Raw genomic sequence first — 144,179 nt, 5'->3', positions numbered from 1 at the left:
GCTTAAGTGAAATGAAGCAAAGCACTTGGCCATATCTGCCAGAATGTGTGTGCTCCATCTGTGCTTTTTGTTGTCATCTTTGAGAGTGCTTTGTTGCTAATAAGAGCTTCAGGTTGCTTGATGCGCATGTGCCTGACTCCAGATTTTTTTGTTGTTGCTCTTTTCTCTCCCACCAAGAATACAATTTAAGTTGTGGGGCTTGCAACCTTATTACACATAGCTCAATCTTCTCTCCAGCTCTCACTCATAACAGTATTAGGAGAATTATGGCAGTGAATAATGGCATAAATAGGGAGGAAGGAAGAGCCTCTACAAAGTGCACTTTATCAGGGAGAGGACGTCGACACACGAGAATTATTAATTATATCTACTGTGAGCCACAGTTTCAAGAGCGCAATGTTAAAGAAGTAAATCCATTTTCCAGATATTTTCTCCTACTCTGTGGCCTGCATTTTCTTTTCTTAACAGTGTCTTTTGAAGAGTAAAACTTTCTTTTTATTGATGGAGACCAATTAATCAAAAATTTTTATGGTTTGTGTTTTTTTGTATCTTAAGAAATTTTTGTCTAACCCAAGATCACAGAAATTTTCTGCTATAAATTTTACAGCTTTAGCTCTTACGCTTAGGTCTATGACTCATGTCAAGTTAATTTTTGTATGTAAGACGAGGTATGGATCAAGACTCATTTTTTTGTTGCTTATGGTTGTCCAATCGCTCCGACATTATGTATTGAAAAGACTGTCGTTTGCCCATTGAGTTGTCTTGAAAGCTTGGTCAAAAATCAATTAACTGTATATGTGTAGGTCTATTTCTGAGCTCTTTATTCTGTTCTTTAGATCATCTATCTTTGCATCAATGTCATGTTGTTTTGATAAATCCATTCTAAACTGGCATTTTAAATAAGTATGCAACCCATACTTAGCTGAGCGTCTATTGTCAATCAGGCATTTGGTAAAGGCTTTGCTTACCTCAATCCTGTGAGGTAAGAATTACCACCATTCCATAGATAAGGAAACGGAAGTTCAGAAAGGCTAAGCAAATTGCCCAAGGCCAGACCAATAGTAGTAGGCTCAGGATTTGAACCTAGGTCCATAAAATTTCAGAACCCATTCTCTTTTTCCTACCCTTTGCCTCACTCAATGGGAATCAGAAAAGGGACTGAGAAAAAGTAGGGAAAAATAGAAGATGGGTATTTTTCCAACTTTTTTTGAAACTTCATAAAACTTTCTTTTAAAGAGTGAATTCCTGGGGTGCCTGGGTGGCTCAGTCAGTTAAGCGTCTGTCTTCAGCTCAGCTCATGATCTCAGGGTCCTGGGATCCATGCTCAGTGGGGAGTTTGCTTCTCTCTCTGCCCCTCCCCCACTCCTGCTCTCTCTCTCTCTCTCTCTCTCTCTCTCTCTCAAATAAAAAAAAAAAACTTGTAAAAAAATAAATTAATTAAAAGTGAATTCCTATGTGGCCAGACATAAATACAAGTGTGTATTTACAAATTGACTCAAGCATAAATGCAAACGTGCAACTGCAAATTGTTTATTCTGAATTCATGCTATCAAAAACTTTGGAAGCTATACCAACCTTAGTATGTTCTAGAAGTTATCAGTGAGATAGTCATATTTTTATCCTTTCTCCATATTGTCCGTAGTAAAACAGTTTCCCTTTTGTTTATATTTATAGCTGATTTCTGGTCTTGTTTTGATTTTTTTTCCCCCTACACAACCTTCTCCAAAGCTTTGAGTATTTCAGCTTCCTGGTAACGTCATTTTCACCAAATGATCCTGGCCACACATCTCTGAAATTATGTTAGCAGCTTCTGTGACTAAACAAAGTCGGTGCTGGGATAAGAGCATGGTGGTGAATCTCATCAGATTAAACGTAAGCCTGGAGTCCAGAGATCTGACCCCGCTCGGCCTCCCCCGTGCTACGTGACTGGCTAAATTACATCATTTCTCTGTGTTTCAGTGTTGGCCCCTCAGGCATGTCAAGCCTAGGATAATTAATTGTCTCCAGATACTCAGAAATGTCCCATAATCCAAGAGGATAGCCATCTTCAGAGTAAGGAACAGAACAGAACAAGATATGGAATAACTAGGCTGCAGGACTGGCAGAATATTGCCAAAGGCAACTCTCGGTGTCCACCCCTGATGTTGCTTTTCCCGGAAACCCTTTCTGAAAAGTTGCATCTGGGAACTCTTTCTGTGGTCATCCCTTGTAACGCCCTGAGTCACCCTCCCTAGACACATACTTTGTAGCATTCCTAGCACTTGGAGTAAAACAAGACTGGGTATCAGCTGGGGCTCAGCAAGACCCCCAGACCTCCCCAGAACACCAGCTGTGTCTCAGGGGTTGTGAAGAGTTAGGAGGCAAGAACTCAGAACTCTTAAAATTGGACAATGCCTGATAAAGTTTTCATTAACTTGCCCTTGTTATTCATTCAAACTCTTTTTCTCCTGGAACTTAATTAGCAAATACTTGCATAGTGCCTGAAATGTCTCAGGAACTGCTATAAACACTTTACAAATTTTTTCTTATTTAATCTTCCTAAAAATCCTGTGAGATAGGCTCCAGGATCATCCCTATTACATGGATAAGGAAACTGAGGCATGGAGTGGTCCGAGTAGCCGCCCCCAGGTCACATGGCTAGTACATGGCAGAGCTGGCCTTGGAACCCAGAGCTGAGATTTTGAACACAGAGTCTTTGAGTCTCACCACTACGCCACATGGCCCGTTCTAGTTACTGAGTGTCCCAGGCACAGCACTATGCCCTGGATCTGTGCGAGGTGAGAAAAGAGAGTCTCAATGTCTCCTGCAGCCTGCAACCTGTTGGACACAGAGATCTGGGGTCATACCCACACCTGGAAAAATATGAAGGTTGAGAGACTGTGTCCAGTTTTGGCTCTGGAAAAAGGCTGTTGAGTAAGGAAAGCTCATGCTCCCCGAGTTTGTCAGGAGAAAAGATCTGGGAGTGTTTCTGATAGGCCAGAGGTGGGCCACACAGGAGGGAGCACCCAGACCTGGGATACGGGCTAGTTCCTGCCCAAGATGGCAGCCCAAGGGCTGAGGGAAGAGATTCGTTCCCCCACATCCAAAGAAAGTGCCTGGAATGGGGGCAGAGCCCGTGGTCCTACCCAACAGTGGCTTTCAAGTCTTCCCAAGGCCCAAGGGGAGGGGAGCACTCAGGGAGAGGGAATGACAGAAGTTTTAACTGTAAATGAACTTGAGAGGTTCTGACCATCATGTGGGAATGAACGTTTAAATTACCAAACTGAGGCTGCTTGGGGAGACTAGAAGAGCCAGAGGATTTTTTGTTACCTAAGAGGGACCAGAAAGGTCGTGGGATCTGCTCCTAGACTTCCACCCTGAGGCAGGGGAGGACCTGGCCCCAGAGAGTGAGTCTGAAGAAGTAACGGGACTCATCATAAGGGTTGCTTTGTGATGAAACCCTGCAAGCCTTGCCTGTTTATCAGGAAATTACACGTGCAGAACGCTGGCCTCAGTGACTGCAGCTAGCGAGTGTCTGCTTATCACAAATATTAAACAATGTTAGAAAAACACAAAAAGACAACATTTGGGGAGCTCCAGGGCAGGATCTAACTTAAATTTAAGTTGAAGAACAGGAAGTGATTGTTCACTGTTTCATTCCGAGCACCTAGAGCAGAATAATAGCAAGAATGTGCCAGGGACTCTTCACAGACTTTCTTATCTAGTTTCCACAAGAGCCCAGTGTGGGCTGTTCCGAGCAGAACTGTATAAATGTAGAGACTGGAGTCTGAGAAAGCGAGTAACTCATCCTGCTCCCACAGCAGGACATAGCAGACCTGCAATGGGCCATCCTGCCTCCCACTGAAACCACGCCAGACACGTACTCCATCCCTGGGACGCACACTGCTTGGCTGTTGGTCACTTCCTCTGGCCCTAGCTAATCAAGGGGTCAGGACTGGCTTCGGAACACCATGGACCAAGGGTGTTCATGAAGGGCTTAGGCAAGTCCAACTGAGGAAGGCAAAGCTGACAGTCTCTTTAAAAAAAGTTTTATAGCCCTTAAAATGTTTTCTTAAACCCTCTAAGTAACAGATTATAACACGGGGCCCAATAAAAGCTGAGAGGTGGACTATAGTTAATAGTACAGTATTATATACTTGACAGATGCTGAAAGTAGATCCAAAGCATTCTTCCCACAAAAAAAGAAAAGTTAACCTTGTTAACTATGTGAGGTGATGGATGTGTTAATTATCTTGCTCTTGGTAATCATTCTACCATGTGTATGTATATCAAATCATCATGTGGTACACTTTAAATATATATTTAATATATATGTTTAAACATATATTTAAATAAATATATCTGCCCGTTATTCTTTAATAAAGTTAAAATAAGAAACCTTAAAGACAGAGCTGGGGTCTAAGTCATGGGACAGCCCAAAGCCAACAGGTCATGAGAATCTATCTTGCCACAGCCCTAACTGTGCAAGCAGTCAAGGTGAGCCTCTGGGCATAGAGAATGGGCAGCTCATCAAGTATAGCTAACCTGTTGAGATCCTGTAGACAGGGTTTACCTATAGGATCACAGCTGGAACCCAAAGAGACCAAAGCCAGCTCTTCATGCAGGGTAGCAACTACAAAGAATGGCATTCTGCTTTCCATAAGAGACCAAGGAATGAAGACCTGGACACGGGGATGCTGAGTTTGATACCCAGGGCCATGCTGAGAGAGCAAGCATTCCTGAGCTCAAGAAATAATTCACTCCTGCACACAAGCAGGAAAGGAGTGTCAGAAACGTTGATTCATAGCAAACAGGGAGCACGAGGAAAGGAGAGTGTACCTCTGCCCTGCCCCAGGATGGGGGAGGTGGTGGGGAGGGGGTCCTGGGAAGTGAGATAGCCACACGATAACTTGGTCATTGACCTTCAGTTGGGTAGATTCAGAGCTTGGTGTCTTGGATCAATATTTCCAGAAATTTCAACCAAACTCCATCTCAATCCTGGCCCCATGCTCCACTGTGCATAACCTAAATAAGTGATACATTCATTTGGTCTATATCTTTTTATTTATTCATTCACTGATTCATTTATTCAAATAAATACATATGTCCTGCAGACATTTGACAAACAGATATTTCATAATTTAAAGAATCAAAACAACAACAAAAAAAAATGATTGAGTATAAAGAAAAGAAGTCAAAAATTAGCATTGGACAACAAGGGTTGGCATTGGGACTCTGTCAAATCCTAGTTTCCCACATAAATAATATTAGCTTCCTCTTTGAAGGGGACCAAACATTTGTCTACAATGGATCACACGCCTCCCGGCAGCTCAGACATGGCGTTGTGATCCCCGCCTAGTACTAGATCACCATGGCGCTGCTCCAGCCTCTGGTGATTGCCTAGTATGAGAGCAGTCAGGCTCAGCCTTGGGATGACTCTATGACACAGGCACAACCCATGGAAAGCCAGGCCCTCAAGGCAAGTCTCCTGGGCAAGGACCTCTTTTTTTTTTTTTCCTATAGGAGCCTCATTTGACAGTAGATACCCTATTGCCTTTGCTTTTATTTCTAGCATAAAAAAATAAAAATTTTTTATTTAGAAGTGGAAAGGCAAATTTTACCTCTTCCGTCAGTCTAGAAAAAGGTTGGTTAAATTATCCAAGCCACCTAGGCATAAGAAGAAAAATAATAACCACCATAGCAGTGAGGAGTGGGTAGAAAAGCAGAGGGATTAAAAACAGTTTCCAGAATCAGGTGCCTGCACTCAAATCCCAGTTTCTGCCACTCACCAGCTGTATGGTCCCAGGCTACTTATTTAACTTGGTTGTGCCTTGATTAAGGTCATCGTAAGGACTAAATGAGATCGTATATAGACTTCACATACTGTCTGGCAACTACTAAGCACTGCATAACTTAGGTGTCAATGATCAGTCCTCACAATGGCCAGGCAATGTTCCTTACATTTTTTTTAATTCAGATAATAATTGCCACACCACAAAATTCATGATTTTAAAGTGTACAATTCACATTGTGCAACCATCATCACTATCTGATTCCAGAACATTTTTATTATCCCCAAAATAAACCTCATACCCATTACCATCACCCCATTTCCCCCAACCAAGGACCTTCTGTCTATATGGATTTGCCCACTCTCAACATTTCATAGAAATAAAATCACACAGGGTGCTTGGGTGTCTCAGTTGGTTAAGCATCTGACTCTTGATTTTTGCTCATGATCCCATGGTCGTGAGATTGAGCCCCGTGTGGGGCTCCACACTGGGCATGGAGCCTGCTTGGGATTCTCTCTCTCCCTCTCCCTTTGCTCCTCCCCACTGCCTTCTCTCTCTCTCTAAAAAAAGAAAGAAAGAAAGAAAGAAAGAAAGAAAGAAAGAAAGAAAGAAAGAAAGAAAGAAAGAAAGAAAGAAAGAAATAAGAAAGAGAGAAAGAAAAAAAGAAAGAAAGAGAGAGAGAGAGAAAGAAAGAAAGAAGAAAGAAAGAAAGAAAGAAAGAAAGAAAGAAAGAAAGAAAAAGAAAGAAAGAAAGAAGAAAGAAGAAAGAAAAAGAAAGAAAGAAAAGGAAAGAAAGAAAGAAAGAAAGAAAGAAAGAAAGAAAGAAAGAAAGAAAGAAAGAAAGAAAGAAGAAAGAAAGAAAGAAAGAAAGAAAGAAAGAAAGAAAGAAAGAAAGAAAGAAAGAAAGAAAGAAAGAAAGAAAGAAAGAAAGAAAGAAAGAAAGAAATGGAATCACACAATATGTGGTCCTTTGTGACTGGCTTCTTTCACTTAGCACAACATCTTCAAGGTTCGTTCATGTTGAAGCAGGTGTCAGCACTTCCCTCCTTTTTATGGCTGAATAATATCCCATTGTGTGGATTCACCACATTTTTTTATCCATTCATCAGTTGGGGATATTTATGTTATTACTGCTTTATGGTCTTTGTGAATAATGTTGCTGTGAACATTTATGTACAGGATTTTGTTCAAATATATGTTTTCAATTCTCTTGGGTATATATCTAGGAGGAGGGTTACTGGATCCTATAGGAATTCTATGTTTAACTTTTTGAAGAACCACCAAACTGTTTTCCACAGAGTTTACACGATTCCAGATGATTTACACCTATGTTTTCTTCCAAAATTTTATAGTTTTGGCTTTTACATAAAGTTTCTTGATCCACTTTGAGTTAATTTGTATATGATGTGAGGTAGAGGTCCAAATACATTATTTTGCATGTGGATATCTTTTCCCCATTGAATGTGCTTGGTACCTTCTGCAAAATCAGTTGACCGTAGATGTTTGGCATTATTTGAGAGCTCTCAATTCTATTCCATTGATCTATATGTCTAGCCTTATGCCAGTACCACATTATTTTGAATTCTGTGTTTTTGTAGTAAGTTTTAAGATCAGAAAGTGTGAGCCCTCCAAATTTCTTCTTCTTTTTTAAGATTGTTGGCTATTCTAGGGTTTTGTAATTTCATTAAATTTTAAAATCAACTTGTCTATTTCTAAAAAACAAAGACAATTGGAATTGTGATAGGGATTATATCAGTTTGGGGAGTATTGCCATCCTCATATGTCAAGGCTTCCAATCCATGAACACAGATGATTTTCCATGTACTTATTTAGAAATATTTGTTTTCTTACAACGGTGTTTTGTAGTTGTCAGTGTACAAAGCTTATACTTCATCTGGTAAATTTATTACTAAGTATTTCATTCTTTTTGATGCTAGGGTAAAAAGAATTGCTTTTTTCATTTTATTTCCATATTGTTCATTGCTAGTGTATAGAAATACAGCTGACTTTACATATTAGTATATTCTGCAACCACACGGAATTTGTCTATCAGTTCTAACAGGTTTTTTTTAGTAAATATGTTAAAATTTTTTATGTATAAGATCATGTCATCTGCAAGTAAAGATAGCTTTACTTCTTCCATTTCAGTCTGTGTTACTTTTATTTCCTTTGCTTGTCTAAATATTGTTTGTTTACTTTTCTGGACTAATTCTGTACCATCTGTATTCTTTGTAATGTGTGGCCAAAATCTGTACTCGGTTTGTTTAGTGGTTAGCTAATGATCACACAATGATTCATTTTACTTAACTCCTAGAACCAATAAATTTCCTAGTCTTTATCATGGGATTCTGTGTGCAAGTTGGAGCACACCTTCAACACTCAGGCAGTTTATAACTCTGCCTTAGCCTTCACTTCCCACTCACACAGGGCTTCAATTTTAGCCAGAGGTGACAGCTTATGGTCTAGTCAGATCTTTCCTGAGCATGCACACCCCCATGCAGGTGTGTCACTCTCTAGGTTCCCAGGAATATGTCAGAGCTTTTCAAAACCTCTGTGAGAATCTCATTCTTCCGTTTTTTCTTTTAAGTGCTCATTTTTGTTTTTCTTATAAGTTTATTGTTGGTCCCAACCATCATCCACCACCTCAGCTAATCACAAAGTTAATCAATTGCCTCTAACTGTTTCAACAAGTGCCCTGGTTTTCCTCAATAGACAAAATTGAGTTAAGCAAATAAAGACAACTTTGCAAAGAGTGTCTCCCAGGGAATAACTAGAAAGGTAAAATAATGGCAATACTCTGAAAATGAGGTTTTAAAGGAGTTCCCATGCCATTCTGCTCCCTCTGGTGGCTGCCAGACTACTGGATTTCAGTGTAATTTCATTTTCAGGCCGTTAATTTTTCAGGCTACTGCGGAGCTGAAAGGCAGAATAGGAACAGGGTAACTTAAAACACCATAAAGCTTGTTGTTCTCACTGAAATTCAGTCATTTTTCCTGAATAAACACGCCCTAGATTGTGGCGAGCCTTTGGTTAATTTTCAGGGTTCTGAAAAAGTCAATTCTGAGCATTTTTGCCAGTTTTCTTGATGCTTTTATCGAAGAGAGGATCTTCAGAGGTCTTTACTCTGCCATTTTCACCATCACATGAGCCTAGCATTCTGAATGCATCATAGCATTGTGTGGTCAGAATTTGGGCTCCAGCAGCTAGACTGGGTTCAAATCCCAGCTCTACCAGTTACTAGCTGTGTCACCTTGGTCAAGTTCCTCAACTTCTCTATGCCTCATTTTCCTTCTCTAGGAAGTAGAGATATAATAATAGTATCTACTGCATCGGATTGTAGTAAAAACTAAGAATTAATACATGAGGGCAACTGGGTGGCTCAGTCGGTTAAATGTCCAACTCTTGATCTCAGCTGAGGTCTTGATCTCAGGGTGGTGAGTTCAAGCCCTGCACTGGGATCCATGCTGGGATGAAGCCTATTTATTAAAAAAAAAAAAAAAAAAAAAAAAAAAAATTAACACATGAAGAAAGCCTAGTACAGTGCCCAGCATATAGTAACAATTTGATAAGTATTGGTAATATTGGTGCTGTTATTGCTGTTACTGTTATTATGTCATTCCTCTAAGCATTGCTATGGGAAGGGCTATTATTCTATCTGTTTGACAAATGGAGAAAGGGGAGGGGGGGGAGGGAAATTGCCAGGAGTCATACAGTTAGAGGTCCTGACTGTGTTGCCACAAACCAAGATGTAAGGTGACCTCCAAGTTCATGTCTTCTTATGTCACTGATTCACCATCAAAGAAGTCAGGGCTTGGAGGCAAATATAACAGAAACTGAGCTCCATGCCTGCAAACACCGATCCCCTGAGGACCAGAGACTCCCACTGCACCTCTTCTTCTTAGTGTGCCAGCAGAGAAGGGAGAGTGAAAGGCCATGCACACAGGTGGTACAAAAGAAGACTTAGGGGGAACAAAGAGAGGGAAATGTGCAAATGGAAAAAGGACTCTGGGAATAAAAATCAGTGAGATAAAACGTCATGTTCTCCACATTGATTTCCACCCTGACTTACCATTGACAGGAAGGCTATTCCTTCATCAGCTCCAATTTATATTGATATTGGCTGCTTTCTAGGGTGTGGTGGCATCCTGAAGATATGGCCAGGCACCCCAAATTTCTTGCCTCAGTGAGCACCCCACTAGGGGGTGCAAAACCCTTACAGCCCAACTCCCTGTACTTGCTCCCTCTTGCCACCTGCCCTAGGCAGTTCCATTTATCAAACAAATATCATACAAATCTCTGGGCAAAGGACACCATGCCATGGGGTGCAGGGGGTTCTTCATTAGTGGAGGGGAGTCCAAAGATAAGAAGCCGTCTCCAGCTTCAAGAAGCCAAGAGCCAAGTATAAAAATAAGACAAGAGCTCAGTCAAGTGGAGAGCCATTAGCCCCAAGGGCCACCAGTGAGATAGAAACCATGGGTCCAGGTGTTTCTAAAGGAAGTGTTCCTTTAGCCTGGGTGGATCGGGGAGACTTGGCCTCAGTGGGATGGCTAGGAGTTAGGGGGAGGGTAGCAGGAGTCTGGTCCAGGGGGCTGGAACTGCCTCATGAAAGCAGAGAACACAGGACATGGTCAGGCACAAGCTGGGAGAGTGGGAGCCACAGCATGGCCCTCATGCCATGCCAGAGAATGAGGGCACAGTGCAAGTGTGATTAAGGAGAGCCTCTGAGAAATTGGAGAAGGGGAGTTCCATGGTCAAGTGTGGGAGGTAGGTTCCCTAACAGAGCAGGATTTTGAAGGAGGACCTGGAGGGTGTGGACTTCTTCAGAGTACAGCATGGCAGTGGAGGCTGGACACCCCTTCCCAGCGGAGGCAAGACTGGAGGGTCACCCACACTCAGGCATCCTTAGCTCCTCACCCATCATGAACCAAAATGCTCTTCAAGCCTGGGCAGCTAGGAGACCGAGTGGGAATGGCGCAGGGGCCATTCAGGAGCTGGCAAGGGCGGGATGCTTCTGCTATTCAGTCAGTCACAGGCAGGGCGTGTGGCCCAACCAGGGCCAACCAGGAATGAAGGAGAGAAAAAGGCTGGGAGGCCACTGCTATACTCCTGGGAGGAGAACCAGGATGGCGACGGCAAGAAAGGAAGGGAGGAACTGGATGTGAACGATATCGTGTGGATGTGCCAGAGGCGGATACCACCCACTCCACTCTACTCCCTCAAGTGCGCAAGCGTGTGGCATGAGAGAATCACCTTCAGGGCATGGAAGGTAAGCTTCCCAGAGACGGGAGAGGACTAACATGGCCTGTCGTGTTCCGGCTTGGAGAGGAGTGCAGACCTCAGGAAATGAAGGCGCCAGCGTCTGGATGTCTGGGCTCCAGGTCACCCTTGCCCACACTGGGGCCGTGGCCAACATCTCAGACAGCGCCTGAGGGGAAGAGCGGTAAAGAGCATCCTGCCGTGTGAGTGAGTGTCCACTCAAGGAGCTGAGGGGCACTGTGGGTTGACCCAACACCATAACAGCTCAGGCACAGGCTGCCCTTTGCTTGATGGGGAGCACGATGTTTCCAGATCACCCTGGTACCCCGCAGGCCGTCTAGTGAGAGGGGGGAACAGCCACCTGCACCTGAAAGACTTTTTTTCCAAATCACTTAGCCAGTCAGGAAGGCCACCACAAACTACCTCCCTCCCCCACTGCATACCTGGAGCTGGTTGGTGTGGTGTCACGGTGGGAGAAATCATCCATCAGCCTACAGTGAGGCTGGACTGGGGCACATTAGGGCACCCTAAACGACGTGGGAAGACAGGAAGAAGGTCGAAGGAACCATTAACATCTGCTAGCCTAGGTGAAGGGTGAAGTTGGAAGGATATGCTAACTTGGAAGAGAAAAGATGTGTTCCCTTTGGGAGCAAGTGCCAACAGCATATTAATATAATCTGTCCCCTGTTGCATGGAAGTTCTTAAATAGTAAAGTTCCTCTGAGCTACCATTTCCCTGGTCCCCCAGCTGTTCACTCTGGAACACTGTCTCTCTACCCTGCACCTCTAACACCTTACATCTTCACCTTCCCTCTACCTTCAAGACCTGATTCAAGTGCCACCCCCACAACTGCTTCTCCCCTTCCCTCACCCTGGGGAGACATCTCCTCGCTCTGTGCTCCAACAGGCTTTGCTTATGGTCAAATCTGCAGGTGGGTATCTAGTTATCCTGCAGGGACGCCCGGGTGGCTCAGTCGGTTAAGTGTCTGACTCTTGATTTCAGCTCAGGTCATGATCTCAGGGTCGTGAGATGGAGACCCACCTTGGGCTCTGCACTGGGCCTGGAGCCTGCTTAAGATTCTCTCTCTGCCTCTGTCTCTGCCCCTCCCCACCCTTTCACTCTCAAAAAAAAAAAAAAATTATCTTGCAAAACAGAACATGGCATGTGTCCAGCACGGTGTAAGCTCCTGGCTATGCGGATGCTATCTTATTCATGTTTGTTCTCCCCACCCCACTGACCCAGCCCAGGACCTGACTGTATTTATATTATCTATTTATTGACCTAATTAATTACTCAGGGTTTGATACCTTTCTGGACAAAGAGCTTCCTCACAAGATGGCTAGAATTGTCAGAAAGTTCTTATATCAGCCCAAAACTGCATCCCCGTAGCCTCGGACCATTAGAGGTCATCGCTTTCCCTGTTGTGACTCTCTTAGAATACTTTCTTCCATCTCCTACATGATAGCCAACCAATATTTGAAGTCAGCATTCATCCCCTGCCTGCCCCCTCACCACAAAGTTCTTCTTTCTCCGCTTAAACAGACTCATAGTCTGAAAGGGGCCATAACATAACTAGGCACTAGAGAGAGAACAGGAAAAACGAAGTTCGAAGACAGAGAGTACCTTGTTTTGGCTTGAGGTTTGGATGAGATCCAGCTCCCCAGTTCCATAATTCATTCTCAGGGAAGAAAGACACATGTCCCTGGAATGCTCAGGGAAAATGGTGAGGCCATTTGTCTGTCACCGCCTCAAAGGGCACCTAAGGAAGGATAGGCTGTACCTGGACACGGCCGTCAGGTGATCCCTTCAGCTCCCCAACACTTGCATGTAGTTTTTCTGGAGACCAATACTACCTTCACGGACCCATGGAGACCTACAGAAGCATGCGTTTTACTCAAGAGACTATGGGACCACAGGGATCATCGAGCCCATCTCTTTCCATTTGCAGGTAGAAAACTGAGGCCCAAAGAGAGGAAATGAATGAACAGTTATCTAAATGTGTCCTCACAGAACTAGATCTCCATTGTTTTTAACTGGGCTCACCTCTGTCCTCAGCAATTACGATTTCAGGAGAAAACAGACTGGTTCCCCTTCACCTGTCCCCTGATACTTCACAGCATCACCAAAGTATAGACCCTCAAGACTAGAGCTAACAAATGCTTTAAATGATGTCAATTCCAAGATGTCACATGGAGCCAGTAGTTGATGCAAGTTGTCCTGATGTTCAAGCTCTCAGGTTGACGGACTAGCTTCATGAATGCTGAGTATGTTCATTTATGACATATGCATACATCGCATATTTTAATATGTATCAAATGTAATATTTCTAAAAGATCATAAAGGAAACAACATGTGAGTGACTTCCAACTACATTCTTTTCCTTCAAGCAAAGAGGAAAGAAGGAGACAAAACAAAACACCCTGAGAACTTTTACAAGGGTTTGTCCTAGCAAAGAAGGGCATTTTGAGAAGGCCGTTCAAACATTGTCTTTTATTACCACAATGTGCACAAGAGACATTCAGGACCCCTACTCCTGATATTGTTTGCAAATGTTATTTAGTAAAGTGTTTTTATGCCTGACAGGTTAATGACACGTCTTTGAACTGCATCCAAACACAAAGTATCCATCAGAGAGATTGGAACTGTGTTCTCATTGGTCAGCAATGAGCCGAAGGTGGCTTTTCCTGTCCTCTTTTGCCTGGGCTGCATCTCATTGCTGGGATGGGTAAACAGAAAGGGAGAGATCGAAGAAAAGAACAAACGGAGTAAAGCAGGGCAAGAGGCGGGAAGGCTAGAGAAGGAAACTCTGCCAGGAGAACACAAGGAAACACACGGACTAACAGTTAAAATGAACACACTGGAGTTACGTGTCTCAACATAAGTGTCAAAAATACAAAAGTGGAAAAAAATAAAAATAAATTTAAAAATTTAAAAACAGAAATATATATTAGACATTGAAAGCAAATTGCAGAAAGCTACATAGAGTATATTATTTCACTAAAGTTTAAAAGCATGCAAAACAATTCGTTTTGGATGGATACGAACATAACAGTGAAAGTATAAAAAAACTGCAGAGGAGCGGTGATCACCCAGTCAAGCTGGTGGTAACTTCCCAGCAGGAGAAAAGAGAGGAAAGACAGGAAACAAGACTGGGAGAGAGGATGGGGGTGGCTTCAGTTGACTCTGCACGGTTCTGCTTCTCAAGCTGCATGGGTAATATACATGCATCTGCTATTTTATTAGCAAATAATAGACTTTTTGTATGCCTAAAGTACTTCCTAACCAAAAGAATTAAGTTAACATTACCCCAAAAGAATTGGAATACCTCTCCCCCTGCCTCTTTCTTTCCATCTCTCTTTTCTCTTTCTCACTATTCATCCCTATACAATACATAGTTTACATACATATGTAATAGAGAAAGGAGAGAATAAATAGGTAGATAAGACATGTGATAGATGATGATGATGATGATAGATAGATAGATTAGACAGAAGATAGGTATGGATGGATAGGATCATTATTACATGCCAAGTGCTCTTCATGAACTATCTTATTTAATCCTTATAGTGACCCATCTTACAGATGAGATAACTGAGCCACAGAGAACCTATCTCATAAAGCTATCAGGTGGCAGACCCCCAAATCAAGCCCAGGTGAGTCTGACCCCAGCACTTACTGATTTCCTGAGCCATGATGCCACCTGGACCAAAGCAGTCAGGGGCATTCAAGAGTTCCCGTCCTGGGGCGCCTGGGTGGCTCAGTCCGTTAAGCATCTGTCTTCAGCTCAGGTCACGATCTCAGGGTCCTGGGATCGAGCCCCGCATCAGGCTCCCTGCTCAGTGGGGGAGTCTCTTCCTCCCTCTCCCTCTGCCCCTCTGCCCACTTGCAATCTCACTCTCTCAAATGAAAAAATAAAATCTTAAAAAAAAAAAAAAGAAAAGAAAAGAGTTCCAGTCCTTCCTCTAGAAATCCAGAGAGAGGAGAGCTTGAGAAATAAAAAAATAAATAAATAAAATAAAAACAAGTAAATAAGAATGAATAGGATGGACAAAATAAGGTGTTCTTAGCACAGATAGGAAAACTGTGCCCCAGGATGCATCCTCTGTCTTCCTGATTTCTGGCCACGGCTGAATGAGGTCCAGCCTCCTTCCTCACTGCTCCAAGGAAGAGACATGCTAAAGAAGAGACCACGTCTCTTCCAACACGCAAATAACTGCAGATGCATCTTATCTGTCCCAGCCATGCACTACAAATCTTCTCTCCTGTTTAACTCACATAGTTTACACTTCAGCATCAAAATATCAATGCTTTCCTACATTTACAAACCCAGAGTCTTGTGAATAGTGATAAAGTAAGCTAGGGAGGCCTTCTTTAAGGAAAAGCTGCTTCCCCAGTGCCGGAATGAATAAATTAACTGCATTGCCCCAAAGGCTCAGGATCAAACCCCACCATGAGCAGTGATGCGATAGGAAACCTCACCATCCTGGTACCTTTGCAACTATGTGTCTTTTTAAAAAACCAACAGTGACATAACCTCGTAGGAAATAAAATACATTCTTAGAAAAATTTGATCTGAAACTGAAATTCAAATAATAAGTCTTAACATTCATATTTGTGGAGACTTAATAGGCTTATTCTTATTTGAAAATTGCATGTGTAGGTTGTTAGGGATTAATACTTTAAAATACATGACGCTTAACCATCTGCTTTGTGTTTGCTCTTAACATTGAAGTCGTGGTTAAATGATACATATTTTACATTTAAATATTTGGAAACATGGCCAAGATTCATTAAAAAAGCAAACATTTAGCTCCCCATTTCCTCTGACTAATTTTCAGAATACTTTTGTCTATGCTTTTCCTGGAGAGCAACCGTTCATCCCACCAAAGACAGATATGTTCATTTCAATGATTCCAAATAACATAAGAAATGAAACTTATAGTGCCAGAATATAGGTATTACAGAAGATCCCTGGGGCACAGAAAAAGGAAGTAATTCTCTGGACCACATGGAAGAAGCTAGGCTCACTTGGGCACATTCTCCTGCTCACAGAACAAGTCTTTGCCAGTAATACCAGGTTGGATGGATGGGACATTTCTACAAGCATCAAAATGTGTCATTTCCTTACACATTTCCTTTCCTCCTCTTGCTTTGACTAGGGTCAATAAAGGCCATCATCTTGACTATTTTGGGACTAAAGCAGTCCAAACTGCGTGCTTAGCTGATGATTATCCAACAAGTAAAGGTTTGTTGTTGCAGGTTGTGGCAAAGATAACTAGCTGTCCGCCAAAGACTTGTGCTTTCCTTCTATTGTACAGAGATTCTGTGGGGAAATGGCTGTCAATCCAGAATGATATTCTCCGTCTCCTTTACACCTGGTGGGGTCAGTTCTCATCAAAAGAGCATGAGCAAAGGGATGAGTATCCCATCTCAGAATACAATGGGTAAGAAGCCAGTGTGTTATCCACAAGGTGGAAGGGAGCTGGATCCCTGAATCACTCACTGCATGGAAGGCAGGATGCCCAAAGTCACCTTGGACTTCATAGGTGAGCAGTAACTTCTATCGTGTTAAGCCACTGAAGTTTGGGAGTTTCACCGTAAAGCAACTCATATGATTACTAACATGTGGATCAAATGAGAACCATCTCAAAGCATAAAAATATATCCCAAGCCAGTAAGTTACCTGGACACCCTGTCTACATGCTCTGCTTGTTAATGAAATGATGAGATTGCAGATCCCAAGGCTGTGACATTAGTGCCCCCTCGCCTAAGAAAGAGCAAGAATCCAACTCCGCTCAGCCCCAAGAGATCCCCAGTAGCCACTTTGGACAGTTCCGCTCACTCACCCAAGACACAGCACCCAGATTGTGTCAGAAGAACAGCCCCAAAATGATTTCTACCTTTTCTTAAGTAGAATAAAGAATGTGAAGAATATTAAGATACACATGTCATTCTGTTTTAAATTTCTGGAAGTCCCTCAAGCCCTCCGTTTTATGGCACTAAATAATGAAAGGCTTAGCTAAAAATGTCCTTTGCAGAAAGGTTCCCCATTTTTTTTTTTTATGTCTGCGCTTTTCAATCTGTTCCATCAACTTAGTCAAACAGGTCACAATTGAGATCAGAAGGAAAAAAGTCAAAAAGCCATTGAACTCATTTGGCACATAACCCACTGAGGAAACGGCTATGTAAATATAGCCCTAGCTTAAAGCCTTCTGTTTGCTCAGCTGTGTTTATTTAAATTAAATATTAGCCCTAACTAGGTCCAATATTTACCATTTAACCTCCATTCTACTCACCTGAACTTGGGGTTCTAAGTTGTGGGCAAGTAGGACCAAGAAATTAAATGCTTATGATGTGCTTATTTTCACCTGAATCCAGGTGAATTGCCACATATTGGGACCAGGGGTTCCAGAGATACTAGCCTCGGTGACTTGAAGCCTCAGCCTGCTTTGAAGCAAAGCCCAGTGCCTTTCAAACTTTTTTTTTTAGTACTAGAGCCCCTTTTTCTCAAGTGAGCTTACACAGAACCCAGATAAACCAAGGAGGCACATTCCAAGCTGCTATAATTAAAGCCCCCCCATTGCTCCCCTTTCTCTCTGGCATCCATGGGGCTCCTCTGCCAAACACCTGGGTTCCAAAGATCCAACTCAAAAGAAACTGAGGCACTGTAACATGCCCGTAGCCACTTAGCAAGTTAGTGGCTGGGTGAGGACTGGAAAGCATCCCAATTCCCAGCCCCGTGCCCTTTCCACCTCATGGGCGGCTGCTAGCTTCTTCTCTAAATATGTTCACACCATCTCTGTGTCCTTGAGTTTCCTGCCTAAATTGGGAGCATTTCCAGAGACACTTATCTTCTGGTTCTGAGGTCAATTCATGTAGCACCTCTGTCATAGACACCTTCCCCTCGCACTCCTGTCCAATGAAAGCAGATATTCAAGGAGTTAAATCATTCATGGGATCCGAATTGTCTTTTATTTGCTACTTGTGGGACCCAAGCTGAAGGGAGCAGAGAGATCCTCAAAGCCTCGTATCTCTTTTACCAGATGAGAAATGGAAATCCAGAAGGTAACTTGCCCAAAGTCAGCCCAGCCAGTAACTGGCAGAGCCTGGGGTGGCACCTGCTAGGCATCACCACACCACCCTGCCCCTGCCCAGGTGTCCCTCCCCCACTGCCCACTCCCCCTCGCCCCTCCCCAACCACTGAGACCATCCAGATCAAAACAAGTTTATCTCTATTAAGATGCAGTTTAGGTAGTGGGGACGCACAAGCCACCTGAATAGGTTTCCATGTATACGCAGTTATGAACAGCATTCCCTTTCATGGTCAAAAGTGTCCGGTTTTGAACATTACGTGACTTGGTCACCCAAAGCTTGAGGATCTGCTTATAATTCCCACCATTCTCCCTCAGTGGGAAAAAACTAGTCTGTTTCTGATACTTAACAATTTCTTTTATGAAATTTAACAACTTCTATGAATAGGGCTTGCAAAGTGTCTATCCACAGGCCAGACACTGCTTGGAAATGTATCTGGGGACTTGGCACTTTTTAAATGATCTTAGATGGTTATTGGGCATTTTTTAATTTGAGAAATTCCACCAAAAAGCCTGGATTGGCAGGTTTCTCTTGAAAAAATTCTGCATCCCGAAGGCCGCATTTCCTCCTGACAGTCATTGCCTTGCCCTGCCGTGTGGCCTTGAGTCTGTGGTCTCTCCGTTTATGTAAATATATGTATATGTACTACAGTGGAATTCCTATGTTCAAGTCCTGACCCCAGTTCCTCAGAATGTAACCTGATTCAGAAATAGGGCCCTTGCAAATACGATTAGTTAAGAGAAGGTCATGAGCGTGGGCCCCTAATCCAGTAAGACTGGCGTCCTCACAAAAAGGCGAAATTTAGACACAGATTTGGACATAGAGACACACAGGCCAACACCGTGTGGAAGGCAGAGATTGCGGCGACGTGTCTACAGGCAAGGAAGACCAAGGATCACCAGCGAAGCACCCCATGCTGGGAAAAGACATGGAGCAGAGCCTCCCTCGGAGCCTCTGAAGGAATCAGCCTTGCCGACGCCCGGCTCACACGCCTCTGGCCTCCAGAGCCGTGAGACAAGAGATTATCTATGATGCTGCTCAGTTTGTGGCACTTTGTTTGACAGCCCTACTAAACGGATACATTCATGTAAGTGTGTAGAAATCTGTCATTCCCAGTCGGGGACCATTTTGTCCCTGGAAGACATTTGGCCACGTCTGGGGAGTCACAAGCCGGGGGGCAGGGCCCCGACTCGCATCTAGTGGGCAGAGTCCAGGGTTGCTGTTAAACATCCAACCACGCACAGGAGTGCCCCCCACAATAGAATTATCCAGGCCCTCATGTCAGCAGTGCCAAGGCTGAGATACCCTGACATACTCAAAGGCCACGAAACAGGAGTGTGCCACATAAGCCAGGCGTCAGGCCCTCAAACTTTGCCTCAACTCATTTCATCCACCCCAAGGCCTGCAGGACACAAGGTCATTATCCCCACTTTGCACATGAGGAAACTGAGACTGGCATCGAGATTAATGAACTTGCCATCATCTGGGCCCTGGAGTTGGGGCTCAGAGCCCTCGTTTTCACCCAGACAGGCGGGTCAGTGGGCTGACGCCCAGAACTAATGTTTCCTCTTTCCATCCTGTCATTTATTCCAGGGAGCATCTTGGAAAACTCTCTCTTTGGTCTCGGCACACTGAAAATGCTCATTATAACCTCCTGCGTCATGCTGAGGCCAGCGTGGGACTAGATGCAATCAAGACCCCCTCCTTCCATGAAATCACCAGGCTATTCACGCAGCTCGTCTTGAAGCTGGAAGTCGCAGAAGTGACTCCCCAGCTTTGAGCCTGATGTGTTCCTTCCTTATGCTAATCCGTGTTATAAATATTTGAGAAATGGCGCAGTCAGCTGGAAGTGAACATGGCCTTCACTTCCCAGGTTCCCTCAGTCACCTAGGGCATCATGTCCTGAGGCACATTTATATGTAAACGGCACCTGTGATGCTGGACTCCCAAGGGCAGTCAGCAGAGACCCCCTCTCCAAATAAGGAGCAGAATCCCTTATTCCACCAACCAGAGCTACAGATCGGGGCTCTTCTGTGCAACGTGAAGCTCGGTGCTGCCGTCCCTGCTCCATCAAACACGGGAAATAATCATACAAACACAAGTAAAACCTTTGCAGCAATGCCTGGCACCTAGTAAGGGTTCAGTAAGTGTCAGCCATTGTGAGTGGTAGCACACTGCTTTCTCCCTGGGTGACCTTGATCGGTTTTCTGATCTGGAAAATGAGAACCATACGAAAAACCCACTCTGCCGGCATCCAAAATTTTTGTGAGACTTAGAGGAAACACGGATTCCAAATCACTGTGTACGTTGCAGGCACTATACAAATGTGGAGGTGTGCCTGTCATGCTTCTCTGTTGGGGATGAGAATATGGGCCTGTCTCCCCCCAAATTGGTATTAGCAGCAAATTCGATACCCAGCTCCCTCTCTCTCACCTCCCAGGGTAAGTCCTGGGACTCACCAGGTGCATTCCAGAGCCTGCTTGGCGTCTCGCATCAATCTTCCTACCACCTGGTTTGGTCAAGTCTCTTTCTCTCTTCAGCATGATTTTGTCCCAGGACCCTACCCTGTCACTGGGCATGGCTCAGAGCCATGCCAGTTCAGTAACTGCATCTCCAGCAAATGTTACTGGAGCCCGGGTTTTTTTTTAATCTCTCCAAAAGCTCCATGCAAATATTTCTGTTCTCCCCTGAAGCTTCCATCCTCCATAAATCATCAGTTTCCTTCACCTGTAAATAAAGGATGGATTGTCCAGATAGCCCTGCTTCACACTCAGACCAGAGAAAGACATCTCAGTGCCTTACAAAGATGGCCACCTCCCTCCACCACCTTCTAAAGATGCCTCCCTAGAAGACTGGCAACCCCATAGCCAGGCCATCTCTTAGTCTGGGTGACCCTTCTTGTTTTTGATACCTAGGGCCCCCAGATTAACTTTCATGAGAAAACACTATTTGGGGAGGGCTAGTGTGAGGCCCCAAACACCCCAGAAATGATGTAAGTGAACCTGAATCCTAGACTTCCAAGGATTCAATCAAAAGGACTCAATGTTGGGGCACCTGGGGGGCTCAGTTGGTTAAGCATCCAACTCTTGGTTTCAGCTCAGGTCATGATCTCAGGGTCATGGGATCAAGCCCCACATCAGGCTCCACACTCAGCAAGGAATCTGCTTGAGATTATCTCCCTCTGCCTATCCCTCCCCCACCACCTTGCTGCTTGCTCTCGCATGTGCTCTCTCTCTCTCTCTCTCTCTCTCTAAAATAAATAAATAAATCTTAAAAAAAAAAAAAGCTACTCAACATATTTTTAGAAAACCACAACTCTCAAACTCCATGACCACCTGACCCCCTACTCACCTTGGTTCTACCTAAACTCTTACCAAGGAAGAGATCACTGCACAGGGCCACCATCTGGAAAGGAAATACACAGACCTGGGCATAGGAAAGTGCTTTGACAAACAAGATGCGTTATTACTAACATTATCTGTTCATTTTGCCTTCTAGGTTGATTGTCCAAGAGAAAGCCGCAGAGAGTATTTATGACGTTTGGTGCATTGCCTGGTTTCTTCTGACAGTATTCATCCAGGCACTCAGGGCTTCCCTGTGAACTAGGACTGTGCAAGGGTCTGTACTGTTACCTTCAGCTTGTGTCAGAGCTGGGAACCTTGCAGCAAGATTTCTGCAGGAGAGATGGAATTCCAGGCCTTATCCGCCTAGAATTGAATGAGTTGGCATTCATCCAAATGTGCCAGAAATTTGTGTGAGAAGGATTATTTTTAAAAACACTTTTGGAAGGGCGTCTGGGTGGTTCAGTAGGTTGAGGATCTGACTCTTGGTTTCAGCTCCAGTGACGATCTCAAGATCATGAGACTGAACCCCACATCAGGCTCTGTGTTCAACATGGAGTCCACTTGAGATTCTCTCTCAGCTCCTCTTCCCTCTCTCTCTCTCTTTCTCCCCACAACCCTGCCTCTCAAATAAATAAATAAATAAAATCTAGGGGCACCTGGGTGGCTCAGTCAATTAAACATCCACCTCCGGCTCAGGTAATGATCCCGGAGTCCCAGGATCGAGCCCTACATCGGGCTCCCTGCTTAGCCAAGAGCCTGTTTCTCCCTTGCCCCTCACCCCACTCATGCTCACTCTCTCTCTCTCTCTCTCTCTCAGATAAATAAATAAAAACTTTAAAAATAAATAAATAAATAAATAAATAAATCTTAAATAAAAACACTTCTTGGAAATGCAGAGTCTAAGATATGAACTAATCAGGCAGCAAAACAAATACAGGTCTCTATGCCTGTGTCCTTTTAACCAATGTACAATGTGGCCTTTACACTAGGGTTGGTTAGAATTTTTCTGTATTGGACTGATAATTGCTTCTCCCCCATTAACAAGTTAGAAACAAATGAGGCCCGAGAAACAGAACTCCTAGGGAGTCCCGCAGACTCCTGTAGTCTTACCAAAGCGAAGAGGGAATGTGTCCCATCCTGATGGGATCTGGAGAGCAAGGTGAGGGCACAAAGGCAACTCTTTAATTCCATCAGAGAAAAGGCTTTGCAAATACCAGTAAAGCTTGCTCCTGTTTTCTATTGCTACGTAACAAACCATCCCAAACAGTGGTCTCTACAATAACCAGCATATATAACTATCTCTCATGGATGCATGGGCTCCACTGGGCAGTCCTGCTCTGCTCAAGGTCTTCGCTGGGGAGCAGTCAGAGATCATCTTGGAGGCTTGTCCACTCACATGACTGGTGCCTGGGCTGGGAAGAACCAAGCAGCTGGGGGTTAGCAGCTAGTATTCCTCAGATAGCTCTCTCTGCCTCTAGATGGTCTCTCCCCATGATCCCTCCAGTGTGGTGGCTTTAGTGTAGGTCATTCTTACGTGGCTGCTCGGGGCTGGAAAGGCACAGGAGAGAGGAAGAGAGACAGAGAGCCGGTGGACACTGTGTCGCCCGTCTGATCTAGCCTTGAAAGTTACGCAGTGATACTTTTACTATATTCCATGGCCAGAAGCCAGTCACTACACTGGCCCACATTCAGGGGGAATTAGATCTACCGTTTGATGGAAGGAGTGTCAAAGAATTGCATGTATTAAACTCACCATGGTGGTTTTCGACCCTACTTACACATAAGAATCCCCTGGGGAACATTCGATGCCCATGCCACACTCCAACCAAAGTAGACTCTCTCCAAGTGGAGCCCAGGCACCCATCCCTCAGCAACATGAAACCAAGTTTAAGAGCCACGGCTTCAGACAGACAAAATTTTAAAATGTACCTGAAACTTACCCCTCCTAATGCTCACGTATCAACCTCAGCAAACCCAATGCTGGCTTTTGCAATAAATATATTTTTTACTGAGAGATAATTGATATATAACATTACATCAGTTTCAGATGTACAACATAATGACTTGATACTTGTGTATACATATATTTTGAGGAAATCCATATGTGTGTATTAAGCTATGTGAATGCACGTATCTATAAATATTTCTACATGTAAATATCTATATCAAGCTAACCATGGATTTATACCGATGTCTCCAGCTCTAACTCATTACCACATGAATAGTTCTAGGCTCTCCTCTTGCTAATCTGTTGGACTACCTCCTTTACCAGCAGTGAGAAGCCTGGCTCCCAGCATCTGTTATCCATTTAATTGTTCGATTCCAGTGTGTGTGCATGCATGTGTGTGCAAGTGTGTATGTGTGTGTGAGCACACCCATAGTGGCCTCAGAATTGTGATATTTGTATATATTGAGAAGTGATCACCACAATGCCTGGTTAGCATCCATTACCACACATAGTTACAGAATTTTTCTTGTGATGAGAATGTTTAAGATCTAATCTCTTAGCAACAATATATATTAAAATATATAATACAGCATTTTTTAAAAGATTTTATTTATTTGTCTGAGAGTGAGAGAGAGAGCACAAGCAGGGGGAGCAGCAGGCAGAGGGAGAAGCAGGTTCCCAGCTAAGCAGGGAACCCGATGCAGGACTCGATCCCAGGACCCTGAGATCATGACCTGAGCTGAAGGCAGACACTTCACCGACTGAGCCACCCAGGAGTCCCTATGGCATTATTAACTATCGTCACCATGCTGTACACTGCATCTCCATGACTTATTTATTTTATAATTGGAGGTTTATACTTTTTGACTCCCTTTACCCATTTTGCCAGCCCCCTGGCCCCCTATAATAAATATTTTTAAATGTCTTCTTTATGTTTTCAATTAAAATTCATAGGTAATATAATTTGCCTATACAATTTGCCTATTTGCCTAAATAATTATGATAATATATAATAAAATATAAATGCAATATATAATAATAAAATAATAACCCGCCTATTTCCCAAAATATCAATGTATTAATCTAACTACCATCAAAGGTAAAATACAGAAAGGTAATTTATAATATAGTAATAGGAATGTCATTAAGCAATTCCTCAGGCACCACAATATCTTATATAATGTAGTCAGACTGTTGCCCTACGTGTAGGATCTCCAGGAATGTGACCCCTACAATTGCACACTAGCATGGATGTGTCGTGCTGGGGACTCAGGTGCAGTGAGCAGCTTTAATGTCATTAGTGTGATTTTTCCAAACATAAAGCAACCCCTATTAGTCTCCTCACACTGCCATAATAAAACACCACAGACTAGGGGGCTTAAACAACAGAATTTTGTTTTTTCACAGCTCTGGAGAAAGCGGAAGACCAAGATCAAAGTGTGGACAATTTTGGTCTCTTCGGAGGGAGCTAGCTTGCAGATAGATGGCCATCTTCCCCCGGTGCCTTTCCCCTGTGTGTCTGAGTCCTAATCTCTTCTTCACATAAGGACACCATATTGGGCCCACTTTAATAACCCCATTTTAACTTAATTACCTCTTTATAGGCCCTGTGTCTACGTAGTCACATTCTGAGGTACTGGGGGCTGGGGCTTCAACATATGAGTGGGGGTGGGGACAGGACACAATTCGGTCCATAATAGTAACCAGCTCTTGGAAAGGTTCTAAACAAAGCAAAGTAGTAATCCTCCATCAATTTTCAAAGTAATTGTGTTCCCACGAAACGTATTATATATTATTGAAACTGTGGCCCCGCTAATAAAACCAGCATTAAGTTTATATGTAAAATAGAGATAGATTCTAGGCTCAGTTCATTAAAAACAGTTTTACACCTACATGGATGTCCCATTGGGCATTTGACGATTGTGAAGGCTGAGAGACAATTCATGTGTGTGGAACTCAGGCTTTGACACAGTCAGGCACCACCAGCTTCCCCCTCCTGAATGCCAGTTACCCTGCTTCAGTTATCAGAATGCCCCCTAGGGGCCAGAACTGGTTTGACTGAGGATGTTTGATTTAAAGGGAGCCAAGAATAAATCACAATTAAATATTTCTCTCGTCAGTGAAAAACCCTACCCCCTATTTTATTGCTTAGCAAGTTTTGTTATTTGCATTTCTAAAATTGGGAGCAAACTATTATTGTGTTCCATACTTGAGCTTAACCGCAAGACTATGTGACTTTACCCAATGGAAATTACCCAAGTCAAAGGGAATCCCAAACAAAAGCTGTTTTGGTTTTAGTCTATTCCAAATTAGCCACACCAGTGATGCTGTCAGTTGGCCTAATAAATAGCTCAAAGTTGACAGCATGCAATAAGGGAGTAGAAGTTTTTCCCCTTGTTACAGTCTTGGAAAAAAAAATTAAATTTGCCATTGAGCAAATTTTCTAAAAATGTTTCAAAGTTTGAATGTTCACTTTGAATTTGAGGTGGTATGTGTACACACAATTTAAAAAGAATAGAGAACATTATAAAGAAAAAGCATTGTTGTTTAACGAGTAGTAACATTGTGCCCCAAATCCCAGGGTCAGGAGGTAGTGAAGCCACATATCCATTGCAGGTCTGTCTGACACCAGAGCCATGTTCTCCACCCCCACCCCATACAACATGGATAGGGTCTTTGGAAGAAGGACAAACACAACACAGCCGCACACTGTGGAATGTGCAGCATTTCTACAACAAAGCAAGAGGGCTTTCCTGTCAGGTAGAGCACGTGGGCTGCTCCCTTAACTCACTTCATGACCCATCACCTTTAGATTCTTATTTATCTTTGGACAAGACCTAAATGTCACTCAGACAATCAATGTCTAAGTCTAGAGGAAAAAAAAAAAAAGACATTCTAAAACATAACATGCTTCAAGTACTTTGGCTGAACCTGAACTTAAAAATGTTTTAATGTTGATGGGGCCCCTGGGTGGCTCAGTTGTTAAGCGTCTGCCTTCGGCTCAAGTCATGATCCCAGGGTCCTGGGATTGAGCCCCAAATCGAGCCCCGCATCGGGCTCCCTGCTTGGCGGGAAGCCTGCTACTCCCCCTGCTTGTGTTCCCTCTCCCGCTGTCTCTCTCTGTCAAATAAATAAATAAAATCTTTAAAAAAAAATGTTTTAATGTTGAAATGCATTATTGCCTTAATGGTTAGATTTTATTTTTTTTAAGATTTTATTTATTTATTTGAGAGAGAGAGTATGAGGGGGGGCAAAGGGGAGGGAGAAGCAGACTCCCTGCTGAGCAGGGAGGCTACGCAGGGATCGATCCCAGGACCCTGGGATCATGATGGCAGATGCTTAACTGACTGAGCCACCCAGGTGCTCCTTTAATGGTTAGAGTTTAAATGGCCTGAAAAATAAAACATTATTATTCCATGTTTGGCTCTTCCCTTCCCCAGCACATGTAAGGGTTGCTCTGTTGGGTAGTTTGAGATATGCCAAGGTAATTATACTTTTGCATAGCTGGAGATAAAACTGTCCCACATGACTAGGTAATGTCCATCAAGATTCGGTCTGTCCCTGTTCTCAGCATTCAGGAGTTTCTTCCACAGAGAGAAGAGAGAAGGGAGCCAAAGTCTTAATGTTGTTGTCGCTTTTTAACTGATTTTCCTTTGATTACCGCTATTGATTCTTTTATAGCACAAGAGAAATCATTTGTGTTCATGTCTATATGTTGAAAAATAACAGATACCTTCTAAAATATTAGCCAGAATAGTTTTAATAGTTTCCATGACCAATGTGAATCATAGTGCAAGTGATGACAATAATAGTTTGATACATATCTGTGGAATTAACAAATGGATGGTATGATGGTTTAAAGCATGTAAACACACTGGAAAAGTCAAAAACACCTGGAATGGTCAACATGGTGACAGACATGACAAGAGTCCCATCTGAATGTCATCTTCTATGGGATTTTACTTTAGCCAAGGCATTCAAAACCATCTGTTTTGGATAATCTTCTTAGACACGATCATTATTTGTATTTTAAGTCATTGAATGATTCTCAAGGACTTCATTCTGGCAAGAAAGAGACATTGTTCATAATTCATTAGATGCATGTTACAGTATTTTGTATTCTGTAATTTTAGCCTGAAATCCCAAGAGTCCCCACCACAGACTCTTTCCCTGCGGTACTGAGAAGTTCATAACAGTGTAGGATTAAAGAACAGACTCTTCCAATGGCATGTGGCCACTGCTATGGGAGATCCCACACCTTTTCCTTGTGACTTGTACCCATAGGAGCACCATGTACACATGTTACTAGCTATGGGTTATAAATCTATAGAAGTTCAGAAAAGGTAGTAATCAATTAACATTGGATTTAACTAACCCTTTTTTTTCTTCCACTTTCATCTCCTCTGAACACAATCAAGGATGCCTTCCATGACTGATGAGATCACATGTGCATGGTTGATTCATCTAGGTCAACGTCATGAGAAAAATACCCAAAAGGTATACAATTACAATCTAATCATTGTAGTCATAATGTAGTCAGACAATTATGCTAATTTGACAACAGTCAAATGGAATTTGAACAGTGCAACTAATCTTCCTTTCAGGTCATTCCTATTATATACCACCCTACTGCCTGTCTGGCAATTGATTTCAGGGAATTATTGAACATCATTTTATAGCACGCCTGGAGACCACCAAGGGAATTTGACAAAAATGGAAATACAATGATTCATTTGTTGGCCTAACATTCATAGATTTCTAAGACTTTTAAAAAATTATTTTTCCTCTCAGCACACATTTACTCAACTGCTATGTTCCCTGCATGGGACAATATATCAGACATCAAAAAATGAATAAGGCACACCCCTCAAGAAACACATCACTGAACCAGAGGAGAGACAGTATACAATGACCTATAACATAACGCTGACTGTTCATTATGGTAGCCCCAGCCAAATGTCGCTGTGAGCACTCGCAATGTACTTAAACTGAGGTGTGCTATAAGTGTTTGATACACACCAGATCTCAAAGAACTTGTTATATCTTCTTTATAAGTTTTGCATTGTTGCATGTTGAAATGATATTTTTAGATATATTATGTTAAGGAAAATATGTTATTAAAATTAACTTTGCATTTTTTTCACCTTTTTTAATATGGCTACTGGGAAATTTTAATTATATATCTGGCTCAGGTTATATTTCTATTGGACTGCGCTGATATGATGTATGTTCTACCAAAAGAAAATTGTGCACAGAGGAAAAAGCAATAGATTCTGCTGGGCAGAGATTTTGAAATTTAATGTTGGTCTTTAAGGGATTACTTTAAAAGAAGTTTGAGGAGAAAACCAAAATGAAAGAAGTATGGGCAATGTCACAGAGGCCTTGAAATACTTGGCGAGTCTGTGGAATGGCCGGTAGACCAGTGTGGGAGAGAAGAAGGAAAGCCGGTAGCAATAGACAAAGTTGGGAATCATATGGAGGCCCACATAGGTGGGGTCTTGTCTGTCCTAACAAAGAGTCCAGCTTGATCCAATGAACTAAGGAGCATCATCAAAGGTCTTTAAGCAGGTGATTGACATGATCAGGTCTTGCTTGTTCTGGGAGCAGAGAAACCAGGAGAAGAGAGACCATTAGAAAATCAGGCCAGGAATAATGAGAGCTTGAATAAGAGCAATGATGGGAAGAGTAGCCATGAATGAGACATGTCAGCTCATTCTCACAGCACCAAATGATATGATGCTTACCTTGAAGTCAGAAGGACAGATTTTACCCTCCAAGCTTATGCTTATTTTCTATCTGCTATATGTACTTACTCTCATTGTCAACCAATGAGAGAGAATAAAATTGCTGAGAATCATATTTTTTTAAAGATTTTATTTATTTATTTATTTGACAGAGAATGGGTGGGGGGAGAGCACAAGCGGGGGTAGGGAGGGCGGGAGAGAGAGAAGCAGACTCCCCGCTGAGCAGGGAGCTCCATGCGGGACTCAATCCCAGGACCCTGGGATCATGACCTGAGCCGAAGGCAGACGCCTAACCAACTGAGCCACCCAGGCGCCCCTGCTGAGAATCATACTGATTTTCAGACAGATTCTCTTGAATTCATAGCATCTCTAAGTCCCTTAGGGCTTCCTTCTCATTCATCCTGAGTCCACAGAGGATGATAACAGCAACTTCATGTTCAGTCCATTCCACGTGGGGCGCTTCCTCTTGAGACAGGCCCTTCCTTTATCTCATGCGGTGCCATTGTTGCTAAAGACTAGTCCTCGCGGCCAGGCTTGGACTTGACTTGCTCTCCTTCCACTTTCCTTTTGCACAAAGGCCACTGAAATCTGTCCTCTCATTCCTCTCTTGTTTACATAATAGCTACTTCAGTCTTCTGTCATGTTTTCATTTTCCCTTGGGGAGAACAATGCTACTCTCCCCAGGATTCATGAGAAAAAATGAAGAGTATAGTTCAATTAGCACTCGTCAGAGGCAAACATTGGAGTGTTCCAAGTAAGTAGCAAGACATGAAGCTAACAGAAAAGTTAGTGGAGGTTGAGAAGGGGAGATGGAGTGCAACAGCACAGCAACAGTTCAGCTTCGTAAAGAGAGCTTGAAAGAGAAAGTGAAATATTTCATTTTTGGGGGAAAGAAATTAGTAGATGAGAGGAGATTAAAACCCACAAATGCACACGCACACAAACATACATGACAGCCACTGGCTATCGCTGTAAAAGTAAGAATCTTCATTTTTTTAGTCAATATGTGTCTTCGATCTCAAGAGTCTCCTGGATCATTGATATCATTTTCAAATCTTCACAGCAGCTTTCTGAATGGAACCTCGTAGACAGTCATGTGTAACAAAACGTGAAACTGACTCATAAAGTGAAACATTCGATTTCCAGACATTTCAGTGTATGACTCAAATAGCCAGACCACATGATCTGCTAGTAAGAAAGTGTAGGGGATTCCATTCTCTAAAGTAAACACTCAAAAGTATTCTGTACTCAGCTGCCGACCAGCCAGGATATCCTAAAATACTGGTGGGGGCTGGGAAGCTGGAAAATGTCTAAATCAATCAGGGTTTCTTAGTTGCAAGCAACAGAAACTGACTCTGGCTACATTAAGTTACAAAAATAAAAATATTGAAAATCTATGGAATAATTCACAGAAGTGAAGGAAAAGCAGAGCGATCAAATTTCAGAAATCAGGGAAGCTCTGAAGAACTAGACAGCAGGAACCAAGGGACAATCTGTTTAGGGAGCTAACATCAGGGTTCATCAGGTCACCCTAGAATCCTCTGCATTACTCCATGGGATATCCACATTCTAGGGAGAGAGCTTTTTATCAGTGTAACTTGAATCACCCATACACTTCTTGTCTAGGGAAGACAAGGTTCCTTGATGGGCAGTCCCTCCAAGCCTGAAAGCAACAGAGAAAGTATAGTTGAGTCCTCTGAAAGTAAGAAGAAGGGGTGCTGCGCAGGCTAAAGTAGCAGGTGTCCTCTACAGGACCCATATGTATGCTATCCACTATTCTCACCCACCCATCCACACAGTCCACCTTCAACCCACTTTCTCCAAGAAGCCTTTTCTGAATTTACAACCCCTATCGACCTCATTCTCTTCTGAACATTTACAATACAACTAGCCATTCACACAGTCATTCATTCAACAAGTATTTTCAAGCCTTCACTATGTGCCACATATTCACTCCATGGCGTACCCATTCTTCTTCTGATGTCCGGCTCCTCTCCATCATGTTTCAGGTATAATTGTTCATATTTGGGGGGCGCCTCGGTGGCTCAGTCATTAAGCGCCTGCCTTAGGCTCAGGTCATGATCCCAGGGTCCAGGGATCGAGTCCCACATCGGGCTCCCTGCTCAGCGGGAAGCCTGCTTCTCCCTCTCCCACTCCCCCTGCTTGTGTTCCCTCTCTCACTGCGTCTCTCTTTGTCAAATAAATAAATAAAACCTTTAAAAAAAATTGTTCATATTTGGGAACTCAGTTAAGATAGTGCAGCATTTATTGGTCATTTATCAATCTTTGTTACTGTAAGTCTCAACCTTGGGCCAAATGCTCCAACCTAGATACAAGCTCTGAAATTGTTTTAATAACCTACACTACTCAACTACTGATAAAACCAAAGAGCTTAGACATACTTGCAGGACAGATCAATTCTAACTCTGATACAAGCAGGGATCCCGAATTTACACTTGATTTGTAGTTATTCATCCAGTCAATAAACAAATACCGTCAAATGTCTTTTTTGTATAGGACACTTTCCTAAGCAGAGCTGACATACAACAACACACACTGGTATTTCTTGTCTCCATTTTGTTATAATAGTGAAAATTCCCATACTGGCTGGTAAAATAGTCACTGTCCTGAGCCTCCAAGTACCTTATTACCGTGCTAGCCAACCATCCCCTTTGCTATGACCCCTCTTCCTAGACCCCACCTTTCCACAGTCCACTGACCAAGGGTTCATCTTTGGCACAGGACCTTGCTCCAGCCCTCAGGCCACGTCTGCTCTGTTAGGTGCCCGCACCATCCCTGTTGATAAATATTTCTAATATCACCCTGGTTCTAAGTACAATGCTGGGTATAAAGATGGGCAGGCCCTGTCTTTAAAGACCTCGCAGATAGCATACTACTAGCAATAAAAAGGAACAGAGTAGATGAATCTTAAAAACCTTGTGTTGAGCAAAGGGAACCAGACAAAAAAGAATGCATATTGTATGATTCCATTTATACAATGTTCTACGTGAGAAAACAAATGAATTACGACAATATAAATCAGAAGGGTAGTTCCTTGTGGTGAAATGGAGGAGGAGGGTATGTCTAATGGCTTAAAATCCGTTTACTTTGCGGTATGTGAATTATACATCAAAAAGAGCTTAAAGTCCAATGAGGAAGATAACACCTCCAAAAATTAGTTTAACGCCCATTAGAAAGCCAGTCCCACGAGCAGCAGAGCTAGAACCTGCATAGACAAGTGGTCATGACCATTTTCTCTTGGGTTGCGCACAGCTGTCCAGATTTATATCTTGTTTGGTGTGACTACAGGCAAGTTACTTTAATTCTCTCAATTTTCTCATCTGCAAAATGGTCACAACAATAGTAACAATCTAGAGGTTGTTGTGAGAGTCAGATGCATTACCCATTGAAAGCATTTAGGACATTCGGTACATGGGAGGTAAACAATAAATGTTTGCTGTGGATGAGATAATTATTGGACTTCACAGGAGGAGGTTGTGTCCTGCTGGGAGAGCACTGAGAAGTAGCATTTGGGCTGAGATTTGAAGAACTGGTTATAAAATGTGGCCATGGGGAGAAAGGAGGACATTTTATGTGTGTGTGCTCATCTGGCCACTCCAATCCAAGAATCCTCTGCAGTGTCACTTCCCCAAGGGAAGAAGTGATCATCATCCCTTTGGCGACGTTACCACCCTCTCTACACACGCTCTTGTGCAGCACTTACTACACTTGCATTTATTTTTTTTAATATTTTATATATTTATTTGAGAGAGACAGGAAGCAAGAGAGGGGCAGGGCAGAGGGAGAACAGACTCCCCGCTAAGGAGGGAGCCAGATGCGGAGCTCGATCCCAGGACCCTGGGATCATGACCAAAGCCAAAGGCAGACGCCCAACCGACTGAGCCACCCAGGCACCCCAACACTTGCATTTAATCAAAAAAATTAACCAATTAATATTTAAGTATTTATTTCATATTTATCAGTCTTCTCCAGGAGACTAGAAGCTGCCAGTGGCCAAGATGCTCACTTTTATATCCCCAGGTACTAGCACAGAAACTTGCAGGAATTATTAGTAGGAAATGAATAAATAAATACATCATTTATCTTATATAAATCAAGTAATAATTTTACTCTGTTCAATTCAAAGTATGTTTATGGGAGGATCAGGTGAATCCTGGGCAAGTGAGTGAAGTTCTCTATACGCCAGTCTCCTCACATGTGGACTAGGGTAGTAAGAGTTCATCTATGTCGATTTATTGTTGTTACAAACAAGGGAACGTTTGTAAAGCGTTTTTCACTGTGCCTATCCCATGGTAGATGCTCAAAAAATGGTAGTGTCATTATCATTCCCTTTACCCAACCTGGAGAGCTACGTCACTCCACCCAATATGCTGTTATGCCAAAAACATCAAAATGTATTAAAACACTCCTGACTATATACACATCCTTCTATCCTTCTTCTCAAATTCCTCCCCCAAACCCCAACTGGCAGAATGTGGAATAAGGCTGCCATGCTTTGTCTTCATTATATGTAGCTGGCCCAAGAACACATTACAAAGGTATTTATCCTAATACCAATCATTTGGCTCCTTTTTCTTCTTCCAACCTCAAGATCATACTTTCTTTTTTTTTTTCTTTTAAGATTTATTGTTTTATTTTAGAGAGAGAGAAAGCGTGAGTGGGGGGAAGGGCAGAGGGAGGAAATCTTCACACAGACTTCCCGCTGAGCGCAGAGCCAGACATGGGGCTTGATCTCACGACCCATGAGATCATGACCTGAGCCAAAACCAAGAGTCAGAGGCTTAACCAACTGAGCCACCCAGGGGCCCCAAGATTATATTTTCTAATGCTTTCCAATAGTGAGTTTGTGAGTTTTACTAAAGCATTTAGAATGTATAGAAATCTCACACCTACTGTATCTCATTTTACACTTCCATCAACCTTATTATAACATCTTTCAAAATGAAGTTAGAAAATGAGAAATTGATGAGACAATCTGTCCCTAGCCATACCTTGAACAAGGGTTAGGGCCAGGTTTCCAAATCCAAGTTTTCTGGCTCTGAACCTGACTTTCTTTAGCTTCTGGTCTAGAAGTAAGTTTCTGGAAATTTCTATAGTAGGAGAATAATGACCTTTCTGGGTGTCTTTGGATCTGGGTATGATGAGGCTCGATGCCTGACTTTGTCTAACCCCCAGGTCTAAGCTCTGGGGAAATCAGATTGTACGTGATAAGCACAGCCTGAGGCTTTGAGATTTTAATTAGCCACTGGCCTAGTATGAATTTCCTGGAGTAACAGTTCGGCTGAATAAAGTCCAATCACCAGGCAACAAACATCATTGGAAAAACTTCCACCTTGAATAGGTGGTAAAATAGCCCATCACATTAGTAGAGAAAAATAAAAATCCTAGATGTGACAGCCGCCAGGGTGGACCAGCTCAGATGATCCGACCATCTGCTGGGCTCTGCTTCCATTGTTTGGTTTGGTTTTTGTTTTTTTTTTTTTTCCTGCATCAAATTATATTCAGCTTCAATGTGGTGATGTCATTTCTTTTTTATCCTTTATTAATTATCTCCTTGGGTCACAAAATATAATCGCATGTTTTACATATACACATATGCAAGTGTAATTGTAAGCAGGTTTTTTTTTAAGATTCTATTTATTAGAGAGAGAGAGCACAAGCAAGGAGTACAGCAGAGGGAGAGGGAGAAGCAGGCTCTCTGCTGAGCAGGGAGCCTAATGCAGGACTCGATCCCAGGACCCTGGGATCATGACCTGAGCCAAAGGCAGATACTTAATGACTGAGCCCCCCACGCACCCCATAAGTGTTCTTTACCTTAATAAAGATACTAAATTCTTCAGTGAGGAAATCAATGTGAAAGCTAGTACTTTTCAAGCCATATCTGGGCACCCAATAAATGCTTACTAACCCAGAATCTGCTGAAATTTCTTTCCAGGTGCCTTTCAGGGCTTCATAACATGGCACCAAGGCAAGCTCTCCTCCTAACCCCACCATGGTACTAAATATACCCACAATGCCCAGCTCTTTCGAAGCCCTAGTCCTTTGTCTACCCGATTCTGACGCATCAGAATACCGTTAAGTAGAGTTTCAAAGTCAAAATAATCAGACTACTTTTCACCACCAACCCTGGAGAAATAAAACTGCAAACAACTCATTAGAAAGGTTGAGAAAAAGCCATCTTGAGGGCTGTCCAAAATACTATATCACTATTTAACATTTTCTCTGGGATGCTTTCTCTCTAAATATTGCAGGGAAAAAAACTCCTGGTTCTCTACACATGGATATGCATAGGGCCATAGGCTTGAATTTCACACACGGAAGCACTGACAGGTCCCTCTCTGAAAAGAAGGCCCACCAGGCTGATGCTTCCTCGTTTGCATTTTCTCTCCCCAGCTGCCTGAGTAAATGCCATGATTCTAAAATGAAGTCTGTTTTTTTGCCCAAATCCAAAATGTCTCGATTTGCACTCTGGAAATGCTGAGTGCAATTGCCTTACAAATCCGGGGGGCTGGGGGGTGGGGGGGGTGGGAATCCCAGTTAATTGTAGTTGACAAGACGGTAGCATCTCTAATAATGGTAGGCACAGAGCTTGTCGGCACGGTGTCCGTTGCCATAGTTACTTGTAAGACAACTGCAGCTCCAGAAATTAAAGTGTCACGAAACAGAGAGTGACTGCATACCACTCAGCTAAATGATCCCACATGGCACCTTACCTGATTATTCAAGACGGATGCTCTCTTCCTCCAGGTGAAGCTAATAATCGGGCACAGTGGCCTCTGTGAGACCAGTTTTCTCAGGGCTTTTTCTACTAGATCCCAAAAGACTGGTGAAAAGGATCCCTTGATAATTCTTAAGGGCAATTTTTCAGGCTTTGCTTTTCGAACAGTTTAGAAATGGAAAGTCACAGTAATTGACCACCTGAATCACTTTGGACCGTCTAATACCAGCTGTGACCACCGCCAAAGAGGGAAGAGCCGAGTTCGTAGTGACTCGTCCCGCCTCTCCCATAGCAAGCAACCACATCCATGTTTTCCCTTAAATGACTGGATTCCAAACCAATTGCATGGGGAATCAAAGTGTATATGTTCTTACCTAAGTATGTATTTTACCAGCTTAAACAAATGAGACAAATTGATGAATTTGTTTAAACCATTTATACAGGGGCACCTGGGAGGTTCAGTCAGTTATGCGTCTGCCTTCGGCTCAGGTCATGATCCCAGAGTCCTGGGATCGAGTCCCGCATCGGGCTCCCTGCTCAGCAGAGAGGCTGCTTCTCCCCCTCCCTCTGCTGCTCCCCCTGCTTGTGCTCTCTTTTTCTCTCTCTCTGACAAATAAATAAATAAAATATTTAAAAATAAGTTGAACAAGCTGATGGATATGAGCCACCAGTCCAAGAATCTGTTTAAAATTCAGACATTTAATGGTGACAAATAAAAAATCTTATTTGTGATGTTTAAAACAAATAAACAAACAAATAAATACACCATTTATACATGTACATGTGTCCACAATTTAAGGATTCTTGGTAGTGTTTACAGAGCGTCGATGCTCCTTCCATCAGAGGAGAAAATTGAGTCAGAAATAATCCATTTAAGGTTGGCCCAGCTAGTTTCAGATGGCTCACAGAGCTGTTCTCAGCTCCTTGAAGGCTTTTGTAAGGTAAATAGGCATAAGAATCCAATCTCTTTAGAGAAGTAATGTTAACTTTATTATATAGCAAGGAGAGACGGAGTTAACGTCTTAATGATAGAAATAATGCTCTCCCTATGTAAGACTAGACTGTGTTGTGAAAAAGAAACACACACTTTCTGTGGTGGAATATACTAGAAGGCAACGAAATAGACTAGAAAGTTGGAGTACAGTACTCAACCAACATGTGCGGTGCTACCCTAATCCCACTACATTTCCCAAGAGAAAGGGTTAGAGAAAAATGAGAATATGAGAGTATAAAAAAGAATATAAAAAAGAATACTAGATTCCCCACAAAATCCTCCCCCAAAAGGCATGGTGTTTTTGCTTTTTATCCAGTAAAACAAAGTTAATGCAAAGGCACTATTATTCTTTCCTATCTGGTACAAACTTTTGGGGAGAAAAATGCACATCCGCAAGCGTACACACAAATCTACATATGCATGATGTATTCATGAGCATTAGCATATCGCTGCGATTCGGGTCCCAGGATTCAACAAGTCTAATAGTTTTGTTTCTGTCAGTATTTCTCAGTCGCCTGGGATAACCTGAAAGTTTCTTGCCTCTTTTCCCTAGTGGTTCCGTGTCAGAGAAGATAAAGGAAAAGGAAATCAAAAGGCCCTAATTGCATCAGCTGACCCTGGAAGGGACAGCAGAGGGATCACAGGCGAAGGCTGCCAACCAGCCCCTTTTCTCACAGAGGAAAATTCCCAGAGCTCGCTGCAGAGTGGACTAAGAGCAGCCAGCACCTGGTGCTCTCCTCTTACCTGAGAGCAGACGAAGCTCTGTAAACAAGACGCCAGAGGGAAGCCCGGGTTCCACCCGCAGGCCGAGCACACCACCTCCGAGCAGGTGGTCCCCCTTGGACAGTGGACGGACAGACAGAGGGCATGAAACATTAATGGGCAAAAGCCTCGCAGGTGCTTCCTAGAACAGTTGTGCACTGGAAGTCAACAGTAAAGCCCTCGTGGCGTGGGTGGGCACCGGCTCGTTCATAATACGGTTGTGGAAATGGAAGCCCCCCGGAAACCCCGTGGCTTCTCCAGGTGCCTGGAAGACTTGAGCCAGGGTAGAGGTGTGGTCATCCCCGCCGCAGCTGCTCAGACCCACAGGACTGCCACGACTGAGGACAGAGGCAAAACAAAAGCCAACTGAGATGTGCTGTAGAGATAATAGAGATTTCAATCTATTTTCCAATAGGACATTCGTTAGGAGCCTCATGAAGGTAAAGACCCTCTGACTTATCTCCTGCTATAATTCCAGGTCCTAGTAGAGGAACTGGCTATTAAAGGTGCTCAAACATTTTATATGAATAAATGAATAAACGAATGAATGAGACATTGCCTACTTTTCCACCATAAAGAAGTTGAATGTGAGGAGCCCCTGGGTGGCTTAGTAGGTGAAGCGTCTGCCTTCCGCTCAGGTGCTGATCTCAAGGTCCTGGGATCGAGTCCCTCAGTCTGCTTCTCCCTCTCCCTCTGCCACTCCCCCTGCTTGTGAGTGCCTTCTCTCTCTCTCAAATAAATAAATAAAAATTATAAAAAATTGTTTAAAAAGCTGAATGCACATACATGTGGGATGCATGGGAGAGGGGGAGAGTTACATCCTGGAGGAAAATATGATCTTTGTCTATATGTCACTAGTTAGACCATGAACATAGAATACAGTCTGGTGAAAATGTTCGACTAACAAATTTTTTTAGTCTATGGCCATACTACCCTGAACGCACCCAATCTCGTCTATTAACTAGAAATTTTTGAGTCTGTCAACTCCGTGGATAGACTACACATTTAAATATTTTACTATTTAATTCTTATCTTCCCTTTGTGGGTAGGAACCTGAGCCGCCCCTAGGAAAAGGCAAATAGGGACAAATGGCACCAAGATTAACACTCTAGGGGATGGAGTCTTAAGGCACAGTGAAATGAGGGAAGCAGGCAACAACCAGTTTGCCTATATTCCAATTTCAGGAATTTCAGTCTCTTTGGATCTATGGCCCTAAAAGGAGAGAAATTTGTGTGGTTATTCTGGAACAGAGGAGAGGAAACACTGTACACCTTTACCCCTTCCCAAGCAGAAGCTACCGTGAGTGAGGTAGCTTCTACTTCCAGAGCTAAACCTAGTGGCACAGTTTCTTGGAAAGACCTTTTTCAATGCCTGGGCAGCCAGTTCCATGCGCTCTTGCCTCCACCGCAAACTTCTCTTCTTTACGACAGAGCCTGTACCAAGAATACTTTTCCAGACTCTATTCACACATAAAGAGCAGAAGAGAGACAGCTAGGTGGCTCAGTCTGTTAGGCGTCTGCCCTCAGCTCGGGTTACGATCCCGGGGTCCTGGGATCAAGTCCTGCATGGGGCTCCTTCCCCAGCGGGGAGCCGGCTTCTCCCTCTCCCTCTGCCTGCCGCTCCCCCTGCTTGTGTTCTCTCTCTCTCTTTGACAAATAAATAAATAAAATATTTTTTTTAAAAAGTGGGGGGGACAAGAAGACAGCACTAAAGTGTCACCACCTAACCTCATCCCCCAGTTTAGGCAGACCAACGTGCTAATCCCCCACATGGGTGCTAATTCACACACATGGATGGCCACCCAGTCCTTCCGCTAGAAAAGCCAGCATGTTTCCATATGGCTACTGAGCTCAGCCAAGACACTGGACACTTAGTTCTCAGGCAAAATGAGTCATCCGTGGAAGACAATTAAATTCTAGCTCTAGGATTGGGAGTAATGGGAGGCTGACTGGGCCCCAAAGGCCCTTTGTGTTGCCAAGGTTGTGTTTTCCAGCAATCTTCGGCTAAACAGGCTAACAGGGAAGGTTCCTAAGTGCTGGGAGGGAGCATGAAAAGGAAAATAAACAGAATGGAGAGACAGCTGGAGTGTGGATGCCCAAGTTCCTTCTGAACTTTGTACAGGGAGACCTCACGTGTTCTCTCTTCCCGCGGAAGCAGGGACAGACGGACATTGCCCTGCCACACGGCCAGACTGGGAATTCCACTCGCTCTTTGGAAATCCATGGGAATTTTTCTCTCTGGTCCTGAACCCAATACATGAATCTAAAAAGGGATACCCTTGTTTTCCTTTCTTTTCAGTTCCCATTATCAGTTTCGACACTGGAATTTCTTCTAATTTCTCCCCCTCTCTGTTGTTCATAGCTCTGCTTAGCGGCTTAGCCCTCTACCCTGTTCACACCGAAGATGGGAAAAGAATTCTCAGGAGGGAAAAAGTATAACTTTCTCATCACAAAAATAAACTTTTGGCATTTGTCCTTAGGGCTTATCTTAAGTAACATAACACGTTTTTACGCATTTGCTAAGTATTAAATATCATCTTCGTACCCAGCCCTCTGCAGAGGATATCGAGGTGGACAAAGTACAGATCCTGCTGTCCTGGAATCCCGGTGTTATAATAATTTGTTTATGTGCCTTAACGTTTTCATACAGATAGGAGCAAGGCATTGTGGGAATACAGTGGAATAAACCCTTAATTGTCCCTAGAGATATCAAGGAAATCCTCTTGGAAGGGGTGACATTTGAGCTGGCTCTTAAGGGATGAATAGTAATTCTCTATGCAGTCAAAAAAAAGGAAAGAGCTTAGGAGGCTAAAGTGAGATCATCTTAGAGCAAGAGAAGATGAAAAATCACTTTTGTCTTCAGGAGACCGCATTCAACAGCAGTCTAAGAGATGAGCCTATGAAAGTATGTAGAAGCCAGGGCAAGGAGGGTCTTATGCTCTCTATTTAGAGCCTTGGACCGTGTCTCTAGGAAATTAGAGAAATGGAAGGGTTTCAAGTCACCAAGCAACCTGATCAAATTTGCATATTAAAAAGATTCCTCTAGCTGTGGTGATGGGGGTAACTTGGTCAGGGCAAGACCAGAGGCAGGGGAACTAGTGAGGAGGTACTGAGAAGTCCAGCCAGAGATGGGAAAGGTCTGTAGGGCAGTGGTGTGAGTTTGGAGAAGAGAGCTTCATCTTATTTGTGGTTCAGTTCCCAAGGTAACTGTTTTCCCTAATATTGGGATGCGGGATATTAGGATATCTACATCCTAGGGCAAGGATTCTGTGTTTTCTTGGCTTATCTTTATTAAAAATTATCCTGTCCTGAGTCTGAACTAGGCTCTTCCACACCAAGTGAGTGGTGGTGGTGATGGTTTGTCATTGTTGATGATGATGGTGATGACAGTGATGGTGACAACCCATGCAGAATACAAAAATAAACTTCAAACTATCCTGAATTAAGATTGCACACCAATTATTCTCTCAAAAGGTTTGAGGTTATATCTTCAGAGATAAAGTTACTGTTATGGGTTGAGGCTATTCTTGTCTTCAACTAGAATGCCCCCCAGGTGGAGGAAAGAAGGACAGAGCTATGGGCCTGACATGTACTTGGTAGGGCAAGAATGAGATTTGTCAGTGATAACTCTATACCTCTCTCAGATGGCCTGGGAGTTTGCAGACTTGACAGATTTTCATAAATGGAATTCAACCTCCCTCTACTTCCATTCTGACTGCCAGCTAACCTTTTTTGACCATTTACAATGTGTCACAAACTATTTTAAGCTCTTCATATGCACTATCTCCTATAATCTTTTTAATGATCTAGGGGTAGGTTTTATTACTATCCCCATTTTGCAGAGGTAGAAGCTGAGACACAGAAGCATTGACTAACTTGCTCAAGGTCACACAGCTAGTCATCCATGATTCCCTGCAGGCCTGTTGACCCCAGACCTTTGGCTCTTTTCCTCAACACCAATACCACTGCTCCTCTGTGGGACAGAGGTAGGAGCAGAACTTTTGTACAGTCCATATTCAGATGACGAAGCTGTAGGATGGCCAGCCAAATAAACAACGGTGAAAGTTCAAGATTGCAGAAAGTCAGAGGCACATATTAGCATCAAAGAGAAGGTCATTGCTATGTGGAGAGGGGTCTTCCCCTGGCCACACAGAAATGGCTCCCATGCTGGCAACTGGAATTCTGTGAAAAGTCTGCTATTTAAAGCACTTTGCTGAGAGAGGGAAAAGCAAAAAACTCCTCGAATGAGGCACTCAGAGCTACTGGAAATCCCCGAAGAATCATGAGTGAGATGAGTATTTCTCCACCTCTGCTCTTCCCCCTTATGAGGACATGACGCAAAGTCAAATTATTGAGGGAGCAGGTAGAGGGAGAGGCAAGTGGTGTGGACAGTGACTAATATGAAAGCAGCAGAAAAGATCAGCTGGGAAGACTGGAAGGAGCAGGAGACAGGGGGCAGGCATCCAGAGGAAGTGGTTTTGTTAAGGCTCGCTAAGAGCAACAAAGGTTCTGGGAAAACTAAGGACGCCGTGGGAAGGTGAGTGACCCAGAACTTACAATATGTGTTTCTTGAGATCAGAAGATGTCTACTGACTGTAACATTTTTCAAATTGGAGCCCTAGCAGATAAACAAGGCTTCAAAATCTCAAAATCTTCATGTTAGTCAAAATATAGCCTGATTCCCTCGAAGGCCATCTTGTCATGGCTTCGAGACTCCTTCGCTCACCTGGACTTCAAAGCACAGATGTCAGGTTTCCGAACAGGCCAGTCTACCTTCGAAGATTAGAAGAAAAAGCAAGAGGAGAAGAGATGAAAACCACAGTTGGTGTGTTGCAAATGGGAATTGTTTGTGTAAGGCATGGGGCTGTTCTCAGTTCTCTGGGTTGCATGTGAAAATCAAAATGATTACACCAAGTGCAAGAGGCTGACGTGTCCTCCACCGGCCAAACAGGTGGCCTCTGGCTTCCCCACTGCCCTCAGCCTCACTGCAGAAACGGAAATTGAAAAGACGAGAGTTTTCTGAAGTTGTTCCATCTTAGCCCCTGGGGTCGAAGTTGTAGCCAGTGGGAGAAAACTAGTTGGCAGTGCCGTTTTCTTTAATCTGAGCTTTTTTACTTTACTTTATATGGGAAATTCTCTTTAATCTTACAACATAGAGGTTTATTTTTAATCTTTTGAAAATCCCTTAAATTAATATTTGAGCCATAGGACCAGAAATAGAAACATGCTATGTTCAAGAAATGATGGTAGAGTTGTCTTGTATTAGCTTGTCTTGTTTTCTTTTGTTTGTTTGGGTTTTTTTGTCCCCCTCCCTTCTGAATCTCTTTCCTTGCAACTTTTATTTGCAATCTGTTTCGTAAAAGATGAAAACAGCCCACTTTTGCAGATGAAGCTGAAAGAAGACTCTTTTCCCCCAGTGAGAGTATGTCCTCACTCCATGAACACTGGCTCAGCAGACCTGAATAGCAAACGGAGGGGGTAACTGATGTCATAATTTACACCTTTTCATATTGTCTATCCATTAGCAAATTTTGAAGTTAGAGACATTCTTAATTCTTTTGCCTTTTAACTTTCACACTAAAATTAAGAGTGATTAACATACAACTATTACACTAGTACAATATTCTGCATCTGCCTTTATATTTACCCTTATAAAGTGAGTTTTAGGGGTGCCTCGGTGGCTCAGTCGGTTAAGCATCTACCTTTGGCTCAAGTCATGATCTCAGGGTCCTGGGATCGAGCCCTGAAACGGGCTCCCTGCTCAGGGGGGACCCTGCTTCTCCCTCTCCCTCTGCCACTCCCCCTGCTTGTGCTTGTGCTCTCTTTCTCTCTCTGTCATATAAATAAATAAAACCTTTAAAAATAAATAAATAAATAAATAAATAAATAAATAAATAAACAAAATAAAGTGAGTTTTACATTTTTGTATGCACATGTCCAAACTCATCACATCGCCTACATTGAATCTGTGCAATTTTTTGTTTATCAATAAAGCTATTAGAAATAATAGTTATCATGAAAAAAAAAGAGTAGGGAGAGGAGTCTCAGGCCACCTCCTACACCCTTAGGCACACGGAGAGGAAGGGGACAGAAGGTCTTAGCACAGGAGAGAGCGCGTGGACTCATTACCATGGGTGGGGCCCAGCATGCTCTTCAGGGCTGAGTTAGGCAGAGGGGTGAAAACTGGGTTGGAGGTGGTCCGAGAGCCTTGGAACATTTGCAGAAGCCATGCATGTGATCACAACGTCTCACGAGGACAAGCTTCACAGGTCAGGGAGCAGCAGTGACTTCCAGCAAGGGAAACAGCATCCACAGTGGCTGAAGAACAGTTGTGTTGGGTCAGGCTGCCCCACAGAGGGGGCCGGTGGGCTGCCCCTTTCAAGGCATGAACTGGATGGACACAAGGCTGCTTGGCAATTACGGGATTGAGCTGCCTGGGCACAAATAACCCTCCAAATGTCTCAACTCAAATGACTAAAAAGCAGTCACACTATTCTATTTAAAAAACATAGCATTTACTCCTAAATTCTAACTTCTGCACTATGACAAAATGGTGTCATCTTGTTTTCAATTTAAAGTCTTAAATCACCAGTGGCTTATTGGAGAATGTGGTGTCCAAGAGAGAAAGCCTAATGACAAAGACCCAGACATACAATGGGCTAAGGGTTGGGCCCAGGAACCACTCTCCACACAGAACTTTAGGGTAAAATCTAGACCTTCCTGGGGGTCATGAGACCTGATGTCCCAGGCAGTTTTTCCACCAGCTGCAACCAGACGTTAGTCCAGTCACTGCCTCTCCCGGGAGCACCATCTCCCCATCTGTCCAACATCCAAAGGCACATCTGGAGCCCTAACCATTCTCTAGGTTCAACAAGCTAGGATGTCTTCCAAACCTTTTGGGTAGAAAAGACCATATCTTAACACCAGAAAATGTTCAAAGCCCTTCATTTTTTTAAAACTATCTAAATGGCAGAAAGTAGTGGACTCCATGGTCCTCTTAAGACGTATATTTGTTAATTAGAAGAGCATCTACACAGATCAGAAAAGTAGCGGTCAACGCATCTTCCAGATGCAAGATTCATGAGTCTAGTTTCTGGTGCACAGACTGATCCACTGGTCCCTCACAGGGACTGGAAATTCCTGGGGCCATAATGTCCAATCTCTGCTCAAAGTCTGCTGTTCTGGTCTAGGCGTCCAACAGCTCAACCACATTACACCAAAGCACCGGGGCACTGGATACTGTGATGGGGACATTGTCACTCCCCCAGGAAACACTCCCCCCCAATTTTAAAGTACCACTAGACTCAAAGGGCCACCTGGCTGGAAACAGTCCTGGACTATATTTTAACTCCCAAAGACTCATCACTACCCGAAATAGTCTTAAAGCCCTTAAAATATCTTGGAATTCCCAAGCCCTTAGAGTCAGCAAATTCAGCGTTACGTATATTTCTAAGTGCAACTGACCATTCTGTGATTTCCCTCTTCCCCTCCGCGGCAGACTTCATACTCATGAAACACTGCCTCTTTCCTTGCAACTTTTATTTGCAATCTGTTTTGTAAAAGATTGCTCAAGGTCACACAGCATGGGTACTGTCTGAAGTGGCTTCTGCAATTTTCTATCCACCTGTAATGGTTCCTCTCTCTCTCTCTCCTGTCCCTCCCTTCCCCCTGCCCTCCCAGTCTTACTCCAACCACAATACGTGCGTACTCTTCTCACTCCCCCCACTTTACCATTCTCCAGGCCCTAGATCTTCTAGCATAGCCACGGCACACTGGAGCTCACATTTGGGATCAAAGAGGCTTCTGATTCATACAAAATTCCAGAGGGGGAAGGGCCTCCGGCCCCACAAGTGGGTGTAACCTACACAGAATGGTCATTTCGTCGTCTGGGGTTTAGAAGTTAGCCGGCCGATCTAAAACCGGCTGGAGAAGCACCAAGTGTCCATCCAAGCTGAGTGCGAGTCCTATGCAGGCAGCATGCTCAGCATCCGGGGCAAGCTGGGGGCTCATTCTTCCAGGCCCTTCAGAAATAGCCCCTCAAGGGCCTGTTTCCTCCTGGCCATGTTTCTCCCTGATCCAGACAACGGGGTGAACTTCAGGGGCACCGGGGCAAATGCAGAGAAGAGAGGAGCTGAATGGAGGAAAAGGGGTACTGACAAATGCCTGAGGTTAAGTGAAATGACTGGATTTTCAACAAACCATCACTCACAGCAGAGAATTACAGTCGGGTCTTCAGGGCCAATGGCGAACTTAGCGCTGGGCTGAGTGCCAGGTTTCTGGAATGCATCTGAGGGACATGGCTTCTGTGGGTGTACGTTCTCCTCCTCTTGATTTCTGTAGCACTTTAGTGAAAAGCTTCCTTAAGACATCCATCCATTCTTCCTTGTTTGGTGTTTACTAGTACACTTTTGCTCCCCGTTGGGGTGCAAGCTCCCCGAGGGCAGACCCCAGGCCGGTTCATGTTGTTTCTGCTCACGGCCGGTGGCTGCGCCCACCCGGACCCCCTAAGGGGCGGAGGCAGCAGGTGTCCCCGGAGCCCAGGCAGCACGTTGCCTGCGGGACAGACCCTGACGGGGAGTCCACCTTGCAGACACCCAGTCACACTGAGTCCCATCATCTGGAGCCTGGGGCATCACTGTTTCTCTGAGACAGGTAAAAATAAAGTGTTTAAAATTCAAGAAGACATCTCAGCAAAGCAGGGACTCGGTGAAGACAGCCCTTGTGGCCGTATCAACAGCAGACAGCAAAGGATGGAGACAGAGCGCCAGAGAAGACAGGCAAGGTTGCCTTGTCCTTGGGTCTCATTAGTGGAAATAAAACTTCCAGGAAAGTCACATCGTTTAACGTTGTTTGGAAGTTTCCTGGGTGATCATGAAAGTGCTGGTGGCAGTATAAAGTTTTCAGTATATACAGAGCCTGCCCTGAGAGCAACTGGATTGGCAATTAGGACAATGTGGGGTCAGGAGCTCTCTTCACTTCTTTAGCTACTAATTAAGAAATCAGCTACATGTCAGGGGCTTGATGTTACCTAATGGGCTAAAGCCGTCCATGGTGATGACTAATAATATTGGTGTGTTCTGGAGTTAATCTTGAACTGGATTTCCTGCAGTGATGAGATTAGATCATGCTATTCTTTGACAGAGCCTCTCTATGGGTATACGGAAGACACAGCTGAGCAAGAGGAATAAAGGTTTTACCCTCTTGCATTCTCCCTCGTTCCCCCCCTCCCCACCAGCCCAAGAGCCACCAGGTACCATCAGCTGTCTTCACCTGCACATGGGTGTTCTTGGTACGATGTGTAGGAATCACAGGGCCAGGCTGCCTGTGGACCCAAAACCTTCACTGTCATGATCATGTCAAAAGCTCAGAAAGGGGAGCGTCGCAAAGATGTTTTGAGAATACAAATTAATAATCCAGCAAGTGTGGTTTGACGTCTCACTTTGCCCCTCGCCAGCCTCAATTAAGCTTCTTAACCCCTCCGAGCCTCAGTTATATTCACCTGTAAAATGGGAGTAATGGTAGTACCTAGCTCATGAGTGTTTGGAGAATTAAATGAGATAAAGCAGGTATCAGGTTTCGTGTAGTATCTAGTTCCAATAAGTGCGAATGGAACTATTTTTATTATTCTCTGAAAATGTCTCTTTATTTAACCTTCTTTCTTTTACAGAGTATAAACCATTTTACAGTCGTTCCACCACCCAGGGAGAGAAGGGATCTTGGCTTATGGAGGAAACCACAAATAAGATGGTCATACGTACAGATTTCTACCTTCAAGCTTAGAAGACAGCACTTTGATGGAGGCTAGTTAGGATCTCACAGGAGACTCTGAGGCCCTGAGGACACACTCCTTTAAATATCACATACCATTGGGGCGCCTGGGTGGCTCAGTCAGTGAAGCATCTGCCTTGGACTCAGGTCATGATCCCAAGGTCGTGGGATCGAGCCCCAGGTCAGTCTCCCTGCTCAGTGAGGACCCTGTTTCTCACTCTCTCCCACCCCGCATGCTCTCTCTCTCACTATCTCTCTCCCTTTCTCTCAAATAAATAAATAAAATCTTTAAAAAATATATCGCACACCATTATGTGTTTACAGTTCCAAAGTAAACCAAGATCTTTGAAGAGTGCTTCTCCATCAGTCTTTTCTTTCTACTGCTAATGGAGAAGGATCTTTCAGATTTGTGCCAGCCTGTTGCCTTAAAAATAGACAAGGCAGACACAAAGCAGTCAAGGAATATCCTCCAAGCTGAGTGGGGTTTTACAAAGTTTGCATAATGATTAATGAAAAAGTGATGGAGCAGGAGTGACCATAACTCTTGGCTTTTCCCATCCCTGATGAATGGAGTTATCCATCCTTATCAAGGATGCTCTAAATGGTATGATAGGAGAGATGGGCATTTCTTTGAGGCTGATCGACCTCAAAAGAGAGAAGGCATGAAGTCACATCACTGTAGGTGAAGGACGGATGTACATCAATATATATAAGCCACTTTGGTTAGCAGAGACCCAGTGACTGGTTCTGACCTAGGCCCCAGGGTCATTTGACACAGAGTCATGGACCAAAGCACAAATAGTGCTGGATGCTCTATGTGTTCACCGCCAAGACAAAGTGGAAGAATAAAAAAGAGGAAGGCAGAAGTTTACCACATGCTCGACAGAAGTCATCTTAAAACAAAGAGCCAATAAATCATTGTTCTCAGCTGTACATCTGCTCTCATCTTGTCATCTTCATTTAGATATCAATTTGATTAAAAAAAAAAAAAATGGAAAGTCATGGTCACCAAGTTCCAGAACCTCATCCTTGTCTAAGACCTAGAACCCCTTCATTTTTATGAAAATTGGGCAAATAACTCCCAAAAGCCAGTGTGGAGTCCAGGGCTGGTCAGAATTACCTGGGGAACATTTACAAATTACAGATGCTATGAGGTTACCCCATATGGACTGACCTAGAAGTATAGGGGTAGGCCCATTGATTTAAGCACGCCTGGTGATTGTGATGGGGGACCAACTTTAAGAACCCCTGGAATGGGCCATTTCCATGCCCAGCTTTACGGAATTTGCACCTGAATGCCATCTCCTCATTAATGGTCCTCCTTATAATTCACCACTGGGAAGCCTGCCCAGCAAGTTCCAAGAAGATAACATGACACCAATAGCCAGTCTCTTCTACTGCTTAACCAGGGGTTTTCCTGCTCCTCTGCTGCAAAAAGTCATTCCAACAATCAACAAAGCTAAAAAGCAACTTACAGAATGGGAGAAGATATTTCCAAATGACATATCTGACAAAGGGTTAATATGCAAAATCTATAAAGAACTTACAAAACTCAACACCCAAAAAACAAATAATCTAATTAAAAATGGGCAGAAGACATGAATCGACATTTTTCCAAAGAAAACATACAGATGGCCAACAGACACATGAAAAAATGCTCAACATCCCTCATCATCAGGGAAATGCAAATTAAAACTACAATGAGATATCACCTCATACCTGTCAGAATGGCTAAAATCAACAACACAAGAAACAAAAGGTGTTGGCAAGGATGTGGAGAAAAAGGAAACCTCTTGCACTGTTGGTGGGAATGCAAACTGGTGCAGCCACTCTGAAAAACAATATGGAGGGTCCTCAAAAAGTTAAAAATAGAATGAACCTACCATCCAGCAATTGCACTAGTAGGTATTTACCCCAAAAATACAGAAATACTAATTCAAAAGGATACTGCATCCCAATGTTTATAGCAGCATTATCTACAATAATCAAATTATGGAAACAGACCAAGTGTCCATCGACTGATGAATGGATTAGGAAGATGTGGGGTGTGTGTATGCATATTACTCAACCATAAAAAAAAAAAAAAAGAATGAAATCTTGCCATTTGCAAAAACATGGAAGGAACTACAGAGTATTATTATGCTAAGCGAAACAAGTCCGTTAGAGAAAGACAAATACCATATCATTTCACTCCTGTGTGGAATTTAAGAAACAAGACAGACAAGCAAAGGGGAAAAAAGAGAGAGGCAAACCAAGAAACAGACTCTTGACTACAGAGAACAAACAGATGGTTACCCAAGGCGGGGGGGGGGGGGGGGGGGGGGGAAAATAGGTGATGGGGATTAAGGAGCACTTGTCATGGTGAGTACTGGGTGATGTAGGGAAGTGTTGAGTCACTGTGTTGCACACCTGAAACTAATATTATACTCTATTTAACTAACCAGAATTTCAATAAAAACTTTTTAAAAAGTCCCTTCCAAAGTCCTAACACCTTCCACTTAAACTGGCCTTTACCTTCATCTGTATCTGGACTCCTCCCCCTCTCAAAATGGAATCCAATGACCTGTTCTCATGCTGAACACTTTTCCTGTTGAGAATCTTGTAAATGCAACATGAGTTTGTCCCTGAACATAGTGGCTAAATGTCCAGAAAAAGAATCACTCCCATAGGTGCTCAGGGAAATTCCTAATGAGTCCGTGGACTACTACTTTAAAAAGAGAGAGAGAAAGAGAGCTATATTTCAACTCTGAGTATGTGTGTGTGTGTGTGTGTGTGTGTGTGTGTGTTGTAGGAGAGGAGAGATTTTGAGTCAGATTTAAGCAAAGCAATAAATTAATCTTTTATTCCAACAGGGGGAAAAAAAATGATCTGACCTTGTATCTGGAAGCTGGGGAAAAGACAAGCTTCTCTTTTATCATTTTGGAAAGATGCCAGGGATGGGGAGGGGGAGAGGTGAGGAGGGCGGAGGAGTAGTTTTTCTTTTTTAATCACAGTTTTTAAAATGGTATACCATGTCTTGTCAGGCCTAAACCACCCTAAACCATCTTTCAGAGGAAAAACTCCTGTAATCTCCCGTCTTCCTTTGTGGGGAAGAAAGATGTCATGGAAACCATGCCTGTGCCTAAAACAAGAGATGGTGACAGTGATAACGTAACTGTTTCCATGACTCCAAAAGGAGATGCTTGTCTCTACATGGAGGCGTTTTATCAAGCATCAGGAACTTTCCCCGGGCTGAGACGCCTGTGCCCACCCTGCCCCAGTTACTCTCTGTCAGTAGTCTATCCAAGCTTTAAAGTCAAATTCTCCAGAAGCTTTTTCTTCTCTCCTTGGTTGGAAGAGATCCCGCTTGCCCTGAATGTGAGCTCTTCAGACCTTGAGCGGTGGTTCTCATCAGAAGGGTAGGACTATCTGGAGACATTTTGGTTGGCGCAACTGGGAAGGAGGCATCTAGTGGTGGAGGCCAGGGATGCTGCTAAGCATCCTGCAATGCGCAGGAGGACCCCCATAAAAAAAAAATTATCGACCCCAAACTTCCACATCACTGAGGTTGAGAAACCATGTTGGGCAGTGATCTGTGTGCTGGCCCAGCAGCAGGACCTGACACAGCCCATGTCCCTCCCCCTTGGTTTCTAGGACACTACACTCTCTGGGTTTCCTCCAATCTCACGGATCCGTCCTCCAGTCACTTCCTATCTCCCCAACTTCTAAACGGAGGGGCGTGCATGTGCTCCGTCCTTGGATTCATTCTCGCTCCAGCCCATGCTCTTAAATATCCACAGACCCACCGGCCCCCTCCCCTGAACTGCTCTTGGACACCTCCACTTGGCCGTCACCAGTGCATCCCTAACTCGGCATATCCGAAACATGAGTTCTGGTTTTTCCTCAAAACACCTGCTCCCCCAAGGCATCTCTGCTAATGGTCATTCTTTCTGCCTCGTTGCTCAGGGGAATAACCTTGCAGTTGTCCTTGACACCTCTCTTCCTTCCTCTCAAACACTCAGCCAATCTACCATCAAATCCTGTTGACTCACAATCTATCCAAACGTGACCACGGCTATCACCACCGACGTCTCAGCTACCGCCTTGTCTCACCTAGACCAGCGCACTGGTCTCCTCGCTGGTCTCCCTGCTTCCATCTCTAGCCCCTTCTCGATATAGGAGCCAGAGTGATCGTTTCGAAATATAAGCCAGGTCATGTCACGTCTCTATTTGGAATCCCCCAAAGCCTCCTTCCTATCAATCCTGGGGCGGAAGCCAAAGTTCTTACAGTGTCTTGACAAGGTTTTATATAATCCACCTGCTTCAAAATCCCCTAATCTACCCGAACAGTGTGTCTGCGACTCATAGCCTACCACTCTCCCCCCCTCTCTGCATCCACACTGGCCTCCTTACTCTTCCTTGAATCTGCCAGACACAGTCCCACCTCAGGACCTTTGCCTTTGCTGTGCCCTCTGCCTAGAACGATCTTCCCCTCAAATTCCCATAACTGCCCCATTGACCCTTCAGGTCTTACTGAAATGTCACCTTCTCAGAGAGGCCTCTCGTGGCCACACAATTTACAATTGTAGCCTCCCTCATCTCCACTTACTGGTTTTAATATTTTTTCCATAGTGTGTATCACCATCTGGTATGCTACGTATTTTACTTAGCTAATTTGTTATTTGATCCTCCCAACAGGATGCAAGCTGTCTAAGGGCTGGGATTTATTTTTCATTGCTGTTCCCACAGCACACAGGTAAGTGCTGTCCATAGTAAATGCCCAAAGTGATGAATGAGCAAATCCCCGGGTCAGCATCGAGATTGTCTAGGAACAGGGGGTGCCTTGTTGCATCCCCTGCACAGGGTCATGCTCACCCTGCCTTTTGCATCTCTCTGACACTGATCCCTTGCCTAGACCAGGCACTGGACGAGGAGCTTTTGTACAAATTAAATGAAATGACTAATTTCATTTAATTTATTAGGAACTCAATCTAGTTTTAATCACATTTTCAGTATGAAAGCTTGAAACGTCAAAAAGCATCTTTGCCTCGGTGAAGGCTTCCTCCGGCCTTCCTAACCGGTTTATCAATCCACCAGGACTCTGGCAGAGGCTACAAATCACGCCTGAGGACAGGCTGTGAACAGACTTTCTGCACCATCTTGTGGTCAGTCTGGGAACGACACCTCCTGGCTGCAATCTGGGTCCCCGCGTGCGTGAAAGGTGTCTGTTGACTGGTCTCCTCCCAGCCCCAAAGCCAGACCGTTTCTCCTCTCCTCCCCGTTCCTCCACTTCCCAGACTGTCCTTAGCTGGGAGTACTTTAGCTTGGTGATTCTCACTCTTTATCGGGAAAAAAAATGAATTTCCTCCTGGCCCCGCAAGGAGAGCACTGAAGGTTACTCGTGGTCTTAACTACTCCCAAATTGCTCCTGAATCAGCAGCTTCATCCGATTCAAGTCCCCGTGTCCTGAAACACCGTGGGTAACGGTCTTTAATAGCCATGTCGTGAGATGCGGGAGTTCAGTGGCATCGCGAGAAGCTGTCCCACCTTCATCTCCCAAAACTCAACCGTTGGGAGTTTTTGTTTTGTTTTTAAGATTTTACTTATTTATTTGACAGAGAGAGACACAGCAGGAGAGGGAACACAAGCAGGGGGAGTGAGAGAGGGAGAAGCAGACCTCCCGCTGAGCAGGGAGCCCGATGCGGGGCTTGATCCCAGGACCCGAGGATCATGACCGGAGCCGAAGGCAGACACTTAACGACTGAGCCACCCAGGCGCCCCTCTGTTGGGAGTTTCTGATATGTGCTCTTTATTCAACATTCCCAGAACTCAGGCTGTAGGTATAAATACTCCTGGGAGAGATAACAGCTTCATTTCCAATCATACCAACCTACAGACAGGTGTTGAAGGGTAAGGGCAGGGGAGAAAGGCCTAGGAGAAAGGTCTAAAGGTGGACACCCAAGGGGCAAGGCCTGTGACAAAGAAAGGCAACAGGGCCTCTAAATTCGACTTTACACATCTTCACTTTGCCTCCTGTTTAGCCCACCTGCGTCCAGCAGGATCTCACTACTTCTGTTCCGTGTATTTGGGATTAGGGAGGGGAGAGGGGGCAGATCAGTCTTCAAGGGTGAAAATTCTACATTAACATGGTCTATAAAGCAGCTTTATTACTCTCAAGAACCCCCAAACAATATTAACTACAGCCACCAAAGTCTGCTTGGGAAAAGATTATAGACCAAGAACAATGAGTTGAAAGGAGCACATGAATTGTTAGAAAGGAGCTTGCACTTCTGAGGTATGAGAAGGTTTCCTGAATCACTTTGGCCAAGACATTGTTTTTGTGATACCGATAAAGAAATGAAAGAAAGAGTGTGGAATTTTAAGTAAATTTAGACTTTAGGCGCCAGTACCTGAATTACCATCAGAAGGAGAAGGGAAGAGAATAAACATTAGTTAAGAGCCTATTTATGGGAAGCACTATTGAGGCACATTACATACCTTTTCATCTAAATTAACAACTCTTTTCTGAGGCCAGCTCTGTGACCTTGTGCTAGTAACTTAACCTCTCTGAGCCTAAGTCTTCCCCTCCATAAAAGGAAGCTGATGCTGTGAAAAACAGTGTGATGGTTCCTCAAAAAGTGAAATATGGAATTATCATATGATCCAGCAAGTCCACTGCTGGGAATGCACCCAAAAGAAGTAAAAGCAGGAACTCAAACAGATATTTGTACACCAATGTGCAAAGCAGCATTATTCGCCAACCAAAAGGGGGAAACAACCCAAATACTCATCAAGAGATGACTCCATGAACAAAATGTGGTATAAACATACAAAAGATCATTGTTCATCCTTAAAAGGGAATGGAATTTTTTTTAAGATTTTATTTATTTGTCAGAGAGCGAGCACAAGCAGGGGGAGTGGCAGGCAGAGGTTGAAGCAGGCTCCCCGCTGAGCAGGGAGCCAGATGTGGGGCTCGATCCCCGGACTCTGGGATCATGACCTGAGCCAAAGCCAGACGCTTAACCGACTGAGCCACCCAGCCGTTATAGAATAGAATAGAATTCTGATGCAAGCTACAACATGGGTGAACCTTGAAGACATGATGCTATGTGAAATAAGGCAGACACAAAAGGACAAATATGTACCATCCCACTTACATGACGTACTGAGAACGGGCAAATTCAACTCAAAGTGAGAAAAAGTAGAATAGACGTTAGTTACTAGGAGCTGAAGGAGGGAAAATGGGGAGTTAGTGTTCAGTGGGGACAGAGTTTAGTTGGGGAAAATGCAAAAGTTCTGTATATGGATAGTGGTGGCAGTGGCTCGTTGTGAATGTGCTTAATGCCACTGAAAGGTACACTGGAAAATGGTTAAAATGGTAAGTTTGATGTTATACGTATTTTACCACAATAATAGAAAAGGGTGCTGAGTTACCAAAGCCCAGTCTTTCTTAGACCACCAAATCAATGTTCTTTCTACCAGATCCTCTCATTCCAAATGTGTTGAATTGTGGTTTTGTTAAGTATTACTTGGCAAAAAGTGTGAGTAGATGTTGTAAATTAATTGGGTAGTTTTATTGGTCCCTGAAGCACAAAAAGGAAAAAATATTGCAATGAATTTTTCCAAATATGAATTATTACTTCTGGCTTTCCTCCTGAGCTGATTCCATTCTGGACCACTTTGTCTCCCCTGGGGGTGGGGAGGGGGGAGGGGAGGGCAGGCAATTTCTCTTCTTCTATAGTCTTGATGAGAAAAGTCTCCACAATGTACTTTTTTTTTCTATTAACAGTGTAAAAGCATGACTTTTTTCCTCCAATTTTAATTGAGATGGAACATTCCAAGACCAAGAAAATGTCGTGCATTGGATGATGAGTAAGCTGGACATCATGGGAATGATAGTTGCAGGACACAGCTATTTGCCAAAAATGTGACCTATGGGATTTAAGGACCGTGTCACGCTGCTCTGCTTGGATGGTTTTTATTTGGATGAGATTAAACCACCAATTTAGCTTTCTTTTGAGAGCAAAAATGTCCAGAGCAAACCAGGGTATGGAGAGGGGGGATGTACACAGCCATGCGGAAGGAGGGAAAGGTGTCCCCTAACTCAGAGAACTCTGGGACTTACAGAAGAAATAACCTAGGCTCCCTAGTGAACACAAAAAGAACAAGAGATAAAGGGATAGTTCTACGCCCACGTTATGCTTTGACCTGGAAGGAAAGTAAGCCGAGAGGACGCTAACTTTGAAGATAAGTTACAGAATATGAATCTCTCCACATGGGGCACTGACTCTATTTTCTTATCACTTTCAAATCCTGCCAAAGAGCACAGTCAAGACTAAAATATAAAAGGCCATAAAAGGGAGGTCCAAATGGCTCTCCAGATGTGTGTGTGCGTCCATTCTATGAGAAATCACACTAGCAAGGACAGATAAAAATGTGATGGGCTTCCATGGTAAAGCTGACTCGACTGATAAACATATATTGAGGACATACCACATACAAGGTTATTGGGCCAGGCTCCATGAAATACAGAATCAAGCCTGATCCCGTCCCCATGCCAGATTATAATCTAGCTTTACATTTTTAGGAATTTAGTCCCATCAACAGAAAACTATCCTGATAGTTAATTAAATAACTAGTAGAGGAAGTAGGAATTCCAGTCTCAATGGAGGGTTGAATATGTGCGTTTAACGCCTCCCCCCTCCTGGGTCCTTGTTAAAATGGTAGCAAGAAAATGTCGAAGGACATAAGCCCCACCACAGTAAAGAAAATAAAAGAAGGGCTATTGTTGAGGTGAAGTCAACAAAGGTCTGGAAGACAGAGGCTGGATGATGGGGTGTTAAAACAAAGATCAAAGGAAATCATGACCTAGAATCTGCGTGGAAGGGAATACATTCCAGGAAAGAGCCAAACCCTCTGAGGAGGTTCAGGACTCACACACAGCAGGAATGTCGAGGTAGTGAAATGAAGGTGTGTACCCGAAGGTGGGCTGCTCTGCCCACCGCACTCACTTGAAACATCTCCCCCGTGCCCCCCGCCATGCTCCAGTGTAATCATTAGAGAGTGCTCCTCCACACAGATCATATGGTACCACGGAAACATCGCTGCCTTCTGGCATTTAGGATGCCCTCCATCTTGCAGAGGCAAACCCCTCCAATGGTTGGGTCCTGCCCACAGGATCTACATACAGGCTCTTTTTATTGCCTCCCACTCCAATCTGAATGGACACAAGGATGATGTTTCAGGATAAAATTTGTTTTTAATAGTCATTTTTTTAATGACTCCCACCAATATAAAGATAAACTGGGTTATAGATAGGAACTCAAAAAAATGAAAACTCTCATTAGCAATTGTACCCATAAAACGAAAATAGGATGCTATATAAAGAAAATCATAGACCAAAACAAGAGTGATTGAAAAAAAATCTAAATTATTGCAAACAGAAAATTCATTACAAGGGCTAGGAAAATAAAATCTACATGACTTCCCCCCAGAATCAGGTCCTAAACTCAAGAGATAAAAAAGATGATAGAAAAAATAAGAGACCTATAAGCCTAATCCATGGATCCAGTATTAGCTAATAGGAATTCCAAGTAAAGAGAAGTGGGAAGAGAAGAAATTGTCAAAGAAATAATACAAGACAGTGAGAAGTCAGAGGTGGGAATGAGGGTTCAGGGAGTGAGGAAAAATGTCCCAACAGAGTAGCGTTTTAGCTCAGCCTTGAAAAATGTGTGGGATTCTGACCAATGGGGAGAAGCAAGGATCTCAGTACAGAGCCTAGCAAGCAGAGTCCAGACCGAAAGAGAGCATGGTTTGGCCCATGAAACGGCATAGATTCGGGTCCAAATACCATTTTCTCAGTCTGGGCATCTCCAGACACTGATCCATGTGGTATCTGATGGAATCCTCATAGACAGGCAAGGGGTGGGGAGGTGGGGGCGGTAATCCCTCTGGGACTACAGTGGGGGTCTGTGTTGCCATAGGAGTCTCCATATTGGAGGCTGTGGTGAAGCTGTCAAGGAGAAGCTGCAGCTGTCTGAGGCTCCCCCCGGAGGCACCAGCATCAGAATCCACCCTGCCTAAGAGAACCTGTGTCAGACACCCCAGCTGGGGCTAACAGAGGAGGAAGGCCCGGAGGGTCCACAGTGCAAATTCTGCCCCCCTCCCTAGGAGAAATGGTTTAAAAGCCAGAACAGGGAGCAGAAGGGGGCAAAAGAAACCCCCAGAGTGACTAAATAGGCATGAGTCACCTTTGGGGGGGGCAGGGAAATGTTCTAGAACCAGATTGTGGTGATGGTGGCCCAACTCTATAAATTCACTACAAATAATTGAATAACACACTTAAGATAAGTGAATTTTATGGTATATCAACTATACCCCCATAAAGTTGTTTTAAGAAAAAGAGAAAGGAGGGCGCCTGGGTGGCTCAGATGGTTAAGCGTCTGCCTTCGGCTCAGGTCATGATCCCAGGGTCCTGGGATGGAGCCCCGCATCGGGCTCCCTGCTCCGCGGGAAGCCTGCTTCTCCCTCTCCCTCTGCCTCTCTCCCTGCTCATGCTCTCTCTCTGTATCTCTGTGTTTCAAACGAATAAATAAAATCTTTAAAAATAAATAAATAAAAATAAAAGAGAAAGGAAACCGTTGCATGGAAAGACGTGGTTGTAATGTTCACGTGTAAACGGAAATTAGTGGAATGACTTGGGCGTCCAGAGCAGGATAACTAGGTGGCCTACTCTATGCCAAAGTTAGCAAAACTCCCTTCGCGGAATACTGCAATCTTCCTGCTTGCACATACCCCATGTGTTCATCTCTACGTGGTCACATATAAAGCACCGGGCGCAGTGCCAGGCACACAGCAAGCCCAGGGCAGGTGGGCAGTGCCATGCTTGGCCTCCAGGGCAGGCCCACAGCGGCAAGGGTGCTGGAGCAGGTGGGCAGAAGACTGAGAGCATCAGGGGTCAGCAAGGCAGGGATGGAGCAGGGACAAGAGGTTGGGGTTATTACCACCAGTCAGGACCAGTGGGACGGCTCCAAACCAAGAGGGTCTGGAGTGGAGGAGATCAGAATCCCCCCAACTTGTTTGCGATGGGCTTCAGACTGCCTGGGTTGGGCTCCTCTGGGACTTAACTCATTGAACTGGTGCAAGCTTCAGCTTCCTCCTCGGTAAAGCAGGGTGAATAAGGACACCCATTTTTACGGCACTATCACGGGGATTAACGGAGGTAACACACATGACATCCTTGGCAAATTCTCAGTGTTAACTATTATAATTATTATTCCGAAACTCCCAAGAGTGAGAATTATTAGTGTCTCACAGAGCCTAGTTTCTCAAGAGGTTTTTCTAATAAAACTGCCATCATTTTTCTGTATCTTCAAAGCAAAAGAAAGAACAGGAAGGATTTGGGAAGAAGAAGGGGAGACCCAGCATAAAATTCGAAAAGCAATTCTTGTTCCTCATACTGCAATCCAAAAACCATCTTTTTCTTCCCCTCTCCATAGTCCGTTTTGACATCTAGGGCGTGTTGGTGACCAGGGATCGTGGGTGCCTTGCTGTGGTGAGTCTGCATGTCACCTCCCCTACCTGGGAAAATAGCCTGTCCTCCTTCACCAGGTTCCCATGATTCTGCAGGAGAAAGGCTCTGGGTCTGTACCACTTCGGGAAGACAGGAAGCTGCAAAGCTGGCGGACGTCAGCATGCACGGTGGACAGCATCACAGGGCTGGTGATTCACAGGAGGGGAATGGGTGGCAGACGGTCGCCGAAACATCCATTGTCCCCACACAGCCCCTGCTGCTTCCTCTAAATGCTGCAGAGGAGGGAGGCAAGAGCCACAAAGGCAAGGCTGACTCCGGGGTCCCCACCGAACGCCCGCATGTCTCTGTTTGATTAATGGCACTGTATACATTTTTATTTCCCTCGTTTTCAGTGTATTCCTGGGAAGGGGTAGGACAAACAAATGTCACAAGGGACTCAAAAGCATATGAAATTATTATCTCTCATCAGGGAGGAACGGGAGGGAGGGAGGGAGGGAAGGAATATGTGACAAAAAAACCTAACGGGTCACACTGCACACCAGCTTTCTCCTTATTGCCTGCCTTTTAGCCTGGGTAAAGGCTAACTGGTGAAAATGATACCATAGCAAACACTCAGAATCTCTTAGAAGAAAGACATATTATGCTAGACTTGAGGAATAAAAAGAATAGCTAAAGCCCTCGTGTCTTCAGGAATTTAAATGTGCCCCAGGAGTCAGGATATATACATTCAAAACAAAATAACAATTGGATAGCTTGCAAAACTTCTAAGGTTTGATCTAGCCAGTCCACTCTTCAGGAACTGTCCTATACATGAGTTTTCACTTATGCCCAAAATGATAGTAAGGGCCCTTTGTTGTCACACTGATTCTAGTGGTGAAATTGAGAGTAACCTAAGTGCCCAGTAATGAAAGAATGATTAAATACATTATAATATGGCTCAGTCGGTGAAGCATCTGCCTTCAGCTCAGGTCATGATCCCAAGGTCCCGAGAGCAAGTCCCACATCGGGCTCCCTGCTCAGTGGGGAGTCTGCTTCTCCCTCTACCCCCCATCCCCGCTCGTGATCTCTCTTTTTCTCTCTCAAGCTCTCTCTCTCAAATAATCATTTTTTAAAAAATAAATAAATATGCATAAAAGTTTTTAAAAAGAGCTGTATGGGGGCAAAAGTTCCACATAAACAGGAAAATTCCAATTGAGTGTTGAGGCAGTCAACAAGAGGACTGATAACGTGAAAATAAAGACAAACAGAAAAGGGAAGGAAACACAAAAGAAAAAAATGTTTAATGCAAGAAGACAGGGATACTCAAATATCACATTATAAAGATAGAATAAACAGAACAAAATTGATAAGCAAAGAGTACAACTGGAAGAACGCTTTTAAAAAAATGGGTTATGGGCGCCTGGGTGGCTCAGTTGGTTGGGCGACTGCCTTCGGCTCAGGTCATGATCCCGGAGTCCCGGGATCGAGTCCCGCGTTGGGTTCCCTGCTCGGCAAGGAGCCTGCTTCTCCCTCTGACCCTCTCCCCTCTCATGTATACTCTCTCTCTCTCATTCTCTCTCTCTCAAATAAATAAATCTTTAAAAAAAAAAATGGGTTATGGGTTGAATGGCATCCCCCCAAAGAAGATATGTTGAAGTCCTAACTCCTAGTACCTCAGAATGGGACCTTACTTGGAGGTAGGGTTATTGCTAATGATCTGGTTAATAGGAGGTCACTAGGGTGGGCCCTAATCTGACTGTGTCCTTATGAAAAGGGGGAATTTGGATACACAGATGCACACAGAGGGAAGATGATTATGAAGACACAGGGAGAAGCCATGTCACGGATCGGAGCGATGAATCTACAGGTCAAAGAATGCCACAGATCATGGCAAGCCCCCAGCAGCTGGAAGGAGGCAAGGAAGAATTCTCCGGTAGGTTTCAGAAGGAACATAGCCAGGCCAACACACCTTGATTTCAGACTTCTAGCCTCCAGAATGGTGAGAGAACTGATTTCTCTTGTTTTAAGTCACCCAGTTTGTGGTCTTCTGTGACAGGAGCCCTAGGAAACTAACACACGAATATAAATACAATGAGATTAGAAAATAACAAGTTTCTGGTTTTCACCAAAACATTGAGGCAATTTCAAGGCATTTTTTTTCTTAAAAATTATTAATTTTGGGGCGCCTGGGTGGCTCAGTCGTTAAGTGTCTGCCTTCGGCTCAGGTCATGATCCCAGGGTCCTGGGATCGAGCCCCGCATCGGGCACCCTGCTCAGCGGGAAGCCTGCTTCTCCCTCTCCCACTCCCCCTGCTTGTGTTCCCTCTCTCACTGTGTCTCTCTCTGTCAAATAAATAAAAATCTTTAAAAAAAAATTAATTTTGCCAGGATAAGAAAAATAAAGACTAAACTATTCTCCTAAATTTCATTTGGATTTTTATGATAGCAGTAATGCCACTGTAAAAAATAATAATAATAAAGAAAAGCATGAAGAGAAAAATAAGTTAACCACAATGTCACAACCACCATCATGTTGGCACATTTCCTTCCAGGCTTTTCTCTATGCAATATATGTGCCACACACACACACACACACACACACACACACACACACACACATTTCGACCTGAAGTGCCTCTAAATTTTGATTCCAACTTTCTCCCCCCAAATAATTCATAATATGAAATAATCCTCATGATGTAAGAAGTTGTGTAAATGCTTCTGTTGCCCATATGATCAATCGAATGGGTGTTATATGACATTTAGCTCTTTAGGTATTAGGGCGTATAGGGTGTTTCTAATCCGCGGCTACTATAAAAAACTTCACAGTGAAGGTCTTTGTTCAACCCGGCCTGAGCGCCCCTCTCCTGACCCCCACTTGGCCTCCCATTAAAGCCATCCTGATCCCATTCTGACCTTCAGTCTTCCTCCCATTTCAGACATGGAGTCCTTCTGAGGCCTGACAGTGTCTAGTATAGGGCCACGAGGGTAGACAAAGTGTAAGGGCATTGGAACTTTAGGCTTTACAAATAGAATTTGGAAAGCTGGGGTGTCACATTGTTTGGGCAACAGAGTGGTGGGTTTTTCATTCCTATTTTGATGAAGCCTGTGGAACTCTGCAGTATCACAGAGCAAAAATTTCACAGCTGTGTTCTGCTAACAACTGTGATGTTTTCCCCCAGTGGGAAGCTGGGACTCAGGGATGGGAGAAGGTACATACATACACCCCACCCTATGGACCCCTACTCATGACTCTCACTTAAAAATGTTTATCTTAACATGACTATGGTGATTAAGGAAAACGAAAGAGAATGATTTTAAAACTCTATACATTTCCTGGTAAAGCACAAACACTTGTGAAAAAAGCCCATGATTTAAAAATATCGAGATGTAAGCCACATAAATCAAATCTTTCTAGGGTCCTCAGTAATTTTGTCGGTAATTTGTTTCAGATTGTAAAGAAGTCCTGAGGTCAGGGCGCCTGGGTAGCTCAGTCGTTAAGCGTCTGCCTTCGGCTCAGGTCGTGATCCCAGGGTCCTGTGATCAAGTCCCACATCGGGCTCCCTGCTCAGCGGGAAGCCCGCTTCTCCCTCTCCCACTCCCCCTGCTTGTGTTCCCTCTCTCGCTGTGTCTCTCTCTGTCAAATAAATAAATAAAAAATCTTTTGAAAAAAAAAAAGTCCTGAGGTCAGAAAGTTAGAGATTTCTAAAAAAAAGAGAGAGAGAACTACCTTAACATGTGGAAAATCATACAGGTATGAAATCCTCTGGTTGTAAAAACCTGATGAAGTCGTTAGGGACTGCCCCTCCCTTATCCAACATGTGACAGTTCATGCAGGCTAAAGAAAAAAATGAATGTGAAGTGGGGAAATCTTTAGCTATAATGTATTTTGTCAACGTCAAGGACTTCATAAAACTCCGCAAATGTGGTCTTTAGAGGAAAATCTTCACTTATAGCTTGCCTTTGATTAAACAAGAAAGCTTGCACTGAGATTTCTATGAAGAAATCCTGTAAATGCAGACAGTATGGGAAAGCTGCAGATCATCCCTCTCTTACCATGAGAGGGCATTTTCTAAAGAGAAAATCTACCACCAGCATTTTTCACAGAGCTGGAACAATTCTAAAATTTGTATGGAACCAGAAAATACCTTGAAGAGCCAAAGGAATGCTGAAAAGAAAACCAAAGCTGGAGGCTTCACAATTCCGGACTTCAAGCTCTATTACAAAGCTGTAATCATCAAGACAGTATGGTACCAGCACAGAAACAGACACATAAATCAATGCAAACAGAAGAGAGAGCCCAGAAACGCACCTTCAACTCTATGGTCAACTAATCTTCGACAAAGCAGGAAAGAATATCCAATGGAAAAAAGACAGTATCTTCAACAAATAGTGTTGGGAAAATTGGACAGCCACATGCAGAAGAATGAAACTGGACCACTTTCTTACACCATACACAAAAATAAATTCAAAATGGATGAAAAGACCTAAATGTTGAGACAGGAATCCATCAAAATCCTGAAGAAGAACACAGGCAGCAACCTCTCTGACCTCGGCCACAGCAACTTACAAGACTCGTCTCCAAAGGTGAGGAAAACAAAAGCAAAAATGAACTATTGGTACTTCATCAGGATAAAAAACTTTTGCACAGCAAAGGAAAATCAACAAAACTAAAAGGCAACCTACAGAATGGGAGAAGATATTCACAAACGACCTATCAGATAGAGGGCTAGTATCCAAAATCTATAAAGAATTTATCAAACTCAACACCCAAAAAACAAAAAATCCAGTCAAGAAATGGGCAGAAGACATGAACAGACACTTCTCCAAAGAAGACATACAAATGGCCAACAGACACATGAAAAAATGTTCAACATCACTTGGCATCAGATCAAAACCGCAATGAGATACCACCTCTCACCAGTCAGAATGGCTAAAATTAACAAGTCAGGAAATGACAGATGTTGGTGAGGATGTGGAGAAAGGGGAACCCTCTTACACTGCTGGTGGGAAGGCAAACTGTTGCAGCCACTGTGGAAAACAGTATGGAGGTTCCTCAAAAGGTTACAAATAGAACTACCCTAGGCCCAGCAATTGCACTAGGTATTTATCCAGAGGATACAAAAATGCTAATTCAAAGGGGCACGTGCATTCCAATGTTTATGGCAACATTAACAATAGCCTACATATGTGTGTGTGTGTGTGTGTGTGTATGCACACAATGTGTATATACAGTGTGTAGTGTGTATACACACACACACACAGAGGAATATTACTCAGCCATCAAAAGAATGAAATCTTGCCTTTTGCAAAGATGTAGATAGAACTGGATGATATTATAAGCGAAATAAGTCAGAGAAAGACAAATACTGAGTGATTTCACTCGTGGAATTTAAGAAACAAAACAGATGAACATAGGGGAAGGGAAGGAAAAATAAAATAAAAACAGGGAGGCAAACCCTAAGAGACTCTTAACTCTAGGAAACAAACTGAAGGTTGCTGAAGGGGAGGTGGGTGGGGGGATGGGGTAACTGGGTGATGGGTATTAAGGAGGGCACGTGATGTGATGAGCACTGGGTGTTATACGCAAGTGATGAATACATTTTTTTTTAAGATTGTATTTATTTGAGAAAGAATGAGAGAGAGCACAAGAGGGAAGAGGGTCAGAGGGAGAAGCAGACTCCCCGCTGAGCAGGGAGCCCGATGTGGGACTCCAGGACCATGACCCGAGCCGAAGGCAGTCACCCAACCGAGCCACCCAGGTGCCCTACATTATATATTAACTAAATTGAATTTAAATTTAAAAAAAAATAGAGAAAATCTGTAAATGCAGAAAAACTTTCAGCATCAAAAAACTCATACTGGAGCCTGGTGATGGGTATTAAAAGAGGGCACGTTCTGCATGGAGCACTGGGTGTTATATGCAAACAACGAATCATGGAACACTACATCAAAAACTAATGATGTATGCTGATTAACATAATTTAAAAAAACTCATACTGGAAGGGCAGCTGGGTGGCTCAGTTGTTAAGCATCTGCCTTCGGCTCAGGTCATGATCCCTGGGTCGTGGAATCAAGCCCCGCATCGGGCTCCCTGCTCAGCGGGAAGCCTGCTTCTCCCTCTCCCACTCCCCCTCTTGAGTTCCCCCTCTCACTGGCTGTCAATAAATAGAATCTTTAAAAAAAAAACTCATACTGGAGAGAAACCCTATTTCTACAAAGTAATGCATGCAGAAAAAACTTGAGACTCCATCTTATTGCATAACGTAGAACTCACACAGAATAATTTCTCTTAAGAACTGAGGATTAATTTACCAAGGAATCACCAAGTGGAAAATTTGCTTCTGAATGAATCCCACCAAGTCACCACTATTCAAAGTTATCAGTAAATAAGGATGCTAACGGGGAAAGGTTTGAAAAAGTCTGAACGAGAAAAATGCATGTTAACATTAGACACACATATGCCTTGTGGTTCTAATTTTGTTAACATTTTAATCAGAAAAGTTATTGAATGCCCACTCAGAGGACCATGGACCATTATTAGGGCACTGGAGCTAGAGGGGATTTCCAAACAGATGTGCCCCTTGAGTCTACATACTTGCAAGAAGACAGATTAGAATCAGAGACAAGTTTGGTTTTGTTTTTTGGGGAGAGGGGGTCAGATTGATAACACATTACTTAAATCAGGCTATATACGTACATATACATAGCTTGTTTTTCTATCTTTCCATGACAATACAGACCTGCTTCATCCTAAAATTACAGGTGTTATTGTGGTAGAAATATTAAGCTACCAAAGTTTAAAATAATCTGAGCAAGGTTAGTGACAGAGAAATGAGGCACAATTATATTTAAGTTGATGCACAACACAGGAAGCTGCTAGATGCTTTTTGTTACAGTTGCCAGGATTCCATACAGTGACCTGGTTTTATAAGTGTTCTTAGTATAAAGGGACATATGCCTGGTTTTGTCATAAACATCAAGTGGTCTTGAAGGCAGGGATAGGTTGTTTCTGAGATATCATGGCAGGATACAATTATTCCACAATTAAAGGATTAAATGTAGGCATAAAACCTAGATTTATGGCTGCCACATTGCTTTTAATTACTCCCACAAATTTTATGTTCTCTAATTCACACTATGTAACCACTTTAAGTGTAGAAAACATCTTATTAGCACTGATTTTTAAATGCTGACAGCAGAGAATCTGTGTAGTCAAAATCAACATAGAAAGGAGGCATCAGGAAGGGTTAGAGAAAGGGAGAACAGAATGCTGTTGGAAATAAAGTAGATTAAGAACAGAATTTTTAAAGTAAAAAAATTCCCCTTCAAGCAGATTGGCTAGGCCAAGAAAATTCCCCAAACTCCTTTTTCAAAACAAGTATTTCAGGAATGTCAAAAGTTTGACTTTATTTATAGAGATTTTTTAAAAAAACAAAATAGTAGAGTTATAATATCAGAAACTTTTTACATCTTTATTCTTCAAACTTGATGTCAAGTTACAAATAAATAGTCCATACCATGTGGCTATGTTGCTTCATGATGATGTACACTTCAGGCAGAAAACAGCAATAACCAAGAATACATCAAAAAATGAACTCGCAGTGAATAACCAATTGTTAAGTGTAGAGAAAAGACGCATTACATTTCAGTGTGGTCCAGTAAGTACACTGTTAAAAGTAGATCCCCTTTAAAACATCACAGATGTATGTAAAAGAAAGAACTCACACATCAGGATTTTAAGTTTTAAAGTTGTATCACAGGGAATAACTGCTTTAAAAACTGTAAATAATCTTGTGTATTTTAGCAGCAAAAAAAAAAAAAAAAATTCAGGATAATCTTTAAATATTGCTGAAAAAAATCACAAGCTTTAGAGAACACCATGGATATCAGATCCATTACTTAAAAAACAAAGTAGTACGTATAAAGAAGAGACCACTTTAGGTTTTGTTCTGCTGTTGGTAAAAACTTTAAGTTGAAGCTAAAAAATCCCAGCCCGGGGTCGGGGGGAAGCCTGCCAGAGAGAAGAGCGGAGGTAGCCACCAATCAGGCTCTAGACTTACTGTCACAGGAAAAGGCCGAGAAGTCTTATGTAACTTATTTCCAGAAAACAAGTTCTTAGGAATCATTCTTTTTAGGATCTATAGTCTATTTTCAGATGTATTAGATTTAGCAACTGACTGACATTCTTCAAAGTTTTCCTCCCCAGGCGTCTTCTGGCTAAACCAGTATTTTAATAAAATCATCGTTGTTGGGTGGTGTTTTGGTTTTGGTTTTAAACCAACTGTTTCTTTTGAAAGATTAATAGAAAAAGATACCATTCTTTAAGTCACTAAAGATGGCCTGGGTCAGAGAGTAATTTGTTTGAAAGGGGATACTTTAAATTTCATACTCTGCATGACATCTGACACGTGGCACCTAAGATTTTAAGACCAAAAGGAATTCTAAAAAATGAGGAAAATGGAATTAGACGCAAATTAAATCAGCCTTATTGGATGCTTCTGAAAAGAAACAACTTGTATCCAGAATCAGTGGTAAAAAGTCACCATTATATTGTTTTCTCCTTTGAAGCACTGAACTTTTTTTTTCTAAATACAACTTCTCAAAAATCATTTGAAAGCAAACAATTATTGTAAAGAGAAAGCATCAGAAACAAATTCTCCACCCACCCTGACTTAATCTTGACATCACAACATCCTGACAGAGAAGCTGTTTAATTTCTTGTTTTATTTCTTGGCAGTTTTCCCAAACTTTATGAAAATTTAAACTATGACAAGGAGAAACACACTAAAAACATAATGCAAATATACAGAAATACAGGAAATACTCAAAACCGAACACCATACTGCGGTATCTCCAAATATGGTGTGCGCGCAAATGACCAAAAGCTACAGGGCCCTGGGTCTCAGCACTCCCACTATCCTACACGGACCTACATTCTTAACTTTTTTTGTTTTTGCCTTTTGATGCCTAAACTAAGAATCAAGAAAATAACTGATAGGATGTTAAGAAAACATGGTACCTATGATTTTTTTTAAAGTCTTGTTTGAACACATCTTCACTGGTGCAATATTACTCTTGATAATGCTCAAATAAGACAAGCAACACATATGAAAAACACTATGTACCATACAAGCAGTGTTTTTAGAATCATAAATAACTTCCATAGTAACATAAAAACCTACAAATTAAATCTTAACTACTTCAGTATAAAGTTAAATTCTCATTACCTTAGTTCCATTTAGAAAGGATAAGGTGCTTTTTTAATAAGTTGCCAACACACACACACACACACACACACACACACACACACAACCAGTGCAAACTATCAAGAGAAAGAATCCTCATTTTGAAATGTGATAGAAGATTACACATCTAGACTAAAAGCATCGGAGTGGATAGAGTATCTTCCCATGACTGAGGTGCTGTAAATATAAACATTAATAAAGAATAGCTTTCTAGCCTTTGCTTCTTAAATCCCACCCTAACTTTTAGAACTGCTTCCAACTTTAAAAAATGTTTGGACATTTTCATAGTTTCAAAGCTAACTAAAGACCCTGAATATTCTGAGGGTTAAGCTACTAGAGACTAATTATCCTCTGGTGCTACACTTGCTGTGTTTCCTTCTTTACTATTAAACATAACCCTCTAGTGCTATCTTGTTTCATGCAGCACCAACCAAACTTCCATTTTTTCCCTAATAAAAAATAAATATATATATAGAAGACGCTGTCAGGCATATATTCACAAGGTCTCAATTTCTTAAAACATAAGTATGGGTATATTTATTTCTCTCAAATGCATACAAGACAATAATTACACAGCAACCAATCTTTTGTTCAACAATGATTTGATTCATAAGCATTTGAATTTACACAATTTCACATCCATACCCTTGCATTTTTAAATACTGTAAGTAAAAAAGCCCCCCAACCAATTCCTATATTTCCTATTTATCCCTCTATACATCCAAACTTTAAAAAGTTACAAACTGAACATTATACAGAACATATAAATCATGTTTAAAAACTTGAGGTCTTAAAATCACTGTTCCCCAAAATGATCCAGGAAGTCCTCATGCTGACAAGTGCAGTCCTAGGTGGTAAGGTAAGTTGGAAAGGGGGAAGAGAAAGAAGAGACAGACACCAGTTTGCTGTCTTAATGTTTTACTAATCCTGTCAGTAAAAACGGCGACGTCATGAGAAACAACAGTTTAGGTTTACTATGCGGAATGGGGTTTGCCTCACAGTTGGAGACATGCACTTCAAGTATTTTCCTATTTGATCTGAGCTCCCTGTAGCAAATGATGCTGAAGGAGAACTATTTTCTTCCATACATTCGCTCAATGTCCGCCTGGTAATGTGTTTTAAGCTCTTTACGTTTCAGCTTGAAGGCATCTGTCACAAGACCAGTTTCGGGGGTCCACGGTTCTGGGCTCAAACGAATTTTTACTGGAACTTCGAATTTTTCTAGACTTGCTGAGATGGGGGAAGAGAAAAAAAAAATGTAAACGCAGAGGCATGAAAAATGTACAATTAAAATTCTAAGCAAATAGTAAACTTTCCTAGTCTTAGAGCACCCATCAAAATGCACAAACATCCCATGAATCTTACTTCTAAATAATCCATCCCTCAAAAATGCTACAAGTAAAAAATATATATAGATATGTATGAGAATTATAATAGCAAAAAAACTGTTTAAAAAATCTACATGGCCATCAATAGAATGGGTTAGAATTCAGTTATGATGTAGGCATTAAATGGAATATATTTCAGTCATTAGAAGTAAGATGTATGGGGCGCCTGGGTGGCTCAGACGGTTAAGCGTCTGCCTTCGGCTCAGGTCATGGTCCCGGGGTGCCGGGGTCCTGGGATCGAGTCCCGCTTCAGGCTCCCTGAGAGCAGGGAGCCTGCCTCTCCCTCTCCCTCTGCCTGCTGCTTCCCCTACTTGTGCTCCTTCTCTGTCAAAAATAAATAAAATCTTTGGGGAAAAAAAAAAGATCTACATGGTACAGTGTGTAAAGATATTTGTCATATATATTGTTAGGCTTTAAAAAAAAAAAAAGGCTTTTTTTTTTTTTTTTAAATACCAGATAAATTATACACATCTAGATGTGTAGGACAAGTATACACCAAACTATAAACTGTTTACCTCTAGGAGCTAAGATCCACAATTAAGAAAAAGCAAAGGCCACACACCTATTTGTTTTCAGTTTATTATAAGGAGATCACTTTAGAAACTAAAAAATAATAAAGTTTAAAACGAATCTTGTCATTGAACCAGAATATTCAGCATAAGCTTTGAGGACAGAATGTCTGCTCACTACTGTGTTCCTATACACTGCTGGATACCAGCAGATTCTCAATAGCAGAGGGTCGGAGACGGGGAGAGGGATGGAGAAAGAAAGGGAGGGATGCAGACGGGGAGAAAAGGGAGAGGTTTTTCCAGCATTCATTCAACAAATATGTCTTGAAAAAAATTACTGTGTGAAGTGCTTTACTAAACATTCTTAAACACTCTTTAAAAAACACAGGAATAGTTTCTGTTCTCAAGTGGAATAAAATCTAACGATGATAAACAGGTAACCACATAGCCATGATTACTTACACACACACACATGCATGCATACACACTGGCACACTTGCTCACTGAACTGAAGGTGTGAGTACCTTGGGAGCAAAAGGGGTATATTAACTCTAACTTATAAACATAGACATAACAAGATTTTCTCTTCAAAGATTAAAGCTCTTTCAGGAGTGCTCTCCTAGAAGGAAAACCACTGTGAGCAAAAGCAGCAAGGCCTGGACCTCAGGACGTATGGAATAGTTCGTTTTTGTTTTGTTATGTTTATATGTTAAAGCAAATATTTTTATTTTCTTCCCTTTTATTCTCTTATCTATAATAGGTATTAATAAGCTAACTGCATATAGAATAAGAGCAAAAAATCGCTCAAGAGGTCTGCATCCTCTTCTGCAGAAAAGGTTACTGTATTTTCAGCTGTGCGCTGGGCAGTTTTATCACGTTAGGCAGGAGTCTTTGTTACTGTCTTTACTTAAAAATCAACTATGTTCTCAGGAGATGTACATGAGTGCCAAGCGGACAAGCGATGATGGACTGGGAAGTCAGTTTTATGTATCAGCTGGGCTAGGCTAGAGTTCCCAGTTACTCAATTAAACACTAATGCAGGTGTTGCTCTGAGGATATTTTGTAGATAGGATTATGTCTATAACCAGTTTACTTTATGTGAGGAAAATTGGCCTGTATCATCTTAGTGGGCCTGGTTTGGTCAACTGAAAGGCTGTAGGAGCAGAGCTGAGGTGTCCCCCCAACAAAATGTAATTCTGCCTGTGGTCAGCTGCTGCCAACAGGGCCTAAGTCAGCCCCCAAAGATCACATTAAACCAATTCTTCACACTGAGTCTCTCTATATTAACTACTAATTCTGTTTCTCAGGTATAAACCTAATATAGATTTTGCCTAAGAATGAAGTTGGATCCCTTCTTCACATCATACAAAAATGGACTCAAATGAACCAAGGAGCTTTTAAATTTAACAGTTGAAACTATAAAATTCTTAGAATAAAAAATAGGGTGTATCTTTGTAGGACTGGTTTCTCAGATAGGACACCGCAAGCACAAGCAACAAAAGAAAAAAAAAAAAACCTACCTTTTGTACTTTAAAGGATACCATCAAAAAAGTAAAAACACAACCCACAGAATGGAGAAAATATTTACAAATTGCGTATCTGGTAAGAGCCTTGTGTCTAGAATATATAAAGAACTTGCACAATAATAAAAAGGCAACCCCATTTTAAAAATGGGCAAAGCGGCGCCTGGGTGGCTCAGTCGTTAAGCGTCTGCCTTCGGCTCGGGTCATGGTCCCAGGGTCCTGGGATCGAGCCCCGCATCGGGCTCCCTGCTCCGCAGGAAGCCCGCTTCTCCCGCTCCCACTCCCCCTGCTGGCGTTCCCTCTCTCGCTGTGTCTCTGTCAAATAAATCTTTTAAAAAATAAATAAAAATAAAATAAAAAATGGGCAAAGGATCTGAATAGGCATTTCTCTAGAGAAGACATACAATGGCTAATAAATACAAGGAAGGATGCCCACCATCATTAGCCACCAGAAAATGTAAATCAAAACGAGATACCCTACTTCGTACCCACTAGGATGAGTAGAACCCGAAGGATGAACAGTAACAAGTATTTCGAGGATGTGGGGAACCTGGAAACCAACACTAGTGGGAATGATAAAATGATGCTACCATTTTAGAAACAGTTTGGAAGATTTGGGAAAAAATATTCTGGAAAATAATCTGGTACTTCTGTCTCAAAAGATTTAACATAAAGTTGACACAGGCCTAGCAATTCCACTCTGAAGTACCCACCCCGGAGAAATGAGTACGTCTGCACAAACCCTTGCACATGAATATTTACAGCATTACCCATTAACAACCAAAAGCAGAGCAACCCACTGCAGCACCCCCAACACACACACAAAAAGGGGGATAGGACATAGCCGTACAAGCCACTACCGGTACACTAACGGTGCAGAAAATGCAGAGAAGAGTCTTGGACAGTTCAGGGTGGGCCGGGGTGGCCGGGGCCCAGCTGAGTAAGGAGAGAAAGGGCGAACCCAGAAGACAGAAGCTGCAGGGACAAGGACATTCTGACCGGTGCCCAGCCGTCACGGGAGCACGTGACAGGCGAGTCCTGGGGAGGAGCCTGGATGCGGGCCTGAGAAGCCTGTGGTTCTATCCAACGGCAGGAGACACAGTTGGTTTCTGAGCAGGAAATGACGTCCCCTAAGCCTCGTGACAGCAGAGCAAGTAAACGTGAGCCTCGGTCCTCAATCCATTTCACAGCCACTCACCTGAAATAGCAGCTTCAGAGAGCACTTTGAGGACCTCATTTTCCATTTCACAGCTGTTACACAGCTCCTCCCAAGTCCCATGAAGTCCTTTCTTTCGAGCGAGTTCTGTTAGTTCCTTCTGATTTGGCACAATAAACCCAATGACATAAGAATGATAACTGAAATACATAAAGGACAAGCAGGCTAAGGGTCTAAATGGCACAGCGTGTGAGCGGGTGTCAGTGATACGCCAACGCCTTCAATTCACGACCACTTGAAAGAACATACGTGATTCGCATCTGGTACTGAGCATTTACCTCACGGAACAGCCACTTCTACTGTATGATTCATAGTATGTTCAACACTCGACAGAGTTCACTGCTAAATAAACCTTCATCTGATACTTAATGGCAAATTTCAACTAGGTGAAACTGTTACGAATACTTCCATGTATACATTTTTTAAAAGAAAATTACAAATATCAGAAAATTCAACTTTGAGAAAAAATCAGTAATTCACATTAACAGTTTGTTTAACAAAGTAAAAACTCATGTAAATAGAAACTGTATCTGGGTGGCTCAGGCGGTTAAGCAGCTGACTCTTGACTTCCGCTCAGGTGATGATCTCAGCGTTGTGAGATCGGACACCATCCGTGTCAGGCTCCACACTCAGTGCAGTCTCTCCCTGGAGTTCTCTCTCCCTCTGCTCCCCCTGCCCCTGCTCATGCACTCTGTGGCTCTCAAATGAATAAATAAAACCTTTAAAAAATATATTTAAAAATTTTAAAAAAATAAATTGTATCTAAAGAAATTTGGCGGCGAATCAAAGTAATGTGGTTGCATTTATTTTCTTCTTGTTACCACGAGAACTGTTACTAAAAGAGCTTTAGGTACGCCTGCCAATGGCAGTAAGAAATAGCAAGCATCAGGAAGAGAAGGGTAGTCTGCTTAGTATCACACAAGTAAAAGCCAGAACTGCAGCAGCGCTAAGGAAAATATCTCACAGCTAATTAAAGGGCAGAATAATTTAAGATTCAGTGTAGTAAATCTTTAAAGTCTGTTTCTAAATCGGTTCTTCTGATACCAGATTTTAACTTTTCACAATAACTATTATGTCAACTGCTGCAGTAAGGTTCCTAGGCTGGCCACCAAGTATCTGATCATTAACACTGGAGAATAATTACTACGTATAAAACTCTTAGGGGAAAATGTCATCAGAGTGCCAATCTAAATTTCCAACACATTTCTCAGGAATACATTTCTGGGATTTTTAACTTTAAACTCTCCTTCCCAGCTGCCTCTGTATCATTACAGACTAGAGATGCTAGGAGTTCAGCCACAGCTTAACATAGCTTAAGGCAGAGCTCCCAGGCCTGGCCAGGGTCCAAAGTAGGCTCGAGTCTAGAGTAGGGCAGTTAAGTGCTGAGCAGGGTTCAGCTTGATGACTCCCATCCTCAACTTCCTTCTTTATTCCCCTTGGCTCTGGACTGGTTCTGGGATGCTTCCCTGCGCGGCGGGGCGGGTCACTGGGGGTACCAAGGCAGCAGGAGGGAGGACTTGACTTTCTTCCCCTATCACACAGGACACCGCGGTGAGATGCAAAGCAGAAAACAGGGACACAGCGGAGGACGAAGAGGGGAGGTATCCCAAGGACAGAATCAGTTACTGGTTTTCCTGAGAAGAGGCCTCTCCCAGAGACAACAGATAAGAAGGAAGAAGAGTTCTTAGTGTAGTTTTACAAAGAAGATTCATCTAGGAAGGAAATGCCAAAACCACACAAAATGTCTGTCTGAAGTAGAAGTAACAGAATTCTACTTTCTTACCTGTTTGCATATGCACAAATGTTATCTATAAGGGAGAGGTTCTTCAGAGCTGCCTCTACTTTCCCAAGGGAAACATATTCTCCAGCCTGCAGTTTCACAAGGTCCTTCTTACGATCTGTGCAGAACAAAGGCCGGGAGGGGCCACATGGGAGCACAGAAATACCTTGAATACACATGAATATTGCCCATTCCCTAAGTAATTTGCTATCAATTAAGTCTATTATTAATAGTTACACCAAAACTAAAAGTACACAGTAAATTAGGCCCTAATTTTTGTACCATTAAATAAATTCTTTCAAAAAAGAAAATCAGCTTCTGGTCAAGAGCCCCCACCATCAGGGCTTCGGGCCTGTTCCACTGAACAAGTGTGTTTGCGACCCATTAACACCAGGAAACTGAAGAGTTCTCGGGGACACATGAAAGCTCACATTCTATCTGGAAAGAAGCACATCCCCTCCATACAGAACAGTAAGGGTAAGGGTCAAGCCTGTCCAACCTGCTGATCTGGAAAGAATTCCTCCAAGTGAGGCCTGGGCTGAGTCTCGAGGGAAGACGGGCGCTGACCAAGTGCAGCGGCCATGGAAAACGACACACAGGTCTACTTGAATCACCGCAGCACGGGGGGCGGGGGGACGGCCAGAGGCGGAGAGGTGGGTCGGGCTACAGGACAGAGGCGCACGGAACCGAGCCCCTAGCTGCCACTAGAGTTTTCTAGCAGCAAAGGGGCCCAGTGAGATCAGTGCTGAGGGCTCACATGGCCTGTAAGAGTGTGTGTTTAAGGGGGACAAGCATGTCCCAGGGAGGAATTTCTTGCAGTAGGGTGACAGAAGGTGCAGGCCTGACCTACGGTCATGGTGGGGCAGAGAGAAAGAAGAGAATGTCTTGAGGCATGTTTCACATGATAAATCAGTAGAATATGGGTAAGACATGGGGAGTGCACTAAACAGTCTCATCTCCCCCAGGTTGCTAGGTAGCATGACTAGGACAGAAATTCTATTAGCTGAGAAAAAAAAAAATGTAAGAGGGAAGGCAGGGAGCTATTTTTTGCCCCATGGGTCCTAGTACTCCAACTGCCAGGCCTTCCTTATTCTCACAGGCAAGGCCAGGACATGGTTCCAACAGGAGAGAGCCTGTCCAATAACCTCTAGATAGCAAAGATCACACAAAAAAATAAATATTCCCTACTGAGAACTGGATTCTTTCAGGGTTATCTAATAATTAAAAATATCACGCCTGTTGAACAGATTCTGAGATCTCCTAAAATGTCAGGCCTTAAAACTTCTTCACAGTTTATTATAAAATTTTATATTCCAGGGATGATACAACAGACCCTATCAACACTGCAGAGAGATATATACTTATATTATTAAACAGTTTCCCTAAATATACAGTTATCTCTTTTGTAAAACTATTTCAGAAACATCCACTGGCAGAAAACATATGTATATATATTAGTTGGCTCACCGATAATCTTTAAACAACCATCGGGGTCAAACTCCCCAATATCTCCAGTACAGAGCCACCTCTGTCCATTTTCATCTTCAAAGAAATCAGCTTTCGTTTTTGCTTCATTTTTGTAGTATCCTATTGTCACGTTTTGGCCACCAATAAGAATTTCACCCCTGGGGTGTGGTTTATCGGTATTAAAGTATCCACCTAATAAACACAAAATAATTAAGAGTTAAATCAAAATTTTTATCCCTATATACAATTGTGTGAAAATTTGAAACTATTAGTTTCTAAATAGGGACATCTGATTTTAATCCAATTAGAGTTTCCCAAAGGAAATGAGGCAGACGGTATGAATGAAGAAAACTCATTAACGTAAAACTAGGTGCAAAATTTCAGTTGCTTACCCATAAGCACTGATGCTTTTAAACTACGACTCCAAGCAAAAATTACACTAAAAAATCCAACATCTGTGGAATAAAATAATCATGTGTACTACACAGGTAAACTCCTTTAGGGATTCTGCAGAGATTCCTATATATTTGATAAAAGTATTAAATCATGTAATTCAATAAAACACATCTCCAAAATCAAATTACACAATATTTACAAGATTTATGACTGACAGATAAGTTCAGAATGACTCCAAGTTTAAATCTGTTAAACATTTTCACTAATTCTGCTAATGGCAGCGAACCCTGAGTATCTTTACTTTGTATAAAAGATTTAGCCAACCAATCACTGATAATGTATACACAGATAGAATCAAATAAAATTTTTAAAAAGTGGTTAGTATTTAAATGGCACAACAACAGATCTGTATGAAATTATAGTAAAAATTTCCTTCTGATGATTCTTGATTGAAGCTATCAGGGAAAAGAAAGAAAAAAAGAAAAATCCTCAGTTTCACAGATTACATTTTATGATTTTGCTGCTACCAAATAAACTTACGATCATTCCTAATTTACTGACATCATTCATTTAGGAGATTTCTCAAGTTTTTGCCATAATTCTTACTTGCATTCATGTAATAAAATAAGCAAAATAAAAACAATTTTAATACTTCAGAATCATTCTTGAAATAAGCAAAATAAATGCATTCATATAGCTCTAGATAAAATAGTTCTATTAGACAAAAAAAAGCACTTGTGGGTGATTTTATATTCTAAAATAAGAAAATGAAGCACAATTCTAATTTCAAGGTTTAATATTATACAAATTAATGGTCTGTGGTTAAAATAGGTTATTACCTTCCTCCCAGTTCTTTAATTTGATTTCACAGCAAACTAATGGTGCTCCCACTCTGCCAGTATTGTAGTCCCAGACTAAGATGCAAATGAAAAAAAGTATTTGATTACAGTGGTGAATAAACAGCTTGATTTTTCTAAATTACCAAAAAGGATGATTTATCCCAAAGTTTTGACATCCCCAGAGAATCTTTAAAAGCCAGAGTCACAAACTGGTGACCCACAAGCTGTGTGGCCCACACAGAGTTCTGTTTTTTTATTCTGAATTGGTTAGTGACATTTAAAAATCACAACAATTTACCCAGAAGTGTGGAACTCCAGGACCAACAGGGCCGGCATTTCCAGCGCAGCAACAACCGTAGTCCCCATTAGATGGGGCATGCCTGCTCCGGCTCCCCCCGATTCCTGCCTTCCACCCACCGTGGATCTTCATACCTCAAGGCCCACTTCACTCACTGAAGTAGCTGCCTGGCTCATGAGTTTGGAGCCCCTATCTTAAAGGATGATGGATCACAATGGCTTCCCCCCGTTCCACTTTCTTATTAGACCGGACGGCTCTGCAGTACAAGTAGCCTCTCCAATCTTCTCCCATCTATCACTATTTCAAAGTGAGACCTCTAAAGCCTCCCCATCAGCTTATGCTATCACCCTATTTAAACTCGTACACAGGAGTTCAAAGACCAGGCTGGAGATTAACTTTCAAGGATCTGGGAAAAGCACACACCACTATTGTGAATTACTACTGCATTATGTTTCCTCTTCAAAAATCATTCAAGTATCAGAAAAGGCTGATATTTAAAAATTCATAGAATGTTTTGTTTACAACATAAGCTGTAACTGATGAATCACATTCAATGCAAATCTTAAAACAGAAGCTATAAGGATCATAAGAAAGGAACCATAGATGAACATATTGAAGATTGCTTTTTTATTTCCTGCAAAACAAGACTTAGAAGTAACTTCCAAAGTATAGAAAACTGAAAACAGGAAAATACAGAAGTAATGTAAGATAAACCCGACATAAGAATGGTACAAAGAAACACTGAAGGTAAATAGGGGAAAATGATCAGTTAAGAGGTTTAGTACCTGTCAGTATTTAGAAAATACAAAGTAGCTTTCCCTAGTACTGAGAAGCAAAAGAACTTTCCTCCATAAAAGGGACACATGTGACACTTTGGGATTCATCTAGGGACCACTTGGGTAGTGGATCACCTCTTCAATCATGTCACCGTAATAAACACTAGAAATTATATTCTATAAAACTGAATCTGGTTTCTCTCTCATTACACAGACCACCCCCATAAACCACTTCTGAGTTTGAGCTTTAATACACATACCTAAACTGTACAAAACATGTTAAATTTTTTTCACAAAAAGACATTTAATAACTGATAAGAAAATAAATGTATATAATACAGCCAATGCTTGTTACTAAAACTTCTTTTCCAGACGCTAAGTAGCTTTTAATATGATCTACCATAATCTAACATGAAAGACTCCTTTAATTACTATTAGATGTACCCAATACTCAATAATTAAAAACTTTATCAACAATCACAGTACTTACAATTTACCATTATTCTGCTACACAAATACCTTAACCACTTTTATCCTTCATACTGCAGAAAACAACCCACTACCAAAGAATACAGGGAGTTGCACCCCAGGCTCTGTTGGACACACCACTTTGTGGAGAACACCAACCTTCTGTAATTGTTCCTGCACCACAAGATTCAGTCAGTCCATATCCCTGACCAACGGGACAGCAGAAACAGATGTTCATGAATCGCTGTGTGGTTGCAGAAAGTGGAGCACCTCCACACAACAGAAGCCGAATATTTCCACCTAGCAAGCCTCGAACTTTTCGGAAAATAAACCTAAAAAAAAGGAGAGAGAGAATCTGAGGATTTGAAGCTGAATGGGATTTTCCAGATCATTCAGACTAATCTCCCAATTTTGATATGTGAGATTTTGAGAGTCAGGCCACACAAACAATTCAAGAAATTCTCTCACTATTTAAATCTTATTTTTTATAGTTCGACCAAGTAAAGAACGTATGATTTTCTCTTAAGAACTTTTCAAGTTAATACCTGAAATAAAAATTGTCAGGTTTAAAATTCTGTATAGTAATGGCAAACCCATGTTTATGGCCAAAGAGCAATTAATTTTATATTATGTAATACACATAGTAATACTAAACAATCCTATTGTATCTTTATAAAATTCAGCATTAAAAGCAAATTTTTTTTTTTTGCTTTTGTTTACTTCATTAGAAATATGTACGTATTTGGGGCACCTGGGTGGCTCAGTTAGTTAAGTGTCTGAATCTTGGTTTCGGCTCAGATCATGATCTCAGAGTCGTGGGGTCGTGAAATCGGCCCTGCGTTGGGCTCCGTGCTCAGTGTGGAGTCTGCTTAAGATTCTCATTCTCCCTCCCACTCTACCCCTACCCCCGCATGCACGCACACACTCTAAGTATTTTTTAAAAAAGAATTGTGTACATATTTGTACAATCTCTTTTTAAAATAAGGCAGAAAAATATAAAGTTTCAAATAAATTGGAGCATCTGAAAACTATATTAATATTCCCACAAAAACAAATTAAATGCCATATTGTTTTCTAATTTCTAAATTATAATTAAATCTACTTACTCAGCACTACAAAAACAAAAAATATCACGTCTGTGGTAAAACCTATCATTTAACACTTTAAACACTCATATTTAGTTGCCATTTTATATTCATACTGAAATATTTAAAATTAAAAGCAAAGAAAAACTATTTCTAAAAATAACTAAAATTACATACGTGTCCACAGAAAATGAAAGCAAACTTATAATACAGTAAAACTGTAAGTGAAACATTTTTTCAAATAACACTGCAATCTTTTTTAATTGCTCATGTTCTTATGCCAAGATGGATTTTTAGAGTCCCTTTGACTTTTTAAAAACCAATTCATTTCTTGTAATTATCTCAATTACCTGGGCTAGTAATATGAACAAAATGACTAAGCCACCAAGGAGAGGGGGAGTCATCTGACCTGTCACACAGTGGAGTGCCACGGCCTTTGGAAATCTGCTCCATTTTATAATTATAGGCCAGAATAAACAGATTGCGTTGGAAACTACTCATCTCGTTCACTTTATTCATAACGTTTTTGTAGATTCGATCCATGATTTCCTAGATATATAAAAATGAGTTAATACAGTCAACAATGCTATCAGCTGCCTGACATATTGTATCTTAACACCAGATAAATGTTTCTATCGGTATTGAAGCATTTTAGAAGATACAGTTGATCAGGAATACACTTTTAAAATAGAGCCACAGCTAGTTTAAAAATGAGGTTTCTGTAAAAATAATTTTTCATAACACAAATATACCTAGATGCTCATGAGTGGGGGAGAAAAAGAAAGAAAAAGAAATAAAAGCCTCAGGGCAGTAACAGATCAGTATTGATTCTTTATATGGCCTTGCTTGTCTTACTTATTTTGGAAAAACTAAGCTCACTACATAAATAACTGTATGAAATGGTTTTTAAAATTCTCATAACCTTATCTTATAAAAATACAGAGAGCCACATTCTTTGCTCACAAAAGGACCACAGGGTTATTCTGGTTGGTTGGTTGTCTTTCAGTGCTGCACTCAGGAAATTTTCCTTCTCTGCACTGCATTTAGCTTGCTAGGCCCATTACTACGAAGTATATATACTTCAATGACTTGAAATGGTTTTCCCTTTACAAGTTTAAATTGTATTTCCTTTTACATGAACTAAAAGTTTACATGAACTAAAAAGCCTGGGTGGCTCAGTTGGTTAAGCGACTGCCTTCGGCTCAGGTCATGATCCTGGAGTCCCGGAATCGAGTCCCGCATCGGGCTCCCTGCTCGGCAGGGAGTCTGCTTCTCCCTCGGACCCTCCCCCGTCTCATGTGCTCTCTCTCTCTCTCTCATTCTCTCTCTCAAATAAATAAAATCTTAAAAAATAAAAAATAAAAAGTAAAATATTACACTAAGGAAACTATACACCTACAGAAACTATCAAACTACTGGTCCTTTATATTTGGAGTAACTATGTAACTTTCCTTGGATTGGGGGTACTCAGGGATCTGGTAATGATTCCCAACACTTTCAAACAAAATCAGAAGCCACATAAAACTCACATTAAGGAGACAGAAAATCATTACTCTCCCATTTCTACTCAATTCCCAGGCCCTGCCCATGCCTGGTACATTAGGGTACATAGTGTTTCTCAGGTAATTCAAAGGTGCACCACTTCTCTGTCACTTTTTTGGTGACTAGGCCAGACTGTTCCCGGGGACTCAGGAGGTAACTACGCAAGCTGCTTAGAGGAGAAGGAAGTGCTATCAAACCTTCCCCCATCTCCTGCTGGGCTTCAGGTTTCTACTAATAGCAAACATATCATGAAAAGGATCTGAATTAGAAGCGACTTTAGGGAAAGGACGTGATACTATCATAGGGAGGCTGAAACTGAGCATTTAGTAAATTTAAAAAATGAATAAATAAAGTTAAAAAAAAAAAAAAAGACTATCAATCCCGCAGAGCGTAAGGCAATATAATCAATAAGGAATAAAGCCTACATAAACTACCTTGCCAACAGTTAACTTTTCCACTAGCGTTCAGGCTCTGTAGCCGGCGACACTTCTCTAGTACGCAACATTAACTAACGGTCGATTCTTACCGGAACAGCTGCCATCAGTGTTGGTTTCAACATGGTTGTATCCCCTTTGCTTCCTTTTTTTATTTTTGAAGACTAGAGAGAGAAAAAGTGATCTATATAAACTGATCCTTATTTTAGAAATTCTGTGAAATTCTTAGACCAAAAAGTGTATTATAAATTCATCATTTTAATATACTTATTGTAAAAACTTAAAAGTAATTATTTTTAAATGATTAACTGCCACCCTTATGATATATTGTCATGCTGATACAGAAAAATGTGTTTAAAAATTACAGTATTTTTAGTATCTGAAGTCACAAGACATTTAACTTACTTGATCCGCTAAAGTCTGTGGTGAAGAATAGCCAATGCGGCATCCGTGAGAAAGACAAACAAGCTCAGCACTTAATTCTAAAACATGGGCCAGAGGCAGATAGCCAATGTAAACATCTTCCTCTCTAAAAGAAAAGGAGATATAAAAGCATCTGTCAGGTGTCATCTCTGCTGGAAGAGACTGCAAAGCGAGCCCGCCCACATGGGGAGAAAGGGAGGGAGACAGAGAGCGCGCACACGCATGCCTGTGTGCATGCGTGTGTCGTGGGGGAGGGAGGGGGAGGTAGACAGACTCGGGGGGGGGGGCGGGGGGGGGGGGGGGGTAGTGAGACAGCTACAGCTCAAGCTCAAGCCCAGAGGCTGTCTCCAGTGCTACGTGAAGGCACTCAAGAGATTATGAGTGCTACAGGAGCAATGTGCTCAGAAGAAACGGGGGCTGAGGGGCCAAAACAAGAAGGGGTCTTCCGTAGGACAGCGGAAGTCATCCAAAGAGGAATGGTCTTTAAAGCTCGTGGGCTCCCAAAGTTCCAATCTAATCCACAACTGCTGGCCAGGAATTTTACAAAAGAGATTCCTGTTTTGAAAGTTACTTAGAAATAATAAATTATACTGTACGTAAGAAAATGTGTACGTATGTGTATTTCAAGAACTGCCCCACCCCCCCAAAAAATATGAAGGGCAAAGACTAACCCAGGAAACTATTGCTCTTAATTTTTTCTGAAAAGTTATCCATTCATAAGAGAACTCTCTCTCTCTCCATCCCTAAATTCAGTTCCATAGTAACCTGTGAGTGAGTGTGATTTCTGTGCATAAGGGCATCAAAAATACCCAAGCACGACCACGGCACCTCAACAGTCATCAAGTACTGACTCCTCTACCACCCTCACGGTCCCATCTGGCTTCCCCGCCAGTCAGTCTCTTCCCCGCAGTATGCCCACCCTGGCCCTGTGGCTGCTGGACTTGGTCTTAAAAAGAAAAATCAGAGACTGAATAAAGCTCAATAAGTATTGGAAGAGATGAAGCTATTTGTTCACCTGAATTTTAACATGTTTAGGTATAAAAATGACATAGTAGCAATACTATTATCAACTGAATATAAATTAAGGGATTTAAGTCAGATAAAATTTACACTTTTCAAGTAAAAGGTAAATATAATGATATATATAAAACTGTATTTTAAACCTTACAACTAAAACTATTTAATTTTAAAGTCCCTCTTATTTTTTGGAGGGAACTGCCTACTGTAAACAGACTCTGAAAGACTAATTTAGCCACATACCACTAAATGGCACAAACAACATTAACGTAACAACCAGCATCAACAAGGGACTACTTCATATTGACCATGTGACATACCCCAGTCCTGGAATCCGTTCCGCCATCCCAGTTATACCAGCAATAATGTTACTGTGGGAGATCATGACTCCCTTCGGAAGTCCTGTGGATCCACTTGTATACATGATTACTGCAATATCTAAGGGCCCTGGTTTGCTAAGAGGTTTGTTCTCTGCATTGGAGAAAAAGAAAAAAATACACACACACACACACACACACACATTTCTGAGAAATGTAGTCATATCACCCATTTTTTTCATAATCATGTTTGATAACTTAATTTGACAACTATGAATTGTATTCATTCAGAGGTCAACAAAACAGATCACATCCCTGCACATACAGGACACATGTTCTACTGAGATCAACAAGCCAAAAATCTATAGTGTAGTAAGAGCTATGAAGAAAAATAAAGACAAGGTGAGATGACAGTAGAAGGTATTTAGATGGAAAAGTCAAGAAATGCTTTTCTGGCACGTTGGTATTTTAGTAAAGACCTGGATACAGTGCAGAGGGGAGCCACGGAAACCCTGGAACTGGGAGAAGATTGTCTCAAGTAGAAAATAAGCGAGAGCAAAGGCCCTGACATAGCAGCCAGGACCGTATCATGCAAGGCCTTGGAGGCCACGCTAAGGACTTTAGATTGCACCTGGAGTAGAAATCTGAACAGAGGCTTGTCGTCACCAGTGATGAGGGTCACTTTGGCTGCTATGTGGCTGCCTAACTTAGGGAAGCAAGGCAGTAGGGAGACAAAAGGCTATTCCAGAAATTCCACTGTGAAATAGGGTGGTTGGGCTAGGGTACCTAGACACTTGCTAAAAACTGTTCTCTGCCTCACAGAGTTGAAGTGATCTGGCTACAGTCTGAATCCTGGATTCAAAGACAGTGTCCTCCATTTGCACAAACCTAAGGGCCACAGCCCACATCCTGGAGGGCACATGGCAGGAAGGCAAAAAGAAATGGGTCATGGATGGCACCCCCTGAATTAATCCTGACCCTCCCCTAAGTGTGGACTTCTTAAATGTGGGGGAAACAATTTTAAACATGTTGCTGAGTGAACCCTTCCTTTTCTACGAGGGGATATATTCCATGACAATGGTCTTCATTCCAGTCCTTACTTCCTAGCCTTCCATTCACTCCTCCATCCCAGGGCACCATTCTCCACCACCTTCTAGAAACTGCTCTGAGGTGGGCCTCCTGTAATGCCTGTTATCATTGACTCCTGCAGGGCACCTGCCCTTGCTGCTGACCCCTGCCTCCAGGAGAGGCCCCTTTCATGCAGCCGCCATGAAGCACACACTGAGTGCCTTCCTCCTGCCTCTGACCCACCCTCAGTTGCTTTTTTGGAAGCACCGCTTTCCATGGGTGACCTCACCTCCTTCCACAACTATACATAACACCAAACTTCTGGCTTCTAACTCCAAACTTAACTCCAGAGTACATGCCACTCCCCACTAAATATCCACATCTGAATGTCACACTGGCACTTAAAATTCCATATGCCCAACATTAATGTCAGCAGAACCCCATTCCCATTCCTGAGCTGAGTGCTTACATTTAGTTCATCACCGAGTTTCCAACTACAAAGGAAATACAGTCCCAGCACCCTAGCAGCTTTCGGGATATTCATCAACACCCGTACACTTTTGAACATTTCCTGACACTTATTTGAGAGTAGGAGCTTTTGGCACCACCATGCCGAAGTGTTCAGGTGGGGGATAAAAAGATGTTCTCTCAGGAAAAAACAGAGTTGGGGCAGGCAGTGAAAGAGGGGATCTAGGTTTAGCCACTCCAGCTATCTGTTCGTACTTACAGATAATCCACATAGGACTAGTTTAATGGCATTATTTAGAAAACTAACTTTAAGCCACTGAAAACTAGGAAACAGGAAACAGGAACAGGAAACCTGTATAATGTAAAAGGTATTTGAATAACTACTCCTTTTAGAACAATAAATTAATGTGTATATTCTCCCTTAAACCCTACTAAAGAGTAGAGGAAAAGTAGAGAGTGACCTTACTTCCCAAAGTGACGGTCTAGAAAATGATTTGTCCCTGATCTGACTTCAGGGTCTGGAACCACTGCAGAGAACACGGTCACTGCAGAACGACCCTAAGGAACTGGGAAGGTGCACCGTACCTCTGCTGGCCTTGGCTCCCAGAGCCTGCACTGCAGCCATCGTGTGCACGATGACGCCCTTGGGGAACTCGGACCACGTTGGTGGCTTACCGTCCACAGTGATGATGTGCCGCAGGCGCGGGACTAACGAAACTATATCCTGGAAAAACACAAGCATTCATTATGTTCTTCGTCGCTGTTTCAAATCAGCTTAGCAAACAGTCCCGGACACAAGAAAAGCAGTTTACCACAATCCATGAGTTATTAATTTCTTGCCTCCAAAAAAAAGGTGAGGGGGTGCACTGGTATGAATACCACTCCTTTCAGATGGAGAAATACGGTCCGAAATTTAAATTGCGATTTTATAGCACTAGATTCACTGTGTGTGCCCGTTCTTTGGTAAAATCCTAATCAGCAATGTCACTTCCTCACAAAATAGGCATATAAACACAGGCCGCCTGAACTAGAGTAGCCACAAGTCCTATATGTTTTTAAGAGGCTCATAAAGATATGGGGGGAGAGGGAAGGAACTCACTTATAAATCTGAGTATTAAAAAAACCCAGCAGACTAATCTGTTTTCACTGGGAGTCGTCTAGGGACTTTCAAAACCTTTCTAACAGTTTCATAAAGTCTCTTTTTTTCCCTTTTAAAAAATTCTAAAAACTCGTAACGACTCAATGCTTCAGAAATAATATAAAGGAATTACTACTTCAGAAACCCTTATAATTTATAAATTTACTGAAAATAGACTAGAAAACAAATGAGCACAATAAAGAAAAAAGGTGATCCCTTTACCTTACACGGGCATACCATGTTAATGATCTGTAACTCTCTGCACTACTTATTACACAAATATGTATGAAATCTACTTTTTCTTTTCTAAAGGAAAGGAAGAATGTGTGATATTCCTAAAAGTTTACAAAGATCTTCAGGATTTAAAGATTGTAAAAGTATCAATATTAGAGCTCATAGCAGTGATAGTTCTGGAAGTTCTGGACAGATAACCACAGTCCTCACCTTCAACTTTGTTTGCAAGAGCTCTTTACTAGTAATGATGTTGGTCACCTCTGTTTCATTCAATCCATGAACAATAGCTGGACCTCCTAGAGTAGCATACAAGGTAACAACTACAGAGAAAAGAAGGGCAAGTCAAATATTCCACATTTCATGGAAGTTACTAAATGTAACTAAAGTCTCTGAAAGGGGTCATGAATCCTAATGGTATAAAGAACCCTAAATCGTCAGATCCATAGTTTACTATGTAACTGTTCTATGATTATCTAAATTATTTCAATATACTAATAAACATTATGCCCACTCATTCACCCTTTCCTAATTTCCCCCAAGATTTCTAATATTTTAAAATGAAATTTTTAAGTTTTATTTCACCTACAGATGTTACTCTGGGATGCCACAATGGAAGGAATTATTTCTGACTGCTAAAATATCAAAGCCTTAGTTGTTAAATACTTGGTACTAAAATAGGAAAAAGAATATGTACCAGTAAAATAATGCACTGAGTATCAGGCTGAAGGTGTTATGTATGTTAAGAAAACATGATCAGGGGGCAGTACTGCTTATTCTAGTAGAAAACTCAAGAAAAACATTCTTAGCCATGTTGAAATGTAATCATCATCATCTTGTGGACTTTTATTTGCTTGATGCCTAACTCACAGAAGTCAGACTTAAAAGTGACTTTAAGAGATAATTATTTCAAAGCTTCCCAAAAGAAGCAAACTATAAGCCCACACCCATGAAAACAAAAAGGTATGTCAGTTTAAAAAACCACTGGAGCATTTACAGCAAGAAATCTGGTAAAAGTACCTCTTCTGCTCCATCTGAAAGGTTAAGAGAATGTCCATACTTAACATCCCATTTTGGCTCCAAGATCTATGAACTAAGCTTCCAGAACTACCTCACAGTCTGGGGCATCCAGATTGCCACTTAATTAACAATGTAAATATTCCCTGTCCTTTCACCCGGCTCGTGGCTCCAAGTAGTGCGGTTTTAGACGTCAACTGTTGCTACCAACAGAAGTGGGGACGAAGTGACACTAACTTCACAAGAAGATTCCTGAGAGAACCAGCAGCAGAGTTAAGAGAGGCCCCAAGGCCCCTATTAAGAGGTTCCAGTCCCCTTACTACACTGACTACACAAGTTGTTCCAAAGTAGACCTCTAACTCCAAGTTGTAACAGAATGCTCCCCTGATTAGATGCAAGGTGGCAATTAACTTCAGAATTTTAAAGAGTGAAATATTTATAATAAACAGCATCCTATCTCCCACACAGAAGATCAGAAAGCCCACATACGCTGAAAATTATACATAAAGCACGCCTGCGCAGCAATCATCCATTCAGCTCTGGTTTCACAGAAGATGGCGATATTGGTCTTTGGTTTCTGACCCAACATCTGCAAACCATTTCCAAAATTAAAAGCTCTAACGAAGACATCTTCATAGGAGAGCCAATTATAGTTTCCAAGAATAACCTGATAAAATAAAAAACATACAAATACCTTTTAATATAACCAAAATATTTTCCATAAAGAAGATTTATTCCAAATTTTATGACAAACCAGTTATGTTTGCACATATGTAATTTATTTTTTTTCCTAACAAAAAGCTAGAAAGCGAATTTCACGTGAAAAAATCTATTTCGAAAATTAGCTTTTTTGTGATAATTTCTATGACAAATCTTATGCTACATCTTCAATTGTAATGGGGAGTTTTTTAAAAATCTTCAGGGTTTGACAGGATCTTAAAGGTCAGCTTTTTTGTCAAAAGCTCATATATTGGTAATTCATTTATATATCATTTACTTAAACAATTTAGATGTTAGCTTAAATTTTAGCCTAGTATCAAGTACTAATGATACCAAAAATTAACTTTCCCTCTACTTATTGAATTCCCAGGTTTCAATATCAAATGGTACAATATGATTTACAAACAGAAACTGGCTAGACCCAAGATAACAGACGTATTTATGGCTGTTTAATTTGAATTGCTCTCTCCCGTACTGAACTCTAAACAAGTCTATTTACGCAACCAGGACTAGTTTTATTACTCATCAAAGTCTTTCTGTTGAAGCCTTAAATAACCATTGGCACCACTGGGCTTTCAACATTTCATTTGTGCTTACCATAAGTAGAAGTAACATTAAGTCTTCATTAGTAATAATCATGTTTTTAAACTGGCTAACTTATTTTTCTTTAGGAATTTTCTCCAACTTAGATTAGACCATAAATCCCCAATTATGTACAAACTGGATAAAAAGCTCCTCACACTCCAAATATATACATCTTTTCCAAACATGGCTGTTTCACTCATATGTCTCATACACCTTAAAACTAACCACACTCATTTCCAAAAATGCATCCAACATCTTGGGGAGCTCTAGAAATAAGACACTGGGTGAAGACAGAAACGGGGAGGAAAAAGGATAAGTACTGCCCTCTAGTGTCCTATCCCGTAACGGACTTAGGGAATAAAGTCTTACTTTGATGGATAAGGCAACTGGATTTAAAATATTTATTTAACTTCACTGGTCCCAAACTCTCACCTTGCTCTGCACCCCCATGAAATGCTCAGCACGGGGAGCTCCAATGACTTCAAAAGGAGCTCTGTGGGGGTGAGAAGACAGATGAGAACTTGGCCAAAAGGTGCACAAACTGGATTACAATTAAGAATTTTACACTCCAAAGATTAGCATGAGCTACCTCTTAGATTCTAGAACCTAAATGATGAGCTTTGTTAAGTTTCAGAGAATGTATATATTCCGAAAGGTATTATCATCTACATAATCCAGATCTTTAAACCCGTAAGGTACGGCCACCATGTGGCAAAGAAATCAAATCATGAGTTTAATTCAAGTGTAACTAAACTGAATTTCACTTAATTCTTTAAACCACTGAATCTCCTAGTAGTGATCTTTCCCATAAAGATTACATTTCAAGGCCCCTATCTACCCCATAATTTTGACTTTTGCTGGAAAAAATTCCCAATTCTAACTCTGTCCCTGTGGTTAGCTTAAACCTGAGGTTAAACTCCTTTACTTATTCCCTGTCCATACTGCTGAAGAACACCCAAACTCATTCTCTATCCAGAATCACAGATCTCAACACCCAGCAATCCTATAAGGACTCCCTGGGTCTATTCACTTTCTCACCCTCTGAAATGGCTACTTCTCTCTACTCAAATATCCTCCACCCCCCTCCCTCCCTCCCGTATCCCTGTCCAGGTGATAAGGTGATAATACTGTCTCATACATCACTGAGAAATTAGAAATTCAACGGAAATACCCTTATCTTCTTAGCACCAAGTTTAATAGCCTACATACATCTGTACTCATATCCTTCGCGGTTCCCCTCATGGTATTACAACGGTTGAAGCGTCCCTAACAATAGCCAAACTTACAAGGACTTTACTTCAAAGCACTTCCCAAATTTCTATCTCCAGCCACATCTACTTGCACATCCAAGTTCAAAAACCTTACGCTGGCCTACAAAGCCCTAAGGGACCTAGCCATGCCAGTACCTCTATGCTCCTATCCAACCTTCTTCTCCAGACTCACCTCCCCCAACTCATTACTTCCTGTAAATACAACTTTGTCCTTTCTGTCCTTCAAACAGGTTGCGCCAGGGCAAGAACTAGGATGAAGCAAGACAGGTGCCAAGGGCACAAGATTTAGAGAGTTACTCACTCTCAGCATTTGAATACCTTCTTCAACTTTGTACCCCAAGTGCCTCACCCAACTGGGCTCATTCCAGTTTTAGAGCCAGTGGGCACACACCCTATCCCAGTGCACAGAAGGTTCATTACCCAGATCTTTGCAAAGTTGGCTCCTCTGTTGTTCAGGCCTCCACTTAGCCATAACCTACCAAGAGAGGCTATCCCTGATCTCCAGTCAGCTTTATGTCTTTGTAGTAGTTATTAATCTGTTAACTTATTCTTGTCTCTCTTGTCTCTCTTCCTCCCATAACAAATAGAAGACCCATGAGACGAGTAACCTGTGTGTCCTGTTCATTACTGTCTCCCTAGTGCCTAGAACAAAGCACCTGGCATATAGTCGGCATTCAGCAATTATTTGCTATATGTGTGGAATGAACAGTGTAATTAAACACAATTTCAATTCACTTTGGGCCTTGAGTCTTCTAATCCCTTTCTGCTCCAGGAGCCTCATTTTTTTAAGACTGCTTGGGGGAAAGAAAAAAAAAATCCACATCCACCTAATCATTTAACCTCTAGAGCTACTTTTCTTCTGTCTCCATTCCAGTGCACACATCCTTTGCCTACCACCTCTTAAATATTCTCACCCATGACCCATGAGACACAAGTATGTTCAATTTTCCCGACTCTGAGTCAGGCAAGGGAATGACTAGTGTGGCTACGGAAATGATGACTGTGAAGCCTTTGAGCAGCTTCCTCATTTGTAGAGATAGCAGGAGAGTTAAGATTGGCCCTATGGTCGCTTTCATGTCTCACATTTAACTGGCTGTATTTTTATTCTAGGACAGGTGTGACAAACACATGGGTAAACATCAATGTTAATCACTCAGACCACCACTGCCCAGAACAGAGGAACTTAATCATTTACTTTGTTCAGGAACAGATGAAATTAGATGCTTTGATGATGCTAATGATGAGGGCCTCTTATCTCAGAAGATAAACTATAAAAATAAAACAAAGATAACATACAGAACATTCTGTAAAATAAAAGCACACAAATACTTCACCATTCAGGACCCTGAAGAAAGAGACAAGTAAAAATCAAGTTTTCAGGTAGCTGAAGTTAACCAGTGCAAGTCCAGGACTTTTCTTTTCCTTTACCCACTCAGAACAGAAATACTTCCAATTACACACTTCCCTGCCTTCTTCGACAAAGTACACCCGGCTTCACTGAACCTTTCTCTCTACAAATGAAGATTATTGGAATGTACCGTGAGGGAGCCAGGGAGTGAAAATCTTCAACAGGTCTGGATGGCTGGTGGTGATCTTGAAGAGGAGGGTGGCTAAGCTTTGCCAAGTTCACTCTGTGCTAAGCACGCTGCAGCAGTAGCTTATGAGATTCTCTCGTAACTCTAGACAGTGTTACTCTTAGTAACCCTACTGTACAAATGAGAATACTGAGGCATCGAGAGAGTCAGCAGAACGTGCTCAAAAATCACACAGTGTAAGTAAGTGACAGGACTAGAATATGAATCCGGGCAGACTCATTCTGGAATCTAAGCACTAAATCACAAGGCTCCAACCGCACCACAGAAAGGAGACGGGGTGTTACGAGGCAGGTGAGGAAGGTGGCCTGAAGGTCTGGGTATCTTTGATTCAACCACTATCAGATACTTTCTGGGGTTAATCCCTAAGCCTAGCCCCCAAAACAGGAAGGAAGGAAATTTGTAGATACTGCTACACCACCAGCTGGCTTTTTTAATTTAAGGTTATTTTCAAATATGGAAACTATTAATGACGATACATTCATGGGAAACGCGCGTGCGCACCAGTTAGTAAGCACTCAGAGGAAGCCACACCAGCCCAGGCAACTCCACTCTTACCTAAGCACCAGTTGTGCAATGTCCCCTTTTTACTCTTGTATCAGAGCAGATGATGCTCCTGCCGCAATACAGTGGGTATAAACAAGAAACCAAAAGGGGGGGGGGGAGCCTAGTTGTTTCTAACACCCAGCTGAGGTACCCACTGCCCAGTATGCAAACCACAGCTACCACAGCAACACAGACCAACAGAAACTCAAGTCACCCTCTTCTTGCATAAGGCTGACCGAAAACGTGCTTCATTTACTATACAGGAAACTAAAACTTTTACTTTCCCAATGAGCCTAATTTCAAATAGGAAGAATATAATATTTTCTGTATCAGAATATAACCTATTCTGTAAAGACTTCCTCAAAAGTCTGATGAATCACAAATGCCAGTTTGAAGGCCAATGTCAACAGGAGAAAGACGGAGAGTGAGATCCTGTAGACAGAAAAGGCTAAAGAGTTTTTTCACCTTCTAACTTTCCTATTTGAGTTCACATATTTCCTTGTTGAATAAACAATGACTACAACAAAGCCACCATGGGCAGGCAGGACAGGAAGGAAAAGGCCACATATGCAACCACACAACAGGGAAAAACACTTTCCGTGTGTACATTGTGTTATCTGGCCACATTTAAGGAACAACTGTGAAAGCTCGAGGATTTTGTCCTAATTACACTGATAAACTGAATTAAGAAGGAATTTCATATTTACCATACTGATCTCCTTTTTATATACTTGGAAGCTACTTTGTTGCTCTAAGTGTTGAATGAGGACTGAGAAATAGTGCCAGTCCCATAAAAAGCCTGTAACATGCAATTCTGGAGAAACACCTCCTGCTAACAGAGGATTTCTGTTATATATGCTGAGATTAAAAACAAGGGAACCCAATCTTTGAATTCAAATAGCATTAGACCAAGAAACAAAAATGAATGTTTTTAAGAGGAGGCATACGAGTGGAAAACTTTCGCACTCAAAAAGTGTAGTGTTTTTGGTATCTTTTATAACTACCAGATCCCTCAAAGATGAAATCAAGGATGGTATACCCTAAAAAGGAGCAAATATATATCACAAAAACTCAGACACCATTATGACATAATGTTTTGCAAGCTGTAATCTATAGGTTAGAGAAGAGTAAACAAACATGCTTAACTATATGACTTCAATTTCAATAAATGTGCTATTAACTCTCCAGACAGACCTTAAGTTAACAGAAAAAAATTGATTCAAGTGAGGCAAAACTAGTCATCAAAAGAAACAGAGAATATGCCTTAAAAGTCGAAGGACCATATCATTTCCCCAAGCCACTTTTAAGACTGTAAGGAGGCACTGCTTATGTGACAGGCAAAGCAAGATAAACAAGGACAGTTTCAGGCAGAACAAGATACAAGATCACTCTATATAAAGGGGATGGACACTTACAGATTTTGTCATCTACAATTAGAATAATGTGTTTTTAATTTCTAGGAGTTACTGGCGTTAACTTGCTTGCCATTTCCTTTACGTTTGAAAGAAAATGACTCTGGAATTTGTGTGTATGAGTGCCAAAATTAATGGGCCATTAAGTTAAATAACACCCCCCTGGTCCTGCAGTCACAGGAGAAGCTCTGAGTATTTCATTCCATGGTGTGATTATTTGAACATTCCTCTCTCTGAGACTTGAGAGTTCCTTCGTGACTAAAAGAAAAAAGGTGGCTGGAGTCAGGATGTAGTTGGAAAAAGGAAAGACAAAAACAACTTTGCCTACACACGTAATAAACTATAACCTGACAAATTATCAAAGATGATTACTGATCATCTTACTGCCTCTAAAAAATTTAATCTTCAATTTCTACCTACTGGAGCTTAGAAAACGGCTTCTAAGAGTCATGAATCCAAGTTCAAAAACAGCATTTTCGTGCCATTTCTATACTCACTATCCTTCATAACGTTACACTACCCCATGTCTTTGTAGTCACTCATATAATTTTGCCCACCCAATTCCCAAGACAAAAACTAGAGCATTTACACGAGACACCACAGCTGTTCTACGTGTGTGTGTGAGAGAGAGAAAGAGAAAGAAAGAGAGAGAGAGAGAGAATGTGTGTGTTTGTGTATGGAGCAAGACAACCTCAGGTCTAGGCCTGGCTTTACTACTTCTAGCTGGAATGTCCTTGCCTAAGTTAACCTATCTGGTGCCTCTGGGCCGTTATCTGCAAAATAACAATGATAAGACAAAGTCATAGCGTTATTTAAGTCTTAAGTAAGTTGGTACATGTAAAGAACTTAAAACAGCCTGGCTCATAAGAAATGCTAATGTAAATATCAGCAGTAATCATTATCTTCGTCTTACAGATAAAGAAACTGAGGCAAATTTGTTAAATTACTTTTCCAAAGTCACACAGCTAACTAGTAGGTAGCAAAGCTGAGATCCAAACCTGTAGTCTGGATCTGGAATCTAGGTTCTTAACCACTATTTTATACTGCCTCTAAGGATGTCTAATCCCCTGTTTCAAATCAACAATGGCAACTGATATATAATGGTGAAGAGAAATTCTTAAAAAACTATGCAACTGCCACTATCAAAATACCAAGATATTAAGCACCCAATGGAACATATGATAAAATCAGGAACAGCAGGCCTCCCATCTCAAAACCCAGAACCATCTCAAGCACACACAGGTGCTTGTGGGACCACCAGGAATACGGTTTCAGACCCAAAACTGCACTAGACATTTTATTCCAAGCCGTGGCAGACAACTCGGGTCAGGGGGCATTCTGGCCGGTCTGTGACAATTCAGAACAAATCCTTTGCAGGAGAGGACAGGAGATCAGAGCATGGTCCCCTGCCCACCCTGCTTCTCCTGCCACACCAGCCGCATCCGAAAGCAGCAGGCTGCCCTTGTCCCTTGCTGCCATTTCTGAGAGAACATTTTACTCAGAAGAAAGACAACGGCAATTAAAGATCACCTTACCTTTTTAAAAATTTTTCCATTTGGCTGTACTTCATCTTCCTCATTTAAAATTTCACGTGTTCCCAACAGTCTTTTGTCCTTAAATTTGTTTTTTGCATACATAAAAACTTTATCTAGTGTATCACATCCAGGGTATAATACTGAAGCCAAACCATCCAAACTGTTAATAGATCTGTATGCAGACTCAGGTTTTGAATCTACAGGCTTTGCTTTAATTTTGTTTGCTTTTTCTTGTCTTGTCTCAAACAAAAAATAATATGGAATGTACGTTAAAACAGTATAAAGTGATATTAGAACATGTATGAAATACAAAAGAATGGGATTGATGGTCTGTTTTAGCTTCATGGTAGATGTTTTTGAAGATACGTGGTTATTCATAAGTGCTCAAAAAGTGGAATTAACGGATTTCCAGAATCTAGAAGGAAGGGGGGGAGAAAAGATATTAGTTCAAAGTCATTTTAAAATAACTGTAAAGAAAAAAATCTTCATATTAGATAGGCAAATGAGGTTTTTTTCCCCAATCAAGCAGCCGATGGTACTGGCCTCCAGCGATGTCCAGTCCACTCCAATATGGTCGAGTGCGTCTCTTACAACCATCAGCAATGGAAATCACCACAGAGAGTTTCTACATCATTCTGTGAACAGGTGGCTTTTCCAACCTAACCCCAAGTGCCCACAAACACTTCCCGGTGGTGATGAGAGAGCAAGTCAGAAGACCGACATCAGAATCAAGACCAAGAATGTACCAATTTCCTGTTCATCCCTCAGGGATGGCAAGTGCTTTGCAGATACACCATTCTCCTCCCTCGTGGCCCCAGCAGCCTGTTCAATAATCACTGCATTCTTTCCCAGTGGACTCCATTCTCTCACTCTAGGCAGCAACAAGGAACTAGTTGTTGGTGAACAACATAGAATTCACTTCCTATGGTGGTACTTTTCAGTTTGGCCGGTTAAGTTGTGACGCAAGAAGGCAGTAAACTCTGGCCATTTCTACTTTGCATTCATCAGATTTACTGACAATCTCCTATGTGTTAGATCCTGTTCTAAGTACAGGAACTACAACAGTGAACAACAGTCTCTGTTCCTTCTCTCAGGGAGCCTACACATTCACTGGGAGAAGATGATGAACAAATGTACATATGCATGCCAGGTGATGGCAAATCCTCTGAGGAAAAATGAACCCGGGAAAGGGAAACACAAAGTGAAAGGGCAAGGTCGGAGAGACGCTCTAGTACAAGGGTGGTCCACAGGAGTCTCTCTGGCCAGGCATACCTGAGCAAAGACATACAAGAGGGAGAGTGGGCCATGTGCCTATCTGGGGGAAACTGGCACTCCAGACAGAGGAAACGGCCTTTGTGTGGTAGGTACGTAAATAATATTTGGGGGGGGGGGGGGGACTGAAGCAAACTACTAATTATTTAAACCAGCTCCAAATCCAGGGTTTTGATTTCTAGCATTCTCATCTCCTACCCTCACCTCCATATTGGAGAAATTCTATTCCAGGCACATGTGGCCAAGAAATGTGAGGAAACTCTACTGTAGGCACAGCAGGCCAAGAATACTTGGCCCATTTGTCCTTGCCTCGGCTTGCTCATAATGTTAACTGCAGAGAGACAGAAACTCCAAACAGGGAAGAGCAGAGGCGACAGCCGCAGGCCATGACCCCACTCACAGAACAGAGGACAAGCTGCTGTCCCTGCCCCTGGCTCTGGAGCAATGGCTTGCAGGTTCTACACAGTCCAAGGCAGGCTGTAAGGACAGACAGCCCCTCAGCAATCCCTAAGTGGACTGACTTTAGTTGGAACAGAGAACAGGGAAGCTCAAGCCACGTGGCACTATGGAAAACAATGGAGACTTTGGCGATGAGCAATTAAGACGAGGCTGGTAGTTCCATGATAGTAACAAGGAAAAGAGTAGACCAAACAGAAGTTTAACAGAATCAGAGAAAAGAGAAAAGAATAAGAGCTCTTCTAGAGTCAGGGCAGCTCAAAGACTGGCCTCAACCCCTACAAAGGCCATCTAACTTAACTGAATCACACTGTGGGGCAATTTATGGCCGAGGGCTCGAATACAATAACGCCATCAGCTATCAGTGGAGAATAATTACGGGGTGTGAACCAACAGAGGCCGACTTAGCAGTTTAACAAGGAGATCAGAGAAAGAAATGGTCCAAAGTCCTACTAAAACCATCCTGTCATCCCCTAAAGAGGGCACTTCAAGGGAACCCTGTGTGTTCCCAAGCCTGTGCCCACTGAGGAGCAACATCAAAGGATGCACACTGGTGGCGGGGGGGGGGGGGGGGGGGGGGGGGGGTAATGTGTGTGTAAAATGCATTGAAACAGGCCAACCAAGTCACTAAACAAATAGACAAGCAAGTAACACAAGAACCCAGGGAAATGGGGAGGGGGGGAATCAGCACTAAGAAATGCTATAAAAGATCTTAAATGTGCAGTTTAAACAAAAAATTGAGGCATGCAGATAAAGGAAGACCCAAACACAGGAGGAGAAAGCTGGCAAAAGAAATCATCCTTGAGAGGGCCCAAATGTCAAGACTCAGACAAGACATCAAAGCAGCTATTATAAACATCTTCAAAGAACTACAGGAAAATATGCTTAAAAAATTAAAAGTCCGGGGACGCTTGGGTGGCTCAGTCAGTGAAGCGTCTGCTCAGTCACGATCCCAGGATCCTGGATCGAGCCCCGTATCAGGCTCCTTGCTCAGCAGCGAGCGAGCCTGCTTCTCCCTCTCCCTCCGTTCCCCCTGCTTGTGTGTTCTTTCTCTCCCTCTCTGACAAATATTTTTTAAAAATTAACAAATAAGATTAACATTTAAAAAAAACACACACACACACATACACACACACTAAAAGTCCAGGGGCTCCTGGCTGGCTCAGTTGGTAGAGCGTATGTCTCTTGTTCTCAGAGTTGTGGGTTCAAGCCCCACCATGGGTGTAGAGATTACTTAAAAGTAAAATCTTTAAAAAAAAAAATTGTTTTGGGGCACCTGGGTGGCTCAGTCGTTAAGCATCTGCCTTCGGCTCAGGTCATGATCCCAGGGTCTTGGGATCAAGCCCCACATCAGGCTCCCAGCTCGGCAGAAAGCCTGCTTCTCCCTCTCCCCCTGCTTGTGTTCCCTCTCTCACTACGTCTTTCTCTGTCAAATAAATAAATAAACCTTTAAAAAAAAATTGTTTTAAGTCCAATGTTGCAATTTTACAAGATAAAGATTACCTCCAAATTTGCCCATCCACAGCTGGTGAGAAGTCAGGACTCCCAACTAATCCCCGGGTTCCGTTCACCATTCCATGCTGTTTTCTCTGACATGTATTATGCAGTACTTTGGAAAAAAAAAGAGTCCGGGGAAATCTAGATTTGTGCCATTAAGGGCATGGGGAGCCACTGAAGGTTTCTATATAGGAAAATGACACCATGAAAACAAATGATCCTACTACTTCTAAGACATCAGAGCCGCAGGGAAATAGAGGTATTTTAATAACTCAGGAGAATGATGTAATCTCATGTAGTAATCTCCCTGAAATTTAATTTCATATATCTGTGCTTTGAATTTAAAAATAATGTTGTAATAAAAAGACTTTTATCTGCAGGTGATGACTGTATAAGATGATGACGGTATAGAAAATCCCCAAGAATCCACTAAAAAAACAGAACAGTTCAGCAGAAGTTGCAGGATGGAAGACAAATATACAAAAAAATCAACTGTATTTCTATACACTAGCAATAAAACAATTATATTTACAACATTATCAGAAATAATACTTAAGCAACCCTCTCGGGTCCCTCCTCCCAAGGAGCTTTGTACTATCACTTTGCTGTTACTCAGTAAGCGGTGCTCTGCTGCCCACCACTGTCTGGTCCACCGTTGAAAAAAAAGACTACTTAGGACGAGACAACAAGAAGTGTAAAATTTGTACCGTGAAAACCATAAAACATTAAAGGTATTAAAGATCTAAATAAGTAGAAAAACATCCCATTTATGGATTGTAAGACTTACTACCATTAAAAATGACAAAGTTCTCCAAATTGATGTAGAGATTCAGCACAATCCTTACCAAAATCTCTACTGGTTTTTATACAGAATTTTGTAAGCTGATCCTGAAATTTACATGGAAATTCAAAGTAGCCAAGAACAGCCAAAACAATCTTGAAAAAGAACCAAGTTGGAGGGCTCATACATCTCAATTCCAAAACTTAGTACAAAGTAATAGTAATCAAGACAGGGTAGTACTAGCAAAAGGATGGGGGGGCGGGAGAAGGGAGATTCAGAATAGTTGACACCACATCATCTGAACAAGCACCCAAAGCAGCAGGTGTTCATCAGGGAACCATCAGCCACTAAGTAGAGCAGGGTGGGAGTGAGATGAGAGCAGGGCGCTGAAGTCCAATTGCTGGTGAGGAAACTTCATTTGCATTTGAATGCACACCGCATCCCAGTGTTTTAGAAAATAACATTATGCTAAAGGAAGCAGGAACCAGACGGGAGGCAATCAGATAAGAGAAAGTAGAGAGAATCCTTTACTCCTAGGAGTAAGGTGGCTAAGGTGTGGGGCCCAAGCCGACAGCTAGGATTTCCAGCTCCCAACTGCCCAGACGGTGGCAGCAGCAGCTACTCCTCCAGTCCTCCCCAGCAGCCAAAATCTGTCTTAATAGAGCGCAGGGGCTTCGGCATCCAAGTCCTAGAGAATAAAGGCACGAATCAGAGGAGCTGCAGTGAAAGAAGGTAAAAGAGTGTGGGTGCCTTCAACCGAGACAGAAATGTAAGCAGTAGCTGATCAACAGTGGGACGGCTGGGGAAAGGAGATGAATACAAGTCTTGAAACTGAGGAGTGTGAGATGCCTGTGAGTCATCCAAATATATAAGCTGTGAAGAATAAGAGGAATCAGAGCTAGAAGCACACATTTTAGAGCCATAATCAGAGAAAGGATGAAAAGGTAGGAAATCTCCAGGGGCGCCTGGGTGGCTCAGTCAGTTAAGCATCTGCCTTCGGCTCGGGTCATGATTCCGGGGTGCTGGGATCGAGCCCCATGTCAGGCTCCCTGCTCAGCGGGGAGTCTGCTTCTCCTTCTGCCTCTGCCTCTCCCCCTGCTTGTGCTCTCTCTCTCTGTCAAATAAAGAAATCAAATCTTTAAAAAAAAGAAAGAAAGAAAAGGTAGGAAATCTCCAAAATCAAGTTCAAGGACAGAAAACTTTGGAGGGAAACCAAAGCCCAGACTGAGCAGGAAAATCCCACCGGCAAGACCAATAAAAGCAGAACCCCGAGAAGGCAGTGCTGCGAGGCCAAGGGTTGGGAGAGCCAAGGGGAAGCGTTCAGTAGCACCAAATGCAGCCTACGTGTACCAGCCACATGCAATTACGACATTTCATTTTTCTAAAAGTCTTCTAAAAGACTCTACCCTTTTCTAAAACAAGGTAAAGTACAAACCTCTGGCCAACTGCATTTGCTGAAGGGGCTGTGGAAAATCTAGAGAATCAGTAAATAGTCACGGTGCTCTATTATGTTGCCTCATCTTACAGTGAGCATCACCTTTCAGAAAGCAAACCTCAACAATTAAATCTGTTCATTATTTCCTTCACGACTTCTAGGTTTACAGTCCATGTTAAGGCCTCATCCATACCAGGGTTAAACTAATGGTCTCCAATATTTTTTCTAGTATTTGCATAATTTTTACATTTAGAACTTTAATCAATATGGAGTTTATTTTTCTATACCGTGTAAGGAAGAAAGTTAACTTTTGCTTTCGGATGAACTACCTGAACTGCTTATTAAATAAACCACCCTTTTTTCGATTAACCAAAATGTTATCTTCAATAGTTAAGTCCTCGTTCACAACTGGATCTGTTTCTAGACATGATTCTGTTCCTTGGATCGGTCTACTGCTTTGCCATGCCTCCAAACACAGATTTACAGCAGTGCTGCTCAACTGTGATCCATAGACCAATCACATCCAGAATTACCATAGAGAGTATTTAAACAGGAGACTCTTCAGACATGTCATCCCCCTTCCTTACCTCCCCAATATCTATAAATTGAAAACTCTAATAGCAGACTCATTTTTTAAACAGCAACCATGTAAATTTATGTACAGTGTTTGAGAACTACTCCACATGCATGTTTTTCAAATTTTTCTTATCAATTCTTTTTTGAAGAGTTAACATTTGTTTGGTGAAACAATTTGAAAATCAAAAGGAAAACAAGACTCGGGGAAAAAATAATACACGACAAAATATACAAAGAGTGCTTATAAATTTAAAAAAATCAAGCAACACATAGGAAAAAGAATTTGTACAGAGAAGCTATAAAAGAGAAAAACACACAGATCGTTTATCCAAACAGACAGTATGTTCTCCTTAAACTTAGAATTAAAATTAAAATGAAGCCTTACCGATTTTCATCCAATAGTTCCACTACTAATGACTTAAAGACTGCAATATCCAGAGTCCGTTAAGCCACCTTGCAGTACTTAAAACCCACATACAAACCCACACTCAGAACTCTATTCTACAGAAAAGCAAGTGCATATTAAGTACATATGAATAAGGACTCAATCATTCGTTTATTTCTCAATCATTTATGGAACACAGAATTCACACCAATTACTCTTGTGGATGACTGAGTCACAGTCATGAACAAAACACAAAACAGACCACGAACAAGTAACTAAATACCGTAAGGTTGGAACAGCTACAGAGACACGTGCACAGGCTCAATGAAATAAACAACAGTGGGGTGGTGGGTGGTGGGTGGTGGGGTGGTGGGGTGGTGGGGTGGTGGGGGGTGGGGTGGTTGGTGGGGGGGTGGGTGGGGGGTGGGGTGGTTGGGGTGGTGGGTGGTGGGTGGGTGGGGTGGTGGGGTGGTGGGTGGTGGGGTGGTGGGGTGGTGGGGTGGTGGGGTGGTGGGTGGTGGGGTGGTGGGGTGGTGGGGTGGTGGGGTGGTGGGGTGGTGGGTGGTGGGTGGTGGGTGGTGGGTGGTGGGTGGTGGGTGGTGGGGTGGTGGGTGGTGGGTGGTGGGGTGGTGGGGTGGTGGGGTGGTGGGGTGGTGGGTGGTGGGGTGGTGGGGTGGTGGGGTGGTGGGGTGGTGGGGTGGTGGGTGGTGGGGTGGTGGGGTGGTGGGGTGGTGGGTGGTGGGGTGGTGGGGTGGTGGGTGGTGGGGTGGTGGGGTGGTGGGGTGAAGGCTGTTGCTTTAGGAAGGTAAAAAAGAATGCATGTCACGGGTTGCCTGGGCGGCTCAGTAGGTTAAGTGTCTGCCTTTGGCTCAGGTCCTGATCCCAGGGTCCTGGGATGGAGCCCAGCAACTTAGCTTCTCCCTCTGCCGCTCCCCCTGCTTGTGCTCTCTCCCACACACTGCGCTCTCTCTAATAAAATCTTTAAAAGGAAGGAAGGGAGGGAGGGAGGCAGGAAGAGAGGGAGGGAGAAAGGAAAGGAAGGAGAGCGGGAGAGAAGAAGGGAGGCAGGAAGGGAAGGAGGGAGGGACGGGAAAGAGAGGGGAGGAGAGGGGAGGGGAGGGGAAGGAGAACTCCTGTCAGGTGTTACAGGAGCAGACAAGGAGAGAAAGCCACAGGGGTATCTGGGAGAAGAGCATTCCAGGCTGAGCCCAGCAGGATGCGGGACGGGGAAAGAGGAGGGCAGAGAGGACACGGTGAGAAGACTGCGTCCAGATCCCAAAGGGCCTGGGGACCACTATGAGAACTGTACTGACCTGAGTGAAATCATCTGACCGACCATCAAAAGGCCAACTCTGGCTGCTGCAGGAGCAAGGAGACTAGCTAGCTAGGAGCCTCTGCAGGGATCGGGTGTAAGATGACGAGGTCTCAGACCAGAATGAGGATGAAGCAGTGAGAAGGGACCCTAATCTGACTCTGTATTGAAGGTACAGCCTTATGGAGAGTGAGAGAGAAAGAGGGGTCAAGGTGTTTGGCTTGAGATAATGAAAAACCACTCAGCTGCAGGAGGAACAGGTTTCGCTGAAGGCAACTCAGAACAGTGATAGTATTTTCGACCATGAGACTAGCTGGCATGGCCAAGGGCGCGAGAAGTGCAAAGAGCAGATCCTGGGCAGATCAAAACTGAGAGTCCTGGGGCATGACAGAAGGGGTCGGTGTTAACAGAGGAAAATCAGAAGGGTAGAGTCACAGGAGGAGCACAGCTCTACACATTACCTACAAGTCAACAAAGATGAGGACTGAAATGTGAATCGAAGCCTCAGTGAGAGGAGACTGCACACTCATCAGGACGGCTACTAGCAAAAAAAAAAAAAAAAAAAAAATGAAGTAACAGTCCTGGCAAGGAAGGTGGAAGTGGAAAACTGGACCCTTAAGCTTTGCTGGTGGGAATGTGGAATGGTCCAGTGGCTACTGAAAACAGTATGGCAGTTCATCAAAAAATTAAACACAGAATTACCAGATGATCCAGCAACTATACTTCTGGGTGTATTTTCAAAGGAACTAAAAGCAGGGGCCCAAACAGGTATTTGTACATCAAGCTTCATAGCAAAGTTATTCACAATAGCCAAAAGGTGAAAGCAACCCAAAATGTCCACTGGTGGGTGAATAAATAACAAAATGTTGATAGAGCCACACAATGGAATTACTCAACCTTAAAAACGAATGAAGTTCTGATAGTTCTGATACATATTACAATGTGTATGGATCTTGAAAACATGACACGAAATAAGGCAGACACAAAAGGACAAATACATAATTCCACCCTCTATGAGATGCATAAAGACAGCTAGACTGGTGATTGCCAGGGGCTGAGGGGAAGGAGGGTTGGCAAGATGTGTTTAATGGGTACAGAGTTTGGAATGGCAGGAGAGTTCTGCAGATGGATAATGGAGACAGTTGCACAACAATGTGAAATCTACTTAATGCCAATGAACTGGGCACTTAAAGATGGTTATGCTGGTAAATTTTGTTACGTATATTTTACTACAATAAAAAAAAAAGTGTGAAGGTCATTGTTGACCTCGAAAATAGCCATGTAAGTACTACAGCCCAACTGGAGAGAGCTTAGGAAAGAACAGTAGGAGCACTCTAAAGAGGAAGAGAGAAATGGATACTGCGACAGGACAAAGCATTCTTTTGTTTTCAAAGAGACAGTTATAAAGTGTCTGCATACTGATGGCTCGGACCCCAGTGGAGGAAAGAAAAAGATTATACCCAAGAGAGGGTGTGACACAGCGTCCAAGCGAAGAGGTTGGCCGTACATAGGAACAGGGACACAGATGCATGTGGGTGGTACCAGGAGCTAGTAGAAAATTCTGAGTGCTTCTATTTTCTCAGAGTAATAGGAAGAAAAATCACTGACTGAGAGAGGAGGAAAGGAAGGTATTAGAAAATTAAGTAGAAAGAAAGTATTAAATACTCATCTGAGAGAACAGGAAAATAGGAGACAGGAGAATCACCTGACCGCTCAAAAGGCCCACCTGAAGTCCGAGTGCTGGATGTAAAGGGAGACCCATCGAGCTGGTTGTGTACTTCCCAGCCAAGTTCAACTGGTAGAGCAGAAATGGGAACCAGGCAGAGAGCTGAATTAACTAAGGAAAGGGTTTTACCAGGCAAGTTCCAGAACAAAACATGGGAGGGGGCGGAAGACAAGGGAATGAAGGCTACTTCCATGACTGATCAGGGAGATTTAAGTTGAGGAAAGGAGGATGGCCCATAAGGAGGGAAAGGGTTTGTGAAAAGGAGATAGGATCAATGCATTCAGATCCTGTGTGGTGACAGATTGTTGGGTTAAGGTACTAAAAGAGAGTAAAATGGAACCGCAGGAGGTGATGGTCTGAGTAGAATGCTTTGAAGCTGGTTTGTAGAAGGCATACAACTATTGTTCACGGAGAGGTCCAGGTTGTAACCAGGGAGAAACAGGTAGCAAAGGCAGGCTGCGGTATGACAGCATTTAAGGACAGGAGGTCAAGAAATACAAAGACCATAGTATTGGAAAAATACTGAAACCACTAAGAATCATGACAGGACAGAAGCAGTCACAGAAAACTTGATGTTCAAATATTTCAGGAACAGGGAGACAGACGACTGCCCCGAGAAGGAACAGGAGGCAGTACAATCTAGAGGCAAAGCTCGGAGGCCATGCCAGTACTGTTTCAGAGGCAAAAAACTGTTAAAGTAACCAGACTAGGCCCAAGATGGAGTGATTCATGCTAAGACCCAAGTCAACAAACCAAAACTTAAGTTTCCATGGTTACCTGGCAGAGAAAAGGAAGACGCAGGTCAACCAATCAGCGCTTGCCCACGAAGCATATGCTCCATCTAAGGAATTTAACCCTGCTTTCACCAATCAGCAAGTGTCCAGTATAACTTCCTTGTTCCTGCTCACTTTGATCTATAAAAACCTCACCTTTGGAGTTCTTTTCTATTTACCAGACTGGATGCTGCCTGATTAATGAATTGCTGAATAAACCCTACTACATCGGTAAACTGTCCATGGACAACATTCAACAACTGAAAACAAAATGATCGAAATCAATCAAAGAATAGCTGAAGAACATATACAGTATGGACAATAATGCAAACATTAAAAACTAGTTATATGTACTTGCAATTGACCTGAAAGGACTTCCATGTACCTTGCTAATTCTTAAAAGGAAAAAAAAAAAATGTATATACAGTCCTGCATGGTTTTATGTCTGACAACAGTATGGACAAGTCAAGGTTTTTAAGCAATTATTTCTAAATATTTATATGGGGCTACAATGGGTCAAAGTACATTAATTTTCCACCATGAAAAATATAAAAATTTCTGGGAACACCTGGGTGGCTGACTCAGTTAAGTGTCTGCCTTCGGCTCAGGTCATGATCTCAGGGTCCTGGGTCAGGCTCCCTGCTCAGCACATAGCGGGCTTCTCCCTCTCCCTCTGCCACTCCCCCTGCCTGTGCACACACACATACCCTCTCACTCAAATAAATAAAATCTTTTATATATATATATTTGAGAGAGAGCGAGTGAGCACACAAGCGGGGGGAAGGGGCAGAGAGAGCAGGACAAGCAGACTCCCCACGTGGAGCCAGATGTGCAGCTTGATCCAGGAACCCGAGATCATGACCGGAGCCGAAGGCAGACATCTGACTAACTGAGCCACCCAGGCACCCCTCAAATAAATAAAATTAAAAAAAGAAAAGAATATAAAAATGTCCATCTTTACCATACCCTCAGAATTGCTAATTAAAATAACAAGTTGAGTCAAGTTTAACAACATTAAAAGAAAATGACCCATCATTATTTATACAATGACAGATGAGCAAGTATCTCAAAAAGTGAAATTGTGTGATTATGACTAGCTAGACTCAAACACGTGTATGTAAATGGTCCATTTTGTTAGGTCAAAAGAAATTATTTACATCTTGCATCTTTTAATTAAGCAAGTCGTTTTAAATCATAATGATCAAGTTTAAGGAAAATCCTTCCCTGAGTGGCCTCTACTACTTAAAAGGAAGAACACAGGGCAGCTGGGGCATAAGAGAAGGAGGTGGTAGAGGAGGAAGGGTAGATAAAATTTTGCATAATTGTCAGAAAGCTGAGGGCAGGAACTGAAATAACTGTTCAAAGTAATACAGATTAACGCCCACCTACAAATCTCCCTCAAATAACACACTTAGGGGACATACGAAATTCTCATGTTAGGATAAACTTTTAGTTTTTAAATAGTTACTACAGGAGTATTATTACCATAGTCATACAACCTATGTTAACTCCCACTTTTTTTAAATGCCAAAGGGGAGAGCTGCAAATCATATGAAAAACTTCCACAGACAACATGTGTTTCAGTAACAGGAAAACTGTAAATGCCTGTACTGTGGGGGAGGGGGAAACCAGTAGGTTGCCACAGGGATCATGTTCATGCTAATATATTAAAAGGGTCTACCTGCTTAGATCTGGTTGCAGCTATCTAAACAGAAACTTCAAGAAGCTCACAGGCACAGGAGAGATACAAAACAGTAGTATTTCAATCCATTAATCTCCCTGAGCTGGAGGACTGAACAAGGGAAATGGGAGTCTGGCTCAGAACTGGAGACTTCTGTGATGTCTACAGGAAGGAAGAGGCCAGTAACACCAGTACATTACTCTGCTACGACAGTAGGTCTTTCTGCCCCCCTCCCACTCCCAGCCAAAATACCACCTGAAAAGCTCCACTTCCAGAGCAGGGCAGAAACCCAAAACTTGGATTCTTCTACAGATCCACTGGGAGCAGAGAGAATACCCAGGAAAGAGAAGAGGCAATGAGAAAATGCTCCAGAGGGGTATCTAGATTCTCCACAATTTATTTATTGATTAACTTGCCCATTACCCATTCTTATTTCCTCCTGTGTTTTCCTTGTAGCCTACAACACCCAAACATGCATCAGCACTATGTAACTTCGTATCTGGGGGGAAAAAATACAGTTTAGCATGTTACCTCTAATGAAGTACAAATAAGTGGATTGCACAGGGATGGATATCAAGGAATCTGTAAGATGTGCCTAGAATTTTTCACCAAGCTTGCAATAAATGGGAAGCAATTCTGAGTACCAATAATGTAAGCACTGTGTAGAGAGCTTTGTATCACCTCTATAAAAAAAAACAAAAACAAAAAAAACTAATTTCAAACAGATCATGCTCAAAGGTACTTAGAGTTAAAAAAAAATGAGGTGGAGGGTGCCTGGGTGGCTCAGTTGGTTGGGTGACTGCCTTCGGCTCAGGTCATGATCCTGGAGTCCCGGGATCAAGTCCCGCATCGCATCGGGCTCCCTGCTCAGCAGGGAGTCTGCTTCTCCCTCTCCTGCTCCCCCTTCTTGTGCTCTCTCTCTCTCATTCTCTCTCTCTCAAATGAATAAAATCTTAAAAAAAATGAGGTGGAATTTTAACCTATGTGTTTGACTCCCACCCAAGCTTTTTAATTTCTCCACAGTCCCTAAACTCTAGGGTTAATATTTTATTGTTAAAAAGAAAAAAACTAAAGAGTCCTTCACAACTTTAGAGACAAGACACTCCTTTCCACAAAAGTCACATTCTACACAAACCAAAAGAATTCCTGAAAAATTATCTAAATTACTTGTTTTGAAATAGGAAACTGAGTCAAGAAGGGCAAAAAGAAAGATGTCTTTCCCAGACTGGGCTCTAATGAGTTGTAATGAGAAAATTCAACTAGCAACTATGATTTGCTATCAGGAAAAAGTTTCTTTAGAGGCAAGTCCCTGGCTCTGATGAACATGCTCACTTCTAGGCTTCCCAAGACTAAAACCGTAATAGAAATATGAATACATATCTGGCTCAGGAGAATGGTTTAAAACATTTACTATATGTATGTGCTGCTCCCCCCCCCCCAAAAAAGAAAAGTAAAATATTTTAAAAAGACAGACTCCACCACAGGAGCTTTTCCTAATTCTTACAAATATCAACATAAATCTTATTTATTAGTTTGCCTCAGTACTGCATAATATGATGGTTCTCACTCTTCCTTTACTGGAGGAAAAGGACAAAGAATTTGTCCTTTCTAAAACTCCAAATATTAACACAGTGCTTAATAACGCTGGAAATTTCAACTCTGACCCCACAGTTGTTACTGCTCTTTGACTTTATTAGACTGTATGGCTGAAAATTGATGCCATTTATCCATGTAAGTACTTCCTTAATATAACAAATAAAGAGGTTAAGAAATTCTGTACCAGGGCGCCTGGGTGGCTCAGTTGGTTAAGCGACTGCCTTCGGCTCAGGTCATGATCCTGGAGTCCTGGGATCAAGTCCTGCATCGGGCTCCCTGCTCAGCAGGGAGTCTGCTTCTCCCTCTGACCCTCCCTCCTCTCATGTGCGCTCTCTCTCTCTCTCACTCTCTCTCAAATAAATAAATAAAATCTTTAAAAAAAAAAAAAAAAAGAAAAGAAATTCTGTACCAGAAAGTCTACTTAAAGCATTGTTAGAGGCTTGAGTCATATTATCATCTGAATCAGATTAACTTCCAAATTCACAACTAGAAAATTTTATGAGGAAATAATGGTTATGTCCTTTTCTTTTTAAGAAAACTACTAGGCTTGTTTGTTCTAACCAGAGGAAATGAAATTTTGGCCCTGAAGACCTATTTGAAGGGAGGAAGGGGAAAGGAGAGAAAGAGGAAGGGAGGAAAATTCAGCAACTCTTTACCATAAACGTATTTACATTAAAAATTGGAAAGCAGCTGAAAGAGCCAACTCACTTTATATAATTAGTTATTCACTGTAATTTTTAAACTTTTTCAATCCTTTTATTATAATACTTGAAATAACAATAAGACTGGAATATTCTCTTTGAACCACAAATATACTCCCCTGACTTCCCTAACCCTGATTGAGACATATTCTTTAAAAATCTACTTTTCGGGTGCCTGGGTGGCTCAGTTGGTTGAGCGACTGCCTTCGGCTCAGGTCATGATCCTGGAGTCCTGGGATCGAGTCCCGCATCGGGCTCCCCGCTCAGCGAGGAGTCTGCTTCTCCCTCTGACCCTCTTCCTTCTCGTGCTCTGTATCTCTCATTCTCTCTCTCTCTCAAATAAATAAATAAAATCTTTAAAAAAAATAAAAAAAATAAAAATAAAAATAAAAATCTACTTTTCATCCCACCTTCCTTTTCTACAAGCCAAATTTCTTTTTAAAAAGTGTTGAGGGGCGCCTGGGTGGCTCAGTCGGTTAAGTGTCTGCCTTTGGCTCAGGTCATGATCCCGGGGTCCTGGGATCAAGTCTCGCGATGGGCTCCCTGCTCCATGAGGTAGCCTGCCGCTACCCCTGCTCCTTCCTTCTTTCTCTCTCCCTCTCTCTCTGACAAATAAATAAATCTAAAAAAATCTTTTAAAAAAATGAAAACTTAAAAAAATTAAAAAGTATTGGGAAGAGGCTCGACCTCCGACCCGCCATGTCCACCAACAATATGTCGGACCCACGAAGGCCAAAGTGCTGAGGTACAAGCCCCCGCCGAGCGAGTGTAACCCGGCCTTGGACGACCCGACGCCGGACTACATGAACCTCCTCGGCATGATCTTCAGCATGTGCGGTCTCATGCTCAAGCTGAAGTGGTGCGCTTGGGTGGCTGTCTACTGCTCCTTCATCAGCTTTGCCAACTCCCGGAGCTCTGAGGACACTAAACAGATGATGAGTAGCTTCACGCTGTCCATCTCTGCCGTGGTGATGTCATATCTGCAGAACCCTCAGCCCATGACGCCCCCCTGGTGATGTCATCCTAGGACTACTCTGTACACCTTCCCCCAGGCCTGGCCCCTGGCTGTTCAGCCTCTGCCCTCAGCTGCTGTCCTGGGCTTCCCTGAATGAGGTAGTCTCAGGACTCACAGCTGGATGGAGGGAACCTGACCCTTTACCTGGGATTCCACTTCTGCTGGGCAGAGCAGAATACCCTAGGCCTACCCCTCCTGCCTGCCTTTCCCACCCTGCCTGCTGCTGGGGGAGATGCTGTCCATGTTTCTACGTGTATCCACTCTTTTTGTTGAAACCAGTTAATTATTAATAAAGTTTTGCATTCTGGCAAAAAAAAAATTAAAAAGTATTGTCTTGAATGAAATCAAATAGGAAACAATTTAAGCAAGGGAATTTATAGGTTTCTCAGCTTGATACAGAATAGGGTTTTGGCGGGGGGGGGGGGGGGGGGGGGGCTAAATTTGTTGTTCTTGTTGCTACCATACAGTGCATTACTGGTTTCTGGAGTAGAATTCAGTGATTCATCACTTACATACAATACCCAGTGCTCATCACAACAAATGCCCTCCTAAATGCCCATCACCCATCTAGCCCATCCCCCACCCACCTCCCTCCATCAACCCTCAGTTTGTTCTCTATCTTCAGGAGTCACTTATGGCTTGTTTCCCTCTCTTTTTCAGAAAAGGAGTTTTAAACATGCATACACAAAAACACATGCATAAAAATACATATATACTAGTCTTGGCTCTGCCACCAGTTACTATGAGACCTTGTCTAAGTCAATAAATTGTAATTTTCTCATCATTAATGATGATGGAATTCACTTAAATCTATTTTAAGACTAAATTGTACTGATGCCAAGTGCTCCCAAATCAATTTTGGAGTACTGACAACCACCAGACACTGAAGAAGTAAATGACCAGAGGAACCCATTTCTATCCCTGTCTTCTATACAAAACACTCTTCCCCCTTGGTGGAGGGTGGGGGATGGGCAGGCAAGAGTTCCCACGCTTTAAAAAAAAGGGGGGGTAGGGCGCCTGGGTGGCTCAGTTGGTTAAGCGACTGCCTTCGGCTCAGGTCATGATCCTGGAGTCCCGGGATCAAGTCCCACATCGGGCTCCCTGCTCAGCAGGGAGTCTGCTTCTCCCTCTGACCCTCTTCCCTCTTGTTCTCTCTATCTCTCATTCTCTAATAAATAAATTTTAAAAATTAAAAAAAAAAACTCAATAGGAAGATTTCTAAGGTCCATTTCTAAAATTCTAACATTTTCCAGTCAGATCAGACTGTCTCCATAGTGGGCAAATGAACAGGTCCAAGAAGGGAGTAAGGAAAACCTTTACTTCCTTTTCATTTTGAATCATGTGAATCCATTATTTTAACAACAGCAAAAATACTTTTTTAACATATAGTCGAAAGACAATATGGACAGTCTGTGAGAATGTGCCAGTGTTTCACAGACTGATCCAACAAAGATAGAATGGGCTCATCTCTGGGTTAAATTTCCTGCCAAGTACAAAACTGCTTCAAACCAACCAACACACACACACACACACACACACACACACACACACACACACACACACACACCAGTTTTAATGCACTGAGCAAAATATGATTTCATACATTCATCCTGACCTCTTGCATCTCTACCCACATAACTAAAAGAACCAAGAGTCAAGTACTGCTAGATGGTACATTTATTTAAGCAGATAAATGTATAAAGCCTAAGGTCTACATAAAAAAGCAGCTAAGTGATCTTTTTATACATCAGAATGTCCCTTCACTCTTAACTGGGGACAGTCAGGCTTAACAAATAAAAACAGAAGATAGCCAGTTAAATTTGAATTTCAGATAAACAATGAACAAATTTTAGTGTATGTAAGTCCCATACATATATATCAAACATGTAGTAAAAAAATTATTCAATGTTTATCTGAAATTCAGATTTAACTGAGTGCCTTATGTTTTATATGGCAACCCTAATCCCATCCCCAGGCCACCACCAAGTGTGACAATTATTAGGAATGACCAACCACTCTGGGCTGCCTCACACTTTGGGGTTTCCCAAGACACAGGACTTTCAGTACTAAAACCAGGAAAGTTTTAGGCAAACCTGTCACCCTACAATTAACCATCTCATGGAATAAGCATATTGTAGCCTGGATTCTACCACTAGTTCATTTTGATCTTTCGTTTATGAAACAATTTTTCTGTCTATTTTCCCATGTCTGTCATCGTCTGTCATCATTTATCTAACGCACAAAATTTAAAGTGAGGATAAAATGGATGCAGCAAGTAATAAAAAGACTCTGGAAAAATGCAAAGGTGCTATAAATGCTAGTTATTAGTATAGTTGGTTTGGGTACAAAGTTCTGTTTATGCAAAATTTCAAAGCGGTTTTACCTAGTTTTATTTACATACTTTATATAATCTACCGAAGGTACTATTACTTGCAACACTAGTTTGACTGCATATAAAAACGTTCAATAGACTTGCTCCTTTTAGAACTGTGGCAATAAGCTCTTGGTGTGATGCTGGCCTCCCCACTTACTCACTGCGTAATAGGGGACAATTCCCTTAACACACCAAAGCTTCAAGTTCACTATACAACTGGGGTGATAATAATAAATGCCTCACAAAACTCCCTTTGGGAACAAAGAAATCAGGTGAACACGCTCTACATAAACTACAAAATACAATCCATGTGTTCGTAGCATTTTAAATTCATTTATGCCGAACTATGTATACCAATGCCAATACTTTTCTTTCATCGTGATTATTTCTTATTTATACCCCCACTGACTCTGAAGATACTTAAGTCAAATGTATGCTTACTGAGAGCCTAGGCCATGGAGCCAAACAGACAGAGTCCGACATTTAGTTCTACTACTTACTAAATGTCACCTTAGGTCAACTACTTTCCTAAGCCTCAATGTCGTCACCCGTAAAATGTGAAGAGGAGCAGTATGTGTATCAAAGAGCGTTAAGAGGGGCGCCTGGGTGGCTCAGTTGGTTAAGCGACCGCCTTCGGCTCAGGTCATGATCCTGGAGTCCTGGGATCGAGTCCTGCATCGGGCTCCCTGCTCAGCAAGGAGTCTGCTTCTCCCTCTGCCCCTCCCCTCCTCATGCTCTCTCTCTCTATCTCATTCTCTCTCTCAAATAAATAAATAAAATCTTTAAAAAAAAAACAAAACAAAAAACAAAGAGCGTTAAGAGGACTCAGCTAGCATGCGTCAAAGGTGGTATGTCTGCCTCACAAGCAGCACTCCGGCCTCAGCCGCACGTTATCATTATCGTTTCAGGTTTCAGGCATTTAAGATTCTAAAGTTTAGAAGCAGCTGAAATCATAGATCCATCCATAAAATTCCTTATAGAATAATAATAAGAGAAGAAGGATATTTAACACATCTTGTATTTGGAATTGGTATTCCATTCAGCATCTCTAGTTCACTAGTCAATTTTGGGGATTTCTCTCCATGAGCTTCAGTCAGATGATGACAAATTTATCTTTAAGAAAATACATATATGAAGAATATTTTCTTCTCATGGCTCGTACTCCATGCTCGAGTTTAAACATCCTTGGAGTGTGTGACACAGAACTATCGGATCCCACCCTGTGGGTCCTACTCCAGTCCCAAAGGTAAAGAACACACATGCAATATAATTCGGGACCAACTCTGTTTAACCAACTCAACTTACGGGGCCTCCATACATCTAAAAAAGTTGATCCGCAACAAACTTCCCTAACTCTTAGGGTTTTTATAGTATTACGCCTATGGCTAATAACCTCATGCCAAGATCCAGCAACACACAGGGGAGTCCTCAGAGGTGCTTCATCAGTCCTGTCATGTGGTAGGTCCCCAGTCACCCCCCCACCCAGACAACACACAAACACACATGCGCTCAGGGTTCTGAATCATGTTGCTTCACCTTCCTCATCTAAGGGAAAAACCTATTCCTACTCCGCTTTCTACTCACCTTCCAAGCCATGTATCTTCCCTTATTATTATATCCAAAAGAAGTGATATGAAATTCTCTATATACAAGTGCAGCTTTTTATCCTAGAATTTTGTTTAAGGCTGATCCATAGAAAGGAAATGGGGGGAATGGCATGGTCATTATATTATCCAAATGGTAGGGCAGAGAAACTAAACCTTAGGAGCCCTACTTCGTAGCAGTTTTGACAAATTCATCAGTGTGTCCTAACCAGCCAAGAATTAAATGCCCTGACTGTATTATAACAATACTGAATAGGACTATTTACACCCCCCCCAACTGTTAGTACTAAATCCTTACTTATTCCAATTATCTCCAAAATGGTTAATGAGAGCCACCTATATAAATGTTTCACGAGAACATGATTAGATTATATAATGACATCAGCCAGGTACTTGAGGGTCTTAGTAACTTCAAGTCAATCCAGGTGAGTACTTTTATTTAGTATTACATGAACCTAAAACTAAGAGAGTGGATTGGTTGGTAGTCCAATTAACAATTTCACTTTTGAACTTAACTATTTTCTTCCCTACAGTAAAAACAGAAAATGAAATTAAAGAAAATTCAAAGGCCGGAGGCTAAATAGTTGCAAACATATGAAATATGTCAACAAAAGTAATGTGCTTAAAATAAGCAAAATAAAGTACACATTGAGAAGATAGTTCAGGTAAATGTAGCCTCTGAGAATGTAAAGAGATTAACTTGTCAAAATTAAGATTTTCAAGATAATTTTAGTCTACACCATCTAAATCTACCCAATCTAAATCAATACCTTTTAATTTTAAGAATTTATAAACTGTTCAATAAGATACTTCCTTATCTTTTCTCCATATCCTTCCTCATCCCAAAAGCCCTATCTGTATCTTGGCTAACAGTTAAAAAACAAACAAAGGTGGGGACCTGGGTGGCTCAGTTGGTTAAGCTTCCACTTCTTGATTTCAGCTCAGGTTATGATCTCAGGGTTGTGAGATCAAGCCCCGGGTCAGGCTCTGTGCTGGGTGTGGAGCTTGCTTAAGATTCTCTCTCCCCCTCTGCCACCAGCCCCCAGTTCTCTCTCTTTTTAAAAAAAAATTAAGAAAAAGCAAATAATATATATAACAAGAACTGTAAGTACGTTGTAGAAATATGTAACTACAGGATAAATAACCTGCATCATAACCAACATTATATCAAATTCATTATTTGTATTATCTAAATGTTAATTAAGAATAAGGTTTAACTGGAACCTGGGTGGCTTAGTCATTAAGCATCTGCCTTCGGCTCAGGTCATGATCCCAGGGTCCTGGGATGGAGCCCCTCATGGGGCTCCCTGCTCAGCGGGAAGCCCGCTTCTCCCTCTCCCACTCCCCCTGTTTGTGTTCCCTCTTTCGCTGTGTCTCTGTCAAATAAATAAAATCTTAAATAAAAAAAGAATAAGGTTTAAACATGCAATACTTCCTTCAGTAAATACTTAAGTCTTTTACTGTATTTCACTTTATTCATATAATCTTATTCTATTTTTCCTTAACTTTTTACATAAATTTTCTTCTTCCCATAAACTATTTTACCACTAAGCTTTTCTGAAACAAAGAGTTTTCAAAATTAAAGCTATGAAGATATGGTCTTCCCTCTCCTCTCCGCCATTCTCCGGTGTGCCCAGCTTTCTGGCCTCTTGCAGCTTTCCCATTAAGTGTTCAAAACCTAGATTGTGTTTTAAAACTAGAAGGCACAAGAAAAAGGAATCTACCTTCAACAGCTATGAGAAATATCCGGCCCTACTCTAGGAAATTTTTTCGTGATTAGCCAAAAAAACAGCAAACCTGCTGCTGTCCCCATCTCCTTCCAAACTTCAAACCTAGATCACTTTCATATAAGAATGACAATATTCTGAATAATTTCTCTACTGCATGGCTATATGCACAGATAACCTTTTTTGTTACCATCTGAATGTGGGACAATGAATCATCAAGGTGAGTGAAGTCCTGAAGGCCATCAGAACTTGTCTACTCTAGAAAATACTTAAATGTAAATTACTAGAATCATGGACAGAATATACTTTAAACCAATATAACTGAACACCAAGAAAAAAATAAGAATGGACTTGCTGTGCATCTAACAGAGTTAAGACACTAGACAACACCTATGGCAATGGGTCTACATTTATTCATGTACAACTCTGTTAATGTTCTTCAAATTCTACACACCCTTTTTCGGTAGACTACTAACACCAACAGCATTAAAATAAAACTCTAATCACAATCTGCTTCTCCAGATTTTTTAAGGAGCTCAAAATACTTCACTCTAACCATCACACAAAGGACATGTTCACATGCAAATCAGTTCAATTCTTCCATCATTTCAGAAGTCACAGGCCTTCTGAATATGCACAGTTCCCACATGTAACACCGTGTGGTTCTAACTTTTAGAATACAAGACACCAGGTTCCTCAAACCGTCTGTGACATTCCGTTTACTTCCTAATATACTTAACCGGTATACAGTGACAAATGTCCTTTCCCTTTTTGGGTACCTGCTCAAGTCTAGGCAAAATAATGAGAGACAAAGTTACTTTTGTCACTTTGCTATAGCACTTTTTCCCCAGGCACCACTCACCATTTCCTTGTCCCCTAAGTAGGTGTACTAAAACTCCATAACCATTTACCCATCTACCCCAATCCAGCCAAGCCTCTATAAAGGCAAAACTAACTGCAGTCATCTATACAAATGCCTTACTATTTAACACCCATTGTTTAATACACAGTAAATTGTATATACATTTATATATATATATGCATAAAATTTTTTTTTTTAAGTATGCTCCATGTCCAATGTGGGGCTTGAACTCAGGACCCTGAGATTGAGAGTCACATGCTCTACCAACTAAGCTAACCAGCTGCCCCTACACAGTTATCTTTGCAATTCCAATTTCTTTGTAAATCTAAACTCTGTTGGGCCATTCTTAGCCAGAAATTCAAAGTCTGGAGTTTCCAAAATCCACTAAAAGAAATTTGTAGTGAAATTACTATGTACTGATGTATTTACTTAGTGACTTCAAAGCACTCCTCACGTGGCCAAGTATACAATCCAAGAAAATGTAGGCACCGAAATGTCTAAAATAAAGTGAAGACACATCAACGGACAAGGAATATTCCTCTATCCATCACACCTGCTTAATTACAAAACGGTCATTTTGGAAATGCACATAAAAGGTCTAGAAGGACACACTCCAAATTGGTAAGGGGCAGTAATCCCCTCGCAAAAGAATCATGGGAATGGAGAAGTTACCCTTTTACTTACAGACTCCTATACTGTTTAGTTTTTTAATAATAAACATAATATTTATTTGCATTCTTTTTAAAATCCATAGAAAACAAAGATTAGTAAATTTGACCAATGTGGGCAAAGATTTGTGGGGGGGGGGGGGTGGGAAGGGAAGCAAAGATTTTGAAATGATCTTCTGAAACAGAAGATAAATGTCAACACTCATGATTCAAATTGATAAAAATGCTTACTGCTTTTATATTCTCAAAGCATTCTTAAAGCATTTTATCAACATGGACTATTCCTTGTTAACAGCTCTATCCAATTTTACTTGTACTCAGATGCTAAAAAGTTTCAGTTCACTTGATCCTCAAATTCTTGCCCCAAAATTTCAAGAAACTAATTCACTTCAGGAGCCACAGTAAGGTAAGACTACAACCTGCCACATTCTAGCCCACTGCAACTATGAGTAACATGTAGAACTGGCTGCAGGTTAACAAAAAGCCCACTGCTGTTTTCCGGGCCTGCAACCAACAACTTCTGTTAAAATGTCCAGTTTGGAATTTCAAATAACACTAACACAAATTTAAAATGACCAGCACATGCTGAAATGGTAATACCACTCTAACTAGTGCTAAACTTCACAAAATAAAGAGGTTATTGAGTTCACAAACGCTCACACAAATACTTCAATGAAATTCAATTTGAGAAAAGATCAGTGATATTGGTGAATAACATGGCTTACTGTTCCAATGCATTTGTACTGAATTAAAATTAGTAGGAATGGGACGCCTGGGTGGCTCAGCTGGTTAAGCATCTGCCTTTGGCCAGGGTCATGATCTCAGGGTCCTGGGATCGAGCCCCACATCGGCAGGCTCATTGTTCAGCAGGGGTCCTGCTTCTCCCCCTCCCTCTGCCTCTCTCTCTCTCTCTCTAATAAATGAATAAAATCTTTAAAAAAAAATAAACAAAATTAGTAGGAAAGCTACCTTCTACCTTCGTAATTCTACAATCACAAAATGGGAAGAATTAAAAAAAATTTTTTGACAGTTTAGATACACTTGGTTTTTAACTTAATACACTGTATGCTGAAGTATTTTGCAGTTATAACAAAATTAACATTTTACCAGTTGACAATGGTAGGTGCTAGTGCCTTCAAGATCTGCGTCTTTGTTTCGATACCTGTCAAAACAAACATAAACAGACGAACATTACTACTTGTAGTCTCATCAGAGCCAAATATCAGCCTTTTCCTGGAGATATTTTTACTTCCAAAAACTTACAGAAAAATTTCTGTTTTTGAAAACACCATCTATCACACTAACAAATGACATTTTATCATGTAACCTTTCACCGAAAAAAGCACGTTATGTATCACTACAGATCTATTAGAATGGACAAAATCCAAAAATACTGACATCACCAAATGCTGGCAAGAATACGGCGCAAGAGGAACTCATTCATTTCTGGTGGGAATGCAAACTGCACGGCCACTTTGGAAGACAAGTTTGACAGTTTCCAAGAAAACTAAACATATTTTTTACAGTATGATCCAGTGACTGCGCCTCCTTGGTATTTACCCAAATGAGCTGAAAACTTATGACTAATGGAAAAAAATATATATACAAATATTTATAGCGGCTTTATTCATAATTGCCAAAACTTGGAAGTAACCAAGATGTCCTTCAGTAGGTGAATGCATAAACTGTGGTACATCCAGACAATGGAATATTATTCAGCACTAAAAAGAAATGAGCTATCAAGCCATGAAAAGATATGGAGGAAACTTAAATGCATATTACTAAGTGAATGAAGTCAATCTGAAAAGGCTACATACACTGTCTGATTCCAACTCTACAACATTCTGGAAAAGGAAAAGCTATTGAGACAGTAAAAGGTTGCCAAGGGTTAAGGAGGAAAATGGGGATGAACAGGCAGAGCACAGAGGATTTGGGGGGTGGTAGAATCACTCTGTATACTTTGACAGTAGATAAACATCATTACATATTTGTCCAAACCTACAGAATGTATAACACCAAGAGTGAACCCTAAAGGTAAAATAAGGACTCTGAATGATAATGATATATCACATCAGTGTAGGTTCACTGACTGCAATAAATGTGCCATTCTGGTGTGGGACTATTGATAATGAGGTCAGAGGTATATAGGAAATCTCTGAACCTTCTGCTCAATTTTGCTTTCAACCTGAAACTGCTCTAAAAAATAAAGTCTATTAAAATAAAAAGGTACATCCAAAACTTTTAAGGCATATACTGGAGTTTATTCTCTCATAATGGTAATGGTCAAGAAGAATAATTACTAAGATGTATAAACAGTATTTCACTGTGTATACAACACTTTTATCCACTATCCCAATGATTTTTTTTTTTAAGATTTATTTATTCATTTGAAAGAGGCAGAGAGAGAATACAAGCAGGGGGGGAGAGGGGGAGGGAGGAAGCAGACTCCCCACTGAGCTGAGGGCCAGACGTGGGGCTCGATCCCAGGACCCTGGGATCATGACCTGAGCCGAAGGCAAACAGACGCTCAACCATCTGAGCCACCCAGGCGTCGCTCAATGATTTTTTTTTTTTTTAAGATTTTATTTCTTTGACAGAGACACAGCAAGAGAGGGAACACATGCAGGGGGAGAGGGAGAAGCAGGCTTCCCGCTGAGCAGGGAGACCGACGCGGGGCTCGATCCCAGGACCCTGAGATCATGACCTGAGCAGAAGGCAGACGCTTAACGTCTGAGCCACCCAGGCACCCCCCTCAATGATTTTTCTCAAATGTTTGTGAAAGCAGGCAGGTTTGCGGTCACTACAGGCATTTAAAAAAATAATAATAATTTAACGTGAGCCCAAATGCACGGAGCCTGTAAGTGGAACTAATAGTTAAGTATTTTGACAAAATTTAGCGTTATCACTACTCATTCTTAATTTCCTCATTCCCTGGGAGGCGGCCAGATATACTTAAAAAAAAAAGGACTAGGCCTTAAAACCAGATATCCCGTGCAAGACTGTTGAACCACAGATCTGTACCTCTGAAACAAATAATGCAACATATGTTAAGAAAAAAGAAAAAGAAGAAGATAGAAGGAGGGGAAGAATGAAGGGGAGTAAGTCGGAGGGGGAGACGAACCATGAGAGACGATGGACTCTGAGAAACAAACTGAGGGTTCTAGAGGGGAGGGAGGTGGGGGGATGGGTTAGCCTGGTGATGGGTATTAAGGAGGGCACGTTCTGCGTGGAGCACTGGGTGTTATGCACAAACAATGAATCATGGAACACTACATCAAAAATTAATGATGTAATGTATGGTGATTAACATAACAATAAAATAAAAAAAAAAACAGATATCTCCGGGTCCATAGCCCCCACTCTTTCTCATTAGCAATGACTCTAAACAAATTCATTCGTTTATTCATCCATTTATCCATCTATCCATCTGGGTGGGGGGAAATCTTACAAATTTACCTGCTATTTCTTATGCCAGTTTCCTCACACGTAAATAGGGACGACAACATATATATACAATTCATATCCAGAGTATCTGTTGAATTTCTATAAATAAAACTCAGTAGAAGAAATAGGCTACATACATCCATGGGACCTAATGTCCATTAACTATGAGAGAGATCTGTCAAATAAATAAATAAAATCTTAAAAAAAAAGATATGTCCATTAAAAAAACCTAAATGTCCATTAACTATGAAATAGCCTCACGATCAAAGAAACACAAATGAAAACATTATCCTTCCCCCCATCGAATTTTTTTAATTAGAAAAAACATCACAAGCATTGGCAAGAATAGAGGGAACAAGAGTGCCGCACTTCGGAGAGCGATTTGGCAGCATTCAGCAAAAGCTGAAAATGTGAATTCCTATGACCTAGCAAATGCCTCCTTAAAAAATTTGCCCTGGAGAAATTTTGGCACATGTGCATACTTACTTTACCATATTTTGCTTTGTTAATTAAATGGCCCAACATGACAGGTCCTGGTATTTAATTGGCCTTTAATAAATGTTGAATCTCCTCAACAACTAGTTAGTGAATGAATGCCTACTCGGCTCCATACCCAATGCTTCCCATTCTGGGAATGTGCCCACAAGACTCAAAAAGTTCCCACTCCAGAGGTAGAGACCAACAAGACAAATAGTACTGACATGGCCAAAACTACTGGATAAGGAGACAGGCTGTATTAAGGAAACAGGCAAATGCAGTCCTCGGTCTCAGAGGAGGAAAGGTCAAGGAAGGCTGACTAAGAACTGAGCGGATCCACCAATTTTTGGCAAAGGACCCGAGAGAGGAAACCGGAGGCTGTAACAACAGCATCTGCAAAAGCACAGAAAGCACTGGAGACCTCTTAAGTACCCGGAAGCAGGCTGATAGATGACCCCAGAGGTATCAGGCCCTAATCCCTGGAACCTGCAAATGTTACCTTACTTGAGAAAGGGGTCTTTGCACATGTGACTGAATTAAGGATCAGGGGATGAGAGAGCAATCGGGATGATCAGCTGGGCCCTAATGCCATCACAAGCGTCCTTAGAAGAAAGGTGGCAGATCTGACACTCCTTCTGAGAAGGCAACATGAGGACAGAGCAGAGATGTACTGCTGGCCTGGAAGGCTGGAGCCAGGCCACCAAGTACAGCAGGCACAGCGACTGGAGAGGCGAGAACAGACTCTTCTCTGGAGGGGGCACCGCTCTGCCAACGCCTGATTTCAGCCCAGTCAGCTTCTGGCCCCTTTTAACTGTGAGATAATTGATCTCTGTTGTGCTAAGCCACAAAATTCGTGGTGTTATAGCAGCTCTAAGAAACAAAGGCAATATCTCACCGGCACTGCCCTGTAAGCCCTGCAAAGTGCTAAGTGGTTTAGATATTACCCAAATCTCTGAAGAGCCATCCAGATATGTACGCAGAATAGCCTATCAGATCTCTCACAGTGTTAAATCTCATGCCAATGTGGGAAATTTATTAATATGGGGGGGGGGGGAACACCTAGAAACAGAAAAATTAGAATCAAAAATCCAGAGAGAATATGAAGTTCTGGATCACCAGATATTTAACAAAAACTCATCACGATGGAGGACACAGATGAAAACTGAAAGGGGGGGGGGCAGAAATGGATAGAAACAGACGATGCAGGAAATAGAGGGAATACTTTAAATACATGTGACTAATCCTTCAAAAAGATATGAGGCTCAGGCGCCTGGGTGGCTCAGTCGGTTGAGATTCTGCCTTTGGCTCAGGTCATGATCCCAGGGTCCTAGGATCGAGTCCCACATCGGGCCCCCTGCTCGGCGGGAGACCTGTTTCTCCCTCTCCCACTCCCCCCTGCTTGTGTTCCTCCTCTCGCTGTCTCTGTCAAATAAATAAAATCTTAAAAAAAAAGATATGAGGCTCTTGTTGATGAAACACAAATGGGGCACCATACAGGACTAAAAAGAAAAAGCTCTTGTTAAAAGTAAGAATAGCACCTGATATTAAATTTAAAAATCAACACATATACATTAGAAAAAAGGCTGAGACTATTTTCCCAGAAAGGAAGCAAAATCAAAGTAGTAAAAAACAGGGCACCTGGGTGGCTCAGTTGGTTGAGCGGCTGCCTTCGGCTCAGGTCATGATCCTGGAGTCCCGGGATCGAGTCCCGCATCGGACTCCCTGCTCAGCAGGGAGTCTGCTTCTCCCTCGGACCCTCCCCCCTCTCATGCTCTCTATCTCATTCTCTCTCTCAAATAAATAAAATCTTAAAAAAAAAAAAAAGTAAAAAACAGAAATCAAAAAAGACTTTTAAAAATAAGGTTGTAGCTGGGGGCATAGGGCTATAGGGGCATGGGGTTCTGGGGGTTTCCAAAAGTCCAGGGTCAGCCACTCACCAAAGGCAGACACACAGTGGTGGGGAAATGAGAAAGGAAATGTATTTCAGTGAGGCCCACACAGGGAACAGAGCAGACTGATGTTTTAAAGACTGCCTCCAGGGGCGCCTGGGTGGTTCAGCCGTTAAGCGTCTGCCTTTAGCTCAGGTCATGATCCAAGGGTCCTGGGATTGAGTCCCACGTCGGGCTCCCTGCTTGGCGGAAAGCCTGCTTCTCCCTCTCCCACTTTCCCTGCTGGTGTTCCTGCTCTCGCACTCTCTCTCTCTGTCAAATAAATAAATAAAAATCTTTAAAAAAAAAAAAAAAAAAAGACTGCCTCCAAAGTGCTGAAAATACTTCTAGGTTTATGCAAGGAAATGTGGTACAAGGTCAGTGGGTACATGGAGGTGGGTAGTGAAGTTCAGATGGATCACTGTCTTGGGATCAACCACACACACAGGTCTGGCTGGCTCAAGGCACTCCTGATTGCATGAGGGGGTAGTTTCGGTTCCCGTCACAAGATGTTCTGTGCAGGGTCTTTTGCCTGAGTTAAAGGGATAAGCTGGAAAGAAAAACTTAATTAGAAAGTCTGAGGTCAAAATGGCGGTAGTAAAGTCCTTTTTCAAGGTGTCAAATTAATCCAAAAGATCAAGTTCCACTAAAAGGAGTTCTAGAAAGAAAGAACCAAGAAAATGAAGAGGCAGAAATTACTGAAGCACTCGGCAGTAAAATATCCCAGAGCTGATGGATGCTAGTCTTCAGTTTGAAAGGCCCCACGAGTGCTGAGCAGATGAATGGGGGCAAAAATAAGTGACCTCTAGACACAACCTTGTGAATTCTCAAGAGCAGTAGGTTTAAGAATATCCCAAAAGCTTCCAAAAAAAAAAAAAAAAAAAAAAAACAGTAGGTCACCTACAAATAAGTAATTATATAACTGATCAATACATAAGGATACTTTACAGAAAGTGCTCCAGACAAACCAGGATGTATAGTCACCCTTCCTTTTTTTTTTGAAGATTTATTTGACAGAGAGAGACACAGTGAGAGAGGGAACACAAGCAGGGGGAGTGGGAGAAGGAGAAGCAGCCTTCCCACCAAGCAGGGAACCCAATGCGGGGCTCGATCCCAGGACCCTGAGATCATGACCTGAGCCAAAGGCAGACGCTTAACGACTGAGCCACCCAGGTGCCCCTATAGTCACCCTTCCTATAAAGGAGTAAGAATCATGCTGGCCTCAGATGTCTTTGTAACCCTGGAAGGCTATCAACAATGCCTTCAAAGTTTTGAGGGAAATGAATTTTAAACTAGAATTCTACTCCTGGCTAAATTCCTGATCAACCACCAAGTAGAATAAAGAAATATTCAGAGATGTAAAGCCTCAGGAAATTTACATTCTGCAAACATACTCTGATAAGAAATTATTTTAAAAAGTCCTCCACCATGTGCACACATTCATAGTACTTTTAAAGACAATTTTATTAAAGCTAGAATTGACCTACAATTTTGTACTATTTTACAAGAGCCAGATCCCATAGGTTAAGGGCTTAGTCCTGCAAGACTATTCCCCACTTGCTAGTCACGGGTCACCAGCTGGTTACAAACCAGGGATTCCCACAATCCCCTCCTCAAATTCAATAATTTGCTAGAATGGCAACTCAGGAACACCCATTACTTATGTTTACCGGTTTATCATAAAGAATACATCTCCAGAACAGCCAAAGGGAAGGTATGCATAGGGCAAAGGACAGGGGGAGGAGGCGACACCGCAGAACTTCCAAACCCTCCCCAGGTGTGCCACCTTCCCAGCACCTGGCCCAGGTCACCAACATGGAAGCTTGTTCATCGTTCAAGAGTTTGTTATCTCCAGCTCCCTCACACCTCATAGGAGGTCGATGGGTGGGTCTGTAAGTTTAAACTCTCTAATCATTGGGTCTTTCTGGTGACCAGCCCCATCCTGAGGCTATCTAGAGAACCCCAACCTAAGCTGCTTCATTAGCATAAACTCAGAGGTGTTCAAAGGGAGTTTTTATGAATAACAAAAGACTCTTATCACTCAGGAAATTCCAAGGGTCTTCAGGAGCTCCGGAGGTGCCAGTAGTGGGGACAAAGACCAAACATATTTTTGTATTATACCCCAGGATTCTGTCATCATTCTCTATATTAGCAGTTTAAATAGGAGGGAAAGGTGTGATCATGTCAGTATATGTATTAAAAAAAAGTATTTAAGGAAATATCAATAATCAACTTTAAAAGGAACTTCATATTACAAGGCCTTAGTAGAGAAAAAATGTAAAACATCTAATAATTTTTATACTGATTGTATGTTGAAATAATATTTTGGATACAAGTAGTTCCCCCCCTTTATCCCCGGGGCAGGGGGATACATTCCAAGACCCCCAATGGATGCCTGAAACCACACATACTACTGAAACCTGCAGACACTATGTTTTCTCCTATACATACATACATACCTATGATAAAGTTTTATTTGTAAATTAGGCACAGTAAGAGATTAACAATGTTAAAAAGAAAAATACAGGTCCGAAATGGCATCACTTAAGCCAAATCACCATATGTGGACTTTATACCTAATCTTCTTGCAGTTTCAACCTCCCTAAGAAATGTAGTTTTAATGGGGTCAGGAATTTTCTGATCAGCATCAATGAGGTAATATGTCACAGGGGCCTTCTCCACACACCCCCAAAAGGAAGATGATTTAATTTGCATAAAACCCCCTGCCATCCCCATAAAGGAAGATGATCTTGAACGAAACATCCTTTTTTTTTTTTTTAAAGATTTTATTTGACAGAGAGAGACAACGAGAGAGGGAACACAAGCAGGGGGAGTGGGAGAGGGAGAAGCAGGCTTCCCGAGGAGCAGGGAGCCCAAGGCAGGGCTCGATCCCACGACCCTGGGATCATGACCCGAGCGGAAGGCAGACGCTTAACGACTGAGCCACCCAGGCGCCCCCTCAATCCTTTTCTTTTTTAATAACTTTCTCACCCCACCCTCTTCCATTTTCTACAACTCCTTGGAGCTCCCCCCTACTTGCTGATGGGATGCTACCCAAGTCATGAATCATTTAATAAAATCTAGTAGGTCTTCAAATTTACTTGGTTGAACTTTGTTTTTAAACAGCAATAATAATAAAATAGAACAATTTTAACAATATACTGTAATAAAAGTTAGGTTAACTATACTGGAATTAAAATTAAAAACTTTATTAAGGTATGTGAATATAGTCTCTTAAAACATTTTATCTTACTGTACTCACCCTTGTGATAGATGATAAAATGCCTAGGGAATGAGATGAAGAGAGATGAAGAGAGGTGAAGGAGGTGAAGGAGGTGAAGGTGGTGAAGGTGGTGAACGTTGTGGACCAGCCTTAAGCTCCTGCTGACCTTCTGAGGAAAGGTCAGAAAAAGAAGAACATTTGTTTCCAGGCCAGGGTTGACTTGAGGGTAACTGAAACTAGGGACAGAGAAACTGCAGATAAGGGGGTACCTACTGTATGCTGGATTAAATAAAATATATTCAAGTTACCGGGGTGGTTTTTTTTACTTTATTTAATATGCCTACTAGAAGTTTAAAGTTACATATACGGCTCATATTTGTGGCTCTCATTGCATTTCTTTTAGACAGCACTGCAGTTCAGCCAACGCAATAATGAGAAAAAGAAGTGAGCATGAATACTGGAAAAGGAGAGGAGAAATGGAATCTTCGTTGTTTGCGTATGACTGCCCTTCTGACAAGAACATCCAGAAGAATCATTTGAAAGCTATCCAACCAGAGACAGAATTCACTAAGTTATCTGGGTACCAGGTAAATAATAAAAATTGACAGTTTCTCTATATACTTGTAGTAACTAGTTAAAAAATGAAAAGCGTGCCTGGCTGGCTCTGTCCATACAGCATGCAACTCCTGGTCTTGGGGTCATGAGTTCAAGCCCCATGTTCGGGGTAGTTTACATAAAAAGAAAATGGGGTGTGTGGGTGGCTCAGTCGGTTGGGTGTCCAACCCCTGATTTCAGCTCAGGTTATGATCTTGGGGTTGGGAGATGGAGCTTTGCGCCCTGTGCTGGGTATGGAGCCTGCTTTGGATTCTCTCTCTCCCTCTCCCTCTGCCTCCGCCCTTCCCCCTCTAAAAAAATGAAAAGAGAGAAGATCTGTTTTTCTTTTTAAAATATTTTATTTATTTATTTGACAGAGAGTGAGAGCAGGAACACAAGCAGGAGGAGTGGGAGAGGGAGAAGCAGGCTTCCCGTGGAGCAGGGAACCTGATGCGGGTCTCGATCCCAGGATCCCAGGATCATGACCTGAGCCAAAGGCAGACACTTAACGACTGAGCCACCCAGGTGCCCTAAAAGAGAGAAGATCTTAGTCACAAGAGTAAAAGCAACTTTAAAATACTTCATATACACAACATCTTATTTAAACATACGTATGTAGGGACACCTGGCTGGCTCAGTCAGTAGAACATGCAACTCTTATCTCTGGGTTGTGATTTGAGCCCCACTTATGGGTGTAGAGATTACTTAAAAATAGAATCTTTTAAAAAAAGAAATAAAAATAACATGTATATGTATGTACATATGTATAAAATGCTACTGACAGACACTAAATTAAAAAACAAACTAGTTCCTGGGTAGAAAAGATTATAATTCTGCCAAAATTAACCTACAAACCAAATACAATCCAATCAAAATCCTTGTAGGATCTTATTACTTGTTTGTTTTGTGCAATGACTTGATATTAGTTCCAAAGTTTATCTAGAGGAAAACATTTTAAGATTTGCTAATAAAGGTGCTCCATAAATGTTGACTGACCAAAAAAAAAAAGCTAATAAAACTTGAAAACAAGAATACTTAGTGCATGCTTGCCCTATTAGATGTCAAAACTAACAACTAACAGTCATGGTATTTTTATATTTGACCATAGTGGCATTTCAGTTTAGTGGTTAAAAGATTATTCAATAAATTAAGCAGCATTAAAGAAAAGTCAGAACTGAGCCAACAACTGGATGATTTAAGTCCTAGAAAGATGAGGAGATCCATGAAGCAAACAATCAGCCTGGCAATACCCTCTCTTCCACAGTTGCCATGTCCCAAAAACAATCTGTTCCTAAGTCTTTTTTCTGATTAATCTCCAGTGCTATTATGGTAGCCTGCACAGCCCATGTTGCCTGGCCTGCAACTTTCGGAGAGAGAATCACTGGTTCTGTCGAAACTCTGTGATGGGGGCGCCTGAGTGGCTCAGTCATTAAGCATCTGCCTTCGGCTCAGGTCATGATCTCAGGCTCCTAGGATCGAACCCAGCATTGGGCTCCCTGCTCAGTGGGAAGCCTGCTTCTCCCTCTCCCACTCCCCCTGCTTGTGTTCCCTCTCTCGCTGTGTCTCTCTCTGTCAAATAAATAAATAAAATCTTAAAAAAAAAAAAGAAAGAAAGAAAGAAACTCTGTGATGCCACTTGGCTCCCATCTCTACCCTGGTGGACTATGGCAAACGTGACATCCACAGAGGCCCAGAGCCTATGACCTAAGAGGCCTGTCTCAAAAATATGGACGTATTGATTCAATAATATTCTCCAGAACTTAGAACTGGCATTGAATTAAAAAATTCTGAGAGAATTCAAAGAAGATAAAAAGACTGCCAACGTAAACTTGTCCTTCAAGATTCAGTTGAAGCTTCTATGGGAGGTCTTCCTCAGTGCCACAGACAGAGCTGAATCAACCCCTCTGTGCCAACACTCCATTCCTGTCTAACACAGAGGCATGAACAAGCGCAGAATGAGGAAACTCAAGTAGCTTGGCAGATGCAGCACAGGAAAACAGGAGGGAAGTTAGAGGTGAAAATGAAAAATAGAAACATGTAGCAGACAGAATGAGACCGCATTTTAAGCAAAGCAACTGACCAAATTTGTTTTTTCATAATGATTACTTGGGTTACCACAGAAAAGAAACCAGAAAGGACTCCAGGTATGTAGTTATTAAAATAGCTCAAGTGAAGGATGAATAAGTCCAGAGTAGAGGGCAGTAGTTAAGAGAAAAAGCAGGACCAACCACAGAGACTTTTCTAAGATAAAACCAATAGAATATGGGGAGAGGTGAAGATTAATCTTTGAAAACTGAGTATCAACATTTCTAGAAAGTTGGGTGACTTGCAATAGATGAGGAATATAAGAGAAGTGCAGACACACAGGAGAGTGCATAGGGGACGGGGTGATACTAAGTCTGTGGGAATGGACAGAAGAGAGATTCAAGATATTGTCAGAATACAGGACTGGGGCTCCCAACAGAGCTATAGATGTAGATTTTAGAGTCATCACTGACCCTAACCCTATTAGAGTCAAAACCATGGAATCCCTCAAATACAGTATATTCACTTACAAAAAGAATAAGGACAAAAAAAAAAAAAAAAAAAAAAGGACAGACACTACCACTACAAAAGCCAATTAGGAAGCTAAAGAAACCAAGAACAGTATCCCAGAAACCAAAGGCAGACAATGAAGGTTGATGAGGACATTGTCAGAAGTGTCAAAGGCTTTTAAGAAGGCAACAAGCAGGGCGTCTGGGTGGCTCAGTCGTTAAGCGTCTGCCTTAAACTCAGGTGATGATCCCGGGGTCCCGGGATCGAGCCCCGCATCAGGCTCCCTGCTCGTCGGGAAGCCTGCTTCTCCCTCTCCCACTCCCCCTGCTTGTGTTCCTGCTCTCACGCTCTGTCAAATAAATAATTAAATCTTAAAAAAAAAAAGAAGGCAACAAGTAGGGGCACCTGGGTGGCTCAGTCGGTTCAGCGTCTGCCTTTGGCTCAGGTCTGGGACTGAGCGCCACGTCAGGGAGTCTGCTTCTCCCTCCCTCTGCCCCTCCCACCCACTTGTGCACTTGCACACTCTCTCTCCTTCTCGCTGTCTCAAATAAATACCTTTTCGGGGGGGGGGGGGGGAGAGGCAACAAGGAGTTATGATAAAGAACTCGGCTTGGCCTGAGACAATCTAACACACTTTTTTTTTTATCTTCTTCATCAGGAAATTTCTAAATTGTATCTGTACATATTATTCAACCAGCTAGCTATTCAAATGCATATTTTATCAACATTAAGTCTACTCTTTCAGAATTCCTGAGTTCCCACTAATAAGCACATACTGGTCATTTTGTATCAGGCTGTTGGCCTTCCAAAACTTTTTGGTGTTATGTTCAAATATTTCAACTCAATTTAATGAACACTATCTCGTGTTCTTTACTGTGCAGGGATACGCAGACTGATTCATTCAACAAAACAGGAGTATCTTCTATATGCTGGGCCCTGGGTGTAATCAGTAAATAAAACACAAATATACTTGTCCTCATAGAGCTCTCTTTTCTCTTAGAGGGATACTTAAACACAGCTACTATCCCTTAAGGAGCCCAAAAGAAACGTATCTAACAAGATAACAAACCACATTTATTATCTCATGAAGCCAATTTGAAATTAATAACAAGAAACCCAAAGTTGTAATTAATCACCTACAGTTAACATGCCTGTCTGCCGACATCACACAATATAAACAAACACTATTAACTTAAACATACATACAGTCAGCTCTCAGTCATCTGTAGGCAAACTATCCACGCATCAAGAGCAATTCCCTAATACTGACTCATGTTTCTGGGTTATATACCATCCAAATTTCTACCATATAATCTAACACATGATATCGTGTAAAAATATACAGTTTAAGACTTTTACGAACTAACTCAAATCATTAACATGCCAGTTTTACTATGTCCCCCATTTTTCAAATGATCTTGCAGAGACATGCTCCCTAAATCCAATACCCTTCCATCCAGAGCCAACTAACCCAAGCTCTTCAAACTCATCCCATACTCAATTCATCTCTAAACCTGCCCCCAAACTAATAAGCCTCCAAGTAGGGCCTAGCTTTTTATCTAGGAGCCCAGTTTCTAAACTTTAAGGATCACAACAAGCCCCTTTTGGTAAAAACTACTGGCATTCCAAACACATGTACCTTTAATGTTGTATATATGTACTATGGTCCTAGCATACTGTGAACACTATGAATCATGCATAAAATGTAGAAATTCTTAGAAAGAAAGTTTCTAACATTTCCTTCCTGCACCCTAAAGATGGGCTACACACACAGCTGGAGCACAAGTACCCCGCAAGGCAGATGTCACCCCAATCCTAAAGAAACTAAAGCTCAGAGGTTAAGGAATTTGCTGTGGTCACAAAACTAAAATGAGGTAGAACTAGATTTGGGGATTCAAGCCACAGTGTGGTCACAAAGCTCAAGCCTTTCGTCATTCCTCTCTACCATGCCAAACTCCTTCCTTACACCTGGGGTCCCATGAGCTCCCTCTCTGACCTCACACCCCACTCCCAGCCAGCTACTACCTCCCACAATCCTCCCACCTCAAGATGCTACTGGATAAATAGGTATTCCTTTTATGCCTCAGAGAAGTGACATACAAACTAAACACTGAATTTCTAAGAAGAGTGCTATGCTATCGAAATAAGCATCAGTCTACAAAAGATAGGCTTAGTTTCAGGGTAAATGATGAATACAAATTCTTAGACTCTCACACTAGCAATATGGAAAGTTACAATACAAAAGGAAAATGACTTAGGAAAATATTCACTATGGATATGTAAAAAAAAAAATAATGACAAATGTATGTAATGACCACATGGTATAATTTCAATTAACGTGAATCCTGTTTACATTAAAATGATGCCATATACAGTTCTAAGATTGATTAATTGTAGTTCATTCTGATCTTCTATGGAACTAAAGTAAACTCCGTATTTCAACTTAGAAAGCAGAGATCAAGTCCAGGGATCAAGTCAGTCTCAAATGGGAAGAGAGGAATTTCTGGTTGTGTTAGTGTTACAGTAAAAAATCCAAAGTCAAGATCCAGAATGAAGATTACTGCAAGCCTGATGAAAGTAAAATGAATAAAAATAAGAAACTTCTGTGGTTGAAGGAGAACTTTTTATAATGTTGGCCAAGATGATATCGAGTATTTTACAACCCAGAAACATCAATGCAGAAAACTGAGCTGTTACATATCCACAAGATCAATTTAGAACTAAAATAATATTCAAAAGTTTAAGAACTATCTATTTCAGCAGTGTAGTTAGTATCTAATAAAACCCATGCAAATACCCCAGTGAATTCTAAGTAGTAAACGTAAAATGAACAAAGGGAAATGCATGAAGCTAACTAATAAAGTTTCAAAGAAACCTAAGAGAAATATGGCAGAGATAACAAAAATTCTGAGGCAAGTAAAAAGAAGCGGAAAGAAAGGTAAAAGAAAAAGAACACTGATGGAGAAGCAGATCATAACACTACTGAGCAAGAAAGGTTCACAGACAAGGAAACCGAACTCCAGAAAGGCTAAATGGTGTGGAGAATGCCACACTGCCAGGCACGACACGGGCAGTGCCAACCAACAGTCATGGTGACAGGGTTGGAAACAACTTGGACCAGATCCCCAAATGCTCTTCCTAGTAACAACTCAGAGCCCACATGGTTCTCTTCACTTGCTGGCTGCTCAGTCTCCCTCACCACTCCTAGAACCATCCATGCATTCAACAACTACCTTCTGATTTGAAGGAATCAAAATAAATAAATGAGTCTATACAAGTTCTTAACTATTTCTGTTCTCCATGCCTGTTTTTTGCTTGCCCTCTGGGATGTGATTTATCCTCACAGCTTCCCTAAACCCCCTAAACCAGTCAATGCCTCAATTTTATCTGCCAGGCCCGCTCTTCCCCAACTGCCCTGGACATCCCATCCGTGTACCTTCCTCAAACACAGCTCTTTCTTCAAATCCAGCTCGTGTCTCCTTTCGCTCAGCTGACCTTTCCCTGGTTACCCTGGCCAAACATGACCATTCTGTCGTCTGTATTGCTCACTCAACACTAACCACATCTTGTATGTATCCTCCTATAGACTGAACATTCTTGTCCTTAAGAAATTAGAATTTCCTACTCCCCTTAAATGATGTACACTTTTGGGGTGCCTGGGTGGCTCAGTAGGTTAAGCGTCTGCCTTCAACTCAGGTCATGATCTCAGAGTCAGCCCCGCATCGGGCTCCCTGTTCAGCAGGGAGTCTGCTTCTCCCTCTCCCTCTGCCCCTGCTCCTGCTTGCCCGCTCTCTAATAAATAAAATCTTTTTTTTAAGATTTTATTTATTTATTTGACAGAGACACAGCAAGAGGGAACACAAGCAGGGGGAGTGGGAGAGGGAGGAGCAGGCTTCCCACTGAGCAGGGAGCCTGACTGCGGGACCGATCCCAGGACACTGGGATCATGACCTGAGCTGAAGGCAGACATTTAACGACTGAGCCACCCAATAAAATCTTTTTAAAAAAATGATGTACTTTTATTATATGATGGGTTCCCTCACACACTGGATTCAGAATACCTTGTTACTGCCTACCAAAAAAAAAAAAAAAACTGCTTCTGAAGGACAGAGAGGCACAAGGAAACTTTTGGAAGTGATAAACATGTCAATTACCTTGATTGTGGTGATGGTTACACAGGTGTATGCATGTATAAACTTAAATTGTATACATTAAATATGTGCAGATTTATCAATTAAAGAACAGAGAAAGGAAGAACAAAGAAAACTGGAAAAAGAGAAGACAGAAGGAGGCAGAGAAATAAGGCAAGCAACCAACACAGGAAGTCACCTATGTACCCTGAACTACCATCTGTTGTCTCCCTCAGTGCTCATAACTTCGTGAGGTGAGAATTAAAATATGTTAAAGAAATTGAAAGGAAAGGGTTAGAAAGGTTAAGGAACCATCTCAAATTTACACAGCAAGTTTTATAAATATGGTTGGCAATGATTCCTTTTCCACTCAACAGCAGAGAGTTGATGACATAGGATAATTAGTGTATTTAGAAATGCTATCTGAATCATTATTAAGATCCTATTACAAAAGGTATTTAAAACAAGAGGGACACCTGGGTGGCTCAGTTGGTTAAGCGTCTGCCTTCGGTGCAGGTCATGATCCCAGGGTCCTGGGATCCAGCCCCACATAGGGCTCCTCGCTCAGCTAGGAGCCCGCTTCTCCCTCTGCCTGCCACTCTCTCTCTTTCTGACAATTAATAAATAAAGTCTTAACAACAACTAAAAAAAAAAAAAGTACTCTCAGCAGCACCTCTTTCTGCCCACAGGTTTTGTCCCTGTGATTTCATAAAATCACCTTTAAAAAAAAGAGGAAACTCTTAAGTTACTTCAATAAGAAGTACACATGTCAACCTACTTTCAATGTGCTTTTTAAACACTTCCAGAAAATTAAAGCACAAGCTAAATCCTAAATTACTGATGTTAAAATATAATGAACTGGTTAATGTCCCTCAATTTTCTACAATTTACAATCTCTTCCCAAGCTCCATTAATAAGACCTTACAATACATTAGACATTTCTTTGAAGTATATTTGTATATGTAAAGATATTAATGCTGCTTCAGAAAAGAAGGCAATAATAAAATGTGGACTTAGAATATATTGCATACTCTAAAATTAGCATAGTTAATATTTACTGATCGTTGACTAAGGGCAGGCACTAACCTCATATAAACCCTTTAACAATCTACAGGTAGATTCCATTATGATCTCTATTTTATAGAAGAAACTGAGTCACAGAGATGCTAAACAAGCTGCCCAAGGTCACACAGCTATCAAGAAATAAATCCAGGACTCAAATCCAAGCAATCTTAACTCCAAGTCCATATTCTTACTCACCAAATTACAATGGAAACAGACACATTTTAGAGAAAAATTAATAAATACACACTAAAATACAGAACTGGCTAAATCAAAAATAGATTGAAAAAATTTTCCAAGAGGAAGGACAGATGTGAATTATCCAGACACTACCGTCATTTATGGAATTTAAAATGAGATGATACTAGGTATGTATCTGCAAAATTGCCTAAGAACAAAAAAAAGAAAAACAAAGTCAAACAAGATTAATGAAAAGTTACTAAAGAGAACTTTAGAAGAAAAGCACCCACTGTGGTTTTGTACTACAACTATGACAGACAGAAATACCTTACGTCAAATAATGACAAGATTAGAGGAACCTGAGTTAGGAATGTACAGAACAAAGAAAAAGGAGCATGGGGAGGACTACAGTGTCAAAAATGGAATTAGACAAGGAATGGTGTTTAGGAATACTTATGCTAATATTCATAATTTAAAAAAAAGGAAACATAAGGGTCTACGAACAAAGAGGAAATAAAATGTGGTCTTAGTCCTAAAATGTCATACCATGTCACAGCAAAAATAAATGAGCTAAACAGACATGTACATACCCACTTTGATGAAACTCAATTGATGAAACCACAACGATTAAGTGATAACAAGTGAAAAAAAAGTATGTTGCACAATCATACAATACTATTTGAAGTTTAAAAACACATAAAACAACACTATACACTGCCTGGGGATAATAAAACTGTAGAGAAATGCCTACAAATAATAAAATTCAGATCACCAGATTCAGATTAGTGGTTAACTAGAGAATTTGGGGGAAGGGAGTGGGTTTAACTGGATTAAATATTATGAAATACTTTTCAGACATACAGAAAGCATGTCTTTTTAACAGAAGGAAAAGGAAGAAAATGGTATTAGATTATAGCAACCCAAATTGCTTTATATTCCCAATCCAAAAAATTCTAAAAGGGCGATGATGATAATCTCTGAAGGAATGTTAAAGGAGGATGTATCCTTAAGTAGTCCCATTCAAGTACAAGAAAACTCAAACTCCCTCAACTTAGGTTGTTACTCTTATGTCCCCCCTGTAAGAAGAGGGCTTTTGGGGGGCAGTAAACTATGTGTAATTAAAACAGATAAACATTGGGATGCCTGGGTGGCTCAGATGGTTGAGCGTCTGCCTTAGGCTCAGGTCATGATCCCAGGGTCCTGGGGTTGAGCCCAGCATCGGGCTCCCTGCTCAGTGGGGAGCCTGCTTCTTCCTCTCCCTCTGCCTGCCACTCCCCCTGCTTGTGCTCTCTGACAAATAAATAAATAAAATCTTAAAAAAAAAAGATAAACATTGTCCCTAAATGTCATAACAGCTCCTTTCCTGATACAATTGTGTTCAGAGGTAAGAACTGCAAGCCCGTCACCCAACAGGAGGTGCAGTGCCCAGGCTAAGAACATGGACTCTGGAACCAAACTACCTGAGATGAGATCCAGCACACACGAAGGCAAGTCATGTTAGATCCCCTGTGCCTCAAATGCCTCATCTGCGAAGTTAAGAATGATTAAAAAAAAAATCTAGGGGCGCCTGGGTGGCTCAGTTGGTTAAGCAACTACCTTCGGCTCAGGTCATGATCCCAGGGTCCTGGGATCGAGTCCCGCATTGGGCTCCCTGCTCAGCGGGGAGTCTGCTTCTCCCTCTGACCCTCCCCCCTCTCATGCTCTCTCTCTCTCTCTCATTCTCTCTCAAATAAATAAATAAATAAAATCTTAAAAAAAAAAATCTATATCCCCATCTGTTAAAAGTAAGAAGAAAGGGGCACCTGGGTGGCTCAGTCGTTAAGCGTCTGCCTTCGGCTCAGGTCATGATCCCAGGGGCCTGGGACTGAGCCCCAAATCGGGCTCCGTGCTCTGCGGGAAGCCTGCTTCTCCCTCTCACTCCCCCTGCTTGTGTTCCCTCTCTTGCTATGTCTCTGTCAAATAAATAATAAAATCTTAAAAAAAAAATAAAAAATAGAAGTGAGAAGAAAGTAGGAACAGCGCCTGACCAGAGAAGTACTGTAAGGGTGTTGGCTCTTAGCCTTATTCCAAAGACCAATTGTTTTGAAGAAGAAAAACAAGGCTTTGTACCAGAAAAGTGTAATTGTGGTTACTTTCTAAGTCAAGTAGGGGATAGAAAAGCTGACCATGACAATACAGAAAAATGGACAGCTTTTCACCTCTTGGGCAATGTTCAGGATAGCAAAATAAGCTTTTTATTTTTCTAATATTCTTTGGTATTATAATATCTCCAATGTGTACATATTTGTAGAAATACACACCTGGACCAACTTCAAGATAAAATTTTCTATTCCTGGCTCCGTGTCACCCTGTCAGCCCAATTCATCTTGGAAAACCAGGCCATCCCCTCCACTGCGAAAGTCTCCCCCTCTTCCTCCCGTGTAAGGATTATACCATACTGCAATACATCTGCCCTTACACCTTCTTTGTATAACGTCCATACCATATAATGTCCATACAACTCCTTCCTTTCATGAACCATGAAGAGCTCTCTGAGAACAGAGACTATCAATCATTTTCAAATTCCCAGTGTCTTGCAAGATAGGCATTAAATATATGAATGAATAAAGCAGTCTCCCTATATATCTTATAACAAATACAAGAAAGGCAAGTAGAAACCTGTAATTGGAGGTGGTTTATCCAAAAGGTTATTTAGGTATCTTCGGTTCTATTTCAGAATTAGCAGATCAGTTGAACCCACTGAATCATCCACCAATTCTTTATCCCTCAGAGTGGGAAACAGTAGAAGTATGTAAGTAAAGATATTCCAGTAAAGACAGAAGCTAAACTTTATTTTTTTAAGATTTTATTTATTTATTTATTTGATAGAGAGAGAGAGGGCGCACAAGCAGGGGGAACGGCAGAGGGTGAGGGAGAAGCAGTCCCCCCCCCCCAACCAGCAGGGAGCCATATGCAGATCTTGATCCCAGGACCCTGGAATTATGACCTGTGCAGAAGGCAGACTCTTAAATGACTGAGCCGCCCAGTCGCCCCAGAAGCTAAACTCTTAAATAAAAAGAATTTAGTCATTTAAAATGTCAGGAAAACAGAAGTAGTCTAAAAACTTTCTTATGAAACTAAAAATAGCATGAAGAAGAAATCACAAGATTTAATGTTTATAATGTCTCCTTTTTCAGGAGAGAAACAATAATCACAAGCCAGATGATATACCCTATTAAGGTGGATGAAATCAAAACTAAATCACATACTAAATCAATTTCACACAATGCTTCTATAGTGAGGTTCTATAAAGACCTTATCAGTCAGCAAAAATTAAGCTAATTTTTTGGAACTTAACAGTTCTTGGCAATTTTTTGAAAACGGCCAGGGCTCCAGGATCAAGTCCTGATTAGTGTCAGATCAGTTAACAGGCCTGTCTTGGGTTACTACAGAAGAGGTGTCCCTCCTAAGGTACAGGCCTCACTTGGATCCCACCCTCTTCCATCTTCTCAGAACTTTGCAAAATTAAGCGAACATTTTACTAATCTATATTCAACCTCTCCCTTTCAACAAACACCTTCCCATCAGCATTTAAACTTAACTGATAAAAATCAAGACTCCTATAAAGTTTCCTATTCTTGCTATCTCCATTTTCTTCACCTTCTACTTGCTTCTGCTTCCCACCCCATCAACAACATCTGCAAAAGAACACCCATCACCTCAGAGTAGCTAAATCCATAGGACATTACTCAATTTCCCTCTCACAGGAGCTCCCCCACTGGCTGCAGGGACACCACTCCAGCTGGGGCTCCCCCTTGAGCAAGGTTCCCTGGCCACTCCTCCCATCTCCTTGGCCAAGCTCAGCCCCCTCTACCCAGCTTCATCCCAGGCCTCCACCTGTTCTCATTCTAGTCTCTCCACAGGCGATCTCACCCAAGCCCAAGAGTCTGTATCACCTCTATACCGACGGCTCCAAGATGGTAAACTAGTGATCACTGGACATCTTCTCCCAACTATTAATCACCATTTCTGGTAATTTTACCTCCAAATTTCCTTTTTCTCAGTATCTCTGCTTGTGATATAAGGCTCCTAAGAGGATCAAATGGGCTAACATGAGAGTATTTTGAAAAGGTGGGGGGGAGGGGTGCGACTTAAATCTGAGTATTAGTATTCATTAAATTTAAATCTCCTTGAAAACCGGGACTTTGTCAAATTCACCTTTTTATTTATTCCACATGGTACACCTGGCAGTGCTTTGCATGCAGATGGCATTCAGTAAATGTATTGCAATGAATTATTTGTATTGGCTTAATACACATTCAACTGAAATATTCATGTACTTAACAGCTTGTATTTCTTCAAACCACATAATCATTTTGTCTCCTAAGAGGTGAGAATTTTAAGTCTAACTACCCTGGATACCTTTGATAATTATGATGTTACTTATCTCAAGTTAGGAAAACCTGTCACCTTTTTGGCCTGGCTTTCCTGAAAACATCCAAATCCTATCAAGTCCAAAGCTTACATAAAGATTTTTGGTTCCCAAATGTTCACGTTGAGAGGGGAAAATTTAAGTGTTACAGAACAGTTAGGCTGTAAGGTGGAATGACTGCTTCAAAAAGTTCCCTATCTCATTTTTCTGTCTTGTAACGTGAGCTAGAGTGATATTCTGGGTAGGATCAGACACCGTGGAATGAAAAGAATGAATTATTGTTCAAAAGTTCTCAAACTCTTGCATTAAGGTACATTTAATTAGACTCAGAATGCAAGATTGTAAAACCTCACCAGATCAATTCAAAAAAACTCCCCAATTTCCATCTAAATCACAATCTTCATTATACTCTTCATTCACACACTTTTCCTTCACTGCACTTCTCATAATTTGTAATTATATATTTATCTGTATGATTTCCTTCGTATCTGTTTCCTCCATGAGGGCAAGGATCACATCAATTCTGCTCAATGCTATATTCCCAGCACCTTACACGGTTCCTAAAATATAACATGAGTTAAAAGGCTCTGGCTGAGCAATTAATTGAATGAGGAATGGAAATAAGTCATTTAAGCAGAACCAGAGAGCAGGGAAGCACATAAGCAATGAGAAAGATCCTGAGGCTTTAAGATCTGACACCCACCCCCAACCAGACACAGTATGATTTTCCACTCATAATTTATCCATCCTTCATTTCTTTCAACCCTTTTTCCTTCCCTCTTTCCTTCAAGAAGGACATTTTAGACTCAAAGAATATTTCAGCTTTAAATCCTGTCCAAATTTAACAAATCCTGTAACGGAGACCCAAAGACACCAGGTGACTTGTCACCTTGACCCTTCTTGTAAAAGATAGCTTGAAAAGTCTCAAGAATATGCCACAGTGACTACAGAAGTCTTAGTCATCCCTAAGGGTAAGAACTGCAGAAGAAGATGCCAGAAAACCAAAGAATAAAGTCTGTGCAAATGACTACCATCTCTCAACACCTCTTCCCTTCAATAACCTTATACACTTTTGGAGCAACTCAGCAATAACCTTCAGCTCCCAGGACTAATCTGGGGAAACAAAAAAGGCTGTGATAATCCTGAATGAAGATCATCAAACTACAGCTCTCCTGGCCCACCCCACCCCCCAGAAAAATTCACAGTGGCAACTATTCAGCCAACCACCAAGGAGAGGCAGCATAATATAGTGGTCAGATGCAAGAACTCTGGGTTTTTAGACAGGCCTGTCTGAATCCCAGCTTCTCTTACTGGCTGTGGTCTGGGGCAAGTTAATGTGTCCAAACTGCAGTTTCTCCCGCTGTAAAATGGTAATAAGCATCACCCTAGAGGGCTGTTAACTGTGTGATGGTACCATGCATACAGCACTCAGTACGGTGCCTGGCATGTAATAAAGCCTCAATAAATGTCAACTATTTGTCACTGTATTCAGCTGTGATCGCTTTCTTAAGGCCTATTCTTCCTCTAGCCTCCATATAATTTTAAAGATGTTGTTCTACCCTTTCTGTTTTTGAGGGGTCATATATACATTAGCTTAGAGCACCTTTTCTAAATCCAGACTGGATAAACCAGTTAAAGGTCTGTGTCTCAGGATGCTCACCTAGGAAGCGGGCGTGATAATCCCTCCCCCGCAGGACTGCTGATAGTGAGCACTACCTCAGCGTTACACATTCTATTACTGATGTATGAAAACGCACTTACGGGTAAGTAAACCTGCAACACTCAACCCCAACCATCGGTCAATCCTAGCCCCACCAGCACGGATCGTGGCCCCAACAAATAAATAGCAAGGTCGACCCTGCTCACCCACCCAATTTCTCCCCACAGCCGGCAGCAACAGACACCCCCGCCGGTCCCTCCAGCAGGGGTTCCCGGAACCGCAGGGCTCAGTTTCCTCGCAGGGACCGCGTCAAGGCCCACCCAAAGAAAGATGCCAGCCCCCCACCCCGTCCGCCCCCACAAGCGCCGGGAGGGACCCGGGGCACCCTTCCTCCCCCGGAATGCGCGGCCGCCCGGCTCACGTGGGCCCTTCGGCCCAGGCCCCACGTCACCCGCTTCCCCGACCCCACGGCAGCGCCTCCCACCCTGCCCGGGTGTTTCCCCTCCGGCAGCGGGCCGCCACGCGACCCCCGGCGCGCACATGCCCGTGGCCTGGCTCCGCGGCCACATCCGGCCCCCAAGCCGGGACGGCCCTCGGGCCCAGCCCCGCCGCACGCCGACGCCGCGCCGCCGACCGACCCCCGCCGCTCCCACAACGGGCACCGCACTCACCGCGACGCCGGAGCCCGGGTTCCTCCCGCCTCGGGCCCACGCAGGCCTGGCTGCGCCCCCAGAGCATTCACGCCCCGTGCCGCCTCCTGGGGACCCTGGCGCAGCCGCCGCGGCCGCGCTGCAACAAGGCCACCGTCTGCTGTCCCTGCCGCTGCCTCCTCGTCCCAACCCCGGCCGCGGAGACACCCGCAGCGACGCAGCCCGGCGCCGGCAGACCAGCGTCTGTTGAGCCGAACCGCCCGGGACGCGCTCCCCGGGCCGGCGCTCGTTGCATATGCAGAGAGGCCGCCGCCCATTGGCCCGCGGGCGGTGGCGCGTGCGGGGCTGGGCCTATCGAATTCCGGCCGGGGAGCGCGGCGCGGTCGGCCAGGGGCGGGACGGGGTTACTACGGGTCATTCGCGGAGCCGCGGCGGACGGGACCCAGCCGCCACCGGCGCGGGGTGGGGACCTGGCCGGAGGGAGGGATCGGACCGCGGCGGCTGGGGGAGGGGAGGCGGACTCGGCGGCCGCGACGTGGGCGGAGGGCTGGAGGGTCGTGGCGGGGCGGGGGGAGACCGCCCCTGCCGCCCACCCAAAAAATAACTAGAAACGCAGTTACTGCTGTAGTGTTTAAATCTTAACATAGATCATGAAATAATACGCATATTATTTTCGTCCTTAAGTGGATCATTTATCCTGTCCTTGCACACATTGTTGTCAAATTCTGTAAAATAAAATGATTTTCGGAAATACCCGAATCGAGAGGAGCTCAAAGATTCAGAGCAAATCCCTCTAATTATTTCTCTTGCTTTGGCTTCACTTAACCCAGCAAATAACCCATCTTCTTTAAATACACGCACTATTCATACAAGATTGATATTTGTTTTCAAAGGCTAAAGTTTACCCCAAACTACTGTTTTTAGACATTCTTCTTCTGAATCTAGAAGTGTTTCTGTATTTGAAAGAGTTTATCTCATTTTAAACACTACAAAAGGAAAAAAGACATGAGTGCAAGGTACACTGCCTCCCCACAAGCAATCAAATGCAAACCATAACACAAACGACTCAAACAACTGCAGTGCTCTATAAGAAAGACGACTTTCATTACCCTAGTGGTAGGAGGGTTGGGCTTTTTTTTTTTTTTTAACCCAACGAAATATTCAGTCGGTCTCTGAACAAAGTTACAACATTAAGTCAGATTTGATACCCCAGGAAATGAAACTGATTTGGAGAGTTTGGGGTTTTCTTCTTTTTTCTCTTTTTTTTAAGCAGTGAAGGAGCTAGAAATAGCTACTTGAATAGTAAATCTCCCTGCCATGCAAAAGTTTTCTTTAAGTAGGTGAAAGGTGACGTTTCTGAGCCAGCCTCAGGCTAAAAGCAAGGGCGCCCTTCCCAAGAGAATTTCTAAAATCAGTGAAGGCGTCTGAACTTGAACTAGGTGGAGTGATGATGCACAGAGCAAAGAAAGCTCACTCACCTTGGGCCCCAGGCCAATTTAACTACCTAAAGGAATGGATACCTGACTCAGGCAACCTGTTTTTCCACTAGAAAATGTGTTCAGTTGCTGCTAATCTATAGACATGCTATCAAAGGATAGACCCTGAAGACTAATGGAATGCAGAATTATCTAAAAAGATCACCATTTTTCTGCATGCAGAGGGAAGTATAGTAGAAGGGGTAGTTCCAAAACGAGGAAAAGCCTCTAGGAAAATAAGTAATTTCCAAGTGAGGAAAGCAAATATAAATATATATGTATATATATATTTTAGGAAAACCAATATTAAACCTTTTTTCCCATCAATAAGCACAAAGCCGACTAATAGAATTCCAGCAACATCTTAACATCTTATCTCTTTCTATATCATAAAATATGTGTGTATATACATACATATATATGACATTTTTTTAAAAGAAAATATTCCTTGGAATTAAAATTCTAAATTCTCATCTTGTTAGCTTAGGCTAAACAGAAATATAATTTCTCTAGTCTCTAAAGTTTTGCTTTTTAAATAAAATAATACATGCACAGTTGCTTTTCTTTTAGAAAAGTTTTCAGTATGTTTTTATTTTTATTTAGAGCGTTTGAGAGTTATGGAATTTGGCTTCACTTTCCCTCTTTTTAGAAAAACTCAATTCAGAAACTATAACGGCCAACTCAAAAACACCCAACAGTACCTTTTAAAGTTTTGTTATTTTACCAAATTACAGGGGAATTCAGGGAGATGTC

At 42.1% G+C, this 144,179-nt stretch overlaps 1 protein-coding gene and 1 pseudogene across 5 annotated transcripts; one reads left to right on the top strand and one right to left on the bottom strand.

Moving 5' to 3' along the window:
* Window positions 1-68,665: 68,665 nt before the first annotated feature.
* Window positions 68,666-142,228, bottom strand: ACSL3 (acyl-CoA synthetase long chain family member 3). 4 transcript variants are annotated; one of them, XM_027591015.1, is made up of 16 exons: window positions 141,973-142,228; window positions 118,765-118,819; window positions 95,217-95,631; window positions 88,045-88,222; window positions 86,752-86,861; window positions 85,755-85,893; window positions 83,637-83,787; window positions 82,282-82,405; window positions 81,969-82,040; window positions 80,310-80,449; window positions 78,975-79,147; window positions 77,274-77,348; window positions 76,039-76,230; window positions 74,575-74,689; window positions 72,774-72,931; window positions 68,666-69,385 (listed from the first exon to the last, which is right to left on the bottom strand). In XM_027591015.1, the coding sequence occupies exons 3-16, from the start codon at window positions 95,592-95,594 to the stop codon at window positions 69,228-69,230; spliced, it is 2,163 nt and encodes a 720-aa protein (XP_027446816.1). In that variant the 5' UTR covers window positions 95,595-95,631; window positions 118,765-118,819; window positions 141,973-142,228; the 3' UTR covers window positions 68,666-69,227. The 4 variants fall into 4 exon arrangements, with proteins under 4 accessions (XP_027446816.1, XP_027446819.1, XP_027446817.1 ...); XM_027591018.1 differs by lacking the exons at window positions 118,765-118,819; window positions 141,973-142,228 and adding an exon at window positions 89,293-89,353 and having other exon boundaries at window positions 95,217-95,266; XM_027591016.1 differs by lacking the exon at window positions 118,765-118,819 and having other exon boundaries at window positions 69,228-69,385.
* Window positions 110,107-110,728, top strand: LOC113920728 (annotated as a pseudogene). The gene has a single exon (XR_003519357.1). The product of XR_003519357.1 is annotated as a protein Asterix-like (transcript).
* Window positions 142,229-144,179: the final 1,951 nt, after the last annotated feature.

Source organism: Zalophus californianus, chromosome 3 (assembly GCF_009762305.2).
Source record: "Zalophus californianus isolate mZalCal1 chromosome 3, mZalCal1.pri.v2, whole genome shotgun sequence".
Classification (NCBI taxonomy): Eukaryota; Metazoa; Chordata; class Mammalia; order Carnivora; family Otariidae; genus Zalophus; species Zalophus californianus.
This window is presented reverse-complemented; position numbering and strand designations above follow the sequence as displayed.

Bases quoted from the DNA above. Each gene is read 5' to 3' on its own strand.
- ACSL3 (XM_027591015.1), bottom strand. From the start codon at position 95,594: ATGAATAACCACGTATCTTCAAAAACATCTACCATGAAGCTAAAACAG. The intron at 83,788-85,754 runs GTACGGTGCACC...TCTCCAATGCAG, and splicing joins GGGAGCCAAGGCCAGCAGAG to AGAACAAACCTCTTAGCAAA. The intron at 82,041-82,281 runs GTAAGTTAAATG...TTCTCTCTCTAG, and splicing joins CACAGACTTTAGCGGATCAA to TCTTCAAAAATAAAAAAAGG.